This window comes from Scyliorhinus torazame, chromosome 8, assembly GCF_047496885.1.
Source record: "Scyliorhinus torazame isolate Kashiwa2021f chromosome 8, sScyTor2.1, whole genome shotgun sequence".
Taxonomy (NCBI): Eukaryota; Metazoa; Chordata; class Chondrichthyes; order Carcharhiniformes; family Scyliorhinidae; genus Scyliorhinus; species Scyliorhinus torazame.
The window spans coordinates 220,559,328-220,703,506 of record NC_092714.1 but is presented as its reverse complement, the minus strand read 5'-3'; the positions used below and the strand labels follow the sequence as shown (position 1 = coordinate 220,703,506).

General features: G+C 46.7%; 4 protein-coding genes across 9 annotated transcripts; 3 read left to right on the top strand and 1 right to left on the bottom strand.

Annotated features, from left to right (window-relative positions):
- The first annotated feature begins 10,086 nt into the window (after positions 1-10,086).
- LOC140428388 (P2Y purinoceptor 1-like) lies at positions 10,087-17,156 on the top strand. Its single transcript, XM_072514794.1, has 2 exons — positions 10,087-11,271; positions 16,751-17,156. The coding sequence occupies exon 1, from the start codon at positions 10,222-10,224 to the stop codon at positions 11,257-11,259; it is 1,038 nt and encodes a 345-aa protein (XP_072370895.1). The 5' UTR covers positions 10,087-10,221; the 3' UTR covers positions 11,260-11,271; positions 16,751-17,156.
- A 25,699-nt stretch (positions 17,157-42,855) lies between these two features.
- Positions 42,856-45,438, top strand: LOC140428386 (P2Y purinoceptor 1-like). The gene has a single exon (XM_072514787.1). It carries the CDS (start codon positions 43,345-43,347, stop codon positions 44,371-44,373), a length of 1,029 nt encoding a protein of 342 aa, XP_072370888.1. The 5' UTR covers positions 42,856-43,344; the 3' UTR covers positions 44,374-45,438.
- arfrp1 (ADP-ribosylation factor related protein 1) lies at positions 44,425-127,245 on the top strand. 6 transcript variants are annotated; one of them, XR_011948760.1, is made up of 10 exons: positions 44,425-44,563; positions 87,888-87,974; positions 96,257-96,350; positions 103,823-103,910; positions 107,468-107,550; positions 117,457-117,538; positions 118,343-118,413; positions 121,829-121,929; positions 125,275-125,417; positions 125,580-127,245. XR_011948760.1 is itself a non-coding variant. In XM_072514789.1 (9 exons), the coding sequence occupies exons 2-9, from the start codon at positions 87,955-87,957 to the stop codon at positions 125,665-125,667; spliced, it is 627 nt and encodes a 208-aa protein (XP_072370890.1). In that variant the 5' UTR covers positions 44,425-44,563; positions 87,888-87,954; the 3' UTR covers positions 125,668-127,245. The 6 variants fall into 6 exon arrangements, 5 of the variants coding, with proteins under 5 accessions (XP_072370890.1, XP_072370892.1, XP_072370891.1 ...); XM_072514789.1 differs by lacking the exon at positions 125,275-125,417; XM_072514791.1 differs by lacking the exons at positions 44,425-44,563; positions 125,275-125,417 and adding an exon at positions 45,082-45,200.
- On the bottom strand, positions 65,468-84,185 carry zgpat (zinc finger, CCCH-type with G patch domain). Its single transcript, XM_072514786.1, has 6 exons — positions 83,356-84,185; positions 74,907-75,040; positions 73,905-74,057; positions 68,368-68,496; positions 67,135-67,558; positions 65,468-65,912 (listed from the first exon to the last, which is right to left on the bottom strand). The coding sequence occupies exons 1-6, from the start codon at positions 83,931-83,933 to the stop codon at positions 65,774-65,776; spliced, it is 1,557 nt and encodes a 518-aa protein (XP_072370887.1). The 5' UTR covers positions 83,934-84,185; the 3' UTR covers positions 65,468-65,773.
- Positions 127,246-144,179: the final 16,934 nt, after the last annotated feature.

Below are 144,179 nucleotides of genomic sequence, written 5' to 3'. Positions count from 1 at the left end.
TGCTTACTACAAAATAAGCCCCCTAACATAGTCTCATTTTCCAGCACTTGGTTTGAAGCCCTGGAGATTACTGACCAAGCTGGATAGACTATTTCAGATATTCACCATTATCTTTGTGAAACAATAGCCACCTTTTCTTGTCTAAATTTGACTCCGTAGGGAGATGATAGTGATTACAATTGAAATCAAGTTACAATTTAACCATGTGTGGCACCAAGAAGCTCTAGTAAAACAGATACCAATGGGAATCAGGGTGAAAACACTGAAATGACTGGACTCATACCTAGGAAGATGGCTGTGTGGTTAACCATCTCAGCTCGAGGACATCTCGCCACGAGTTCCTCAGTGACAATTGTGTGGACCTATCTATCTTTAGCTATTCCCTAGAATTTTTAGCTGCTTCACCAATGACTCCATCTTAAGATCAACAGTGGACCGAGGCATTGCTAACTGCACAACATTAATCTCCATTCACAATTCCCCAGTAAGGTAACTCTAACCAGCTATGTAACAAGTATAATAATAATAATCTTTATTATTGTTACAAGTAGGCTTACATTAACACTGCAATGAAGTTACTGTGAAAATTCTGAGAGACTTTCTGTTGCTCTACATGTCTCCACTATGTTTGAAGCTAAAGAAATAGGTCTCCTGTCTGTGTGCAAACTGGTAATATGATATTCATCAGGTGGACAAGACATTTATGGAATGCTAAAATTGACCATTGAAGCCAACTGCACTGATTCTGAACAGGATTGGCTCCTCCATAGCTGTAGATTACTGTACATTTGAACATACCAACCATAACTCATTCAAATCCATAGCTACTAATGCCTGAAATGGTATGAATGCCCAAATTCCTCCTTCTCATCCAATCCAGATCAATAATTTAGTTACACTTTGGACAGGGGTATATCTACCAGCCCACCTTTGCATGGTTGTGCCCTTTACCTTCGTAGTGTTCTTCACTCGATGTAATTGTACCAATGTCTGACTGCACCATGTGACATGCAAGTGTTCTGTTTGACATTTTCTTTGTCAAAACTGTGCCAGATTCCCTGCATCCAGAATTCCTGTACCACATGGTAGCTCGGGGTCATCTTGTCTATAATGCAGGCCTCTTTCAGATCATCAGTGTCCCATCTTATTACATTCAAAAACCTAATATTCCATGTAACTTCCTTCTGTGGTCTGATTTGTTGGGTTGCCAGTATAAGTGCTTATCTTGCAACATGGTAAGTTGCTGTCTGCTCAGCATTTGTGATAGAGTCGTGGACTCACTACGAAACAGGAGGAGGCAATTAGTCCATCAATCCAGGTCTGTATGGAGAAATTCAGTCAGTTCCAATCACATCGGCCTATCCCCATAGCCCCGCAAGTTTATTTCTCATTCCCTTCCATTTTTATTTTTGAAGTCATTAACCATCTCTGCTTTCCTCACTCTTGTTGGCAGTGAGTTCCAGGTCATTACCACTGGCTGCATAAATACATTCTTCCGCACATTCCCCTATCTCTTGCCCAAATCCTGGGTGCCCTGGCCCTTGTAAGATCACTTAATGGGGAAAGTTTTTCTATGAAGCTCACAAAACTGCACAATGACCGTCATTCTGGTTTAGCACAGGGCTAAAGAGCTGGCTTTGAAAGCAGACCAACGCAGGCAGAACGGTTCAATTCCTGTACCAGCCTCCCCGAACAGGTGCCGGAACGTGGCGACTAGGGGCTTTTCACAGTAACTTCATTTCAAGCCTACTTGTGACAATAAGCGATTTTCATTTCATTTTTTTCATTTCATTCTCAGCCATCACACTTACAGAGTTTTACAGTTGTTATTCAGCAATCACATTCCTGCAGTAGTCTCAAACAGTTCTTTCTTTTAAGCACAATTTCCATGTGTTCTGCATTTCTGGAACTAATTCATTATTTACACATTAGACACTTCATTTACTATGTTACGTTTATGCCTATAATCTATTGGACTGTGATTATAATCGTCAAAGGTTGTATATTTCATTGCAATCTAGTTTGTACATGTTTCAGCATTCATAGGCAAGGACTGGTTTTCAGGCAGCTGGAATTTAGTCTCAAAACCATACACATGGGCAGTGCTGTCAGGCCTGTGAAATCCACTAATAATACAAAGTTCATCAGTCATGCCTCATTACAGAGTTCCAGATTCGGTCCATGAAGAGGTATATTTCATGATACACAACAGAGAATGATCTGCATTTTCATAGTAATGTGGAAAAATGACTAGCCTGGCACCATCTGTTCTGGTAAAACAAGCTATTTTTATTAGATGTTTGAGCCTTTCAGCAGATTTTGAAACTGATTTCAGAATAATGCTAGGAGTTAATTATATTGTAAGAAACCGATTGCCATGAAGTTTGCCAAACTTTCATAATTGATTGTTTCAGTTACAAACCTTTCATCGGCAACCTGAATGATTTATTTTCTGATAAGTAATTTGAGGATTTGCAGAATATAACTTTTTTTTGATTAACAGTGGTGCCTATTGATATGATTTAGTTTGTCAAAACAAATGGTATATGACATTATTAATGGGTAAATTGCCCAGCAATTTGTGACAAGGAAGAGATAACTCCTGAATTGGCATTTCACTATAAACCAACCTCTAAGTTTCATAAAGTTCATAACAGCAAACAGTGACCAATTCCTGGAAATGCGATGATTTCCTCGGATGGTGATGTCTAGCACGAGGGACATAGCTTTAAATTGAGGGGAGATAGATATAAGACAGATGTCAGAGGTAGGTTCTTTACTCAGAGAGTAGTGAGGGCGTGGAATGCCCTGCCTGCAACAGTAGTGGACTCGCCAACACTAAGGGCATTCAAATGGTCATTGGATAGACATATGGACGATAAGGGAATAGGGTAGATGGGCTTTAGAGTGGTTTCACAGGTCGACGCAACATCGAGGGCCGAAGGGCCTGTACTGCGCTGTAATGTTCTATGTTCTATGCAATATATACAATTGCAATCTCTGACAGAACCCTTCAATTGACCTCCCTCACGGTGTATTTGACCTTCGTAAGATGCAGAAACACCAGTAAGTCACCTAGCCATGCTGAAGCTCTAGATGGCGTCACCAGCAAGGTGAAGGCCAGGACATCTGCCTCCGCACCCATCTGCAGCTCCGGCAGGTCCGATACCCCAAATATAGCCACTAAAGGGCAGGACTCCAGCTCATAGGGGCTGGTTTAGCACAGGGTTAATTAGCTGGCTTTTAAAGCAGACCAAGGCAGGCCAGCAGCACGGTTCAATTCCCGTACCAGCCTCCCCGAAGTGGCGCCGTAATGTGGCGACTAGGGGCTTTTCACAGTACCTTCATTAGAAGCCTACTTGTGACAATAAGCGATTTTCATTTCATTTCATTTCAATGTCCAGAATGGCCAATATGGTGCTGAAAAAAGAGGCCCAAAAACCCATAAGCATGGGACAGGACCAGAACATGTGCGTGTGATTCACAGGCCCTCTCAAACACCACTCGTACACCTAGCCTCAAACCCTGCAAACAAATTACTCATTCTGGTTTTAATGAGGTGCACCCTAGACAGTACCTTGAGCTGGATCAGGCTTAGCCTCGCACAGGATGACATGGCATTCACCCTGCAAAGGATCTAACTCCACATCTCGTCCTCCAATTTAGACTCCAGCTCCTCCTCTCATATGACCTTCGCCCCTTCCACTGAGACCAGATCCTCCACCCATGTATGCCCGACATACTACCCTCTTCCGACCCAGCACAGGATAAAATCCTCTCCAGTAAGGTTGATGGCAGCCACACCAGGAATGACGGGAATGCCCAATAAACAAAATTTTGCACTGGGAGGTACCTAAACGCATCCAAACCAAGAGCCCGACTTTCTATTTCAACTCCTCTGGCAAACCGCCCCTCCAAGGATAAATCATTCACTCCCTCCAGCCCCCCAAATGTGCCATTCAACTTCGGCGGCTTAAACAAGTGGTTCATACAAATGGGGGGCAGCCTTGACACTGACCCCAACTTGAAATGCTGACGGAGCTGCCTCGTATTAAAACATCGAATTTGACAGCGTAGATCCTCCCAACAGTCTATCCCTTTGCAGGACCCCCCTCCGAATCCTCGGGGGGTTTCCTGCCCATATTAAACTCGATGTAAGCCACTCAATCCCCCGAAAAAATGGTTTGGGTAAAAATACCACAAGACACTGAAAGAAGAACAAGAATCTCGATAAGATATTCATCTTGATGGATTGAACCCGGCCTGCCAAGGACAATGGAAGGCTGTCCAGACTTGGGCTGACAAGTAGCAAGTTACATTTGCGCTGCATAAATGTCAGGCAATGACCAACTACTACAAGAGAGGATCTAACCACTGCCCCTTAACATTCAATGGCATTACCATCGCTGAATCCCCCACAATCAACATCCTGGGAGTTACCATTGATCAGAAACTGAACTGGACTAGCCACATTAATCCTGTGGCTACCAGGGCAGGTCAAAAGCTAGGAATCCTACGGCGAGTAACTCTACCTCCTGACCCCCCCCCCCCCCCCCCCCCCCCCAAGCCTGTCCACCATCTACAAGGCACAATTCAGGAGTGTAATGGAATACTCTCCATTTGCCTGGATGAGTGCAACTCCAACAACACTCAAGAAGCTCAACACCATCCAGGACAAAGCAGTCTGCTTGATTTCTTCCCCTCCCACAAACATTCAAACCCTCTACCACCGACGAACAATGGCAGCCGGATGTACCATCTACAAGATGCACTGCAGTAACTCACCAAGGTTCCTTGGACAACACCTTCCAAATCCACGACCATTACTATGTAGAAGGACAAGAGCAGCAGATACCTGGGAACCCCACCATCTGGAGGTTCATCTCCAAGTCACTCACTACCACCCTGACTTGCAAATATATCGCCGTTCCTTCACTGTCGCTGAGGCAACATCCTGGAACCCCTCCCTAACAGCACTGTGGCTGTACCTACACCTCAAGGACTGCAGCAGTTCAAGAAAGCAACTCACCACCATCTTCTGAATGGCAACTAGGGATGGGCAATAAATGCTGCCCTAACCAGTGAAGCCCACATCCCGTAAATGAAATTTTAAAAACTTCCAGCAACTATCACTGCAAGAAAATGTAATACCATAAACCTGCACAAACAGATCTAACCATTGAATGCACGTGTGCACGTGCAACCTGGGCCATTATTACATTTGCAAGTTTGCACTTGTGATCGTGTAAGGAAAGGATCAAAAAAGACAGGTTAGATAAGCCTAACTGAAGGCAACAAAGTAAGAAATGTGGATGTATTTGCAGAAATTCTGACCCAACGGTTCAATTTGAGTTATTTTTAAAACTATTTCATAAATTGGTTCCTTCCTTACATTTGCCGATGTTCTGAACATTTGAAAAAGGATTCCAGTACTGTATTGACCGTATTATGACAATTCAATGACTCTGTTTCCAATGCCTTCTGAGACAGAAGGCGGGATTCTCCATTTCTGTGACTACGTGCCGGCTCGAACAGAAACCGCGGGAGGTTTACGTGAAAACAATTGGCGTGAACCTTTCACCAATTCTGGTACCGGTGAGGGGCTAGCACCGGTGCCAACTGAAACTCCCACTTCCTGCACTGAAAATGTCCAGAGAATGGCCTGGTCCCTGGCCGCGCATGCACACAGCTGACGACCTGCAGCGGTCAGGGACAACATGACGCCGGCCATGCGCAGACCCAACCCGCTATCCGCGACCCCACAGCTCGACCCCTGGACAGCCCCTGGCCACCCCCATCATTCTCCCCACCCCTCGCAGAAAGCCTCCCCACTCCCGTGCCAGCAATACGCATCCCCGCTGAGTGTGGCGGCGCTGAACACTCCGGCCGCCATGCCGGGTTCACGATTTGTGTGACCACACGTGTCCCGTGCCATTGGGTACTCGGCCCATCGGGAGCGGAGTATCACGGGTGGGCCGGTCGATGAGGCACCAAAGGCATTGCGACTGCATGGGTATTACTAACTTTTGGTTGGCTCTTAAATCGCAATTTGCTCTATTTGTTTAACCTTTGCTCTAGAGTCGCCAGGTATCTTTATGATACCGCCAGGAGGTTCAAGTTCAAGTAATGATCAATAACTCAACACACCAATTAGTAAGATTCAAATCAAAGCACATTTATCATACACAGTAAATCACTACTCATGCATAAACTCTACTTTCTAGGCTATTCCCATCACTAAAAGGCCTATACTTAGCTTCAGACTGACCCACCAGGTCAGGGGAACAAATGGCCTTTCATTCAGGTCCTGTGTCTGCAGGATTCAAAAGCTGGTATGGACTGGTAGCTAGGAGCGCCTATCTCGTAGCGAGCATTGACTTGAGACTTACTTGCTTGGAGGCAGCGAGACAGGTCACTCTCACGGGTTGATTCGAGTTGCTGAGTGACCCTGCCAAAGAAGAACTATTTGAACTTGCGGGCTTTACTTTATAGTCCCCAGGGGCTTCCCGCCCTTAAGGGCGGACCCTGTACCTGGTTCCAAGTGATTGCACTACTTTCCAATCACTTGGATCGATTTCTCCAATACTGGAGTCGTTCCCTGATTGGTTGGGCGGTCCCTAAATGTCCGTTAGCCTCCCTTTGTCTTGGCTCCTGCTGGCGCCGAGGAGTATGGCTTGGCTTTATTCACCTTAATTGTTGCGATTGTGCCCTGGAATCGCTCATTACTATGCAGATGGCTGCTGTATTACTATGCAGATGGCTGCTGGTTTCAGTGCTGTCTGGTTCCTTACAGGTTTCAATACGCATGATTGCTGTATTTGCTAGTCTTGCCTGTGTTGGCTGAATTTCCCTTCAGTCTTTGCGGTTCTCCATTTTAAGTCGGGAAGTGGCCAACTCGGGTGACTACATGGGGCGCGGGTCATGATGACGCCATTTCGGAGGGGGGCGCAGAATCAAAAACTGGTGTCAAACCAGCACCAACCCCGATTCCAGCGTCGGAATCCATTCTCCACCCGATCGCCAATTACGATTTCGGCATCGGGCAATGGAGAATCCCGCCCAGAGTTCCAAAGTCGCACAGCTCTCTGACAGAAAAAGAATCTTCTCATCCCTGTCATAAAAGGGCACTGAAACCTACTTGAAGTGATTGATGTGGAATTTGAGTAGTAAGAGGAAATATTTAAGTGAGATTGTTTATTTTTGCTCCTGGATCCAGCTTCTTCCTTTCTCCTATTGAATAAATCACAAACAATATGAACACAAAGGTTTAAGCAAATGAAGAGAGTGTGTCTGAATGTTCCAATGTGGATCTGTTGAAAGAATGTAAATAAGTTGTTGAGTACCCACAAAAGTCAGATATCTTATTCTACCATCTTTTTCAGTCTCTAAAAGGAAGTTGTGGGGTTGATGAGACGGTGGTGGTGGATAAAGACAATGGCAAGGCAGCCAAACAACTGCTAAAGTACTGTGATGCCTGTTTCTGTGATGCAGAATTCTATGATTGGACTGTTATTTCAAACTATTCCTCATGACCCCTCTTGATCACACATCCTCCTCTAATGGTTCCCCATATCATCTGACTGGATAATAGTGCACTTACCTGGTTCCTTTCTTATCTATCTAATCATAGCCAGAGTATCACTTGCAAATGGCTCATCATCACCTTTGGCTTTTCCTCAAGTGTCTATCAATGGCCCTCTCCTATTTCTCATCTACAAGGTACCCCTAATCGCCATCATGCAAAAGCATGTGTTAGTTTTCACATATAAGCTGAAGGCAACCAGCTTTGCCACACCACCATTGTTCTCGACTCCTCCACTGTTGCTCAGTTATCAGGCTACTGGATGAGCAGACCTTTGCTCCAATTTAATATTGGGGAGGCAGAAGCCATTGACTTCAGTCCCTGTTTCAAATTCCATTCTCTACTGACTCCATCCCTCTCACTGGAAACTCTCAGAGACTAAATCAGACTGTTCATAACCTTGATGTATTCAACCCCAAGGTGAACTTCCAACCGTATATCCATACCATCACCTCCATAGCGTCAGTTGACTTCATCCCTGCCTCAGCTCATTTGATGCGATAATCCTTATTCATGCCTCTATTATGCTATGGACCAGGGATTAGAAAACCCAAAGTGTATCATGGAGTTCACCTGACCCACAACTTTTAATAGATTGTGGTATGGGAAGTACACGGCCAACTCGACAGATGTGGTAGAGCAGAAATGGAAAAGTATTTTTTAAAGCAAAACAACCCTCAAAGACTACAACACTAAGTAATCCTTTAAGCTTTCCTTTTAACATCCAGAAGACAGAAGAAACACCTTTCAACAGAAGCACATTAGGTTTACATTCACTACTGAGAACATTTATAATTCTGAATTCACCAAATGATCAAGAGATAGTCTTTTGATGGCAGAGAGAACAGCAGTACACCTGCTTGGTCTGGCTTCAGCTCCAACACTGAAAACGAAACTAAAACACACCCTGCAGCAAACAGCCTAAAACGGAAGTAAAAAGCTGACAGACAACCCAGCTCCACCCACATTCTGACATCACTGCAGTAATATGAGCAGCCAAACATTTCTTAAAGCGACGTTCTCATGACCATTTCTTCTAGACTTGCCTGTTCCAGCAAACTCCTTGCTTCCTCCCACATTATACCCTCCAAAACTTTGATGTCATGCAAAACATTGCTGTATTTCTCCGTACATGTGCCAAGCCACTGAGCTCATTGGCTCCAAGTCAAGCAATTCCTTGATTTTAAAATTCTAATCCTTGCTTTCAAGTCCCTGGATGGCCTCATCCCCCCCCCCCCCCCACCCCACGCCCCCACCCTATATCGCTGTCATCTCTGCCAGCCCCAGAATCCTCTAAGCTATCTGTACTCATCTAATTTATTTCCCAGCTAATACTCATTTGTATCCCTGACTCTGGAATTCCTTCCCTAAACTTTTAGCTTTCCGAACTATTTCTTTTTCCAGAACACTCCTGAAAGTCTACCTCATTGAGCAAACCTCTGTGCATCTTCCCTATATGGCATTATGTTGCTAGTGTCTAAATTATCCTTGTAATGTTCTATCATGTTAAAGCAGTGGTGGGAAATCTATAAAGATTATTATTATTATGATGATCTGGGGGCCACATGAAACCCACTTGGGTTCTGGGTGCTACCCATGAGACACTTTGTTGACAGTTGCCCATAATCAGCATAATCAAAGACCCCTCCCACACAGCTTATTCACTCTTCAAACTTCTTCCATCGAGTAGCAGATACAAAAGTCTGAGAACACGCACTTACAGTTTCAAAAACAGCTTCTTCCCCGCTGTTACCAGGCTCCTAAACCACCCTCTTATGGACTGATCTAATGTCTTCACACATCTTCTCGACTGAGTAGTACTGCACTCCTGTATGTGTCACCCGATGCCTGTGTCTATGTATTTACGAACTGTATGCAGAACAATACTTTTCACTGTACCTCGGTACACGTGACAACAAACAAATCCAATCCAATCCAATTCCACTGATTAGTGTCCATGTAGTTATGTATGTTTTTCCCACCGGTTTTACTGAAGTGATACACACATAAAGCAAGACCAAAAATATTGAATCTTAGAGCCTCAGCTTACAAAGTGTAAATATTCATTTTGTTTTACCACTTGAAGTTTATGATAATTCTATTAATAGAAGTGATCAAATATTTTCTATAACGCATTATGAAATATGCGCTGTGTATTAAGTGTATTTAATTTTATTTATGAGTCATGGTCAGTGAAGAAAACAGATTTCAATATTGTGACACACTGGGATGAACCCTCGTGCGGCTTGTTCACTAGCCGATTGCCCATCGCTGTGTTCATGGCTCCAAACAAATACAAATGTTCTTCTGCCCTTTTAAAAACGATTCACTGTTTACATGCACTGCAGCAGTTTAGAATAAGGGGCAAATTAACCTGCCATTCACAAGTTGTTGATTCTTCTGCAACAAGATTTACATTAGCTGAATGCTGTAATTGCTTAAAATCGAAGGGGTGTGGTTTTGGCAAGGAACTCCTAAACCGACCCGTCATTCTGCCTTGTGTTCCTTGACGATTGCCTAATGGATCCGAATGTTCCTGTAGTCCTGCCTTTCGGTTCACGTGACAATCACTTTCAAGCTTCCACACTGCGGGGATTTCCAGGTACAGAAGGTCAGTCAGTGCCCACCGAACAGTCAGAATGTGGGAAGTAACAACGGATTTTAAAGGGATTAACCAAACGGCAGCATGTGAAGTCAACAAGGCGTTTAAGCGTTCGTTCCTCCCGCCGGTCTACATGATTGCGTTTGTGGTGGGCTTCTGCACGAATTGCTCGGTGTTGCTCTCCCTGTGTTTGAAACGCAGGAAATGGGCCAGCTTGGACATGTTCTTCTTTAACCTGGGCTTGGCTGACCTCCTGTATGTAACCACTTTGCCCTTCCTGGTGGTGTACTACGGCAATCAGCGCCAGTGGGTTTTTGGCAAAGTGTTCTGCAGAATAACCAGGCTGGTTTTCCACCTCAATCTGTCGGGCAGCATCGGATTCCTCACTTGCATCAGCGTGCAGCGGTACCTGGGCATCGTGCACCCCATGAGGATGATGGGCAAATGGAAACGACGCCACTCGGTCCTGGTCAGTGCCCTGGTCTGGGGACTGGTTCTAACCCAAACCTCGGTGGAGTTGCGTTTCACCAAGACGAACGCCAATGCCACAACGTGCCACGACACTGCAGTGGACGAGGAATTAGAAGATTACCTGCTGTACACCCAGGTTACTTCCGTGACTGGCTTTCTAATCCCTCTCCTCGCCATTTTGACATGTTACTGTCAAATCGCTGTCGTCCTCACCAGAAATAACAACCTGGACATTACTCTGAAGGAACGATCCAGGAACCTTGCAATCGTTGTGATGGTTTTGTTTTCCGTTTGCTTTACGCCTTATCACCTTTTGCGATATCTTAACTTAAAATCGAGATATTTGCACATCTCGAAAAGGATCTGTACACGAAGTAATACCCTTTACCTGTCCTACCAGGTTTCTAGGGGGTTGGCTACTTTCAACAGCTGTATTGACCCACTTGTTTATCTTGTAGCCAGGGATAACATGATAACTAAAATTAAAGCACTCAAAGAAAAGCTCCATCGATCCGTCAGTCTGACCCAAGCCAGTCATCTTAAAATTCCTCAAAGGATTTTGATCACAGACACAATGACAAATCAGAACGAGACAACTGTGTAAAACCTCAAAAAAGTAGGTTCAGAACTGGACAATAAATTGAATTTTAAGTATGCTGTGATAATAATACAAAGTCATTTATCTTCATGTTTGGAACTAAGCAAGGGGCCAGATTTTTTATGTAGCTGTGAACATGTCCACAGGCCACTGACTTTATTTGAGATTTTGCAGTCACTTCCCAGCTCCTCGTGTAGGATTTAGGGGGTTACCCCAAAGATGCATTGTGGTGTCCCTCTGGGATGTTCCCAGGTGAGGGTTTCCCCAGCATTTGTCCAGAAGCACTAGTTACCCCTGGACAATTGTGCTGAGCTACGAACCATCAGACAAGTAGCTTTGAATCGCCAACATCGGATGGCTCTGCCAGTTTTACCCTGGCAGTTATTCTGAAAGAGTAAGAAGAGATAAAAACCACTTCTAACTTCAGCGCACATAGTTTAAATCCCCAGACCAATCCCGGACAGGAACTCTGAGCACCCCATCCCTCCCGGTTAATCACTATCAAAGCGTATTGTCCCAGACTCAACCTGACCTGACCTGACCCCACTACCCAATGGCCCAACCCATACCCTCAACCCAACCACACCTCGACCTGTCCATCCACCTCCCTGCCCACCACCACCAGTCAGATTCCATCCACTTATCTGGACACTTCCCTGGTCGCTGGCCTGTCAATTTCAACGGGCCCTATAAATTGACCTGCTTTCTGGCAACCAGTGCAGTAGAAATAGGGGCATGGCCTCACTGAGCTCGCTGGAGTTGCACTGCGCTGTGACCTGTGGGGATTCTTTTGCTGCAGGTCCCAAGCTGCTCCAGCTGGTGGAGGTTTCAATGAAGGCTTCCAGCGTAGGTCAGCATGCTTCAAACACCAGTACTTCCACTTGAATGAATAAGCTTTAACATTTACTGATGAGTTTCCAGAACATATATTGGACTGTTTATATTGAACAATGTATTTAAATGCTGAGACTCTCAGCCAGATGTTGTTACAGGACAACCTCTGGAGGAGCAGGGACCATTGGATGTAAACTGTTGAATTTCCATTAACAGCACATGTGCAGCCTCAGAAGTTGCTGTTTAATTTTCATGTTAATAACAGTTAGCGCTGTTCGGCTCACTGTTATTTCCACAGCAAACTCCATTGTCGTGTTTCTTATTTTGGCAACCGTTCTCATGTCTACATATGATAATTAGTGAAAACCAAACTCAAAGTACAGTTCAGATTATTGATTCAATGTTCAATTTGCAGTTCTTACACTTCCACAGCTATTCCCACAGGGCCTGTGAACAAGTTAAGTGCATTGGGTCTGATTGGAAGTAGATTTGTGCTATTATTTTATATTGAGGAAGGTCCAGATTGAGGTTGCTTTACTAATTGTACAGGGAAGAATGAGTCATTAGAGATAAAAAATCAATTCCATCATATTTCTGGTAACTGTTCCACTTAAAGCCTCCAACCACCATTAATCAGCCCCCACTCCACTGGGTTCCTTTGCCCGTACAAATTAATTTCAAGATCCTTTTATTTCATTCTTCCATGGACTCACACATTTGTCTTCAGCTCTGTATCCGTGCTGAAACCTGTGGCTCTTCAGGCATTGAGTATTTAGAGTATGCAGAAAAATACTTCTCACTGTACCTCGGTACACGTGACAATAAATAAATCCAAATAAATAAAATATACAGCACATGAACAAGCCATAGAGCTCAGCAAGTCCATGCCTTGTTTATGCTCAAATTGAGTCGTCCCCCCCACCACCCATCCTTTCACATAAAACCCCATCAACATATCCTTCTCCCTCATATGCTTATCTACCTTCCCCTTACTGCATCTATTTGCCTCAACCACTCCCTCGGGTAGCAACTTGCACATTCTGGCCACTCCCTGGGTGAAGAGGTTTCTTCAGATTTCCTTATCTGATTTCTTGGTGACTACCTTGGCCATAAGAGCTAACACTCTGTATTTCCTCTTTCAAAGTGTTCATAATTATAAAGCCTTCTATTAATTCACACATCAACCTTTTCTTTTCAAGAGAAAATTGAGCCACCCTGTTCATCCTTTCCTGATGAATAAGTATAACATCACATTTCTAATACCGTCCTTGTGAATTTATGTTGCACTATCTCCAGTGTTACAATCCCAGTTGATATTACAACTGAAGGAAACCCTGGCTCAAAAGGCAGTAACTTTTATTTTTTTATATAAAACATCGAGTAACAGTCACAGGACTGCCAATTTGTTTTACAAGAAAAAAAATTATTAAACATGAAAAAATTGGATTATGATATAATACACCTCTACTTCCCCTAAGTTTAGCAATCACATGCAGGTTTTAGGATTAACATGGATCACAAAGTATATCTTAAGTTATGATTAATACAAAGTCCCTTTTAAGACACAAGATGATTGTGGGCAAATACACTCTACACTCTGAACCTCAAGTGAATGTTTGTGGACGTCTCCTCAGTGTCCCCCCCAGATGATTGTCATGTGAGAGTTTTCAAACTTCACTCTCAAAAACACACTTTTTAATCTTCTCTCATAAGTATGCTTTCACTTAGCAGTTTGCATTCCGAAGTTCAGACCAGGTTTTCCAAAATACACTTATAAACAAAGCTTCCGCTCCACTTTTTACAGTGAATCCAATCCAAAACTTCACACTAACCTCTTTTGGATCTCTTTTTCTTGACTGCTGTGCAAACTGCTCACAATTGCTTTAGCTCTCGATTCTCAGCCTGTATTAAAATGTCATCAGACATACCTTTGACGGCTGCTATTCCTCTCTAAATCTGGTTTCTGAAATTATCTCTTTAACTCGGAATACTTTGTTTCCGGGCAGCACGTGGTGCAGTGGTTAGCACTGGGACTGTGCCGCTGAGGAGCCGGGTTCGAATCCCGGCCCTGGGTCACTGTCCGTGTGGATTTTGCACATTCTCCCCGTGTCTGCATGTCAACCCCACAACCCAAAGATGTGCTGGTTAGGTGGATTGGCCATGCTAAATTGCCCCTTAATTGGAAGAAAAATGATTGGGTACTCTAAATTTATTTTAAAAAAGAATACTTTGTTTACTCTTCCATGAATCCTTCTGAATCATAAATTGATCTCTGTTCACTTAATGCCAGACACTTCTTTTCATTTCTCTAGTTTTCTCAAATAGCTGGACTTTAGATTTCTTCTTCAGCCTTCTAAAACCAACTGCTTCTAGCAGAGTTGTGAAAGCTGCCTTCTCGCTCACTACTTATTTCCAACTGCAATCAAATTAGCTAAACTAAAACTTAAAAGCTCCTCTGCCTTACAAGGCCCCAGTTGCTAAACAACCAGTGCTGGTTTATTTATTCATGCCATAGGCCTTTCTAAGCCTAATAGAAACAGAGTTGGAATGTAACTAACCCCCACACACACAAATACCTTCATCCAGCATGAATCTAACTATAGGTTTTACCCTTCCAGGCATAGAAACATTAAATCAAACACACTTAAAACTTTACCTCATTTCTAATGTTCACCAATACAAACATAAATCCCTTAAAACTACCTTTGTTTTCTTTACACGTGTCTCTATCTCATGTTTCTCATACAGCAACCATAACTGCATGCACAACTTCAAGTGAGATCTAACCAAGGTTCGATACAAATTTAGCACAACTTCTCTACTTTTAAATTCTATTCCTCAAGAAATAACCCTTCGTGCTTTGATTACTATTTCATGGTTATATTAGCCTGTATCATTAAAGAATTGTGTATTTGTGCTCCCATATTGCTTTGCTGCTCTACCCCAGTTAGCTTTCTATTTTCCATGTCATATATGGTCTCCTTATTTTTCTTACCAAAATGCAATACTTCACACTTCCCCCTCACAATGTTTTGCATGCTTTCTCTTCCACTTAACATCTCCTTTATTCTCAGATCTGTAAGACAATGTGGAACTCTATGACCTTAGGACCATTATATATATGTAAGTTGTTGTGGTACAGTGGTACACCAAATTTTTACTTCTCTGTGGTACTGTACCAAGCTCTCTACTGACACACGATTGATATACATTTACACCGGGGGCGCAATGCTACATTGAAAATTCTATATTCTTGGAGCACGCGGGTCAGATAAAAGCTTTCGAATACCTCAGCGCTGTGCAGTTTATCCTCACTTACTATCTATCAGGCCTGAAGTTGAACACACAGCTCTATCCACTTTGATTAAAACTTTGAAACCAATGTTTTGATCAATGCGTGCAAAATTAGCAGCTTGCATTAATATACTGACAGATGAGAATTCCAGATCATAAGATTTGGAAGGTAAATCCACTCACGTGTTCTTTACAGGTATAGAAAAAAACAAATTCTAGGCAGGATTTCTTTGTGACAGATCTTGCTCTGCTGCCAAACATGTTAAAATTAACTATTCTCTCTGTGTTTCCTTACATCGCCCATTGTTTCTGTACCAAGTGAGCAGGCACACAACCTATTTTTCTTCCGTGGTATGATTACCAAACAGAAAATTCAGGAGAATGGCACAAGTGGAAGTGCCTGGCTGTCTTTTTGGATAGGTCAACTGAAGATACAAACTGTCATTATTTACCTCAGTATTTAAGTACTACTCTAACATGTTTCATTATGTATTTCTTCATCAATATTTCACATATTTGTAATACCACAAAACAGAATTAATACTTAACCACATGGTCATAACACGTGTGTGTATTAAGAATAAGTAATTCTAATACATGATAGGTTGCATTTAGGATACACATTTAAATGTAACCTCAGAAACTCAAAACTTATAATTATTTTTGTCACAAAATGATATACTGAGTTAAGGAAAATTTAAGGGTAATAATGATCATAATCTTATAATTATTTGATTAACCTTAAATGTTTTTTTAATGGCTGAGGTTTAATGGTGGGTAGGTTTAACAATGAGTCTATCATTGTTATTATGGAGTAAACTGGACATAAACCCCGACAAAAGTTTCATTACACCTGTATCCTGTTGAGAGATTTAACATTAAGGTACATGAAAGCATGAAGCTGGGGTATGCATCCATTGGAAATACAGTCAACATACAAAAAACATTAGGCCTTGTCCATTTAGGTGTAACTGATAATGATGTGATCATTCATAATTACCAAACTACTTCTCTGCCACTGGAAATTAACTTTTGCAAATATGGAGTCACATTCCTTTTGATTTTAATTAGTATTTGAGTTTTTAATTTTCTTTTAACTTTTTCTTTCTGCTTCTTGTATGCCCCTCTCTAACTTCCATCTATCTTTCCCGCACTTCTGCTCCCTGAGCATGATTTTACTGTAAATCAATTATTTTAACTTCCAGTTTCCAGTTTTGCCTCAACATGCCACAGTTAGGCTTCTTCAATCTGATTGGTTGAAGAGTCGCACCATTGCTTGTCCTGTATACAGAGATCTCAGATCTCTTATAGAGGGTTCTGAAGAAGTCACGTTGGACTCGAAACATTAACTCTGCTTCTCTCTCCACAGATGCTGCCAGACCTGCTGGGTTTTTCCAGCACTCTCTGATTTTATTACTCCAATGGAGGTGCTGTCCTGTCTCTAACCCCCAGAGACCCAAGAGGCCACAAAATGTTTCTGCGTGGCTGTAAGTGCTATGAACAGTGAGCCATTCTTCGCCGCTGGCTGCAAATTCAAGGTCAATTTTGCAGCAAAGACTTTTGTGTTGCTTCCCAGAATGCCCCTTAATCATGATGCATGGTTTATTTAAAGGAAACTTATTGGAAAGCTATTGTATCTTGTAAATAACTTTATCATTTTGCATGTACCCAAACAGGCGCCGGAGTGTGGCGACTAGGGATTTTTCACAGTAACTTCATTGCAGTGTTAATGTAAGCCTACTTGTGACAATAATAAAGATTATTATTATATACTTCTCAGTTTTGCCATATCCTCGTCATCATTTACTGTATACGTTCTTCAGTCTACTGCCTGACCTTTCTTTTAAATTTTTCTGTATTCATGTTATTTTTATTGTTATCCTATAAATGTTGAACCTAAGAGCAAAAAGTACAAAAATTATAAATCAATTTCTTCTCAGCCTTTTGGCTAAGGTTAGTGTGAGGTCAGGTGTAATGCCTGGATCTGGAATGTCTCTCTTGTGGGGACCATGAATTGGATTCAATTTGAATTGTGTTTTGGAGCAGGCAAAGAGCTGGATTAGGGGTTTGCCCCTGTCTACACTCTGAGCTCTGGCTTTTGTAGCCACCTAAAATGGCTGATTCCCTATTAATTTGGCCAAAACCCGATTTAAAATGGTTCACCGAAAAGGCTGATGGGAAAAGCAGCCAACAGGACACAAACGGACAGCTGCAGACAGAATAGCATATTCGGCTCTGGGGAAGTCAGCCCAGAGCGATACTCAAGACCATTAGCAGCACATCAACCCAGACATCTACAGTTTAATCGGCTGTCCCCGGGAACAATTGCGACATATTAGCAATTGAATGCCGGGCCAGACCTGTCGGCGCCTGCAGTGGCCGAAACAAAGACAGGTGAACGATCACCCCCTGATCAAGGAATCGCCCCGTTATTGGACGTATCGAACCCAGTGATTGGGAACAAGTCCAATCATTTGGGACTCAGGGTCAAGGGCCGCCCCGAGAGGCGGGAAGCCCCTGGGCCCTATAAAGTACAGGGCCAAGTTCAGGGGCGAGATTCTCCGACCCCCCACCGGGTCGGAGAATCGCCGGGGGCTGGCGTGAATCCCGCCCCCGCCGGTTGCTGAAGTCTCCACCACCGGATATTTGGCGGGGGCAGGTATCGCGCCGCGCCGGTTGGCGGGCCCCCCGCTCGATTCTCTGGCCCGGATGGGCCGAAGTCCCGCTGCTAAAATGCCTGTCCCGCCGGCGTAAATTAAACCACCTACCTTACCGGCGGGACAAGGCGGCGCAGGCAGGGTCCTGGGGGGGGCGCGGGCCAATCTGGCCCCGGGGGCTGCCCCCACGGTGGCCTGGCCCGCGATCGGGGCCCACCGATCTGCGGGCGGGCCTGTGCCGTGGGGGCACTCTCTCCCTTCCGCCTCCACCACGGTCTCCACCATGGCAGAGGCAGAAGAGACTCCCTCCACTGCGCATGCGCGGGAATGCCGTCAGCGGCCGCTGACGACGCTCCTGCGCATACGCCGCCCGGAGATGTCATTTCCGCGCCAGCTGGCGGGGCACCAAAGGCCTTTTCCGCCAGCTGGTGGGGCGGAAATTCGTCCGGCGCCGACCTAGCCCCTCAATGTTGGGGCTCGGCCCCCAAAGATGTGGAGCATTCCGCACCTTTGGGGCGGCGCGATGCCCGTCTGATTTGCGCCGTTTTGGGCGCCAGTCAGCGGACATCGCGCCGTTTCCGGAGAATTTCGCCCCAGATCTCTCTCTCATCTTCGCCTGCTCGCGACCTTCGCAAGAACATCGACCAGAAAGCGTAAGTTTGACTCCAGCGATCGCTACCCGATAGAGACTCCTAGCCATCGACCTGTATCGGCCTTTTGAATCCCGCGGGCCAGATCCGATTGGATAAGCCTTTCGTTTCCCTGACCTGGTGGGCCCTTCCTAATGTTACGTATTGGCCAATAGTGATAGGTTTCTATATAGAGAATAGCATTATTGTGTAAGCATTACTTGTTGTATATAATAAATGACCATTGATTTCAATCTTACTAAGCGGTGTGCTGACTTATTAATCATAACTCGAGCTTGAACTACGTGGCGGTATCAGAAAGATACCTGGCGACTCATGAGCAAAGGTGATGTAATTAGAACTAAATAAACTAAGGCTAATAAGAGCAACACTTTGTAACTCTGATAAAGTAATTTTTAAAACAATTATCAATTTGTGGGCAGCATGGTAGTGCAAGTGGATAGCACTGTGGCTTCACAGCACTGAGGTCCCAGGTTTGATTCCCCGCTGGGTCACTGTCTGTGCGGAGTCTGCACGTTCTCCCCATGTCTGCATGGGTTTCCTCCGGGTGCTTCAGTTTCCTCCCACATTCCAAAGACATGCATGTTAGGTGGATTGGCCATGATAAATTGCCCTTAGTGTCCAAAAAATAAGGTTAGGAGGGGTTATTGGGTTACGGGGAATAGGGTGGAAGTGAGGGCTTATGTGGATCGGTGCAGACTTGATGGGCCGAATGGCCTCCTTCAGCACTGTATGTTCTATGTTCATGTTCTATGTTCTAAATCTATCAATCCATTGGCAGGTACTATTGATGCTCGAATCTACTGTCAAACAATTTTAATCCTTAATTTCTTTGCTTTGTAGAACAGTATTAAAATGCAGCCATTAATATCTGCACAGCAGACCATTCAAAAAAGCAGGGGAATTAGTGACCTTGGCTGGCAATTTTTAACCAATGAATTGTCTGAACATTGTTAACAGACTACAGGATTAAAACACCGATCTTCGGGAGCTCATGTACAAATAAGTGGCTCTTTGAAAAGCACCATGCCACACCTGAAATAACTTGATTTTTTTCATGAGATGTCAGCGTCGCTATCTAGGTCAGCATTTGTTTCCCATCCCTTTTTTAAAAAAATTTTAAATAAATTTAGAGTATCCAATTATTTCTTTTTCCAATTAAGGGGCAATTTAGCATGGCCAATCCACCTAACCTGCACATCTTTTGGGTTGTGAGGATGAAACCCACGCAGACATGGGGAGAATGTGCAAACTCTACATGGACAGTGACCCAGGGCCGGGATTTGAACCCGGGTCCTCAGCGCCGCAGTCTCAGTGCTATCCACTGTGCCACATGCCACCCCTTGTTTCCCATCCCTGACTGCCCTTGAGAAGGTGGTGGCGAGCTGCCTCCTTGAACCGCTGCAGTCCATTTGCTAAAAGTACATCCACAGGGATTTTTTTATTTTTTAAAAAGTATTAAGGTATTGCAGAATTTTTCATAATAAAACACTAGTACAATAATAACAAAACAAACTAGAGTGAACATTAACAGTGCAAAAAGAGAATATACAATAACAATTAAATAGACATGACCCCACGCGACTCAGTCTTCCCACACCATCCCAATGAAGCACTCAACCCCCACCCCTACGGATTGCTGCTGCTGCTGACATTTTAATTTTCCCCGAGAAAGTCGACGAACGGCTGCCACCTCCGAGAGAACCCTACTGTAGACCTTCTTAAGGCAAACTTTATTTTCTCGAGGCTGAGAAACCCAGCCATGTTGTTAACCCAAGTCTCTACACTCGGGGGCTTCGAGTCCCTCCACATTAATAAAATCCGTCTCCGGGCTACTAGGGAGGCAAAGGCCAAGACGTCGGCCTCTTTCGCCCCCTGAACTCCCGGGTCTTCTGACACTCCAAAGATCGCTACCCCTGGACTCGGCACCACCAGTGTGTTAAGCACCTTGGACATTGCCCTCGCGAACCCTTGCCAGAACTCTCTAAGCTCCGGGCATGCCCAAAACATGTGGACATGGTTTGCAGGGCTGCCCTTGCACCTCATACAACTGTCTTCTACCCCAAAAAACTTGCTTATTCTCGCTGCCGCCATGTGTGCCCGGTGGACCACCTTAAATTGAATTAGACTAAGCCTGGCACATGATGAGGAGGAATTAACCCTGCCCAGGACCTCTGCCCACAGACCCACTTCCAACTTCTCACCTAGCTCCTCCTCCCACTTGCCCTTGAGCTCCTCAGCCGGGGTTTCCTCCACCTCCTGTAGTTCCTGGTAGATATCCGACACACTCCCCTCCCCCACCAAGGTGCCGGAGACCACCCTGTCCTGTATCCTCAGTGGTGGCAGTGTCGGAAAGGCCACTACCTGTTTTTTCAGGAAGGCTCGTACTTGCAGATATTTAAAGGCGTTTCCTGGCAGCTGATTGAATTTTTCCTCTAGCGCCCTCAAACTGGGAAAGCTTCTGTCTATGAACAGATCTCCCATCCTTCTGATGCCTGCTCTCTGCCAGCTGTGGAACCCACCATCCATCCTACCCGGGACAAACCTGTGGTTGTTACATATCGGGGTCCAGACCGACGCTCCCTCCACCTTTTTGTACCTCCTCCACTGTCCCCAGATCCGCAGTGTCGCCACCACCACCGGACTTGTGGAGTAACGGGTCGGCGAGAACGGCAAAGGTGCCGTTATCAAAGCTCCCACACTTGTACCTTTACATGACACCGCCTCCAGCTGCTCCCACGCCGCCACCCCCTCCCCCCCCCCCCCCCCCCCCCATCGCCCACTTCTTAATAATAGCTTTTTTGGCCGCCCAGTAGTAGTTGCGAAAGTTCGGCTGCGCCAAGCCACACCACCCCCCCGACTGCGCTCCAACAGCGATCTCCTTACTCGCGGGGTCTTATTCGCCCACACTAAGCCCGAAATGATCCTACTCACCCGCTTAAAAGATGCATTAGGGATGAAGGTGGGGAGGCACTGAAACACAGCCAAAATCTGGGGAGGACAGTCATTTTCACGGTCTGCACCCTCCCTGCCAATGACAGCGGGAGCATGTCCCACCTTTTAAAGTCCCCTTCCATTTGCTCCACCAATCGGGTCAGGTTAAGCGTGCAGGGCATCCCATTTCCTGGCCACCTGTATACCCAGGTAACAAAAACCTTTCTCTACCATCCTGAGCGGCAGCTCTTTCAGTCTCTCCACCTGTCACTTGTCCTGGATCACAAACAACTCGCTCTTTCCCATGTTCAGTTTGTACTCTGAAAAATTACCAAAATCCCTCAGGATCCACAGAACCTCCCCCATCCCCTCCACAGGTACACCCACTCCACCTGGTTAAAGGCTTTCTCTGCGTCCATCGCTGTTACCACCTCCGCCACCCCTCCCTCTGAGGGCATCATAATAATATTCAAAAGTCTCCGGACATTGGTATTGAGTTGATTAGGGAAGGATTTTAACCCTATGGCAGTCAACAAATGGTAATGTAATTCCAAGTCAGGCTTGGAGGGGAACTTGAGGGGTGTGGTGTTCCCATGGATCTGCTGCCCTGTCCTTCTCAATGGTGGAGGTTGTGGTTTGTAAAGTGTTGTCACAGGAGAGTTGCTGTGGTGCGAGTTGATGGTATGCATTCCAGCCGCTGTGCAACAGTGGTGGAGGGAGTGAATGTTTGCGTTGCCGTTTGGGGGGCCAATCATACAGGCTCCTTTGACTTGAATTGTGTCAAGCTTCTTGAGGGTTGTTGGACCTGCATTACTCCAGGAAAGTGGAGAGTTTTTCATCAAATTCCTGGCTTGTGCCTTGTGCATGGTGGACAAGATTGGAGACTGAAGAAATTGAATTATCTACCATAGGATTCCCAGCATCTGTTCTTCCCTTGTAGCCATAGTATTTACATGGTTGGTCCAATTCTGTTTCTGCTCAATAACGACACCCTGGATGTTGATGATGTGGGATTCAGTGATGGTAATGCCACCAAGCGTCAGGGCCAGGTTCTCTCTTGTTAGAGATATTCATTTACTGGCACTTGAGTAATGTGAATGTTACTTCCTGCTTATCAGTGCGAGCCTGAATATTGTTTGTGGCTTGCAACATGCAAGCATGAATGATGCACGATCAAGTGCACAAAGACGAGAGTTGAATACAACTTAGGCTTTATTACACTAAGATGTGTGGCCTCTGACAGCAGCTGGCGAAATGGCTGCTGTATGGGGAGCACACATATTTATACTCCGTCTACTGGGCGGAGCCAGCAGGCAGGGACTACCCCCATACCTGTAGTACAGGGCCTTACCACACATCTCTTAATATGTACAACAGTGGTGATTACCACATTCACCCCCTGTTAAAATTGAGTCCGGCGGGGGTGGCGGAGAACTATATACAGAACAAGTTTTAATATACAGAGGCAAAAAAATTTTGGAGTCCAGTACATGGTGTTTTAACAGTTCCGACCCAATTACAGGTTTAGCCGGTCCGGGACCTTGATCTGACGTTGGGAGCGACGCAGTGGTGGAGGCGATTCTGGTGCCGGTCTGGTCCTCGGTGACTCCGGGAGCATGCCGAAATCCTCCTCATCCTCGGGCGTGGGCAGGGGGAGGACTGATGGTCCCGGCGGAGGGGTTGCTGCTGGGTGCGCCGGGGGAGGGGAGGGTGGCACCGGGCCAGAGGGGTGTGTGTGTGGGGAACCTGCTGGTGCCAGGTCCCTGAGGGAGACAGTATCCTGGCGGCCATCGGGGTACGCTACATAGGCATAGTGCGGGTTAGCGTGGAGTAGCTGCACCCTTTCAACCAACGGGTCCACCTTGTGGAGTCGTACGTGCTTACGGAGGAGTACGGGTCCTGGAGCTGCGAGCCAAGTCGGCAGCGACACCCCGGATGTGGACTTCCTGGGGAAGACGAAGAGACGTTTGTGGGGTGTGTCGTTAGTCACAGTGCGTAGGAGCGACCGAATGGAGTGCAGTACATCGGGGAGGACCTCCTGCCAGCGGGAGGCCGGGAGATGTCTGGACCATAGGGCCAGCTGGACGGCCCTGCAGACCGTCCCATTCTCCCTCTCCACCTGCCCGTTTCCCTGGGGGTTATTGCTGGTCGTCCTGCTGGAGGCGATACCCCTGCTGAGCAGGAACTGACGCAGCTCATCACTCATGAATGAGGATCCCCTGTCGCTGTGGATATAGGCGGGGAAGCCGAACAGAGCGAAGATGGTGTTGAGGGCTTTGATGACGGTGGCAGACGTCATGTCGGGGCATGGGATGGCGAAGGGGAATCTGGAGTACTCATCGACCACACTGAGGGAATACGTGTTACGGTCGGTGGAGAGGAGGGGCCTTTGAAAACCACGCTGAGGCGTTCAAAGGGGTGGGAGGCCTTCACCAGGCACACGTGGTCTGGCTGGTAGAAATGCGGCTTGCACTCCGCACAGACCTGGCAGTCTCTGGTGATTACCCATACTTCCTCGACGGAGTAGGGCAGATTGCGGGCCTTGATGAAGTGGTACAACCGTGTGACTCCCGGGTGACAACGGTTGTCGTGCAGAGTCCGGAGACGGTCCACCTGTGCACTGGCACATGTACCTCGGGATAGGGCATCGGGGGGCTCGTAGAGCTTACCGGGGCGATACAAAATCTCGTAATTGTAGGTGAAGAGCTCGATCCTCCACCGCAAGATTTTATCGTTTTTGATCTTGCCCCGCAGTGTGTTGTTAAACATGAAGGCTACCGAACGTTGGTCAGTGAGGAGAATGAATCACCTGCCGGCCAGGTAATGCCTCCAATGCCACACAGCTTCAACGATAGCCTGGGCCTCTTTTTCGACGGAGGAGTGTCGAATTTCGGAGGCATGAAGGGTTTGTGAAAAGAATGCCATGGGCCTGCCCGCCTGGTTGAGGGTGGCGGCTAGAGCGACGTCTAAAGCGTCGCTCTCCACTTGAAAGTGTAACGTCTCGTCGACTGCGTGCATCGCGGCCTTGGCAATGTCGGCCCTAATACGGTTGAAGGCCTGTTGAGCCTCGGCCGTCGGGGGAAAAGAGTGGACTGGATGAGTAGGCGGGCTTTGTCCGCATATTTTGGGACCCACTGGGCGTAGTAAGAAAAGAACCCCAGAGGGCCTTGGGGCAGTGGGGGAGGGGGAGTTCCATGAGGGGGCGCATGCGGTCGGGGTCGGGCCCCAGAACGCCGTTCTGGACCACATAGCCGAGGATGGCTAAGCGGTTTGTGCTGAATATGCATTTCTCCTTGTTATAGGTGAGGTTTAGGAGAGTGGCAGTGTGGAGAAATTTGGCAAGGTTGGCATCATGGTCCTGCTGATCATGGCCGCAGATGGTGACATTGTCTAGGTACGGGAAAGTGGCCCGCAGCCCGTACCGGTCGACCATTTGGTCCATCTTCCTTTGGAAACCCGAGACCCCGTTGGTGACGCCGAAGGGAACCCTAAGAAAATGGTAGAGGCGGCCATCTGCCGTGAAGGCAGTATATGGGCGGTCCGCCTTACGGATGGGGAGCTGATAGTAGGCAGATTTTAGGTCTAAAGTTGAGAAGACCCGGTACTGTGCAATCCGATTGACCATATCAGATATGCGTGGGAGGGGGTACGCGTCAGGCTGCGTGACCGATTGATGGTCTAGCTGTAGTCCACGACCATTCGGTGTTTCTCCCGAGTTTTCACCACTACCACTTGGGCTCTCCAGGGGCTTTTGCTGGCCTCGATGATGCCTTCCCGAAGCAGCCGCTGGACCTTGGACTTGATGAAGGTCCTGTCCTGGGTGCTGTACCGTCTGCTCCTGCTGGCGATGGGTTTCCAATCCGGGGTTAGGTTTGTGAATAGGGAAGGTGGGTCGACCTTTAGGGTCGCGATGCCGCACACAGTAAGTAGTGGTAGGGGTCCGCCAAATGTCAATGTTAGGCTCTGGAGGTTACACGGGAAGTCCAGGCCGAGTAGCAGGGCAGCGCAGAGGTTGGGGAGGACATAGAGGCGGAAGCCACTGAATTCTACGCCCTGGATCGTGAGCGTGGCTATACAGTACCCCCGGATCGCCACGGAGTGGGACCTGGAGGCCAGGGAGTTTCTCTGATTGGCGGGGTGTACCGCGAGGGAGCAGCGCCTTACCGTATCGGGATGGATGAAGCATTTGGTGCTCCCGGAGTCCAGCAGACAGGAGATCTCGTGCCCATCAATCTTTACGCTTGTCGAGGCGGTGGCTAGATTGTGCGGGCAAGACTGGTCAATCGTGACCGAGGCGAATCGCGCGCGGCTGGTTGCCGCTGGTGTCAGACGATGGGGTGCATGGGGGGCACGGGTCCTAGTACGATGGGTGAATACTCTGATTATTAAAACAGTTCACAACATGTTTCTACAAAAAAAAACAAATGGTACAAGCACTAAACTTTGCGCTGGAGAGACCAGATACCCTCACCTCTGTACCAACAGAAGGGAAAGGAAGGGGGGTGGTGGGGAGAGAGGGGAAAGGAGAGTGGTGGGAGGGAGGGAGTGTTAGTGAAGAGGGGGTCCAATAGGGCACTGCCTAAACTATCTACGGAGGCAGAAAAATAAAAGAACCTTCGATTATGATGTGCCAGATTCCGGGAGTCAGGCACAAGTGAGCACCGCACCTCGTTACAGAGCATCTCGTGCACCCTGCGCTCCCAACACTGGGCGGCTGACAGCCTTCAGACAGTCGCCCTCCGGGCCCGAATCCTCCACCACACTGAGTGCGGCGGGCAACACGGGCCCACTAACCAACTCAGGGGCTGCCTTGATCCCGTCACCGGGATCATCGACAGGCGGGAGCTCCTCAGTGATGGAAGTGCAAACAATAAATGATTTCAAAAGGAAATTGTATAAGCACTTGAGGGAAATAAAGTTGCAGGTCTACAGGGATAGAGCAAGGGAATTGGACTGACAGGGTTACTCTACCGAGGCTATCATAGACTTGATGGGCCAAATGGCTTGCTTCTGTGCCATAATGAATGGAAATTCTGTTTTTTACTCCATGTTTGCCATCATGAATGAGGTGAGCCAGCTGGAGACTTTGATCGAGGAGGAAGTCAGTCCGCTTAGATTAGGAGTTTGCAGGACTAGCTAATAACCAGGGACAATAGCATATGGCTGCGGGTCAGGTAATGAGGTGCAAGTGCTTGATGGTATGAAATTCTTGCTTCCTATGTGGATGAGGGCAAAATCTGCAGGGTGGATGAGCGAACTGACCCTGGAACAGTGATACAGGAGCTCATTTAAGTGAGGAAGTGAAAAGGAGTAGGGTAGTGGTTGGAGACATTATTGTCTGGGGACTAAATATTGTTCTCTGCAGACAAAACCATGATTTTCAGAGAATATGGTGCCTGTCAATGCCAGGGTTAAGAACATCTCTGAATGGCTAGAGAAGAATTTGGAAATGGAGGTGGAGAATCCAGTTATCGTGGTCCACATGGGAATTAAGGAGATAAGTAGAACTAGGGATGAAGTTCTGCTGAGAGAATTTGATGAGCTACCATCAAAACTAAATGCAGAATCTCGGAGGTAATAATCTCCCCAGGCCACGTGCGAACCAACAGAGAGCTACACAGATTAGGAGGTGACAGAAGGAATGCTGTGGGACTCAGAGGTTTCACTTCATGGGGTGCTGGCACCTGTACTGGGGAAAAGCCATTCTATTGAGAAAGGCTCTACTTTAACCAGGGACTAATGTCCTGGCGAAGGGAGTAATGGGCAGAAGGTAGTGTTTTAAGCTGATGAAAGAGGGGTGGGAAAATTCAGCAAAGGGTGGGAAAATTCAGCAAAAGGTAAGTTCAGAAGCAGGAAGAGAAATATCAAAGCAACAGGAGAGTCAGAAAATGTGCAGGTTAGGTGGATTGGCCATGCTAAATTGCCCTGAGTGTCCAAAAAGGTTTGGTTGAGTTGGGTGGGGTTACTGGGTTACAGGGATGGGGTGGGGGGGTGGGCTTGGGTAGGGTGCTCTTTCCAAGGGCCGGTGCAGACTTGATGGGCCGAATAGCCTCCTTCTGAACTGTAAATTCTATGATTCTATGACAGATTTGGGTAAATATGAACAGAGTGGGAATAGTGAATATAGGCTTAGTTTATGCAAATCAAATAAAGTTGTTTTTTTGACATTTTTTATTTAAAACAAATTTGTAACATTTCCAGAGAGAAAACAGGCCCTATCCAAAGAGCCTTAACATAGTGAAAACAAACCTGTTGGACTTTAACCTGGTGTTGTAAGACTTCGTACTGTGCTCACCCCACTCCAACGCCGGCATCTCCACATCATAGTGAAAACAAACAGTGGGAAAGAATAAACATGTTAATAAAGCACTTCCCCTGTCAGCTCTGTTTGCCCTGCCCCACGTGTTCAACTAAACTAACGTGGCTCTAACCCCCCCCCCACTCCCTCGGGTGCTGCTGCTGTCGGTTTCCTGCGCTGTTCCCTGAGAGTCTGCAAGCGATCTTCTCCCCCGGGGGATTCCTAGAAACCCCCCTCTTGCCCACTTAAGTCTCCTCTGCTCTCCTTCCCGGCTGCCCCCCACCCCCCCAACCTCCCCTACCCCCCGAGGCCTGACCAGCTAGGCCAGCCCTGCGCTTGGCCCTAGCCCGCCCCTCCTCTTACTTTCCCTGGGGCCCCCTGACCTCCGCTAGCTACGCTGACCCCTGCCCTTGGCGCCCAACTGTCTCCCACCCGAGTGCTCGGGCCCTCCCCCCACACACCAAGGACCCATTAACCTGATTGTATCTTACCGTGCCCTTTCAAGTCCCTTAACCAGCCCCTAGCCCATCCCCCTCTCCGAGACCCCGATCTCCCACCAAAAGGTACCAAGCGCAGGGCCCCCTTTGCAGGGCCCCTCTCTCTACCGCCCCTCCGATGCTATCCCCCCAAAACACCCGACACAATGCATTCTCCAGCCCCCGCTCTCTGACCCGGCTGAAAACAATCTTGGATAGAACATTACAGTACAGGATAATTTAACAGACCGCCGCCACACAAAAGCTCTGGGAGCCCAGAGTCCTTTAGTTCAAGTCCAGCTTCTTCTTTTAATAAAAGTCCACACCTAGTCAGAGCAAATTAGGTTAACAGACCACCATCACTGTACATCACTGAGAAAACTAAGTGCCCGTTAGTTTAAGTCCAGCTTCTTTTCTTTAATTAAAGTCCAAACCTGTTCTGGTGTCTCAAAGTAGTAGTGGAGTCCCTCAAACGTAACCTAAAGCTTCGCAGGATACAGCATTCCAAACCTCACCTCCTTTTTGTAGAGGGCTGCCTTTACCTTGATGAATCCTGCACGCGTCTTGGCCAGCTCCGTTCCCAAGTCCTGGTAGATGCGCACCTCACAATTCTCCCATCTGCTGCTCCTCTCCACCTTGGCCCATCGCAGCACACGTTCCCTGTCAGCAAGCCGGTGAAAGTGGACCACCAAGGCTCTCGGTCGGTTGCCCATCCTGAGCTTCCTTGTGGGGGCTCTATGCGCCTCATCCAACTCCAGGGGTCGGGGGAAGGCCTCCGGCCCCACCAGCGCCTCGAGCATACCTTTCACGTATGCACCCACATCCGACCCCTCGCAGCCCTCGGGGAGGCCAACGATCCTCAAATTCTGCCTCCTGGCTCTGTTCCCCAGCTCTTCAAGCTGCTCCTGCACCCTCCAATGGCGGGCGTTCAGCTTTTCCACCTCGTGCTCCAGCTCCACCACCGTGTCCGCCTGGCTGGAGAGCTTCACCTCGACCTCCCTGAGTGCCTTCTCCTGCACCACCTGCGCCTCGACCATTCGGCCCATTACCACCCTCATCGGGTCCACGTGTCCCTCTTCAATTCGGCAAAGTAGTTCTTTTAAAACTCCATCTGCTGCTCTCTTGGCCAGTGAGCCTCCGCTCCGTGGTCCCTGCTGGCCACCATGTTTCGTCTGGCCTGGGGTTCCCGCTGCTCCCGCTTCGAGCCCTGCTGCTCCACTCGACCATTTCCGGTCCAGCTGCTCATATCCTGGGGGGGGGGGGGGGGGGGGGGGAGCCTCTTCCCTATCGTCTCCTCAACCAAACCAGGTCGCCAGGTCCCGCAAAAGTCTGTTTAAAAGGTCCGTTTGCTGATCGCGGGCGGGAGCAATTCGACCTGCGACCTACTTCCTCGAGGGCGTCACCGGAAGTCAAATCATCAAAAGTTTTTTTTTTTTTAAATAATTTTTATTAAAGGTTTTCATAAAATGTCAAGAACAAAATGAAAAAGGAACCCAACAGGGTTAAGTACAAAACACAGTCCAGAAAAACAACCCTCCATACCTCCCTCCCCCCTGTACATAAATAATAAATTAACATTAACACCCCGACTTAATACAACAAGTATATACACCCTCTCTGACCCTCGTGTAAATAACAAAAACAAAAAATAATAAAGTGACCCTCCCCCCCCCCCCCCCCCCCCCCCCCCCCCGTGTTGCTGCTGCCATTGACCAATGTCTACCGCTCTGCCAGGAAGTCTAAGAACGGTTGCCACCGCCTAAAGAACCCTTGTATCGACCCTCTCAAGGTGAGTTTCACCCTCTCCAACTTAATAAACCCCGCCATATCGTTGATACAGGATTCCACGCTTGGGGGCCTCGCATCCTTCCACTGAAGAAGAATCCTTCGCAGGGCTACCAGGGACGCAAAGGCCAGAATACCAACCTCTTTCGCCTCCTGCACTCCCGGCTCCTCTGCCACCCCAAATATTGCGAGCCCCCAGCCCGGTTTGACCCTGGATCCTACACCCTCGACACCATCCTCGCTACGCCCTTCCAAAATTCCTCCAGCGCTGGGCAAGCCCAGAACAAATGGGTGTGGTTTGCTGGGCTCCCTGAGCACCTAACACACCTCTCCTCACCCCCAAAAAACCGGCTCATCCTTGTCCCGGTCATGTGTGCCCTGTGCAGCACCTTAAACTGTATGAGGCTGAGCCTCGCACACAAAGAGGAAGAGTTCACCCTCCCCAGGGCATCTGCCCACGTCCCTTCCTCGATCTCCTCTCCCAACTCCTCCTCCCACTTACCTTTTACCTCCACCACCGAGGCCTCCTCCTCCTCCTGCATCACCTGGTAAGTTTCCAAGATCTTCCCCACTCCCACCCACCTCCCCGAGAGCATCCTGTCCTGTACTGTGTGCGGCTGTAGCCGCGGGAATTCCACCACCTGCCGTCTGGCAAACGCCCTTACCTGTAAGTACCTGAAGGTGTTCCCCGGGGGGAGCCCGTACCTCTCCTCCAGCTCACCCAGGCTCGCGAACTTCTCGTCCACAAACAGGTCCCTCAACTTTCGTATCCCTGCCCTATGCCATCCCGCAAACCCTCCACCTGTTCTTCCTGGGGCGAACCGGTGATTCCCCCATAATGGGGTCCCCGCCGAGGCCCCCACTTCCCCCCCTGTACCTACACTGCCCCCAAATTTTGAGGGCAGCCACCACCACCGGGCTCGTGGTATACCTCCTTGGAGGGAACAGCAGCGGCGCCGTTGCCAGCGCCCCCAGACTCGTATCCACACAAGACGCTGTCTCCAGCCTCTTCCATGCAGCCCCCTCCCCCTCCATCACCCACTTGCACACCATCGTCGCATTGGCGGCCCAGTAGTATCCACAGAGGTTGGGCAGCGCCAGTCCCCCCCTATCTCTACTCCGCTCCAGGAACACCCTTCTCACCCTCGAAGTCCATCGTGCCCACACAAACCCCATTATACTCCTGTTTACCCGCCTGAAAAAAGCCTTCGGGATAAACACAGGGAGGCACTGGAACAGGAACAAAAACATTGGGAGCACCGTCATTTTGATTGACTGCACCCTACCCGCCAAGGACAGCGGCAAAGCATCCCACCTCTTGAACTCCTCCTCCATTTGCTCCACCAGCCTTGTAAAATTAAGCTGATGCAGGGCCCCGCAGCTCCTGGCCACCTGGACTCCCAAATACCTGAAGCTCCTCTCCGCCTTTTTTAGTGGGAGCTCGCCAGTCCCCCTCTCCTGGTCCCCTGGATGAACTACGAACAGCTCGCTCTTCCCCATGTTGAGCTTGTACCCCGAAAAGGCCCCGAATTCCCGAAGAATCCTCATTACCTCCGGCATTCCTCCCACCGGGTCCGCCACAACAGCAGCAGGTCGTCCGCATAAAGTGACACCCTGTGCTCCTCCCCACCACGCACCAACCCCCTCCAGTTCCTCGACTCTCTCAGTGCCATAGCCAGGGGTTCAATCGCCAGTGTGAAGAGCAGGGGGGATAAGGGACACCCCTGTCTCGTCCCTCAGTGCAACCAAAAGTACTTGGACCTCCTCCTGTTGGTGGCCACACTCGCCATCGGGACCTCATACAACAGCCAACCCACCTGACAAACCCCTCCCCAAACTCTAACCTCTTCAGCACCTCCCATAGGTACCCCCACTCTACCCTATCGAAGGCTTTTTCAGCATCCATCGCCACCTCCATCTCCGCCTCCCCCTCCCTCGCCAGCATCATGATAATGTTCAAAAGCCTCCGCACATTCGCGTTCAACTGCCTCCCCTTCACAAACCCCGTCTGGTCTTTGTGGTTGATCTGCGGCACACAATCCTCAATTCTCGTGGCTAAGACCTTCGCCAGCACCCTGGCATCTACGTTTAGCAGCGCAATCGGCCTGTAAGACCCACACTACAGAGGATCCTTGTCCCGCTTCAGGATCAAGGAGATCAGTGCCCGGGACATCATCGGGGGCAAAGCCCCCCCCCCTCCCTTGCCTCATTGAAGGTCCTAACTAACAGCGGGCCCAACAGGTCCATATATTTTTTATAGAATTTGACCGGGAAACCGTCTGGCCCCGGTGCCTTCCCCGCCTGCATGCTTCCTATCCCTTTGATCAGCTCCTCCAGCCCAATCGGGGCCCCCAATCCCGCCACCAGTCCCTCTTTCACCTTTGGAAAACTCAATTGGTCCAGGAACCAGCCCAACCCTCCCTCCTCCCGTGGGGGCTCGGATCGGTATAATTCCTCGTAGAAGTCCCTGAAGACCCCATTGATTCCAGCTCCACTCCGCACCACACTCCCTCTCCTGTCCTTAACTCCCCCGATCTCCCTTGCGTCCCGCTTCCGAAGCTGATACGCCAGCATCCGGCTTGCCTTTTCCCCATACTCGTAAATCACCCCCTGGGCCTTCCTCCACTGCACCTCCGCCTTCCTGGTGGTCGCCAGGTCGAATTCGGCCTGGAGGCTGCGCCTCTTCCTCAACAATCCTTCCTCAGGCTCCTCTGCATACCTCCTGTCTACCCTCGCCATCTCCCCCACCAGCCTCTCCCTCTCCCCCCGCTCCTTGTGGACCCTTTGGAGATCAGCTCCCCCTCACCACCGCCTTCAGTGCCTCCCATACCATCCCCACTCGGACCTCCCCGTTGTCGTTGGTCTCCAGGTACCTCTCTATACTTCCTCGGACCCTCTCACTCACCTCCTCGTTCGCCAACAGCCCCACCTCCAAGCGCCACAGCGGGCGCTGGTCCCTCTCCTCCCCCATCTCCAAGTCCACCCAATGCGAGGCGTGGTCCGAAATGGCTATTGCCGAATACTCAGTATCCTCTACTCTTGCTATCAGCGCCCTACTCAGGATGAAAAAGTCAATTCGGGAATAAACCTGATGGACATGTGAAAAGAATGAAAATTCCCTAGCCCCCGGCCTTGCAAATCTCCAAGGGTCCAGCCCTCCCATCTGGTCCATAATCCCTCCCCGGGACTCTAGCCGCTGCCGGCTTCCTACCCGTCCTAGATCTGGAGCGATCCAGTGCCGGATCCAGCACCATGTTAAAGTCTCCCCCCATTATTAGGCCCCCCACTTCCAGGTCTGGGATCCGACCCAACATACTCCGCATAACACCCGCATGGTCCCAGTTCGGGGCATACACATTGACCAGTACCACCCCCTCTCCCTGCAACTTACCACTTACCATTATGTACCTGCCGCCATTATCTGCCACAATGCTCGACGCCTCAAACGACACCTTCTTTCCCACCAAGATCGCCACCCCTCGATTTTTGGCATCCAGCCCCGAGTGAAACATCTGACCTACCCACCCTTTCTTCAATCTTACCTGGTCTGCCACCTTCAGGTATGTCTCCTGAAGCAAAGCCACATCCGCCTTGAGCCCCTTCAGGTGCGCGAACACGCAGGCCCGCTTAACCGGCCCATTCAGTCCCCTTACATTCCAGGTTATCAGCCGGATCAGGGGGCTACCCGCCCCCTCTCCCGCCGACTAGCCATGACCCCTCCTCGGCCAGCCACGCGCCCGCACCCCACACCCGGCCCGTTCCCCACAGCGGCATACCCCCGTCTCACTCACTCCAGCTCCTCCTTGACCTCAGCAGCAGCAACTCCCCCTCCCCCTTCCGTTCTAAGCGCGGGAAACAACCCTCGCTTCCCCGCCCCGGCCCCGCCCCCTCCAGTCTTCATCGCGGGAAAAAGCCTGCGCTTTCCACCTACCAGGCCCCGCCACCTCTGATGCAGCTCCTTTTACAGGCCCGGACCCCTCACCCCTGGCTCGGGCCTCCCCTTCCCCCGCAGGGCCCCATCTCACCTCCAAGAGCCCCCCCGACCAACCCAACCAAAACAATGCCCAACCCGTCCCAGCCACCCTCACCAACCCAAAAGAGAAAAAACACAAAGAAAAAGAAACCCGGAGCAATACAAAGGCCCCCCCCTCGAAACAAAAATAAACATAGCATATCAACCGCAGTCCCCAATCGCCCGTCCCGACCCTCAATCTGTGTCCAACGTCTCGGCCTGAACAAAGGCCCACGCCTCCTCCGGAGACTCAAAGTAATGGTGCCGATCCTTGTAGGTAACCCAGTCACGCTGGCTGCAACATGCCAAACTTCACCCCCTTCCTGTGCAGCACCGCCTTCGCTCGATTGTACCCGGCCCTCCTCTTCGCCACCTCCACACTCCAGTCCTGATATATCCGAACCTCCGCGTTCTCCCACCTGCTGCTCCTCTCCTTCTTGGTCCAGCTGAGCACACACTCCCGATCGATGAACCAATGGAACCTCACCAGCACCACCCGCGGAGGCTCGTTAGCCTTGTGCCTCCTCGCCAACACTCTATGGGCCACTTCCAGCTCCAGGGGCCCCTGGAAGGACCCCGCTCCCATCAGCGAGTTCAACATGGTGACCACATAGGCCCCCACTTCCGGCCCCTCCAGCCCCGCCGGGAGGCCCAGAATCCGCAGATTCTTCCACCTCGATTGATTCTCCATCTCCTCGAACCGCTCCTGCCATCTCTTGTGGAGCGCCTCGTGCGCCTCCAGCTTTACCGCCAGGCCTAAGATCTCGTCCTCATTGTCAGAGATCTTTTGTCGAGCCTCGCGGATCGCCACTCCCTGGGCCGTCTGTGTCTCCAGCAGCTTATCAATAGACACCTTCATCGGCTCTAGCAGGTCCATTTTAACCTCTCTGAAGCAGCGCTGGATACCCTCCTGCTGCTCCTCCGCCCACTGCATCCACGCTGCCTGGTCTCCGCCCGCCGGCATTTTGTTCTTCCCTCTCACCTTCTTCGGGTCCACCACCACCTTTTTTGTCGCCCCGCTCCTAGTTGAAGCCATATACTGACGGGGAGCTGTTGTAGACTCCTTCCCACACCAGGAAACGTCGAAAAAGTGCCATTGGGGGCCCTGAAAAGAGCCCAAAAGTCTGCTTTTGCAGGAGCCGCCGAATGTGCGACTTAGCTCCGCATAGCCGCAACCGGAAGTCCAAATCATATAAAGTTAACATGCAAGTAGAGAAAGAAATTAGGAAAGCAAATTACATGTTAGCTTTAATTACATAGGAGCTGGAATACAAGTGTGAAGAAGTCTTGCTGCAACTCTATAGGGTTTTGGTGAGACTACAGCTGTAGTACTATGTACAGCTATGGTCTCTTTACCGAAAGAAGGTCATACTTATATTGGAGGGTTCACTTTTTTTTAAATATTTTTCGTTAAAGTTTGCATTTTTACACTGTAAACACAAAGGAAAGAAGAACCTGCTCATCCGGGTGCTTGTCAGGTGTGCTCCGTGCACCACTTTAAGCTGCATGAGGCTTATCCTTGCACAAGAGGAGGTGGAGTTGGCTCGGTTCGGTGCTTCGCGCCAGAGTCCCCACCCTGCTTCCGTCCCTAACTCTTCGTCCCATTTCTTCCTTGTTCCGTTCAGTAGGGACCGTGTCCTTTCTAAATGTCGGCCGTATATGTCCCTGCAGTTCCCCTTTTCGAGACTAAACAGGTCCAGTAATTCCCCCAACATTGTGTCTCTCGGGGTCCTAGGGTACCTCATTTTCTCCTTGTGGAGAAAGTTTTTGATTTGCAAATGTTGGGGTTCCTGTACATTTGGTAGTTCCAGTCCTTCCGTCAGCTCTTTTAAGGTCACGAGTCTATCCCCTGTGCAAAAGTCCCTAACTGTCAGTGTCCTCCCATCCTGTCTCCACCTCCTAAAGGTGGCGTCTAGCATGGTTGGTGGAAACCTGTGGTTGCCGTGGATGGGGCCATGCTGGACACCTCAGTTAAACCGAAGTGTTGTCTCATCTGGTTCCAGGTTCTTAGTGTTACTACAACCAATGGGCTGGTTGTGTGTTTTGCAGGCAGGGATGGGAGCGCTGTGGTGGTGAGGGCTCGGAGGGTTGTTCCCGTGCAGGAGGAGTCCTCCAACCTCTCCCATTCCGTGTTTGGTTCCTTCACCCATCCTTTTACTCTCTCGGCCGTGGCTGCCCAGTGGTAGTATTGCAAGTTCAGGAGGGCCAGGCCTCCCATGCTTCTTCTATTGGAGGGTTTACTGAGCTGATACCTGAGTGTAGATCCTATGAGGATTGATTGAATAGACTAGGTCCATATTTCCTCAAATTTAGAATAACGAGTGATGATTTAGCTGAAACATAAAATTCTTTAGGGATTTGACAAGATAAATGCCGGGAGATGATTTTCCTGGCAAGGGATTAGGAGGTTTATTTTTTATTTTATGGGATATGGGGTGTTGGAAGCAAAGCCAACATTTTTTGCCATCTTTAATTGCCCATGAACTGGGTGTTGCTAGGCCATTTACACTGCTGTGGGTCTGGGGTCACACGTGGACCAAACCAGGTAACGATCGCAGATTTTCTTCCCAAAAAGACTTCCTTCCCTAAAATACATTAGTGAACCAGATGGCCTTTTACAACAATCGATGATAGTTGCCATGGTCACTGTTATTCAGACTTGCTTTATATTCCAGGTTTATTAATTGAATTTAAATTCCACCAGCTGCTGTGGTGGGGTTGAAACACAGCTTGGGTCTCTGGGTTACTAGTCCAATGACATTACCCTGGCACCACCAAACCCCCTATACTGTCAGAATAAGGGGACAACCATTTAGGACTGAGATGAGCAGAAACATTTTCATTCAAAAGGTTGCAAATCTTTGGAATTGTCTTGCCCCAGAAAGCTGTGAATGCTTCCTCATTGAATATATATTGATAGCGAACAAGGCCAGAAGTGCGGGTTCAATTCTCGTACCGGCTGAGCTTATTCATGAAGGCTCCGTCATCTCAACCTTGCCCCTTGTCTGAGGGGGTGGTAACCCTAAGGGTAAATCACCAACAGTCAGCTCTCCCCCTCAAAAGGGAAAGCAACCTTTGGTCATCTGATGCTATGTCAACTTTACCTTTACTTTTTATTGATAGCAGTGATTGATAGATTTTTGTGTACTGAGGGAATCAAGAGATACAGGAATTGTGCAAGTAGGAGGGATTGAGGAAGAAGGTCAGCCATGATCTGATTGAAGATTGGAGCAGACTAGAAGGGCCAAATGACCTACTCCAGCTCCTATTTCTTATGTTCTTAAAAGGGCTGGAAGGCCAGATCGCTGTATCTCTGCTCCATTTTTTTCTTGATATAGGCATATCTAGGGGGAAAGATTAGGAAAATCTACCCTTTTTGAATAATAGGAAGATGTTTATGTTACAATCAGGCCTTTGATGTTACAATAGACAGTATGTGAGATTTGGAGAGGTGGCATGGTGGCACAGTGGTTAGCACTGCTACCTCACAGTGCTGAAGACCAGGGTTCAATCCGGCCTCGGGTCACTGTTCATGTGGTGTTTGCACATTCTCCCCGTGAGAAAAATGAAATGAAATGAAAATCGCTTATTGTCACAAGTAGGCTTCAAATGAAGTTACTGTAAAAAGCCACTAGTCGCCACATTCCGGCACCTGTTCGGGGAGGCTGGTACGAGAATTGAACCGTGCTGCTGGCCTGCCTTAGTCTGCTTTAAAAGCCAGCAATTTAGCCCTGTGCTGTCTAGCTGGATCTTACCCCCACAACCCAAAGATGTGCAGGCTAGGTGGATAGGCCATGCTAAATTGCTCCTTAATTGGAAAAAAAATGAATTGGGTAATTTAATTTTTTTTTAACTTTAAAAAGAGAATGTGAGATTTGGCAATCTTGTTTATATATTACTGTTTTCTTGACACTCTTTTACTGCTTCAGTAATCAGAAAATTCCAATCAATTTGTGCCAGTCTATCAGGCCTTGTTGATAATATTCCACATAAACTGTCCGAGCGCCCAGATAACGTGGTTTCGCACCAGCTTTAGCATTGGGAACATGTAGAATGATGAACTTTTTAAACCACAATTCAAGTGATGGAAATAACGGATTGAGTGAATCCAGTGAATTCTGTGGGTCTTTTCTTTCACTTTTGCTAATTATCTTAAACTGTTTCTCTTTAAAAACATTTTGAAACCAGGTTTTCTGGTCGGAAACTATTCAAATGATCTTCTTGTGTCAGACTAATGCAGATTAGAAATGTAGTTTAAATTATAACTGCTGTGATTAAACCTGTGAGGAAAATGTCTTCTTCCTACTTGGCCATGTAAAAACAAGTACATACCCCACTGATAGATGAAGCATTGTGTTATTTCCAGTTACAGAAAGAAGATTCCAGACATTAAGTAGACTGGAAAATATTAAGCCAACAAACCATGTGGGTTGGACTTCCTGGGCGGAATTTTCCGTTTCTGAGACTAAGTGTTGACGCTGACGCAGAATTCGTGAGCTTTCACGATAGCAAAACTGGATCCTAACCTGGATCGATTCAGAAACTGTGGAACACAATCAATTCCAATGAAAAATGGTGTGGGATTCGGCAGGTCCGTGATTGACACTTGGGAGGCTGACAAGCTGCATATACACATTACAATCCCCAGACACCCATCCCAGCCAACAAGACGGTACTGGTTGTGCTGGAGCATGCCCATACAGCTGATAGGTCAGCAGGGGCCAGAGGGCACTAGGGGCTTTGCCTGGGGGGTGGGACCTATGCGACCCATGGCCCTACGTTCACAGTGGGCTGTTAGTGGTGTAAGGTGTATGCATGGCTACCTTGCTACGGCAATGATTTTTTTTTTACATTTAGAGTGCCCAATTCATTTTTTCCAATTAAGGGGCAATTTTAGCGTGGCCAATCCACCTACACTGCACATCTTTGGGTTGTAGGGGCGAAACCCACACAAACACGGGGAGAATGTGCAAACTCCACACGGACAGTGACCCAGAATTGGGATCGAACCTGGGACCTCGGCGCCGTGAGGCAGCAGTGCTACTCACTGCGCCACCGTGCTGCCTGGCTACGGTAATGATGACATGTTCCCGTTCACACAACTCCACAACCCACCTCCTGACCACCCTGCACTACTAGCCCCAGCCCCCGCAGAAACCCCCCGGCTAGCGGCACAACTGTCAGCAAACTATGACGATGCTGGACACTTTCCGTACCTCTGTTCTCCCCTTTACAAGCCACGACGCCGGTTTCACAATTTTTAAAAGCACAAGTGAACCGCGCAATTGAGAACTTGGCCCATCAAAGGGGGAGCATCACGGAGGTCCCGGAGAATACTGGGTCAGGCCCGCTAATGATATGCAAGCAGTGTCTATTGTACATGCGTTCTGGACCGCATTGACGCTGCCATCGAGGTGATGGAGAATTGCGATTTGGTGTCAAATCGGGGCCCACCATGATTTTAGCGTTGGAACTCATTCTCCGCTCAATTGTGTTTCACGATTTCAGCGTCAGGCAATGGAGAATTCCACCCCCTCCCTTTCGTGTGTGATCAAATTGTAAACCAATGTTTATAATATGGCCTTATTTCACAACATTTCAGCCTAACTGAGATGTCCCCCATCTGTGACAACCACAAATTCCGACTGGCCATGCTCACCGCCACCTTTATAAAGTGGAGACAGGACGGGGGTGGGAGACATTAGCGGTTAGGGACCTCTACATAGTGGACAAATGCGCGACCTTAGACAACTGACAAAGGACCTGGACCTACTCATGCGACAGAAGCTCAGGATTCTCCAAATTAAACATTTTCGCCATAAGGAGACGGCAAGGTACCCAGGACCCTGAGAGACACTCTCCTCGAGGAGCTAATCAACACAGACAATAAGGAGGGGGGGAATTGTGGGAACATCTATGGACGGTCACTAGACAGAGCAAGACTACCACTGGACGAGACCAGATGGAAATGGGAGGACAAACTGGGGACAGAAGTGGGATGGGGACTCTGGAGCGAAGCACTGAGCATCCATGGACGGTCACTAGACAGAGCAAGACTACCACTGGAGGAGACCAGATGGAAATGGAAGGATAAACTGGGGACAGAGGTAGGGTGGGACTCTGGAGCGAAGCACTGAGCAAGGCCAACTCCAGCTCCTCCTGTGCAAGACGTAGCCTCATGCAGCTCTAAGTGGTGCACAGAGCACACCTGACCAGAACCCGAATGAGCAGGTTCTTCCCGGAGGTGGAGGACAAATGCGAACGGTACCAGAGGGGCCCGGCCAACCACACCCACACGGTCTGGGCTTGTCCGAAACTTGCTGGGTTCTGGACAGCCTTCTCCGGGGCAATGTCCAAGGTTGTGGGGGTGAGGGTGAAGCCATGCCCAATTGTGGCAATCTTTGGGGTATCGGAGCAGCCAGAGCTACACATGGGGAAGAGGGCCCACGCCCTAGTTTTCTATTCCCTAATCGCATGGGCTGGGGTGTGCGGGGGGGGCGGGAGGGAACCACACGCCGAGCCAAAGGACGGCAGAATGTAAATAGGGTAAATTAAGTGAAGGACAAGACCAACCTTTTTGTAAAATACAGTAAATAAACAGGGCCAACAATGTACATAACTGTTTATAAATTTTGAAAATGCCAATAAAAAGATTTAAAATAAAGGTATCGCCCTGGTCTTCTCTGTTCTGGTGGGAATGCTCACCTTCTCTTAAGTACCGACATTACAGGAGTGACTACATATCAAAAGTACTTTAATTGCTGTAAAGCATTTTGGCCCTTTGGAGATCATGAAAGGCGCTATGTAAATGCAAGCCCCTTCATTTCCTTCCCCATTTAAAAAAAAAATTTCCTCTTCTCCCAGCCTTCTAGAATATTCCCAATGGTTGTATTTGTTTCAATAATGGTGTGCCCAAGATTGCAACCTGGTTCAATCACCTTTGTCCACAAAGGTCCATAATTACCTATGTACTCTTGGATTCTAGATCCCATTTTAGAAAACTTAGTGAGTGCGAGTGAGAGCGAGTGAAAGACAGCGATGGAGAGAGTGCAAGTGAGAGAGAGCGAATGAGAGTGAGTGAGAGTGAAAGTGCGAGAGAGTGAGAGTGTGAGTAAAAGTGAGAGAATGTGAGTGAAAGTGAGAGAATGCAAATAAAAGTGAGTGAGTGTGAAAGTGAGAGAGAACCAATGAGGGAGTGTGATTGAGAGATAGTGAATGAGAGGGAGAGAGAGTGCAAGTGAAAGTAAGAGTGAGTGAGAGTGCGAGTGAAAGTGAGAGAGTGAATGACTGAGTGAGAGTGTAATTGCAGGAGAGCGAATGAGAGGGAGAGTGCAAGCGAAAGTGAGTGTGAGTAAAACTGAAAGTGAGTGACTGAGTGAGAGAGAGCAAGTGGAAGAGAATGAGAGAGTGCAAGTGAGAGGGTGAATGAGAGTGAGTGCAAGTGAAAGTGAGAGAGTGTGAGTAAAAGTGAGAGTGAGTGTGAGTGAGATTGAGTGAGTGAGAGTGTGATTGCAGGAGAGCAAATGAGAGGGAGAGCACGAGTGAAAGTGAGAGTGTGAGCAAAAGTGAGAGTGAGTGACTGAGTGAGAGAGAGCAAACGAAAGCAAATGAGATAGACTGCAAGTGAGAGGTGAATGAGTGAGCGCAAGTGAGAGGTGAATGAGTGAGTGCAAGTGAGAGGGTGAATGGGAGTGAGTACAAGTCAGAGAGTAAATGAGAGTGTGTGCAAGTGAAAGTGAGAGAGTGAGAGTGAGTAAAAGTGAATGAGTGAAAGGGAGAGTGTGTGAGTGAGAGAGCCAATGAGTGACTGTGATTGGGAGAGAGCGAATGAGAAGAGAGAATACAAGTGAAAGTAAGAATGAGTAAGAGAGTGAGTGCAAATGAAAGTGAGGGAGAGGAAATGAGTGTACGAGTGAAAGTGAGAGAGAGTGAGAGTGTGAGTGAAAGTGAGAGAGAATGACAGAGGGTGAGATTGAGAGATAGTGGGAAAGTGAGTGAGTGAAATTGAGAGTGAGTGAGAGGGTGAATGAGGGTGAGCGTGCAATGGAGAGAGTGTGAGAGTGAGTGGGTGAGAGTGCGATAGAGTAAAAGAGTGAGTGTGAAAGTGAGAGAGAGTGCAAGTGAGAACAAAGAAAGGTACAGCACAGGAACAGGCCCTTCGGACCTCCAAGCCTGTGCCGACCATGCTGCCCGTCTAAACAAAATCTTCTACACTTCCTGGGTCTGTATCCCTCTATTCCCATCCTATTCATGTATTTGTCAAGATGCCCCTTAAACGCCACTATCGTCACAGCTCCCACCACCTCCTCCGGCAACGAGTTCCAGGCACCCACTACCCTCTGTGTAAAAAACTTACCTCGCACATTTCCTCTAAACCTTGCCCCTCTCACCTTAAACATATGCCCCCTTGTAATTGACCCCTCTACCCTGGGGAAAAATCTCTGACTATCCACTCGGTCTATGCCCCACATGATTTTGCAGACCTGGAGTGGGTGAAAGTGAGAGTATGAGTGTGTGCGACTGAGTGTGAGTGAAAGTGTGTGAGAACACGATTGAGAGAGAGAGCCCCTGAGTGAGGATATATTCCAACTGGCTCCCCGGGGGCAGGTTAGACAAGCCTGCGTCTCTATCTGCTGAGGTCCTGCGAAGAAGGCTCTGTGACGTCTGCAGACAAGTATGAAGAGCTGTTGTTTCTGGAGGTATAGGGGAAGCCAGCGTCAACTTCTTGAGTGCTATCTTTAATCACGCGGGGGTGTCTTGACGGTTGCTGTCTGCAAATTAGCTCGCCCTGATATCCGCCGCAAAATCGGCACCACGTGTTGATTTTATCTCTGGACCCGAACGCTCTCTCACCTTAACGCCAAAGCAGTCTTTTTTTTTACTTTGGAGACAGGTGACCACCGTTAATAAATGCGGGGACGTGGTGTCACTTCCTCGGGGAGGCTGAACTGCTATCTGCCTGGAGTTAACACACCGTCAAATCCACTCACACCAGCAGCAAAGTGACAACGGGGCAGAGCAGCGTGGTGGTGCGGGGGTGGGGAGAGAGAAGCTGGACGGCAGCTCTCGCTGAATTCTCCTGCAGCCTGAGGTCGGCTCTGCCAAGCGACAGGTTTCCCCCGCAGCCTCTAACTTGTGAGGTGATCTGGCCATGGGGGAGAATTCTTCTGTGTCACTCACCGCCGCGCCAGCCAACTGGACTTACTGTAAAGTGAACAAGGACTTCACATCTCAGTTGCTGCCTGCCGTGTACAGCATCGTGTTCATCGTGGGCTTCCTGGGCAATTGCTGCGTTTTGGTTTCCATGTGGTTGAGCCGGAGGAAATGGAGCAGCCTGACCGTATTCCTCTTTAACCTGGGCTTGGCTGACCTCCTGTATGTAACCACTTTGCCCTTCCTGGTGGTGTACTATGTCAATCGGCGCCGGTGGGTTTTTGGCAAAGTGTTCTGCAGAATAACCAGGCTGCTTTTCCACCTCAACCTGTCGGGCAGCATCGGATTCCTCACTTGCATCAGCGTGCAGCGGTACCTGGGCATCGTGCACCCCATGAGGATGATGGGCAAATGGAAACTCCGCCACTCGGTCCTGGTCAGTGCCCTGGTCTGGGGGCTGGTTCTAACCCAAACCTCGGTGGATTTACATTTCACCAAGACGAACGCCAATGCCACAATATGCTTCGACAGTGCGATGAACGAGGAGCTGCCGGGCTACATAAACTACAACCTGGCTCTGTCTGTGACCGCTTTTGTCATCCCCTTTCTAATTATCCTGGGCTGTTACAGCCACGTTGTTTTCGTCCTCATCAGAAATCACGGCGTGGACCAAGACTTGAGGAGTCGCTGCCTCAGACTCGTGCTGATCGTCACCGTCTTGTTTTCTTTCTGTTTCACACCCTACCACTTTCTGAGGAACGCCAACTTGATCGCGAGGCATTTCCAAGTCCAGGGCCAGTGCATTCAAAGCTTCAAGGACATTTACCTGGTGTATCAGGTGTCTCGGGCGCTGGCCAGTCTGAACAGCGCCATCAATCCGCTCGTCTACCTTCTGGCCGGGGATGATGTGAAGACACGGGTAGAAAAGTTTGGGAAAAAGATGAGCCGGTCTTTGTCCTCAGTGGCTAACATCCAGGCGCAGCACTTGAGTCAAGGCCAGAAAAGGACGTTACTTTCTAGTCTATAAATGCTACACATTTCCACAATAGCACCTCTTCATTTATTGCACTGTCATTGGGAATGGTTCGGATTATTTCCCAAAGTAATTTCTTTATCTGGCTTAGCACTGCAATATTGATTTAAACAAAAAATGTTTAATAAACTAACGTCCTTTATACACATGGGTGCCTATAGTGATGGATCATCTTTGGTATTGGGTGAGTTGCTCTTTTTTCCGAGACTGTAGCCGGTGTTGTGTTCTGTAATCTGGGATAACGGGCTGCAACTCGATGCAGCTTTGTTTACTTAGTCGTTGTGTATTTACATTTACCCCTTGTGTATTTACAGTGATGCATATCACCACAGCCGGTTCTCTGTAAGAGTAAACTCATTGGTAAATAGATTGCATGGTGGACATTTCAACTTCAATTTCCTTCAAACAATGTAGAGCAAGTTTCACCATTCGAGCATCTCAATGCGCAATGTTGAACGTGTTTTACATTTGAGATCTCTCAACTAAAGACTCGGGGAAGCCTGTAGTTTATCTTGACCCCGATAACCCTCCCCGCACTCAAACAGAATTGTTTCTTTTTTAACGTGTCAGTTGACATTGTGTGGCCTGCCCGCTGCTCTTAATGCTTCCCGAACCATTCACAAATGAAGAGATAATAATCCAGCACCAGTTTGGTGCCGCCTCTTTTCAGTATATTATTTCAAAATAGGAAGTTTGTCGTCAGGTATTGTTGCTATCTGCAAAGAATGGTCATAATGCTCGGCCCTTCGGAGGATTTAAAAAAAAGTACAACGCAATATTAAAGCGCAAAAAGTTCAATCTGCGGGGCGGATGTTGTGAAGGTAAAATATTTGTATTTACTGACTGTCTTACTTACACGGTATGAAGTCTTACAACACCAGGTTAAAGTATTCCTATTACACGGTATAGTCGTGGATAAACATAGCTACTGAAGGTTTCTGTTGAGCCAGCTACATTAACGTGAATGGATTGAATCCCTTTAAAATGTTTTTTTTAGTGAATTAAGTAATTATTTTGGAAATGATTTTTGACGATGATAAAAATAAATGTTTTACATCATTGTGTTGCTTGTTTGATTATGTGAAGTTTAAGTGCGTTAAGAAGTACTGGGTGCTTTTCATTCCAAAATACCATTTTATAAGGACATCCACTTGAATTTATACAGCACCTTTAATGTAGTAAACGTTTCACACCAGCATCTTTACAGACAAGACTAGACTAGTCGACAAGACAAGACTTTACAGACAGACAGACAAGGTACGTTTGGCTTTATTGCAGAATATTTATTTCCATTTTTACAGGATGAGAGTAGCTGGTTAGTCCTGCATTTATTGTCCATTCCTAGTTGCCCTTCAGAAGATGGAGGTGAGTTGCCTTGAACTGCTGTAGTCCATGAGGTGTGCTGTTAGAGACTGAGTTCCAGGGTTTTGACCCAGCAACAGTTGAGGAACGGCGATATATTTCCAATTCAGGATGGTGAGGGGCTTGGAGAGGAACCATGTATCTGCTGCCCTTGACCTTCCTGGATGGTAGTGGCTGTGGGTTTGGAATGTGCTGCCTAAGGGTCCTTGGTTGAGTTCCTATACTGCGTAAATGGTACACACTGCTGCTACTGTGTCGGTGGTGGAGAGATTGAATGTTTGTGAAAGAGGTAGCAATCAAGGGGTTGCTTTACCCTGGATGGTGTCAGGCTTCTTGAGTGTTGTTGGAGCTGTACTCATCCAAGCAAGTGCAGTTTATTCCATCACACTCCTGATGTGTGCCTTGTAGATGCTGGACAGGCTAGAAGGGGTCAGGAGGTGAGTTACTCGCCGCAGGATTCCTAGCCTTTGGCCTTCTCTGGTAGCCACAGTATTTATATAGCTAGTCCAGCTCAGTGTTTGGTCAATGGTAACTCCCAGGATGTTGAGAGTGGGGGATTAAACAATGGTAAGGGGAAATAGTTAGATCCTCTCTTGTTGGAGATGGTCATTGCCTGGCACTTGTGTGGCGTGAATGTTACTTGCCACTTGTCAGCCTAAGCCTGGTTACTGTCTAGGTCTTGCTGTATTTGCACATGGACTGCTTCATTATCTGAAGAAATGCAAATGGTGCTGAATGTGCAATCATCTAGGCTTATGATGGAGGGAAGGTCATTGATGAAGCAGCTGAAAATAGTTGGGCCTAGGATACTTCATTGAGGAACTCCTGCAGTGATGTCCTGGAGCTGAGATGATTGACCTCCAATCACAAGATTCTTCCTTGGTGCCAGGTTTTCTCCTGATTCCCATTTACTCCAGTTTTGCTAGGGCTCCTTGATGCCATACTCGGTCAAATAATTGTAAATCAAGGTGCAGAAGTCAAGCCAGCATATAAGGAAGCCCCTTTTTGGCAGCTATGTTTTTGCATAGACTCAGTGTAAAAGTTGACCCCCCACTTCCCCCAGCTTTTCAACCACCACATGCTACACTGGTATGAGTAGTCAACTGCAGAAGTTCCTTAGGCCCAACCATCTTCAGCTCCTTCATCAATGACTTAGCCTCATCACAAGGTCAGAGGTGGGGATATTCACTGATAATTACAGTGTTCAGTACCATATACTGAAGCAATTCATGCAGCAAGATTTGGACAGCTCGCTTGGGTGGATAAGTGGCAAGTAACATTTGTGCTACACAAGAACTCAACAATGACCACTGTAGCGCACAATGACTTACGAGAGAGACGAGTAGAGATGAAGTCGATGAGGCTTTATTAAGCGAGACTTGTCCCCAGCAGTTCAGCAACAGAATGGAGCGGCGGGGAGAAGCTCGGGTTCTTATACTCCGCCTTCAGGGCGGAGCCAGGAGTCAACAGCCAACCAGGACCCAGGATCTGTCAGCCAATAGCATCACGGCTTCACAGTCCCACATGACCCCTAATACATACTACCACATTCACCCCTTGTTAAAAATGAACCCGGCGGGGTGGTGGTTCGCATGGTGGTAGGGGTTTACAAGGCTGGTCCTGGGAGGAAAATTTCGGGCATGTCATTACAGTTTTAGCCCTACACTGGGCTATGTACAAGGTTTGTGAAACTATTTACAATATTAGTAAGAGAAAAATTTTTTGTTACAGTCCAACAGCATTCTTGGTGTCACGCCGATGCCACGAGTCGAGCGGGCAGTCTGGTCTTCCTCGTCGATCGCCTCAGCCCCGGTGGTGGTGCAGGTGCTTGTTCCGGCGTTGTCGTCTCCGGGAGCCTTTCGGTGTTTGTTCCTGTTTCACTCCTGGGCGGACACGGGAGGAGGGCCGATCCTCCCGGGAAGGGGGCGGTCGCGGGGTGTGCCGGTGGCAGGGAGGGGATGATCGGTGTCGGGGGGGGGTGTGTGTTGCCAGCGGGCGCCAGGTCTCGCAGGGAGACCGTGTCCTGTCGGCCGTCGGGGTACGCCACGTAGGCGTACTGCGGGTTCACGTGGAGGAGGTGAACCCTCTCGACCAACGGGCCCGACTTGTGCACCCGCACATGTTTCCGGAGCAAGATGGGTCCGGGGGCCGCCAGCCAGGTCGGCAGCGACGTTCCGGAGGAGGACTTCCTGGGGAAGACAAGGAGGCGCTCATGAGACGTTTGGTTAGTGATGGTACACAGCAGCGACCGGATGGAGTGGAGAGCGTCCAGGAGGACCCCCTGCCACCGGGAAACTGGGAGGTCCCTGGACCGTAGGGCCAGTAGGACGGTCTTCCAGACCGTGCCGTTCTCCCTCTCTACTTGCCCGTTCCCCCGGGGGTTGTAGCTGGTCGTCCTGCTCGAGGCTATGCCCTTGCTGAGCAGGAACTGGCTTAGCTCGTCACTCATGAAGGAGGACCCCCTGTCGCTATGGATATATGCGGGGCAACCGAACAGTGTGAATATGGTGCCAAGTGCTTTAATGACTGTGGCCGCTGTCATGTCGGGGCAGGGGATGGCGAAGGGGAAACGGGAGTACTCGTCCACCATATTCAGGAAGTATGTGTTGCGGTCGGTGGAGGGGAGGGGCCCTTTGAAATCCAGACTGAGGCGTTCAAAGGGGCGGGAAGCCTTGATCAGGTGCGCTCTATCCGGCCTGAAAAAGTGCAGTTTGCACTCCGCGCAGATGTGGCAGTTCCTGGTGACTGTACGGACCTCCTCCACAGAGTAGGGGAGGTTGCGGGACTTTATAAACTGGTAGAACCGAGTGACCCCCGGGTGGCAGAGGTCCTCGTGGAGGGCTTGGAGACGGTCTATTTGTGCGTTGGCACATGTGCCGCGGGATAGGGCATCGGACGGCTCGTTCAGCTCTCCGGGACGGTACAAGATCTCGTAGTTGAAGGTGGAGAGTTCGATCCTCCACCTTAAGATCTTGTCATTTTTAATTTTGCCCCGCTGTGCATTATCGAACATGAAGGCTACCGACCGTTGGTCGGTGAGGAGAGTGAATCTCCTGCCGGCCAGGTAATGCCTCCAATGTCGCACAGCTTCCACTATGGCTTGGGCTTCCTTTTCCACTGAGGAGTGGCGGATTTCTGAGGAGTGGAGGGTTCGGGAGAAAAAGGCCACGGGTCTGCCCGCTTGGTTAAGGGTGGCCGCCAGAGCTACGTCGGAGGCGTCACTCTCGACCTGGAAGGGGAGGGACTCGTCGATGGCGCGCATCGTGGCCTTTGCGATATCCGCTTTGATGCGGCTGAAGGCCTGGCGAGCCTCTGTCGACAGGGGGAAGGTAGTAGTCTGTATTAGCGGGCGGGCCTTGTCTGCATACTGGGGGACCCACTGGGCGTAATATGAAAAGAACCCCAGGCAACGTTTCAGGGCTTTGGAGCAGTGGGGGAGGGGAAATTCCATGAGGGGGCGCATGCGTTCGGGGTCGGGGCCTATTATCCCATTGCGCACTACGTATCCCAGGATGGCCAACCGGTTTGTGCTAAAAACGCACTTTTCCTCGTTGTATGTGAGGTTCAAGGCGTTAGCGGTCTGGAGAAATTTTTGGAGGTTGGCATCGTGGTCCTGCTGATCCTGGCCGCAGATGGTTACGTTGTCGTGATACGGGAACGTGGCCTGCAACCCGTGCTGGTCAACCATTCGGTCCATCTCCCGTTGGAAGACCGAGACCCCGTTCGTGACACCAAATGGGACCCTTAGGAAGTGGTATAGACGCCCATCTGCCTCGCAGGCTGTGTACTTGCGGTCACCTGGGCGGATGGGGAGCTGGTGGTAGGCGGACTTGAGGTCGACGGTGGAGAAAACCTTATACTGGGCAATCCGATTTACCATGTCGGATATGCGGGGGAGAGGGTACGCATCTAGCTGTGTGTACCTGTTGATGGTCTGGCTATAGTCTATGACCATCCTTTGCTTTTCCCCGGTCTTTACTACCACCTGGGCTCTCCAGGGACTATTGCTGGCCTGGATTATGCCTTCCTTCAGCAACCGCTGGACTTCAGACCGAATAAATATCCGGTCCTGGGCGCTGTACCGTCTGCTCCTAGTGGCGACGGGTTTGCAATCCGGGGTGAGGTTTGCAAACAAGGACGGTGGTTCAACCTTGAGAGTTGCGAGGCCGCAGATAGCGAGTGGGGGTATTGGGCCACCGAATTGAAATGTTAGGCTCTGCAGGTTACACTGGAAATCTAATCCCAGTAATGTGGGCGCGCAGAGTTGGGGAAGGACGCAGAGCCTGTAGTTTTTATACTCCCTCCCTTGCACCGTTAGGTTCGCGATGCAGAACCCTTTGATCTCTACGGAGTGGGATCCTGCAGCTAGGGAAATCTTTTGCGTACTTGGATGGATGGTCAGAAAACAGCGTCTTACCGTGTCGGGGTGAATGAAACTTTCGGTGCTCCCGGAGTCGATCAGGCATGAAGTCTCGTGTCCGTTGATCAGCACCGTTGTTGTCGTTGTCTGGAGCGTCCGGGGCCGTGATTGATCCAGCGTCACCGAAGCCAGTCGTGGTCGTAGTGTCTCGGCGTCTTCTTCGGACCCCGTGGAGCCGTCGATGCTGAGGTCCTTTGTTGTCATCCAAGATGGCGGCGTCCATGAATCGCACGCGGCTGGGGTGGACAAAATGGCCGCCCCCATGGATCGCACGCGGTCGGGGGTGGACAAAATGGCCGCCCCCATGAATCGCACGTGGCTGGGGAGTCACAAGATGGCGGCACCCATCCTCCCCTCGTGGTGCCCGGGACCCAAAATGGCGGCACCCGCGGGTCGCACATGGGGCGTTGGGGGGGGGGGTGGGGAGCGTTTGGGATGCGCTGGGCTCGTTCTTCTCCGGGGATTGCGGCGACCGCCCGGGACCGGCACACAGCCGCGTAATGGCCCTTCTTGCCGCAGCTTTTGCAAATAGCTGCGCGGGCCGGGCAGCGCTGCCGGGGGTGTTTCGCTTGCCCGCAGAAATAGCAGCGGGCCCCCCCGGGATGATCTGGCGCTTTCACCGCGCAAGCCTGTGAGGGAGGGGGGGGGTTTGTCGCGACGGGGGTCCACGGAGCCCAAGGGGCTGCCGCGCGGTCGGGGCTGTAGGCGCAGGCGTTTTGCGAGGCCACATCTAGGGAAGCTGCAATGGCCCATGCCTCTGAGAGTCCTAGCGACTCTCTTTCTAAAAGTCTTTGGCGGATTTGGGGAGAGTTCATACCTGCCACAAACGCATCGCGAATTAGCATGTCGGTGTGTTCAATCACGTTCACCGGCGGGCAGCTGCAGCCCCGTCCCAATATTAGCAGCGCGGCGTAGAATTCCTCTAACGATTCTCCGGGACTTTGCCATCTCGTTGCGAGTTGGTAGCGTGCGTAGACCTGGTTCACGGGGCGAACGTAGATGCTCTTCAGTGCTGCGAGCGCCGTCGGGAAATCCTCTGCGTCTTCGATGAGAGGGTAAATTTCCGGGCTTACCCTCGAATGCAGGACCTGCATTTTCTGGTCTTCTGTGATCCGGCCGGGGGCCGTTCGGAGGTAGCCTTCAAAATAAGCTTGCCAGTGTTTAAAAATTGCTGCCGAGTTCGCTGCATGGGGGCTGATCCGCAGGCGTTCCGGTGCGATCGGGAGCTCCATAGTCCTTTAAGCTCGCTTAATAAATTGTAGCGCACAATGACTTACGAGAGAGACGAGTAGAGATGAAGTCGATGAGGTTTTATTAAGCGAGACTTGTCCACAGCAGTTCAGCAACAGAATGGAGCGGCGGGGAGAAGCTCGGGTTCTTATACTCCGCCTTCAGGGCGGAGCCAGGAGTCAACAGCCAACCAGGACCCGGGATCTGTCAGCCAATAGCATCACGGCTTCAGAGTCCCACATGACCCCTAATACATACTACCACAACCACATCCAATGAGAGAAAGTCTAACCATCTCCCAAAGAGGGAGTGAAGCAAAAGATCACCAGTCTGATCCCTGGGTGGCAGGATGGTCCTATGAGAGTTTGAGGCGATTGGGTCTATACTCTCTGGAATTTAGAAGGTTGGGAGGTGATCGCATTGAAGTCTACACAATTCTTACAGGGTTTGACAAGATAGATGCAGGAAGATTATTTCCCCTAGCTGGTGGTGGTTGGGGGGAGGAGCGGGGGTAGGGTCTCGATCTGGGGGACACGGTCTCAGATTAAGAGGTAGGTAATTTAGCACTGAAATGAGGAATTACTTCAGAGTGTGATAAATGTTTGCATTCTCTATCTCAGACGGTTGTGGAGGCTCAGCCATGGAGTATATTCACAACGGAGATTGAGAGATTTCCAGGTATTAATAACATCAAACAATATAGAGGGGGTGCGGTGGAAAGATGATATTGAGGTACATTAGCTGTGATCTGTTTGAATGGCGGAGCAGGTTCAAGGGGCCGAATGGCCTACTCAAGCTCCAATTTGCTCTGTTCAGATGTTCTTTTGATTCTCAAAACATTATTTTCACTTAATCATTATCAAAGCTTTGGGATTCCCAGCCAATGACATGCCCTTGTAGCTACAATATTTATATGGCTGATAATTCCAAAGCATGTCCACCCGCAAGGCACATCAGGATTGTGTTGGAATACTCTTCACTTGCTTGGATGAGTGCAGTTCCAACAACACAAGAAGCTTGACACAATCCAGGGCAATCCTAGAACGTGTAGGTATACCTACATCAGATGGATTGCAACAGTTCAGGGAGGCAACTCCACACTGTATTATGATGGCCATTAGGCAATAACTGTTGGACTTGCTAGGAACATTCAGATCCCATGATCACATTTTTAAAAAGCGTGACTCGCACAACAGGAGTTGCACAACAGTTACCGGATGGAAGGTAAATCCATTGGGGCGTCATATGTGGTTATTAAGGCAGCACGGTGGTGCAGTGAGTAGCACTGCTGCCACACGGCGCCGAAGTCCCAGGTTCGATCCCGGCTCCGGGTCACTGTCCGTGTGGAGTTTGCACATTCGTCCCGTGTTTGTGTGGGTTTCGCCCATACAACCCAAAGATGTGCAGGCTAGGTGGATTGACCATGCTAAATTGCTCCTTAATTGGAAAAAATGAATTAGGTACTCTAAATTTATATTAAAAAAAATATGTGGTTATTAAAATTCCCACAATCCCTTGTTGCAATCTCTGGATGCTTTTAAACATATTAAATTCATTCCCTGTTTGCGTCTCTTCACTGAGTTCTTGATCTCCATGGATCCTCTCCCCTCACAGGCAATGTGAAGAAAGTTCTGTCCAGCTGGAACTTTAACTGCAGCTTCCAGTCTCAGACTGATTGCTGCAATGTGACTTCGCCCTAATAATCTCAACGGAAAACTTTTTTAAAATGCTACTAGAAAGAAATCCTGGTTCAATAGAACAGCTAACTGAATTGTAAAATTGACTGCATGAGTTTACATTATGGTAGCTAATGATAAATGGGTGTAATCTTTCAAGAGGTACTGTTGTGTCTAAGGCAATGATTCTGATTATTTGTACAGTTAACTTGGAGAATACACCCACTTCAATCTACTGGCAGAGTGCACCCACTACCTTTTTGGTTACTTTGCTACGTGTATCAGGTTTGTTGCAATCAACTGGAATGGTGAGGTGCAGTCGACTTTTAGTTCAAGGGTGATATGTCAGCATGCTCTCCTGTGAAATACTAAATGTACTGTACACTGGCTGGTACCGTGTTGTGGCCTCGCCCTATATGGAGGTAACAGTGTGCAATCATCAGCTGAGAAACTCATTTAACTCATAAAATATCTGTAATGTTTTCTTTCTCTGATGTGGCTACACTACCATATTTTCTCACTGGCGAGATATGAATTTAATATTTACATGGTAGATCCAGTACTAGTGCGGTTGATTAGATAACTCAAATATATAAAATTGTGTGAATAATTCCAATATTCAGAGATCTGTTCAGCATTTAAGCATAGCATATGAATCAGTATATCATTAAACCTCACCACTAACCCACGCATTGGACAAAAGTCCCAGCTTGGGGGCATGCTCGTTCAGAGGATGGGTACAGACTCAATGGGCCAAATGGCCTCCTTCTGCACTGGATTCATAGGGATTCTATGATTCTTTCATAACTGTATGCAGATTTCCTTTGATCAGATCATAAACTCACTCCCACCGAACTGGATTACAAGGAAGAGGCTTTGGAGGATGGTATGCTGACCATGTGAACGGCTGCATAAAACTGAAGGAGGGTTAATGCACCATGATTGCTGTCAAGGGGTGTAATTTATGATTTTGATTAGAGCAATTCCAGTACTTTGTCAGGAGGAAATTGATTGGAAAGATTACTAGATATGGATTTATAAGGCAATAACACGTTGAAAGTCTCTGAAGAGATCCAGGTTGGAGCAGTAGCTTACAGAGAGGTACAAGGACGGTATGATTTTGAGATGACGAGGCAGCTGATGTCAACGCACTAGCTATGAACCACATCCAACAACAAAAAAAAAAAAAAGGTACACCATCGCAGCAATGACTCAATAGCAAAGGTCCCTGGCTTTGCCCTCCCTCGAGGATAATGGATAATACTCAACGAAATCCATAAAAGGGCATGGACTATGCAACCTGCTCCATGTGGAAGGTGAGGGATGGCCAAAAGTGTGACTGACACGGAGTCCAAGACCACAGAATGCATGCCATCAACCTGTCCACTAAAATCGGTTGTGGGACATTTCTCTACTCCGCATCCCAGGAAGCCAACAAATGGATAGTTAAACTGGAGATCCCATTATAAGCTTTTCTTCTCATATTCAAGACATAGTATTAGTACTCGATAATAGGGAACCATTTACACAGGGTATGGCGCTGTCACTGGTCAAGACCAACCTGCATTCAAAGTAAAATAAATAATGTAACATTTGGGGAAGTAGCAGAGTTTCAAACACAGGAAATGAAAAGCGTGAACCTTGCATATATTTATAATTTTATTTTTAACATTTAGAGTACCCAATTAATTTTTTCCAATTAAGGGGCAATTTGGCGTGGCCAGTCCACCTACCCCGCACATCTTTGGGTTGTGTGGGCGAAACTCACACAAACACGGGGAGAATGTGCAAACCACACGGACAGAGACCCAGGGCCGGGATTGAACCTGGAACCTTGGTGCCATGAGGCAGCAATGCTAACCACTGTGTCACCGTGCTGCACTGTATATATTTAGACTTATGAATTCATACTTCTGGTGAAGCTTTGCATGTCGATAGTGTTTATTTAGGATTTGGGCATGGTGATACAGTTGTTTCTGCTGGATTTTCTGTGAATTCAATGTGGAAATTTGTAAAAATCTGCTGTACTGAGTCTGTCCAAGCACAGACAAATCAATTTCATATCAGCTGTTTGACTTCAAAACTGTTCTAGACTCCTGGACTTTTAAAGTACATATGGTTATAGGACAGATATCATAAATATTACAAAATGTTGCAAGCACATCCTAATTTTAACAAATCAAATGTTCTGCCCGAAATAAAAAAATCTGCATCAGATGTACTCTCAGTGAATATTGCTGCGGCACATGCTGGTCTTCTTTTTGCACACAGATCAATATGACATGTCAGTTTTTTAAAAAAGTTTTTAATATATTATGATTTTACAGCACAGAAATACATTGTAAATTGGCATGTGACCATTACTGTTGTTGTCACTAATTTTAACTGTAGAGATAACATGGTTGTGTAAATGGATTAACATTTCCATCTCTGCAAATTATGTTTGAACCCAGCTTCAAATAATGCTCACAGCTTATTCTGGTGGTCACCAAATGGTTTTGAGATGAAACCAACCCAGTCCCTTACTGGAAATGAGTCAACAAAGCTGGCAGCTATTCCATACTAATTCGGTCTTGAAGCCACAAGGACCAATACTAGGAGAAAATAAAATGTTACACTAGTGCATTACGGGTGGGGTTAAAACTTATCGTTGGGTAATTGCAAAACAAAGCTCAATTTAGCCATCCTCAGAGTGTATCTGATCTCGGACTGGTTCAAATTGACAATGAGTGAATAAACTGGAAAATTGTTCTATTGCCCCACACTGCTGCCTTGAACAAAAAAAATTAATTGATGTGCTGGACTATAAAAAGGCCTGCATGCTTGTGATATCAATGGCATTGCACTCAAATTATAGCTGCCTGTTCCCAGTTGTTTGCGCATTGATCAAACCTTAACAGAAGAAAAATAATGTTTCTAACAAGTGTAATAAAAATGCAGGCACTGCTGTATTAACAGTGAAGCTATAAACTGTACACTCGTGAAGATATACATAATTATGAGGGTCAATAAAAATAACAAAAACCAGAGCATGAAATGCTGAGGGTTGAAAAGTGCTCATTGTGCCAGTCATTTTCCAGATAGAAAACACAAGAATGTCCTTATCTGCCTTATGTACTTTGCTAGAAGTATAAATATTGTGACAGGAGTCATAAAAATCCAGCCATTACTATATCATTAATGGAGATATCAGATGTAAACAATGTTAAGGGTCAATAGAACTAGCAAAGCGTGGACTTTCGGTTGCGGCGATGCACTGCTAAGCCGCACGTTTCGGCAGCTCCCGTTCTAACGGACTTTTGGGCTCTTTTTGGGAGCCCCAACGGAAATTTTTTCGGACCAAATCCAGTGTGGGATGACAAAGTAAGGAGTCCCCCCTGGTGTGTATGGAAAGGATCGGTGGTAGTGGCCAGATTGCGAAGGATCCTTTGGAGCAGCGGCAGAGAAGAGAAGGAAGAAGCAAGATGGCGACAGATGGAGCCCAGACGACATGGGGCCCGGACCAGCAGGAATTCCTTCGACGGTGTGTGGAGGAATTAAAGAGGTGCTGGCGCCGATGTTATTGGCAATCGAAGGGCTAAAAGAAACGCAGAAGGCCCAGGCGATAAGAGTTCCGTGGGGTGATGGCGAAGGCAGCTGAGAACGAGGATGAGATTCTGGGCCGAGCGGTAAAAATGGAGACGCACGAGGCGCTACATGAGAGGTGTATCGGAAAGGCTCGAAGTCCTGGAGAACAGCTCGAGGAGAAAGAACCTCCAGATTCTGGGTCTCCCCGAGGGAGTGGAGGGAGCTGACGTTGGGGCTAATGGGAGCTGAGGCCCCCTCAGGCCCCCTGGAGGTGGAAGGGGCTCACCGGGTCCTTGCGAGGAGACCAAAGGCCGGAGAACCACCAAGGGCGATAGTGGTGAGATTTCACCGCTTCACCGACAGAGAGGCTGTTTTGAGCTGGGCCAAGAAGGTACGGAGGAGCAGGTGGGAGAATGCGGTGATACGAGTGTATCAGGACTGGAGCACAGAGGTGGCGAGAAGGAGAGCGAGTTTTAATCGGGCCAAGGCGGCGCTTCACAAGAAGAAAGTAAAGTTTGGGATGCTGCAGCCGGCGCGATTGTGGGTCACGTACCAAGATAGACACTACTACTTTGAAACGTCGGACGAGGCATGGACCTTCATCCAAAGAGTAATTGGACCAGAACTGAGGGACTGATGCTGTGGGGGAGATGACGATGTTGATGTACAGAAATGTAAATTGGGGAATGGGAGGTTCACAGTATCGGGACGATAGATGGGTTTTTTTCTCTTCTTGACGTGGGGACACTGAGAAATGTGGGCGCCGGTGGAAAAAGGGACACAGGTGGGGGATAAGGAAGCTGCGCCATAGGGGGCGGGGCTGATCCAGGAAAGCGCGGGCTTTTTCCCGCGCTAGGGAGATGATGACGGGAAGATAGGCACAAGGAGGATGAGAGTTCCACACATGGGGGGGGGTCAAGGAGAGAGCGGGGGAAGCCGGGGTCAGTTGGAGTCAGCTGACTTTCGGAAGCATTATGGGGGGAGTAACCATGCTAGATGGGGATCTAGCGGGGGGGGGGGGGGGGGTCAACTGGGTTGCTGCTGCTGGGAGCGAGTGGGAGCTGGCAAGGGAAGAGGTGGTCGGGACGGGAGTGCGCCGCCTGGGGGACGGGTGGGTGCGCGGGACCTGGACATGGGACCGGCCTAGAATCGGGGTGGCTAGTCGGCAGGGGGGGGTGGGGGGGGGGGGGGGAACGACAATCCGGCTGATCACGTGGAATGTGAGAGGCCTAAATGGGCCGATTAAGAGGGCCCGAGTGTTCGCGCACTTAAAGGACTGAAGGCAGACGTGGTCATGCTTCAGGAGACACATCTGAAGGTGGTGGATCAGGTTAGGTTAAGGAAAGGATGGGTGGGACAGGTGTTCCACTCAGGGTTGGACGCAGAAAATAGAGGGGTGGCGATATTGGTGGGGAAACGGGTGTCGTTCGTGGCTAGGATTATAGTGGTGGACAACGGTGGTAGGAATTTGATGGTGAGTGGTAGATTGCAGGGAAAGGAGGTCGTGCTGGTAAATGTATATGCCCCGAACTGGGATGATGCGGGTTTATGAAGCGGATGCTGGGACGTATCCCGGACCTGGACGTAGGAAGCCTGGTAATGGCGGCGGGGGGGGAGGGGGGGGGGATTTCAATACTGTGCTGGATCCAGGACCGGAAGAAGGCCGGCAGCGGCCAAGGTGCTCAGGGGGTTTATGGAGCAAATGGGGGGAGTGGATCCGTGGAGATTTGCTAGGCTGTTGGCCAAAGAGTTCTCCTTTTTCTCCCATGTTCATAAGGTATACTCCCGGATAGATTTCTTTGTTTTGAGCAGGGCACTGATTTCGAGGGTGGCAGGAACGGAGTATTCGGCCATATCCGTTTCAGACCATGCCCCGCACTGGGTGGATCTGGAACTAGGAGAGGAGATGGAACAGCGCCCACTCTGGGCGACTGGATGTGGGACTATTGGCGGATGAGGGGGTCTGTGGAAGGGTGCGGGGATGTATTGAGAGGTACCTGGAGGCCAATGATGATGGTGAGGTCCAGGTGGGGGTAGTATGGGAAGCGCTGAAGGCAGTGGTTAGGGGAGAGTTGATCTCCATTAGGGCTTACAAGGAGAAAAAAGAGGGCAAAGAAAGGGAGAGATTAGTGGGGGAGATTTTGAGTGTGGATAAAAGATATGCGGAGGCCCCGGACGAAGGACTATATAGAGAGAGGCAAAGACTTCAGACGGAGTTTGACCTGCTGACCACAGGGAAGGCAGAGGCACAGTGGAGGAAGGCACAGGGGATGAGATACGAACATGGGGAAAAGGCGAGCCGACTGCTGGCCCACCAGCTTCGTAAGAGGATAGCGGCGAGGGAAACAGGGGGAGCTAGGGATGAAACGGGAACTACGGTGTGGAGTGCAGGGAAGGTAAATAAGGTGTTCAAGACATTTTATGAGAGGCTATATAGGTCCCAATCCCAAGAGGGAAAAGAGAAGACGCAACAGTTTTTGGATCAACTAAGGTTCCCGAAGGTGGAGGAGCAGGGGGTGGCAGGTCTGGGGGCGCCAATCGGGATGGACGAGGTGATTAAAGGGCTGGGGAACATGCAGGCAGGGAAGGCCCCGGGACCAGACGGGTTCCCGGTGGAATTTTATAGGAAATATGTGGACTTGATGGCCCCGCTGCTGGAGAGAACCTTTACCGAGGCCAGAGAAGGGGTGACTCTACCCCCGACAATGTCGGAGGCGACGATATCATTAATCCTGAAGCGAGATAAAGATCCGCTGCAATGCGGGTCATATAGGCCTATCTCGCTCCTGAATGTAGACGCCAAGTTGCTGGAAAAAGTGCTGGCGACGAGGATCGAGGATTGTGTCCCGGGGGTGGTGCATGAAGACCAGACAGGGTTTGTAAAGGGGAGACAATTGAATGTCAACATGCGACGGCTGTTGGGGGTGATAATGATGCCCCCAACTGAGGGGGAGGCAGAGAGAGTGGCAGCGATGGATGCAGAGAAGGCATTTGATAGGGTAGAGTGGGAGTATTTATGGGAGGTGTTGAGGAGGTTTGGGCTTGGGGAGGGGTTTGTCAGTTGGGTCAAACTCCTTGATGGGGCCCCAGTGGCAAGTGTAGTCACAAATCGGCAGAGATCGGAGTATTTTCGGTTACATAGGGGAACAAGTCAGGGGTGCCCCCTGTCCCCATTACTGTTCGCGCTGGCAATTGAACCACTGGCCATAGCGTTGAGAGACTCTAGGAAATGGAGGGGGGTGGTTAGAGGGGGAAGAGGAACACTGAGTGCCACTCTACGCAGATAACCTACTGCTGTATGTGGCGGATCCTGTGGAGGGGATGACAGAGGTTATGCAGATATTGAGGGAGTTTGGAGATTTTTCGGGATATAGGCTTAATATGAGGAAGAGTGAGCTTTTCGTAGTACACCCCGGGGATCAGGGAAGAGGGATAGCCGGCCTGCCTTAAGGAGAGCGGAAAGGAGCTTCCGATATTTGGGGATTCAGGTAGCCAGGAGCTGGGGAACTTTACACAAACTCAATCTGACGCGGCTGGTGGAGCAGATGGAGGAGGATTTCAAGAGGTGGGATATGCTGCCGCTCTCACTGGCGGGCAGAGTGCAGGCGGTCAAGATGATGGTCCTCCCAAGGTTTCTTTTTGTGTTTCAATGTCTCCCCATTTTGATCACCAAGGCCTTTTTTAAGAAAATAGATAGGAGTGTTAGGAGTTTTGTGTGGGCGGGGAAGACCCCGAGGGTAAGGAGGGGGTTCCTGCAGCGCAGCAGGGACAGAGGGGGACTGGCGTTGCCAAATCTGGACTATTACTACTGGGCCGCCAATGTGGCGATGGTTCGCAAGTGGATGAAGGAGGGGGAGGCGTGGAAGAGGCTGGAGATGGCGTCCTGTAAAGGAACAAGCCTAAAGGCGCTGGTGACGGCGCTGCTACCGCTCTCCCCGAAAAGGTACACTACGAACCCAGTGGTGGTGGCAACCTTAAGGATCTGGGGGCAATGGAGGCGACATAGGGGTGTGACGGGTGCCTCGGCGTGGTCCCCGATCAGGAACAATCATAGGTTTGTCCCAGGAAGGATGGACGGAGGGTTCCAGAGCTGGCATCGGGCAGGAATTAGGAGATTGAGAGACTTGTTTATTGACAGGGAGTTTGCGAGCCTGGGAGCACTGGAGGAAAAGTACGAATTGCCCCCGGGGAATATCTTTAGATACATGCAAGTGAGGGCGTTTACGAGGCAACAGGTGAGGGAATTTCCGCTGCTCCCGACACAGGGGATCCAGGATAGAGTGATTTCGGGGGTATGGGTCGGGGAGGGCAAAGTGTCCGAAATATATCAGGAGATGAGAGACGAGGGGGAGGCGCTGGTAAAGGAGCTGAAAGGAAAATGGGAAGAAGAGCTGGGGGAGGAGAGTCTGTGGGTTGATGCCCTAAGTAGGGTAAATTCCTCTTCCTCGTGCGGCTTAGCCTGATACAGTTCAAGGTTCTACACAGAGCACACATGACGGGAGCAAGGCTGAGCAGGTTCTTCGGAGTGGAGGACAGGTGCGGGAGGTGCTTGGGAAGCCTGGCGAACCACACACATATGTTTTGGTCGTGTCCGGCACTGGATGAGTACTGGAGGGGAGTGGCAAGAGTGATTTCAACGGTGGTGAAGGTCCGGGTCAAAAGCCAGGCTGGTGGTAAGCTATATTTGGGGTAGCGGAGGAGCCGGGAGTGCAGGAGGCGAAAGAGGCCGATATTCTGGCCTTTGCGTCCCTGGTAGCCCGGCGAAGGATCTTACTCATGTGGGAGGAAGCGAAACCCCCCGGCGTGGAGGCCTGGATAAACGATATGGCAGGGTTCATAAAACTGGAACGGATGAAGTTTGCGTTGAGAGGATCGGTTCAGGGGTTCTCCAGGCGGTGGCAACCGTTCCTTGACTATCTCGCAGAACGTTAAGGGAAAATAGATTGTCAGCAGCAGCCTAGAAGGGGGGGGGAGCACTATTTTTTGTTACTTTGCTAGTTCACTATTTTATTTAAATAATGTTACTTATTAGTTATTGTGTTATCTTTTATGTTGATTTGTAAGGTGGAAAAATTGTGTTTGAAAACTTTAATAAAATATATTTTAAAAAAAAGAAATAGCAAAGCGTCTGCAAGCACTTCCAAAAACATTAAGGATAAAATTGGTCGTGTTTTTCGTGGATAATGAATAGCATAGATGCAAAAATGACTGATTTCACAGGGTTAGTCCCAGAGTTTTAATGCTATATTAGTTGTGTCCAGATAGACTAAACCAGGGGGCAATGTATATTTTAGTATCCCTTTGGAAAATGCCATTAATCGTGCTTTACTCAGGTTTTCGGGGTGTGGATACAGTGAACAAGCTGCCACAGCCACCAAAAGTGCAAATTGGAACAGTTTTCAAAAAAAATTCAGATGGAGCCAGTAGCAAGAGTTGCAGCCCCATAGCATGCCTGGTAGTTAGAATTGGCCACATTGGGGCAGCACAGCGGCACAGTGGTTAGCACTGCTGTCTCACGGCACCACAATCTCAAGTTTAATCCCGGGACACCGTCCATGCAGAGTTTGCACATTCTCCCCGTGTCTGCGTGGGTCTCTCCCAGACAACCCAAAAAGTTGTGCATCCAAAAGTTGAATTGGCCATGCTAAATTGTCCCTTAATTGGAAAAAATAATTGGGTACTCTAAATTTTTTTTTTTTTTTTTTTAAAGAATCGGCCCCATCTGACATCGCCCCTCCGCATTGCAAAGTTGGGTGTGGCTTAATTGCATCCCAATTCAAGATCAATATGTGGTGGTCTGGCCAGCTCCCATGTTTCCTACATTACCGCAGTGACTACACTTCAAAAGTGCGTCATTGATTGTAAAGTGCTTTGGGGCATTATGAGGTTGTGAAATGCACTAATAAACTCACATTGTTTCTCTCTCTTCCTTTTAACAAAATTATTCACCTAGGCAATGGTTGGTAATGTAGTTGATTTATGGGCAGAGAAAGAGTGATTAGGCTCTCCGCATTTTGAAATACGGAGACGAATGCTGGTTTAATGCGCCTTTTGCAAAATTTGTCAGATGCAGCTGCCGCCCAGGCCAGTTGTGCTCAGGAAACAGAAGTGGTTCACATGCAGTTTAACCCACAACCTTCAAGAAATTGCTGGAGGCTGCCACCAAAAAGCCAAGCTTGTTAAAAAATACTTACCGGAATGTGGAGTTAATAGTAGTCCTATGGTTCCACTGCAGTACTGAAGACCTCTGGCGATTCCCATTCTGTTTCCTTTTGATCATGACAGCCCTGAGAAATCAGGTGAATTTTTACATAAATTAATAAGATAAAAGATTTTCTGCAATATTGCGTGACTGCAAATTACGGTCAGCATCTCAAGGGTCAGTGGTTAAGTAAAATTCTTTCACAGCTCAGACTATACCTATGCTTCCTCCCCAGTTCCCCATTCTTTCCTGACACAATCTCTGGCCCCCAGCTTCTCTCATCTACATAATTTGTAACAATTGCTAAAAGCGTACACCTCCAGTATTTGACTATCACTATTTTATTGCCCAGAGAAGCAAGGGTTGCAGGAAAGAGACAGATAATGCAACTCTTTCAAGGAGTTCTCTACCATTAGTGTAGTCACATATCCAGATAAATTTGGATTCTGCAGATTCTTCAAGCATGAACTGCTTAAAATCATAGAATCCCCACAGTGCAAGAGGTCTTTTGGCCCATTGAGTCTGCGCCGACCCTCTGAAAGAGCCCCACCTTATCCCCGTAACCCAACCTAACCTTTTAATAATAGTAATAATAATAATAATCTTTATTGTCACAAGTAGGCTTACATTAACGCTGCAAAAGCCCCTAGTCACCATACTCCGGCGCCTGTTTGGGTACACTGAGGGAGAATTCAAAATGTCCAAATTACCCAACAGCACGTCTTTCGGGTCTTATGGGAGGAAATCCATGCAAACACGGGGAGAACGTGCAGACTCCACACAGACAGTGAGCCAAGCCGGGAATTGAACCTGGGACTCTGGCGCTGTGAAGCAACAGTGCTAACCACTGGATACTAACGGGAAATTTAGCATGGCCAATCCACCTAACCTGCACATCTTTGGACTTTGGGAGGAAACGCACACAGAAAAGGGGAGAAAGTGCAAACTCCACTCAAGACAGTCACCCGAGGCTGAATTGAAGCCAGGTTTCTGGTGTTGTGAGGCAGCAGTGCTAACCACTGTGTTGCCATACCGTGCCGTGGCTTCTTCAGCCAAGGTAAGTAAGCATTGCAAAGCTGCCACAGTAAAGTCAGTTTGTAATAGTTTCAAAAGAGATTAGATAGGTTACGGTTTCGAATCAAACAATGGTTAACAATTCCACTTGTAGTATTCTATTAACGACAGATGCTGATAGAGTTGTGCACTTCAAGGACTTTATGCTTTTAATTAAAATTTGTAACATTTGTAATTTTTCTTTTTGTTCACTGATACTGTGCTGAACATTATAACTGCCATGTTAACAAAATGTACATAGGATTAAAGGGGCAATGGCAGCATGAATATGGGATTGGCTGGTTGAGACAGAAAGAATAGTGGAAAACAGTTGTTTGTATGTGTATATATTTAATGACTTGAACTTGGGCACAGGAGTCACGACTTTAAAGTTGAAGAGGACATAAGATTTGAAAACGCAGTAACCAATTAGAATACATGCAGATTTCAGGTGAAACAAAAAAACCTGTTTTCTCTCGTTTTTCTTCCTAAGGTGTCTTTCCTTAATTGTTTAACTGTTTATTTAATTAACAGTAGCTATTGTTGTCTAAAGGTTCGAGTTCATTCTCCACCCGTTCCTTGATGTTGGCCAAACAAAGCACAAAATCATGTTCAGCAGAAGAGAACGAAAGAGCTCATGCATCATCACCCAGTTCCATTCATACATCACACCCAGTGGCACTGAAGAATTAATTCATACCATTATTGCTCAAATTTCTCAAATGATCTCAACAATCTTCTTATAGAAACACCACTGCCCACGCATGTCCAATTACCTATCGCCCGTACTTGCCTACCTGTACCTTGTCCATCAACAAAGTCATTTTCAAAATCCTCCTTAACAAACTACTCCATGACTTTCTCTCACCTCTACTGGGGGCGGTTTAGCTCAGCTAGACAGCTGGTTCGGGAGGTCAGCAGCGCGGGTTCAATTCCCGTACCGGCTTGAGGTTATTCATGAAGGCCTGCCTTCTCAATCTCCATGAAGGCCCGCCTTCTCAACATTGCCTCTTGCTCACCTGAGATGTGGTGATCCTTAGGTTAAATCACCAGTAGTCAGCTCTCCCCTCAAAAGGGGAAAGCAGGCTATGGTCATCTGGAACTATGGCGACTTTACCTTTTACCATACCTCTACAATATCCTGCAGCTCACATTGTAATATTTTTAAACTTTAGTTCCCTTTCTACACACCAATCTGTGGATAATCCTTCCCTGCTCTCATTAAGCACTTCATCAAGCAATCTCAAGTTTAAACAAGATCGAATTTGAGAGACAAAACCACTATAGAATTCCAGAGGAATATATTCCATGCACAAGTGGGAATGAGGCAGAGTTTTGTACCTCATCTGATAGTGTTGGGTTTGAAACCCAATGCCAACTGTTATTTGATTGAGGTGATATCTGGCAGGTCAGTGCAAGCGAGTTCTCAGGCAGGTGAACATATGATGGCAGAAATGTTGCCATCGCAAAAATGTACATTTTGCAATGCAGTCTTTTATATCCTAATTGGTATCAGAACATTTCAAAGCTGGCTTAAAAGAACCACTCTGTTCAACTTAAGTACGGAACAAAAAGGCATTGGAGGAAGCAATTTTATATAGTCAACGGTACACAACTTACAACACTGACATAAACAATGCTCTCAGTTTTTAGAAAGTTACTAAAACAATTGTGATCAGATCTGCATATGGTGCATCAACCTCATCTAATAACAGAAATGATTTTCATTATTAGCTCAATGCAAAACATTCAAAAAGACATACCAAATAACACAAACTACAAGAACCATATTATGTTAACTCCACTGGATAAATCTTACAGAAAAATGCTGCACACATTGTCTTTTTAAAAAAAATATACAGAAGAAGAATGATTGATTTTAAATCAAAATTTGGTCATCTTCTTGTGTGTGTCTGCTTTCTTTTGTTCTTGCTGGGCCCCGGATTCCTGAGTCTTTAGATAGGATAACTGCTTCTTTGCATTAGATAACTTCTCTTCCAGATGGGAGGTTACTGTTTTGTCTCTGCAATAAAACAGTAAAGAAAACTGAAACATAAATTACCAAATTATGTTGTGGAGGCACGCCTATTGAAATTCCTTAATGATGTATTTGCACTGAATATTCCTTTGCTATACAAGTCCACCCAGGGACAATTTAGGTGTCAACAGTGAATAAATCAAACCTTAACACTTCATTCATCTACAGCAATCTTAAAAGGTTTTTGTGGAGACCATTTACAAATCCAAATTAAACGATTCTGCTTTTTACATGCACTGAGAAATTACCCATAAAAAAAAAGAATGCAATTTGCTTTAGTCACAAATTGGAGTTTCATTGAGGGAATCAGGAATTGTGCACCAACAAGGAGTCGGGATGGAGTGGGGAAAGTAGCAAACACAGTTCATACATGTGACTCAGTGCCAGGTAAAAGAAGCGGTTCTTGAGGAGATGTAGGAGTTTGGAAAGAGACGTGCATGTGGCAAGAGGATAGCGACTCTGCTCTCAATGGGCAAGTTGTGTGTGAGAATGGCAGGAAATCCAAATTTAGGGGAGCAGGTGCACAGACAAGAGGAGGTTGCAGAAGCAGGGTTGTGAAGGACAGAAGGATTTGAGAATCCACATACTGGGGAATGGGAAGCCTTTGTAGATAGGAATGATAGGTTGGCAGAGTGAACGGTGGAATTGGGAGGGTGTTGGCAGAGCGAACAGTGGAATTGGGAGGGTGTTAGAAAAGTGGAGCTTAGGACTCAAGTGGCTGCAGATTTCAATGGTCATCTGAGTGGGGTATAGATGGAGATAGGCAAGCAACAGGAGGTTGGAGCAGGAAGTCTCCAGCCCAATGTAGGATCTAAAATCAGCTAAGAATAAAACAGGATGCAAGGGGTAATTTTCACCTTCATCCTTTAGACACTAGTGTGTCTGTTCAATGGAAGAAAATCAGGTAGGTTCCTACAATGGGTGAACCATTCTTGCGCACCCACATCATCTCCCCTCTCCACCATCACCTCAGGTTGCACACTGAACACTGATAAAGGGATGGTGAGCACTGATAAAGGGATTGAATGCAGGCTGGAGGGGTTATAAGTGTGAACCAAACAGGATGCTTTTAATTCTTCCAAATTTGAGCTGCATTGCCATTTTCAATAGGTTTTGATAACCATCTGCTGATGTGTTAACCACAATAAAATCAGACCCACCAAACTGAATTAAGCTCCAATTGTAAACAATTCAGTAGATATGGTACCTTCCAACATTTCTTGCAAGTGCCTCCCTAATTTTTGCAATGTCCTTTTCGGTATGCTCAATCTTTTCTGTTATTTGAAAAAGTTGGATATTTAGAGCTTTCTTCAGGCTTTTGTTGCCCCTGTAACGTTCTTTGCTATTTTTTTCTCCCATGGGGAATCCTGTGTGACCTGATGAACTGCTAGTCTGTCCAGTACTTCCAAGTTTGTCATTCAAAAAGTCAAACACAGTCTGGCGAGGTTTTCTTTCTTTAACAGCACGCAAGCCTCCTTCGCCTTTCCTCTTGTGCTTCTTTTTGTGGAGATGGTTACGTTTTCCTTCCCGCTTATTTTGCAATATTTCAGCACATTGATCGAGAGATTTTCCTGGTGGCAAAACCACTGCTTGTACAGGTTCCACTCGCCCATCAGCATTTTTCCCCAAACCTAAAATGAATCAAACCACACCCTCCAAATCAGTTACAAGTCATTCTCTTTCAAATGTCACCAATTAATAAGGTAAATTTGAAACAATAACTCGGGATTTTCCTGGTGGCAAAACCATGGCTTGTATAGATTCCACCCGACCGTCAGAACTTTCCCCCAAACCCAAAATAAACCACCTCCTCCAAATCAGTTACAAGTTATGCTCTTTCAAATGTCGCCAATTAAAGGTAAATTTGAAAGAATAAATCCAAATAATATCTGCTTTAAAAAAAGCATCTTATTTATTAACTTATTGCTTGTTCTCAAGACTACACACATACGGAAAGTCCAGGATACAGAAAATAGTAAGTAGGTCAATCTGGGTGCATTCTGACAAATTGGAAATTGCTTAAGCAGTAGGCACTAAAGTTCATTTTCAATCTCAGCAGAGCATTAAACACATGGGGGGAAATTTTCCCATCTTGCCCCCGCAGGAATCGTGGCGGGTGGGATGGAAAATGTCACGGATCATTTAAAGTTCCGTTGCCCTCGGACAGGAATTTCCAAATAAATATTTTTATTCTCCTTTTTCACATTTTCATCAAATTTTACAACAGATGACCAACAATAACAAATACAATGGCAATCCTCTAGCCAACAATCCCCTTATCCCACCCACCCTCAAACAGCTCCCAACATTTTGAATACAATACACCAATGAAAAAGAATCATCAATAACTTATACATTCCAACCCCCACCCCCCTAATGTTCTCTACCATGAGCTGACATTTGGACAGTAATACAGCGAGGTTAGTTCATGCAGTCTTACCTTTTCCAAATTCGTAGCCCAGTTTAATCATTAATTTTGATCCTATTCCTCGAGTGTGAGCTTCCCAACCAGCAAAAGAACTGCAAGCTGGGGTCCAATTTGCCATTTCCACAGAATTTTCATCTAAGACTGTGAAATAAGATCAATGAAGGCAAACAGTTACAACACTGTGGAACACCATTTTGATTTTTTAATAAAATGTTGAAGACTTCAAGATGTTTGATCAAAATAGCAAATTACTCAAGGTGTTTTAACAGGAGGAAGTGTGGGTATCAAAAAGGAAGGAGTAAAATTAGGGGAAGTGAAGCAGGACCAAAGTAGTAGGTTTAGAATATGGCTGCTTTTGTAATCAATACCACCACATATGCGTTGTTCTAGTGTTTTATTTTGTTACAAGCAACAGAGTAGGCAGCGGCCAGGACCATGGATGGTGCTGCTCACGCCAACACGATTGTGTCTTAGGCGGTATTCTTTAATTCCTAATTGAAGCAGATTGGCCTGTCACTCAGAGAGGGAGTTGAGTTTTCCGGGTCATAGCCACAGCTAGAGATGGGCCTCGGAAAGAAAGTTTGATCCAAAGAGCAGGGGACTGACATAAGAAGAAGACTGGAGTTGAGCGGGATGAGGATTGGGGAAGACAGGATTGAGTTGTAGGATGTGGGGAAGGGGGAGGAGCAGAGAAAGGGGGAGGGGCTGAGGAGGAGGAGTAGAGGCTGAGGAGGAGGGGGTGGGGGGGAAGGTGCTGAGGAAGAGGGGTGGAAGGGGCTGAGGAGGAGAATGGTCTTGACAAGGTTGAATGCTTCCTCCGGTGGGTGAGTGCAGAAGTAGGGACACCATTTTAAAATTAGGGATCACCTTACGGGTCAGAGCTGAGGATAATATTTTTTTCGGAGGAATGTGTAACATTGGAGCTTCTACCTCAGAAGGCATTGGAAGCGGAATCATTAAATATTTTATGGCAGGGATTGTGATGCTGCATGCGGTCGTTTCGTAAATAAAGCCTTGTTATTTTACCATAACAATCTATTGTTGAGTCTTTACCACAGTCAAAGAAGCAGGAAAATATTGACTTCTACAGGATAGATTGCTTGCCTAACAAGGTTATTGGGGTAGATGGGTATGTGGAACTTGAAACGCAAACACATCAGCCATGATCTTATTGAATGGTGGATCAGGCTCGAGGGGCCAAATGGCCTACTTCTGTTCTTATTTCATATGTCCATTTTCAGATGTCCATTTTCAGTATGGAAAGATAATCTGCTCTGCTATATTACAACTCAAACAACAAATACAAAAGTCTACCCCAGTATCTCTTCTTAAGAACATAAGAACTATGAGCAGGAGTAGGCCATCTGGCCCCTCGAGCCTGCTCCACCATTCAATGAGATCATGGCTGATCTTTTGTGGACTCAGCTCCACTTTCCGGCCCGAACACCATAACCCTTAATCCCTTTATTCTTCAAAAAACTATCTATCTTTATCTTAAAAACATTTAATGAAGGAGCCTCTACTGCTTCACTGGGCAAGGAATTACATAGATTCACAACCCTTTGGGTGAAGAAGTTCCTCCTAAACTCAGTCCTAAATCTACTTCCCCTTATTTTGAGGCTATGCCCCCTAGTTCTGCTTTCACCCGTCAGTGGAAACAACCTGCCCGCATCTATCCTATCTATTCCCTTCATAATCTTATATGTTTCTACAAGATCCCCCCTCATCCTTCTAAATTCCAACGAGTACAGTCCCAGTCTACTCAACCTCTCCTCGTAATCCAACCCCTTCAGCTCTGGGATTAACCTAGTGAATCTCCTCTGCACACCCTCCAGTGCCAGTACGTCCTTTCTCAAGTAAGGAGACCAAAACTGAACACAATACTCCAGGTGTGGCCTCACTAACACCTTATACAATTGCAGCAGAACCTCCCTAGTCTTAAACTCCATCCCTCTAGCAATGAAGGACAAAATTCCATTTGCCTTCTTAATCGCCTGTTGCACCTGAAAACCAACTTTCTGCGACTCATGCACTAGCACACCCAGGTCTCTCTGCACAGCAGCATGTTTTAATATTTTATCATTTAAATAATAATCCCTTTTGCTGTTATTCCTACCAAAATGGATAACCTCACATTTGTCAACATTGTATTCCATCTGCCAGACCCTAGCCCATTCACGTAGCCTATCCAAATCCCTCTGCAGACTTCCAGTATCCTCTGCACTTTTTGCTTTACCACTTATCTTCGTGTTGTCTGCAAACTTGGACACATTGCCCTTGGTCCCCAACTCCAAATCATCTATGTAAATTGTGAACAGTTGTGGGCCCAACACTGATCCCTGAGGGACACCACTCGCTACTGATTGCCAACCAGAGAAACACCCATTAATCCCCACTCTTTGCTTTCTATTAATTAACCAATCCTCTATCCATGCTACTACTTTCCCCTTAATGTCATGCATCTTTATCTTATGCAACAACCTTTTGTGTGGCACCTTGTCAAAGGCTTTCTGGAAATCCAGATATACCACATCCATTAGCTCCCCGTTAATGTCCTCAAAAAATTCCACTAAATTAGTTAGGCACGACCTGCCCTTTATGAACCCATGCTGCGTCTGTCCAATGGGACAATTTCCATCCAGATGCCTCGCTATTTCTTCCTTGATGATAGATTCCAGCATCTTCCCTACTACCGAAATTAAGCTCACTGGCCTATAATTACCCGCTTTCTGCCTACCTCCTTTTTTAAACAGTGGTGTCACGTTTGCTAATTTCCAATCCGCCGGGACCACCCCACAGGCCCATCTCATTTAGAGAATACAAATTGGATTATGATCTCAGACCAGACCCCATCAGTGGCTAGGTTATTGGACAGAAACCTCACAAGACTGTGAGGAAAGGATACTTCGCTGCAGGAGTGATTACACAAAGAAATAGGAATATCCTACTCAATACAGTGAATACAAAACTCTTAACTGGCATCTTAATTTCCACTCAAATGAGGAAAAAAATCATCTCAGCTCTCAATCCACTATTAACAACCATTGGCATTCAGGAATACTTACTTTACAGAGATGTTCTTTGAGAAAGAAATATCTTTTGACACTGCTTCAAAGACAAGACCAGAATCCTGTCAGACCCATACAGAAACTCTGGCTGTATTTCTTCAGAAGATGCTTCTCAGCTTGTTCACCCTTGTTCTCAGAGAGGTCTGAACTGCTTTAAAGACTGCTAATCTCTTTTAACTGAACTGCAATGAGAGCAAACTGTTTGACTTCTGGTCACAGCTTCATTCAGCTCACAACTGAACTGTTCTGCAAAATGCCTGATGCTTTAGTTCCACGCAACAACGACATCATCTTACTAAGCTGAAATTGAATTATCTCCACAGGGAATCCCCTTAATCAAAACAACATTCCATTAGCCCAAGCTTTTTACGATGCTTTAATTGCATTCCCAGCTCCCAAATGCTTTGTTGTCTTTCAAACTAGGATTTCTTTTAAAACATGATTGCAGCAGTCACACACACAGTAACCCAGGAGTTTAACTCTTACTGCACCAAATACCTATAATACATCTGAAATTCATCACAATTAGTTTCCTAACTAATTTATTCAGAATTATTTTAGTGCAATTACAGCGAGTTGCATATCTCGCTGTATGTATACTGACATCACACACACTAGTTGGTTCCATTTTTTCAAATAAAAGTTATTTCCAGTCAACAATTTCAATCACCAACACTATCTTCGAACAATCCTGAATACAAAATGAAAATGGGCCTTGTCATTTCATCCCAATTACTGCAACAGTGGCTCTCGAGCATCCAGGCAACGTGACTTCCTGAAAGTAGGTGGCTAACATCATAACTCATTAGCAAACGTAGTTTTTTGGTAATAGATAAATATGGCTTTTGATAAATGTAGAAGGTTTGGTTTGCTCAAGAGAGGTGTTAGTTAAACTAAAACGTATTGATACAGCAGTCTGTTTACATAGTGTATTTGTCTATACAAAGCAGAGTTTATATCTCTGATAACATATTAAAACATATTTGAGTACCCAGTGGCTAACTTAAAGGAATATCATGACAAGATTTTAGGTTCCAAGACATTAGCTGCAAAAACAAATGGATATGGATAGGTTAGGCGAGTTGGCCAAAATTTGGCAGATGAAGTTTAACGTGGGTAAGTGCGAGATTATCCATTTTGGTCAGAGAAATAGGAAGGCAACTTATTATCTAAATGGAGAGAAACTTTAGAGTGCTTTCGTGAAGAGGGATCTGGGTGTCCTCGGGCATGAATCGCAAAAAATCCAGAATGCAGGTAGATACAGCAGGTAATAAGAAAGGCAAATGGAATTTTGCCATTTATGGCTAAAGGAATGGAGTGCAAACGCAGGGAAGTGTTGCTGCAACTGTACAAGGCATTGGTGAAACCGCAAATGGAGTACCCTGTACAGTTTTGGTCCCCTTATTTAAGGAGGGATGTATTTGCAATGGAGACAGTTCAGAGATTCACCAGATTGATTCCAAAGATGAGGGGTTTGTCTTATAAAAAGAGTATAGGCCTCTACTCTCTCACGTTTAGAAGAATGAGAGGAGATCTATTTGAGGCAGAAAGATGATAGAAAGTATTGACAAAGTAGACACAGACTGGATGCTTCCACTTGAGGGGCTATCTAGAATGAGAAGTCATGGTTTTAAGATAAGGGGTAGCAGATTTAAAGCAGAGATGAGGAGAAATTACTTCTTTCAAAGGGTTGTGAATCTGTGGAATTCACTTCCCTAGAGTGCAGTGGAAATAAGTAAATTTGAGGAGATTTTTAAATAGTAATGGTTGAAGGTTTGCGAAGAATGGAGAACGGGCAGGAAAATAGAGTTGCGATCAGTCATGAACGTATTCAATGACAGAGCAGGGGCGAAGGGCTGAATTGCCTAATCCTGCACCTAGTTCTTATGTTTTAAGGCGCCAGTGACTAAATACGACCATAGCAGGCACTATAGAAAAGATATTCCCAGTTTACTTTTAATACGACCGAAAACCCCATGCTGCATTTGTACTTCACAGCAGGATGCTCTGGTGCCCATCATTTGCAAAAACTATTAAGTACATCAATAAGATTACATGCTCCCTCTCCATGTACACCCAGCCAGGGGAGAGAGACAGGCAATAAGACCGAACCGTCCCCTCAATCAGCCGCTGCATTGACCTGTTGATGACCACCTTGGCCAGGTGCACCAGTTGTCCGCAAGCTGCCCACACCCCTCTGCGTCGGAATGCTAAAGATCTGGAACAGAGGACTGAAATGCAGGCAGAAATTGGGAGGTAGTTCCTTCAAAAAGTGGAAGTGGGGCTGCAACCGCTCACACTCAACATGAACTTGAAACATTTGATTCCTCTTGGCCGCAGAAATTATAAGCAGCTTGGAAGTCCGTGAATCAACTTAATAACCTGCTGCACGGACTGTCCTGTGTAATAGCCTGCATGCTAAATACCCAATGGACTATATTTTCTGAAGAAATCAACTGAAATCTACTTTATCGTGCTTACCTCTTGCATAACCAAGCTGCCCCTCATCCTCAGAGCTAGAAGATGAGGAAGACTCATCAGCCCGAGGTACTGGCATAATCCCATCTCCCTCTATTACAATTTCCTTTTGAATCAAGGAATCAAATTTTATCGTAAAATAACCATTGTCAATGTCTGAAAGGCAAAGGATTTCCACATATTAGGTTCCATAAATATAAACTTCTCTAAAAAATCAAAAATAGAGCTACTCTCTATCTGATCTTTGTGACCTTGATCAAACTCTTTTATCTCCACACTCTCGTCTCTTACCTCACCTTTGACAGGCCACATTTTAAAGATTTCCGGGACACAAAGTTGAAAATTTAATACAAAAGTAGTCAGAATAGCAATCTAAATTTTATTTTTTAACAGCTGGAAGTGTTGACACAAAGATTCAAGAGAACTAAGCTGGAAATGGAGACACTATTTCAGGTGAAGGAGCTGTGGGGTCGGAAGGGGAAGTGCGGTGGGGTAACCAGTTATTTGTTCCCCATTATGTGTGTGTGTGGTGGGGGGGGGGGGGAATAAAATTAACAAAAAGCACAGGAACGGGCCTCAAGGAAAAAAACGCAGCTACCAAGAAAAATAAAGTTCAGATGCAAGCGGAAATGGTGACTTAAATATTTGCTCATTTAAAAACGGTATTTGTGCATAAAAAGTTTAATGATGTCTATTTGTTAAAGGTAAATAATTAAAAGTTATTTTTTTTAAATAGAAGGTTTTTTTTTATACTTCACACAAAAAATTTCTAATTGCAGTCCAGGAATACTGTAACTTTCATTCTGATTTTTAATGGATGAAATGCAGTAGTTCAATTTGTCCAAAAAAACCATGGCTATTTATACATATTGAAGTTCATTTTCTCACCAAGGCTATGTACCAACACAGATATAGTGATGATTAGCACTTTTCCAGATGTTAAATTGTACAAGCTGAAATATGCTGATCAAGTCAGGAAATGTGGACGCAAGTGTACTTACTTACCTAGGATTTTAGCTGGGTACCAAATCTCATCTTCATACTTAGCCAAACAGGATGACCCCACCTCAAGTGAACTTAGGTCCAGTTCTTCAAACTCACGCAGTTCAGACACAGCCACAACCTCTCCATGTGAGTATCTAGTCAAACACAATTATTTTCAACATTGTAAACTTTCTTCTAAAATTGCATATTTCTCAAAAGTCTTTCACCATAGGTTATAGTCTAATTTTCTCTCCACCTTTTCTTATTCATGTGTACCAGGCATCGCTAGTATCTCAAATAGCTATTTTTCACATGCAATCCAAAGCAGTGAACAATCAACCATATGGGACATTAAAATCAGCATTCAAGGGGCAGCACGGTGGCGCAGTGGTTAGCATTGCTGCCTCACGGTGCCGAGGTCCCAGGTTCGTTCCCAGCTCTGGGTCAGTGTGAAGTTTGCACATTTTCTCCATGTTTGCGTGGGTTTCACCCCCACAACCCAAAAATGTGCAGGGTAGGTGGCTTGGCCATGCTAAATTGCCCCTTAATTGGAAAAAATGAATTAGGTACTCTTTTTAAAAATCAGCATTCAAATGCGCATGCACTTTTCATCGAATAGAAAAAAAGCACCGGATAATCTTGAAGTTAGCTATAGAACGTCTTACAGTTACTCACAAGCTATATGCCTAACACAGACTGGGAATCCATACAAAGATCTTCCAGGTCTACATGGTTTGGTTTAATCTACAATGCATTTTTAACCTCTTAAAGGACAGGGAGTTTCTACTGGAAGGTTAACCATACTTTAGCTCTAAAAACAAATCTTGGAAGTCAACCCTTTTCCTCAGATACTGGCAGAACAATCAGGGCTAAACATTTGCGTGTCCGGTAGTCGGAATATCCCTTATTTACACAAGTTAGAGATTCCAGTGTACATGTGAAGGAACAATGGCTTCATTTTTTAGGACTCACTTCCTCCACTGATGAGTGAGCTTACTTTGGGTATCTTGTGACTGAAAGTTGGTACTGCAACTCAGACCAGACTGAAACTGCAATGTGCCTTAGGACACAATCAAGTGCTGGCTGAATACGCACAAACGCAGGCGCACCCGCTTTCAATACCTGACAAGGGTTTCCCCTCAAAGCCTTAGCAATGAATGATTAAATATAACAAATGTCTGAAGTGAAATGTTACATACTTGAATTTGATATGCAATAACAGCCAGATTGCTATTAAATTGTGCTTGCCTTCATCGGACGGGGCATTGAGTATAACAATTGGCAAGTCATGCTGCAGCTGTATAGAAACTTAGTTAGGCGACACTTGGAATTATAGTGTTCAATTCTGGTCGCCACATTACCAGAAGAAGTTTACCAGGATGTTGCCTGGTATGAAAGCCATTAGCTATGAGGAGAGGTTGGATAAACTAGGTTTGTTCTCACTGCAACGACGGAGGTTGAGGGACGACCTGACAGAAGTCAACACAATTAAGAGTGGCATGGACAGAGTGGATAGTCAGAAGCTTTTTCCCAGGGTGGAAGAGTCAATTACTAGCGGACATTGGTTGAAGGTACGAGGGGCAAAGTTTTTTTAAAATTTTACACAGAGGGTAGTGGGTGCCTGGAACTCGCTGCCAGAGGATGTGGTGGAAGCAAGTACGAGAGTGACGTTTAAGGGGTATCTTGACAAATACATGAATAGGATGGGAATAGAGGGATATGGACCTCGGAAGTGTAAAAGGTGTTAGGTTAGATGGGCAGCACGGTCAGCGCAGGCTTGGGGGGCTGTAGGGCCTGTTTCTTTGCTGTACCTTTCTTTGTTCTAATTCAGTTTCTTAAGCCCCAAAGGAGAAATCGATGGCAAGAGGAGGGATGACCAAATATTCCCAAGTCAAGACTCTCAGAGAGCCTTTAAGGGTAAAGAAATAAGTAAAAAGGGGTGGTATTTAGGGACAGTGGAGCTGAGCTGCATTTATCTAGCATATTTAATTTAGTAAAGCATCCTAGGCTGCTTCACTGAAACATAATCAAGACTAAAATTGACACCAAGCTGAAAGAGATGATTTTAGGATAAGTGACTAAAAAAAAAAGCACAATTATAGAGTTTTGGGGCATTTTAAAGGAGAACAAATTAGATTGACAGGTTGACGGAGGGATTGGAAAGCTTAGGGCTAAAATGATTGAAAGCACTGCTACCAATGATTGGGGATTGGGGAGGGGGTGTGGAGAACGCACAAGAGGCCACAGTTGGAAGAATGCAGAATTTGTGATGAGCTGTAGAATTGGAGTAAGTTACAAAGATAGAGAGGGGCAAGTTCCTGGCAGGGACCGAGATATTTGCTGCCACTGGTGTGGAAAAGGGAGGTGGGAATAATGCACAAAAACCTGGTATTGGAGGACCAGAGTGGTGAGCAAGAGGGATTTTTAATCAAATTAAATGAAAAGTGGGAACTTGTAGTGTGCAAGTTTGCAGACTATTAATTGTGGTAGCAGCTATAGCTAAGTTAATCAAAATAAAGGAAAATTAAATTCTTGGTTTGTACCTCAAGGTGTAAAACACAAAGCAATGATATAATGCAGAAAATATAAAATAATTTAGTTAGTACACCAACTGCAGCCTATCTGCAGTTTTGGATATGCAGTTATAGGAAGTACATAAAAGCATGAGAAAAATGCAGCATTGGTTCAGCAACATGTTATCAGGGCAATCGGATTTCAATTATGAAGCGAGGTTTGAGAAGTACAGTTCCTTTCCACTGTGGTCCATATGTGACCTGACATTTCGTCAAGTTTATGAAGATTTTGTTGAAGCAAATAGGCACAAATTTATCATAAAAAGAATTAAAAGGAACTTCCAAAAGATCAGCCATGATCTCATTGAGTGGCGGAGCAGGCTCGAGGGGACATTTGGCCTATGCCTACTCCTGCTCCTAGTTCTTATGTTATTATGTGGTATTATTGATTTTAAAGCAACTGAATGTCACCAAGCACAAACATTAGAGAATGAACCAAAATAAAAACTGAAAGATGTTTCAGCGCTGAAAGGATAAGCCAATGTTAGGGATGCCCTAGCTACAGTGGGGCAAGTGGAATCATGCATGAGCAATCCAAAGGTGGAGCTCATGGAAGTAGTGGTTGGCGTTGTTGACCATACCAAATAACATGAGACAGTTAAGGGGCAAGAACACGTCAAAGTTGCAATTGGAAAGGAACAACCAGGGGAATCTCAGTACTGTGGTGGTTGGGGGGTTCTTGTTGACAGGGCTAAGAGAGAGTTGCGGACGATATGAACAAGGCAATAACATATTCAAATAACTTTGAAAATAGAGGTGAGAAGGAAGTTTTGACTGGACATTGGGATTTGTAACATACTTTGACGAAGGGGGCGATGACCACAGTTTTGAAGGCAAGGGAAATAATTCCTTGCTAAAGGAATCTTACACAAGTTAGTTAGCAAAGTTGCTGAATGGTGAAAGGACCGAGCAATCAGATACAGCAGCAATTGCGGCTAATGGCTGGGGTGACAGGGAGGAGCTACAGAGACCATAAGAAATAGGAACAGGAGTACGCCATATAGCCCTTCGAATCCGCTCTACCATTTAATAAGATCATGGCTGATCGAACACTCACTAAATCCACTTTCCTGCCTTCTCTCTCTTTAACCCTCAATTTCCTTACTGATTAAAAACCCATCGATCTCAGCCTTGAAAATATCCCGAGGACTCAGCCTCCACACCTCCCTGCGGTAAAGAATCCCAAAGATTAACCACCCTATGAGAAGAAATTCTTCCTCAAATCCATCATAAATGAGCACACCCTTATTCTGACTATGCCCTCTGGTCCTACACTCTCCCATGAGTGAAAACATCCTCCCAACATTTACCCTGTCTAAAGCCCTAAAAATCTTATGTGTCAATCATTTCACCTCTCAGGTCTTCTGAAATTCAAGTACAGACCCAACCTGTTTAATCTTTCCTTGCATGGCAGTCCCTCCATACCCAGGATCATTCTCGTAAACCTCCTCTGAACTGCCTTCAATGATAATAAATCTTTCCTTAAATAAGGGGACCAAAGCTGTACATAGTATTCTAAGTGTGGCCTCACTAGTATCATAGAGTTGCAGCAAAATCTCTTTACTTTTATACTCCAGCCCTCTTGAAATAAAAGCCAGCACTCCATTTACACTCCCCCCCCCCCCCCCCCCGCATTACCCTCTGCACCTGAATGCTAGACTTCTGGGTTTCATCAACCAGGACCCACAAGTACTTTTGTGCTAGTTTTTTGCAGTCTCTCTCCATTTAAATAATAATCTGCTTTCTTCCAAAATGAGCAATGCCATATTTTCCTACATTGACTTCCATTTGCCAATTTTCTGCTCACTCACTTAACCTGTCTGTAACTATTTATATCCTCCTTCCATCCTGCCTTCATCCTTGCACCTTTCTGTCATAAGGGAATTAGGCAAATGCGAAGCAATAACTAAGCGATGCTGAGGGCAAGATAGGAAGCATCAGCTGAGAAAGGTATGCAGGGCACATTCTCCCCCTATCTGCGTGGGTTCCACCTCCACAACGCAAAGATGTGCAGGTAAGGTGGATTAGCCACGCTAAATTGTCCCTTAATTGGAAAAATAATAATTGGATACTCTTAAGTTTATAAAATAATATATATATATATTTATTTATTTTTAAAGTAATGCTGGGAGCAGCAATCTAAGAGCTAACTCAAATGTGTTAAATATATGGATTGTTATTGTTCTGTCTTGTATCTTGAAAGGATATCTAGATAATTGTGGTATATTATTTCCTGTACCAGAAAGAAAGATCAACTGGAACACGTAATTTTCTTTGTATTAGACAGATCAATTTGATATGGATTAAATTAAGATTTTACCAATTCCCAATGATAAAATCCAGGAGTTATTTACATGTTAATTTGTTCATTTTTAAAAATCTTCTTGAATTTGGGGCAAAACACAACTTCCATTCTTTTCATACCGAAAAACAGAACGGGAGATGCACACATTTCATCCAAGATATCAGTTCAAATGTTACCTGCTGCATTAGCCATGCTGAAATGATGCATGTGCAATTTTGGACTTTATTTTCCTTCCAAAAATTAAGATTATGAGATTAGGATTATTATTATTTTTTTTAAAAAGAGGGACCTGGATGATATTTCGGTAATATGAGGATTAGATACTTCAAACTGCAACAAACGTTAATATTTCATCCTTAGCCACGTTTGGAGCAAAATGCAATTTAGGACCTACAATAATATAAAAGCAAAATTCTGCAGATGGTAGAGATCTGAAATAAAAGCAGAAAGTGCTGGAAAAACCCAGCAGGTCTGGCAGCATCTGTAGAAAAAAACCATTTTGAGTCATTATCAACGTTGTTAAGTATTCAGCAGGTTGAAGGTGCTCACAAAGTCAACAGAAACTACGAAAGCTGTTCTTATTTCTTGCTTCAGAGTGGAATGCAAACTGCAAGTGTTTTTCATGGCTTTACATTATAACATTGTCCACCAACTAGAAATGTCACCACATAAGTCCAAACCTGCTGCATATCGAGTAACACAATCACAAAATAACTTTTCAAAAATCTCAACAATTCCCCAGACAGGGGAACAGTGGTAATGTCACTGAATGAGAAATCCAGAGGCCCAGACTCTGGTAGCAAATGCTCTGGGGTCATGGGTTCAAATCTCACAGCAACTGGTGGAATTTAAATTGAATGAATAAATCTGGAACATAAAGCTTGCCTCAGAAGCCATCCATTGTTGTAAAAATCCATCTAGTTCACTAATGTCCTTTAGAGAACAAAATGTGCCATCCTTACCTGATCCGGTCTGCATGAGACACCAGACTCACTGTAATATGGCTGAATCTTAAAAGCCCTCTGAAATACCCTAGCAAGCCACCCAGTTCAAGGGCATTTAGGGATAGCCATCAAATGCCGTCCTGGTCAGTGACAACCACATCCTTAGGAATAATAATTGTTTTAAATGGCATTCTGTCTCACTCTTTATAGATGTCAGTGTGCTTGTTTATTTCCAGCATTTTTGTCTGTTATTTTTGGATTTGGTTGGATGACCAATCTTTGAAGAAATGAAATAGTTTCATCTTTAAATAAGTTTACAACTGTACACTCTTCATTTTCTTTGTGTTCATGGTTCTGTTGTTCTTACCTCCTTGCCCTGTATTACATAGAAATCACAGCTCAAAATACAGGATATTTGGCCACAATTTATGCTCCACATGAGCCTCCCTCCCATCCGTCTTCATCTCATCTTACCAACATGCTCTTCTACTCCTTCTCCATGACATAACTTCTCTAAATTCAAATAATCCATGCTCCATGTCTCAACTCCTCGTGGTAGCTAGATGCACATTGTACTAACTCTCCAGGTAAAGAAGTGGCTCCTGAATTCTCTGCTAGATTTATTAGTGCTCAGCTGTCAACTATATATAAAATGCCCTCAAGAGTTCCCAAATGGAACCTTGAGCTCACTTGATTGCTTACATGTTGTAAAGCCAAAGCCGACACAAAATGGCCAATGCAAGAATGAGCATCCATTGTGTGTTTTTACAATAACCATCTCAGCACAACTTGCTCACCAACACCTTCTCAAGGAGGGATGGACAATAAATGCCGGCTTTGCCAATAATGCTCATATCCCATGAACCAGGTTTTTTAAATGAGCTGCCGAGCAACTGTCCATTCAGTGAAAACTGAAACAGGTTAGGATGAGAGTTTGGGTTCTTCCAAGCCAGGGTCTGTGCTGCTGCATTAACTGCATAAAAATGTATTCTTTGAGGCTACAGCCGCAAAAGAAAACTATACTCGCATTCTTCCCCAAAAACATGCAAAAAATTGAGAGTCCACAATTTGCCTGCTATTTCCCAAATTCCAGAAGTTGGGGCGGCACAGCGGTTAGCGCCGCACCAGGGACCCGGGTTCAATTCCAGCCTTGGGTGACTGAGTGGAGTCTGCACTTTCTCTCTGTGGCTGCGAGGGCTACCTCTGGGTGCTTTGGGTTCCTCCCATAGTCCAAAGATGTGTAGGTTAGGTGAGGTTATGGGATTAGGGCAGGGGAGTGGGCCTGGGTAGGGTGCTCTTTCAGAGGGGTGATGCAGATTCCATGGCCTGAATGGCCATGAAAGCACTGTAGGAATTCTATGGTTCTATAGAAAGACATAAAAATGAATTTGGAATTCTCTGTGAACCTGGTTTGTTTAAACCTCAACACTCTGAGAACTACCAATAAAAACATTATTTCTAATTATAATAGAACCTTTTGTTCCAATTAGATTCATAGTATAGTGGGTTAGGAACTGGACTACGAAGAGGTCTCTGTGCGCTATTCAATTGAACACTGATGGACTGCCTGGCCCCGAGGTGACAAATCTCTGGGCAGGTGTGATTTCTGTGACCATAAAAATCCAGGCTGACACTTCAATGCAGTGCTGAGGGAGCGCTGTGGCAGGCAGTCTTTTGACTGGGAGCTGGGGAGTTATCCCTGGTGTCCTGACCAATGTCCATCCCCTAATCAACATCACGGAGACAGATTATTTGTCCATGGTGAAACAGTGGTTAGCACTGCTGCCTCAGTGTTAGGGACCCAGGTTCGATTTCAACCTTGGGTGACAGTGTGGAGTTTGTACATTCTCCCAGTGTGTGTGGATTTCCTCCAGCTGCTCCGGTTTCTTCCCACAGTCCAAAGTGTGCAGGTTTGGTGGATTGGCCACAAACTTCCCCCTTAGTGTCCAATGGTTAAGTGGGGTTACAGGAATAGGGGGGGGGGGGGGGGGGGGGAGTGTGCTGGTGCAGGCCCTATAAATCATCATTCAAAAATCAGGAGCAAAGAAAATATCAGAACCAAAGCCATAAACATGCACCAATAAATTCAAAAACAGCTTCTTCCTCGCTGTTAGCAGACTCCTAAATGACCCTCTTAGGGTCCGAACTGATCTTTCTAAGCATCTTCTCCACAGTTGTAGCACTATACTGTATACTTCACCTGCTGTCTATGTTTTTGTATTTTCATTATGCACCCTCATGTATTTATGTTATGTTCTATGTTTTCAAGTCTGGAGCGATCTGCCTGCACTGTACACAGAACAATACTTTTCACTGCACGAGACAATAAATCTAACTCTCATAGCTTTATGTTGCATAACTTTTGCTCTCCAGGACTTATTCTGTTATGTTGTTTTTATTTATTTCCGAACTTTGGGTGTCACACTCCAGCCCCCCCCCCCCCCCCCCCCCCCCCCCCCACACACACACACACAATGTTCTTAATCTTATGTCCAACTTGTGTTTCATCCCCTGTCTCCGTCTCCCAGCTTCTTGTATTTTCCATGGGATGATCCTTGACATTAAAGTAAAAAGGCATCTTGTCAGGGCTTCTCTCTCCCCCACACACACCCAGAAACATTTCCTCTCCAGGTCGCCCTGCCGGTTACCTGCAGGAATCCAGGAAGCGGCAGCTGCCACTCAGGTAGAAGGGACAGGGTTTCATTGCTCTCTGGGTCGGGTGGATCCACAGGACACGGACCCTGGGCTCGGGTGTCTGCTCGCTCTCCACCCCCACCACCATGGCGTTGTGATACTGCAGCGGGCCCCAGGCAGGGCGGTAGGGAGCGCGCACCTTGGTGCCGCCGATCTCCCCGGCTTCGGCCTCGTCCTCCTCCCCGGGCTCCCGCCGCCCTTCCTCGGCGGCCTCCCCTCCGTCGCCGCCCAGGGCGGCCTGGAAGGCGGCGTACTCGGCGTCCAGCAGCCGCCGGGCTGCGGGGCCGGCCTCGGGCCTGGGCGGCGAGTTGGAGGGGGAGGAGGCCTCCCGCTGCAGCCGCTCCAGGAGCTGGCTCTTGCGCACCGACAGCAGGCTGGACTCGGTCAGGGCGATCAGCTGCCGCAGGTCGGCCCGGAGCTGCAGCAGGTCGGCCCGGGCCTCGGCCTCAGCGCCGGCCCCCAGCGCCACCTCCACCTGCTGCAGCTGGGCCTTGTAGACCTCGATCGCCGCCTCCAGACTCGCCTCGTCCATGGCCGGCGCTCCAAGGGGCGGACTGAGAGCGGTCAGACAGCCTGGCTCGCCACCGCCATCCCTTTAACAACACCGCACTCCGGAAGGAGAAGGCAGCGAGCAGCCTGTGACCCTGCAGCAGACTGTCCCCAGGCTGGCCAGACACTGCTCCAAACCCTGCACTTCCACACAGCCGCCAATCTTATATGTGCAAAAAGTTGTGCCATAACCAATGTATCCGGGGCTAATTTTTTTATTTCACATTTCTTTCCAAACTCCCTCCACCAATGCACCTCTTTTTATCTCTGCCCAAGCCTGTGTCACAATCCCATTATCCCCCCCCCCCCCAGTTCTGTCACCCAGTCCCTTGGATGACCTTTTTGCGTTACATTAAAAGAAAATGGTTAAGAAGTCTTACAACACCAGGTTAAAGTCCAACAGGTTTATTTCGATTCACTAGCTTTCGGAGCACTGCTTCCACTTACTGTGCTCACCCCAGTCCAACGCATTTCGACATCATGGCTAAAAGAAAACGTTAAGTGCGTTTGAATTGCATCTTTCATAATCCCGGGACACCGTGAAGTTCAGTCAGCCAGCTGCCACTTTCTTTGAAATATACTTTCGAAGGCGACTGGTTTGCCATTCGAAACAAGACTCACCTGATGAAGTAGCTACACTCCGAAAGCTAGTGATTCCAAATAAATCTGTTGGACTTTAACCTGGCGTTGTAAGACTTCTTACTGTGCCCACCTCAGTCCAACGCCGGCATCTCCACATCATGGATCCCAAACAAGAATAGAGAACATTTGCAAACACTCCGCAGGTCAGCCAGCATCGACACAGAAGAGACAAGTTGACATCTTGGATGTGGACCCTTCATCAAAACTGATTCTGTTTACGTGGGACTAAATTTCATAATGCAGTTTCTTGAAATCATATAAAACATAGATGTCATATAAATGTAAGCTATGTCTTTAGTTGAGGGATAAATGTTTGGTTAGGACCAGAAGAGCTTCTATGCTCTTTAAATAATGCCATAGGTAAGTATGGCATTCTTTTTATTATTGCCAGCTTTTTCCAGAATTTTGAAACTCAATCCAAATTCCCAAATTGCCATTGTAGAATTTTATACCCAGATTTTCTGGATTGTGAGTCCAATAACATTACTGTGCTCTTGTAGTTTCTCCATAATTACTGAAAACTTGTATCAGCCAATAGGCAATACAGTGGTTCGATTCTGACCTTGGGTGACTGTGGAGTTTGCACATCCTCCGAGTGTCTGCGTGGGCTTCCTCGGGGTCCTCCAGTTTTCTCCCACAGTCCTAACATATGGAGGTTAGGTGGATTGCCTGTGCTAAATTGTCCCTTAAGTGTCCAAAAGGTTTGGTGGGATTATGAGGATAGGATGAGGGCGTGGGCCTCGGTCGGGTGCTCTTTTGGATGAATGGCCCAAATGGCCTGCATTGTAGGAATTCTATGAATAGCATTTTTTTATGACAAGATTTTAAACCATACTTGTCTCCACAGGGAGTATTAAAGATCCCTGGTCCTAGATAAAATTTAATTTTCATAGAATTTACAGTGCAGAAGGAGGCCATTCAGCCCATCGAGTCTGCACCAGCTCTTGGAAAGAGCACCCTACCCATGCCCACACCACCCTATCCCCATAACCCCACTCAACCAACACTAAGGGAAATTTAGCATGGCCAATCCACCTAACCTGCACATCTTTGGAATGTGGGAGGAAACCGGAGCACCCGGAGGAAACCCACGCACACACGGGGAGTGCGTGCAGACTCCGCACAGACAGTGACCCAACCGGGAATCGAACCTGGGACCCTGGAGCTGTGAAGCAATTGTGCTAACCACTATGCTACCGTGCTCCCCACCATATTCCCTGTTGCTCTGACAACCTGGGACACCACTAAAACTATCTGGCCATTCATTTGATGTTATAGGATCTGTGTGCAAATTGTCTCCTTTGTTTGCCTTCCAAACAACACTCCATACTTCATAAGTAAATCATTAGTTATGAAGCACTTTAGAATATTCTGAGGATATGAAAGGGTGCCTTTTAAATACAAGTTTTACTTGTATGTGTGTGAATTGTAAAGTATTTGTAAAATTCCACTTTAAAATGTGCAGAAATATTCAATAGGTTTAAATAATTTATTTTGCTTGGTTTGTTATTGCACAACACTTTAAATGTTGCTCTCATAGCAGCTAATTTCAAGTAGACAACAATTTGTGATAAAAGCTAAGAGGTCTGTAAATCAAATTTCATTAATGAAGAAACCCTGTAATTTAGTAGTTGAACTTTGGAACACATTGCCTGATAGTGTGATGGAGGCAGGGTCAATTTAGGCTTCACAGAATACAGTGAAGGAAAGGCCCTTCGAGTCTACATCGCCACATGGATCTGCCAATCCTAATCCCATTTGCCAGCACTTGGCCCATAGCCTCGAATGTTAAGATGTGCCAAGTGCTGATCCAGATACTTTTTAAAGGATGTGAGGCAACCCGCCTCTCCCACCCTCCCAGGCACTGCATTCCAGACCGTCACCACCCTCTGGGTAAAAAGGTTTTCCTCAAATCCCCCCTGAACCTCCCACCCCTCACCTTTTGACTTTTGTCCCCTGGTAATTGACCCTTCAACTAAAGGGAACAGCTGTTCCCTATCCACGCCCCTCATATTCTTGTATACCTCGGTCAGGTCGCCCCTCAGTCTTCTCTGCTCCAGCAAAAACAACCCAAGCCTATCCAAACTCACTTCATAACTTAAATGTTCCATCCCAGGCAACATCCTGGTGAAACGTTTCTGTGCCTACTCCAGTGTAATCATGTCCTTTTTATGTGGCACACAGTATTTCAGCTGTGGCCTCACCAATGTTCTATATAACTCCAACATGACTTCCTTGCTTTTGTAATCTGTGCCACAATTGATAAAGGCAAGTGTACCGTATGCCTTTTTCGCCACCCTATTTTTTGAAAAGTACATTTAAGGTACCCAATTATTTTTTTCCAATTAAGGGGCAATTTAGCGTGGCCAATCCAGCTATCCTGCAGATCTTTGGGTTGTGGGGGTGAGACCCACACAGACGCAGGAGAATGTGTAAACTCCACATTGAGTGACTCAGGGCCGGGATCGAACCTGGGTCCTCAGCGCCGTAGGCAGCAGTGCTAACTACTATGCCACCATGCTGTCGTTTTCACCTCCCTATTAACCTGCCCTCAGAGATCTATTTATAAACATGCCAACATTTCTTTGTTCCTCAGGACTTCCCAGTGTGATGCCATTCATTGAATATTTGTCAAATTGCTCCTTACAATGTGTAACACATCACTTTTCAGAATTAAATTCCATCTGCCACTTTTCTGCCCATTTTATAATAATCTTTATTATTGTCACAAGTGGGCTTACATTAACACAGCAATTAAGTTACTGTGAAAATCCCCTAGTCGCCACATCCCAGGGCCTGTTCGGGTAGAGGGAGAATTCAGAATGTCCAATTCGCCTAACAAGCATGTCTTTCAGGACTTGTGGGAGGAAACCCACAGGCACAGGGAGCACCAGCAGACTTCGCACGGAGTGACCCACAGGAATTGAACCATGGACCCTGGCGCTGTGAAGCAACAGTGCTAACCACTATGCTACCATGCCGCCCCTATATTGACCATCCCGTCTATATCTTCCTGTAACCCAAGACTCTCAGCTTCACTGTTAACCACCCGGTCTATCTTTGTGTCATCCACAAACTTACTGATCCCACCCCCCCACATAGTTATCTAAGCCATTCATATAAATGACAAGGCTTCTAAAAGAGAACGTGATCATTATCTGGAGGGAACCATTACACAGCTGCAATGAAAACCATTGAAGTTGCAATAGCTGAGATACTCCTTTCGAGAGCCAGCACAGACACGATAGGGTGAATGGCCTCCTGTGCTGTAACCATTTTATGTTTCTGATTTCAGATCACCAAAAGGGCTTTGACTGCGTGCCGCATACAAAATTGACCGATGAATAGCATTAAAACCAAAAATGCTGGAACCCCTCAGCAGGTCAGTCAGCCTCTCTGGCACAGGTTAAAGTTTAAGTCCTGTCACCTTGCACAATCTGAAAATGGCTGCCGGCTGGCTCTGCGCATGTGCATAACCTTCCCTCCCACCCAACCCGAGGTGCTCGCGCCAGTGCCTATGGATATTGTAGTTTTAATGCCCCTTCTCCTTTCACGTGGCAGCGCCGGAAACACTACAACTCCCAGGAGGCACCAGGGGTCGCTGTGCATCCGGTCCGATCAGTGGATGCTTCCGGACTAAGTGGAAGTCGGGGGGGTTGCTGCACAATTTAGAGTGCGACCACAGATCAGAGGGGTTTAAATGGATATAAAGGTGTGAAGGTAAGAAGAGCCTTTCCTGGCAGCGAAAGGGTGATTTCTTAAATCGGAAAACGTCGGAGTACAGAAGAGGCAGTGAGGGATGTTGAAAGTTTTATGGCCCATTGCTGCCATTACATCCAGAGAGGATTAATGGCAGCTTGATTATGGGTTAGGGGTTGCCTTACATTTATAAATACTAAGAATTAAACATTTATAAACTGTGCCCTATTCTTTTGCTTGAGAACTTCGATTTATGTAAAGACAGATGGTGCATTTTTTAGAACTGTGGAATGTAATTTTATGTCTCATTAGACTCTTACTGATGTCAAGATTAAATGGTGTCCTTAGCTAAAATGAGCACACAATGTGGGGAATAATTAGATCTGAGGAGTGATATTAGCTAAACAATGCACCTTAACTTGGAACATATTTGGTTCAAGGTGTGTTGAATCAGGTGTGACTACATCATGTTGCTACATTATGTCTTGAGGCAGCCTTACCTAAAAAGCAGGATGCGACAATGAAGATAATATCTGTCCTGGGGACAATGCCAATTGACTGTGACTGCACTTTAGTAGTACTTCATTAGCTGGAAAATGCTTTGAGATATCCGGTGGGCATGAAAGGTGCGACATAAATGTGTCCTTTTTTTGGTCGAGGATGCTTACACTATAGTTTAACTCCGGGCTGCAGACTTTCCCACTGTACGATCTCTTATCACCATTGCTGTTGTGACTCACATCTTAGCAGCTATGTTCCCCTTTGATTCCTGCAATTTAAATTAACTTTATTGCATTTGCCTTGGAACTTGTTTTTTTTTCCATTTTTCAAAAATGTATTTTATTACAAACATGTATCAAAACAGGGTACAACACATAAACACCCCGGGAAACATACTTCCCAGAAATCAACTATACATCTGTACAAATTCTCCCCTGCGCGATCAAGAGCTCCTCAAACATGGTCACAAACATCCCCCACCGATTCTCAAACCCTCTGCAGAGCCCCTTAACTCCTATTTTATCTTCTCCAAATGCAGGAAGTTGTACAGGTCACCCAACCAAGCCGCTACCCCCGGTAGCGATGCCGACCGCCACTCCAGTAAAATTCGCCGCAGTGCAATCAGAGAGGCAAAGGCCACGACATCGGCCTTCCTCCTCTCCATGAGCTCCGGCTTCTCTGAAACCACAGATATCGCCACCAAAGGGTCCGGGTCCACCACCTCCTCCGCTATCCTGGTTAAGACTGCGAACCTCCCGCCCAGAATCTTCCAAATTTTTCGCAACACCAAAACATGTGCACATGATTCGCTGGTCTCCGTCCACACCTCTCACACTCATCTGCTACCTCCTGGAAGAACCCACTCATTCTTGCCTGAGTCATTTGCACCCTGTGTACCACCTTAAACTGTATCAGGCTGATACTTGCACAGGAGGAGGTCTCATTTACCCTGCACAGTGCCTCACTCCATACTCCCCAATTAATTCCCAACTCCCCTTCCCATTTCTCCTTGATCCTCACCACCCGCTCACCTCCATGCCCCCCAGCCATGTGTATATATCCCAATTTTTCCCTCCCCTTCCACATCCGGAAGCAGCAGTCGCTCCAACAGAATGTATCCCAGGAACTGAGGGAACACCTTCCAGCCCTTTCATGCAAATACAGATCCTGAACTCATTCCCCCTCGGCAGCTCTACCCTCTCCCTTAGCTTCTCCAGACTGGCGAACCCTTCCTTCAAATATAGATCCCTCACCTTGGACAGTCCCACTTCCCTCCACCTCCTGCATACACTATCCATCCCCCCGGCACAAACCCATGATTCTCGCACAGCGGCGTTAACAATGACATCCCTTCCACCCTAAAATGCCTCCTTAACTGATTCCATATTTCACCGTGGACTGTACTACAGGGCTCCCTAAATACGTACGAGGAGCTATTGGCAATCCTGCCGTCAACATAGCCCTCAAACTGGACCCCTTACAAGATTCCTCCACCACCCTAACCCACTCTACACCTTCTCCTTCCCACCATCGCCGCACCTTATCTACATTCGCCATCCAATAATAATGAAGCAGGTTTGGCAATTCCAACCCCCCATGCTGCCTCTGCCTCTGTAGCAGGGTGGTCCTGACCCTAGGCACCTTCCCTGCCCTTACAAAGTCCGAAATGATCGTATCCAATTTCCAAAAAAAGGCCTTTGGTATAAAGATTGGGCAAGCCTGAAAAATAAACAAGAATATTCATTTTCACCACTTGGATTCTCCCCGCCAATGTCAACAGTGGTGATTCACACCTCTTAAAGTACTCCCTGGCTTCCTCCACCAGCTTTGTTACGTTCCACTTATGGAGCACCGTCCATTCCCTCGCTACCTGAATCCCCAAAACTAAACCTATCCCTCGCTACCGTGAATGGCAGCCCACCGTCCCAGCTCATTCACTGGAAAACCTTGCTTTTCCCTACATTCAGTTTATACCCAGAGAACCCTCCAAACCTCTCCAGCAGAACCAGAATCCTTCCCATACTCTCCAGCGGATCCGAATCTTACAGCAACGGGTCATCGGCATAGAGCGACTCACGATGCTCCCTCTGTCCCCTTATAATCCCCTGCCACTCTGCCGACCCCCTGAGAGCCATCGCCAACAGCTCTATGGCCAGCGCAAACAATAATGGCGACAGCGGACACCCCTGCCTCGCACCCCTGTGTAAGTCACAGCTCTGCAAACTCATATTATTCGTCCTCACACTCGCCTTTGGTGCCCACACAGCAACCGCACCCATGCCATAAACCCAAACCTTCCCAAAACCTTGAACAAGTACCGTCACTCCACCTGATTAAATGCCTTCTCCGCGTCCATGGACACCACCACCTCCGATACCAGAGCCCCCGACGGATTCATCACTACATTCAACAGCCGTCTTATATTACTCGTGAGCTGCCAGCCTTTCACAAAGCTTGTTTGATCTTCTGCAACCATCCCCGGGACACAATCCTCCATCCTCCCCGCCAACAACTTAGCCAATACTTTCACATCCGTGTTCAATAGTGATATGGGCCTATATGACCCACATTCCACCGGGTTCTTCCCCTTTTTCGGGATTAGCATGATTACTGTCTGTGTCATCGTCTCCGGCAGCTCCCCCTTCTCCAGCGCTTCATTAAACCCCCCCCCCCAACAGATGTGGTGCCAGGTCCGTCGCAAATTCCTTATAAAATTCCGCCGGGTACCCAACTAGCCCTGGGGCCTTCTCCAACTTCATACCCCTGATACTATCCAGTACCTTCCTCAGACCCTGGGACTCCTCCAACACCTGCCTTTTTGCTTCCTCCACCTGGGGAAATTCCAGCTTGTCCAGAAACCGCCCCATGTCCCCTTCCTCGCCCCACGGATCTGCCTTGTACAGTCCTTGGTAGTACTCGCTAAACGCCTCGTTTATCTTCCCTGGCTCCGACACCACATCTCCAGCCCCAGTCCGTACCTGCAATATTTCCCTGGACACTGCCTGCCTCCGCAGCTGGAGCGCCAGCATGCGGCTCGCCTTCTCCCCATACTCATATTGCACCCCTCTTGCCCTACGCAGTTGCCCTACTGCCCTCCCCATTGTCCACCTGTCAAACTGCTCCTGCAACTTTTTCCTCCTCGCCAGTCCATCTGTGATCGGCACTCTCAAATTCTCCATGTCCACCTCCACTATCTCGCTCAGTGGACGAGCCTTAAATAGAATAATTTCCCCCCCAGGCCACTACCGTCAGCACTTTCCAAACAATGGCGCCGACCCCTCCCCATTTTGATTCAACTCCACATACTCCTTAATCGCCACCCGCACCTTATCACAAAAACCTCCATCCGCCAGCAACCCTGAATCAAACCTTCACCTGGGCCTCTGCTCTCGTCCCGATCTAAACCGATTCTCCAGCCAGTGGGGCGCATGGTCCGAGATAACTATCCTCGCATACTCTGCCCTCTCCACCCCAACCAAAATCCCCAACTCACTACAAAGTAATCAATCCTCGAATACACCTTATAGATGTGTGAAAAGAAGGAATACTCCCTTCCCCTGGGTTCTGAAAGCACCATGGATCCACCATACCTATCCTCTCCATAACCCCCCCCCCCCCCCCCCCCCCCCAGCTCCCTCGCCATTCGTACCCTACCCATTGACGTGGGTCTCGACCTATCCACCCTTGGCTCTAGGACACAGTTAAAATCACCTCCCATGATCAACTGGTGCGTGGCTAAATCCCGGATCGCTGCCAGCAACCCCCTCATAAAACCCACATCATCCCAATTTGGGGCATACACATTTACCAACACCACCGGCTCCCCTTCCAATATCCCACTCTCCCATATCACATATCTCCCACCCGGATCCCCCACCTCCTTCGCATCCATTTCTTTTAAAATCGCCACTCCATTCGATTTTGAATCAAACCTCGAGTGAAAAACCTGCCCGACCCACCCCTTCCTTAACCTAACCTGGTCTTTCACACGGAGGTGTGTCTCCTGCAGAAAGGTCACCCCCGCTTTCAAGCTCCTGAGGTGCGCGAACACCCACAACCTTTTAACCGGCCCATTCAGTCCCCAGGCATTCCACGTTACCAGTCTTACCGGAGGCGTAAGCCTCCAATCCCCTCTACCGTGCGTCATCTTCTCCACTCTATACCTAGCCCAACCCAGATGGCCCCCTTCTCCGCCCCTGACCATGTCATCTCTCACCCCCTGCCACGTCACAACACACCCCACCCCCTCCGGCCCCCCCTCTCGGCCTTGTCCCCCACCACCTCACGTCCATTCACCAGCATCACCTGCTAGCGTGACAGCCCCTGCCCAAAGGCACCTCCCAATGACCTCCCCTTCCCCCCACTCCTCAGCTCAAGGAAGAAGGCACCGCCCTGCTGACCTTGCCCTCCCCCACTCAAACAAAGTCTGCTCCTGAATCCCTGGCCGCCTCTCCCAAAAGGAAACAAACAGATGCTAAACACAAACAGTCCCATAAAACAGGAGGGTGGGAGCATCCATCCCCACATAAACTTTTCAATCCCTACAATCCCAACAGTAAACAACAAACCCAAAAAAGAACCCTTCCAAACCGGAGGGGACGAAAAAACCCCAGTCCCTACCCCACTTCGAACATGTTCCCAACCATTACGAAGTGCCAGCACCCCGGTTCCCAAGCATTGTCCACTTGGTTCTCCCCCAGTTTATGCTCCTTAATGAAGTCTTCGGCCGCTTCTGTTCTCAAAATAATACTCCTGGCCTCTGAATGTAAGCCATAATTTTGCCGGGTAGAGCACCCCAAATCTGATCAGCTGCCGGTGCTGCACCGCCGTGGCCTTGTTGAACCCTACCCGCCGCTTCACCAACTCTGCTCCGATGTCCTGATATATTCAGATCTTGTTCCCTTTCATCGCAGGTACGTTTCGCCTTGACCCAACGCAAAATCTTCTCTTTCTCCACACATTTGTGCAGTCTCACAATCACCGCCCGTGGCGGCTCCCCAGCTCTAGGCTTCTTCTGTCTCAAGGACCTATACGCTCGGTCTACTTTAGGGGCCTTATCTAGCACCCCTTCTGCCACCAGCCCCGCCAGTGTCTCTTAGACATACCTCGTGGCACTCACACCTTCCACTCCTTCAGGCAGGTCCACTATTTGCAGGTTCTGCCTTCTTGAGGTATTCTCCTGCTCCTCCACCTTTGTCCTCAACGTTTTACACCGGTCCCACTAGGAGCCCAACCTCCGCCTCCAGAGCCACCACACGATCGCTGTGGTCCGAGATCACTCCTTCGATCTCCTGAATCTGCGACCCCTGCACCTCCAAACACTTCCCCACCCGCACATCAGGGGTACCACAGCTCCTTCGATGGTCCTCGAGCGATCCTCCCACATTTCCTTCCTCTGCTGGCTGAATTCCTCTTTAATAAAAGCCATCAACTGCTCCAGCTGGGGCTTTCCACCTTGCAGCAGCCCTTTCCCCCGTAGCCATTCTTACACTGGCTGCTACTGCACAGGTTTCCTCTAACTCTTTGGCCAGGTCTCTCACCGTCTTCTGCTGGGTTTGGTAACCAGCGGACTTACCACTCCCGGGGAAACTACTCCATCAACCTTCACCTTCACCTTTTAATCAAAATTCCACTCAGTATCTGGTAAAAAGAGCTCTTTCATATGCCTTCAAACAGGAGCTGCCTGTGTGCGACTACACCATGCCCACCATCAGATCCCCGCTGATGTGGAACTTGTGCTGAAGCAACATTTTAGTTCTCGTGACAACACCTTATCACCTAGCACATTCTAATTTGGCCTTGGAGGCCTGTTCTCATGGCTACACCGTGCTCAGTAAACAAATAACCCTTTACAATCCAATCCATTACATTCACCCAAACCTATTATTCTAATAGTGTCAGACTGATGCAGAAACTTAGAAGTTGCAGGGCAATCTAAAACCGTGTGGAGAGAAGGGAAAGGCAAAGGGAAGTGAAGTGGTGGAGCTGGATTGAGAGGTATGCGAGGAATCATCCTGATGTTAGAGGTGACACCCAAATTATTTTTCAATGTTATATATTATAATATTTTTAAATTTATACTTACAGAATGGCCATTGGTGGTCTTATTGGGAGCAGGCACTATGATCATGGCTGTAGCTAGGATCAGCTTTGAAGTGGGGTGGGGAGTGAGAAGATGATGAGCAATTGTGAACCAGGATCACACTTAACTATATAGTCATAGGAACAAATAGAGTTTTACAGCACAGAAAGGATTCAGCCCATCATGTCCATGCTGGCCAACAAGCACCTATCTATTCTAATCCCACTTTCCAGCATATCTGTAACCTTGTACACAATGGCATTTTAAGTGTCCATCTAAATACTTTTTAAATGTTGTGAAGGATCCTGCTTCTACCACCCTTTTAGGCAGTGAGTTCCAGATGCCCACCACCCTCTGGTTGAAAATGTTTTTCCTCAAATCCCCTCTAAATCTCCTGCCCTTACCTTAAAATCTATGCCCCCCCCCCCCCGGTTATTGACCTCTCTACTAAGAGGAAAAATTCCTTCCAATCTACCCTATTGGCACCCCTCATAATTTTGTATGCCTTGACCAGATCCCCCCTTGGCCTTCGCTGCTCCAAGGAAATCAACCCCAGCCTAACTAGCCTCTCTTCATGGCTGAGGAAACAGCTACTGAGAGAGGATGAAAGGCATACATTGGATGATGGTGGGGTGGAGGTGGGAGCGAGTCGGGAAGGTAATGCCCCTAGAACTAGGCCAACTAAGCCAACAAAGGGAGAGAAAAACATTTGCTGCAAGTAGTGGGCATGAATGAGTGGCTCGGGTGCCTGTAGTGGAAGACGTTTTTAAATATAGGATTGTGGGTGTAAGAATGGAACACAAAGAATATTTACACTTCTTAAACGTGGTACATTGTAAAAGAAAAACAAAATTCAGATCAGTTTTTATTTAAATTTAGAGTACCCAATTAATTTTTCCCAATTAAGGGGTAATTTAGCATGGCCGATCCACCTACCCTACACATCTTTAGGTTGTGGGGGTGAGACCCACGCAGACACGGAGAGAATGTGCAAACTCCACACAGACAGTGACCCGGAGAAAATTCAGATCAGTTGTTGGAAGCTTTCATTTAAATTGATTGGCTTGCTGAATAGGCTGTGATTCTGACCTCTGTAGTACAATACCAAATGTACAGTACTTTCCACAAACTGCACATTTAGACTTGTAGCTACAGAGTATTTGCAGCCTTGGTTGCAGCATTCCTGGATTTATTACAATTCCCTTATTCTTGTCAAAGCTATTGTGTAGTATTAGCAATACCAGCGAGCATTCATGCCACTTATAACAGCACTGCTGTCAGAGTCCAGTTTGTCTGTGAGATTGCTGTAGCACTGGGAGTATAACTTTGATGTATTTATTTGTGATGAAATATTTATAAGGCATACTTATTTTGTTTTGTAGGATGTACACACTACTGTCTGGCCTGTGGAAGTACATGTTCCAGAAGGATGAGTATTGCATTCTGATCTTGGGATTGGACAATGCAGGCAAAACTGTGAGATTATATTTGTGGCACTTGGCTTACCTTCATAATGTGATTAGTTAATATACAATAATTAGTTAATAAAAATGTCTATTTTTAAAAATTTATTTTCTTTATCTCATTCTTTCTTTCATATTGCGTACATTCATACTTTTACCCATGTATATGCTTCTGTATCCAATGCCTCCCATCATCACGCCTCTTCTGTGTCAACATCACTGCATTGCTTAAAATGGTACATTTCTGTCTGTCGTGGAATGTGGTTTTCATCCCCTTTCTTTCCTTTGATACTCCAAGAGCTGTTGCCTTATGAGTTTTGTAACATTGGCTTGCAAATGTTGGTTAAATTTTAATGAAAAAAGCTTCAAGTTGGTATATAACTGTTTGCGCCGAGCTCTTAAAATAATGTGCAAGTTGGCAGTGTAAATTGGCAGAAATCAGATGCCATCTTTGCTCCATTGTGTTTTGCTCTAAAAAATGATGTAGCATTTCAAATCAATCAATGTAAATGCAGCAGAAAGTCATGGCTTAAAATCAAAGTAGATAATTCAAATTATTAAATGGCTTTGAATTAAGAAGAGTAAACTGTACGTTGTTTAAGGATATCGAGAAAAGCTAAAGAATGATCTCCAATGTGTTCATAACAAGCAAAGTTTGGGAATTACATCATCTTTATGCTGATTTGTGTGAATCTTTACATTTGTCATATATGTAATAACAAAATTAGAACCGATTGAATAAAATATTGTCGCATGAATATTGGCTTGGATTGAGAATTGGCTAGCAGACAGGAAGGAGAGAACAGGAATAAATGGGTATTTTTCAAGTGGCAGGCAGTGACTAGTGGGGCCCTGCAGGGGTCAGTGCTTGGGGCCCCAGCTGTTCACAATATACATCAATGATTTGGATGAGGGAACTAAAAGTAATGTCTCAAAATTTGCGGTTGACATGAAACTTGGTGGGAAGGTGAAACAGAATGGCAGAGTATTATTTGAATGATGGTAGATTAGGAAATGTTGATGTGCAAAGGGACCTACTACACCAGTCACTGAAAGCAAGCATGCAGGTACAGCAAGCAGTTAGGAAGACAAATGGTATGTTGGCCTTCATTGAAAGAGGACTCGAGTGCAGGAGGAAGGATTCTTACTGCAATTGTACAGGACCCTGGTAAGGCCACACCTGGAGTACTGTGTGCAGTTTTGGTCTCCTTATCTAAGAAAGGATATAATTGCCATGGAAGGAGTGCAGCGAAGGTTCACCAGACTGATCCCGGGGGTGGCAGGATTGTCGTACAAGGACAGATTAACTTCATTGCAGTGTAAATGTGAGCCTACTTGTGACACTAATGAAAAATTGGACCTGTATACTGTGAAAAGCCCCTAGTCACCACACTCCAGCGTCTGTCAGGGAGGCCGGTACGGGAATTGAACCCGCACTGCTGGCCTTGTTCTGCGTTACCAAGCCAGCTGTTTTGCCCACTGTGCTAAACCAGCCCCCCTAGACTTTAAAAGTGTCAAGAGATATGTGCCGGAGTATGGTGTGGAGATAGAGGTTCAACCATGATCATGTTGAATGGCAGAACAGGATCAAAGGGCTGAATGGCCTTCTCCTGCTCCTATTTTCTATATTTCTGTGTAATAAAAATATTCTGTATATCACTGCTGTTGTAGAGCTGTCAAAGGCATCAACCGTACATAGAACAAAGAACAAAGAAATGTACAGCACAGGAACAGGCCCTTCGGCCCTCCAAGCCCGTGCCGACCATGCTGCCCGACTAAACTACAATCTTCTACACTTCCTGGGTCCGTATCCCTCTATTCCCATCCTATTCATGTATTTGTCAAGATGCCCCTTAAATGTCACTATCGTCCCTGCTTCCACCACCTCCTCCGGTAGCGAGTTCCAGGCACCCACTACCCTCTGTGTAAAAAAAACTTGCCTCGTACATCTACTCTAAACCTTGCCCCTCTCACCATAAACCTATGCCCCCTAGTAATTGACCCCTCTACCCTGGGAAAAAGCCTCTGACTTTCCACTCTGTCTATGCCCCTCATAATTTTGTAGACCTCTATCAGGTCGCCCCTCAACCTCCGTCGTTCTAGTGAGAACAAACCGAGTTTACTCAACCGCTCCTCATAGCTAATGCCCTCCATACCAGACAACATTCTGGTAAATCTCTTCTGCACCCTCTCTAAAGCCTCTACATCCTTCTGGTAGTGTGGCGACCAGAATTGAACACTATACTCCAAGTATGGCCTAACTAAGGTTCGATACAGCTGCAACCTGACTTGCCAATTCTTATACTCGATGCCCCGGCCAATGAAGGCAAGCATGCCGTATGCCTTCTTGACTACCTTCTCCACCCGTGTTGCCCCTTTCAGTGACCTGTGGACCTGTACACCTAGATCTCTCTGACTTTCAATACTTTTGAGGGTTCTACCATTCACTGTATATTCCCTACCTGCATTAGACCTTCCAAAATGCATTACCTCACATTTGTCCGGATTAAACTCCATCTGCCATCTCTCCGCCCAAGTCTCCAAACAATCTAAATCCTGCTGTATCCTCTGACAGTCCTCATTGCTATCCGCAATTCCACTAACCTTTGTGTCATCTGCAAACTTACTAATCAGACCAGTTACATTTTCCTCCAAATCATTTATATATACTACAAACAGCAAAGGTCCCAGCACTGATCCCTGCGGAACACCACTGGTCACAGCCCTCCAATTAGAAAAGCATCCTTCCATTGCTACTCTCTGCCTTCTATGACCTAGCCAGTTCTGTATCCACCTTGCCAGCTCACCCTTGATCCCATGAGACTTCACCTTTTGTACTAGTCTACCATGAGGGACCTTGTCAAAGGCCTTACTGAAGTCCATATAAACAACATCCACTCCCCTACCTGCATCAATCATCTTTGTGACCTCCTCGAAAACTTCTATCAAGTTAGTGAGACACGACCTCCCCTTCACAAAACCATGCTGCCTCTCACTAATACGTCCATTTGCTTCCAAATGGGAGTAGACCCTGTCTCGAAGAATTCTCTCCAGTAATTTCCCTACCACTGAAGTAAGGCTCACCGGCCTGTAGTTCCCTGGATTATCCTTGCTACCCTTCTTAAACAGAGGAACAACATTGGCTATTCTCCAGTCCTCCGGGACATCACCTGAAGAGTGAGGATCCAAATATTTCTGTCAAGGCCTCAGCAATTTCCTCTCCAGCCTCCTTCAGTATTCTGGGGTAGATCCCATCAGGCCCTGGGGACTTATCTACCTTAATATTTTTTAAGACGCCCAACACCTCGTCTTTTTGGATCTCAATGTGACCCAGGCTATCTACACACCCTTCTCCAGACTCAACATCTACCAATTCCTTCTCTTTGGTGAATACTGATGCAAAGTATTCATTTAGTACCTCGCCCATTTCCTCTGGCTCCACACATAGATTCCCTTGCCTATCCTTCAGTGGGCCAACCCTTTCCCTGGCTACCCTCTTGCTTTTTATGTACGTGTAAAAAGCCTTGGGATTTTCCTTAACCCTATTTGCCAATGACTTTCCGTGACCCCTTCTAGCCCTCCTGACTCCTTGCTTAAGTTCCTTCCTACTTTCCTTGTATTCCACACAGGCTTTGCCTGTTCTCAGCCTTTTAGCCCTGACAAATGCCTCCTTTTTCTTTTTGACGAGGCCTACAATATCTCTCGTTATCCAAGGTTCCCGAAAATTGCCGTATTTATCCTTCTTCCTCACAGGAACATGCCGGTCCTGAATTCCTTTCAACTGACACTTGAAAGCCTCCCACATGTCAGATGTTAATTTGCCCTCAAACATCCGCCCCCAATCCATGTTCTTCAGTTCTCGCCTAATATTGTTATAATTAGCCTTCCCCCAATTTAGCACATTCATCCTAGGACCACTCTTATCCTTGTCCACCAGTACTTTAAAACTTACTGAATTGTGGTCACTGTTCCCGAAATGCTCCCCTACTGAAACTTCTACCACCTGACCGGACTCATTCCCCAATACCAGGTCCAGTACTGCCCCTTCCCTAGTTGAACTGTCTACACATTGTTTTAAGAAGCCCTCCTGGATGCTCCTTACAAACTCTGCCCCGTCTAAGCCACTGGCACTAAGTGAGTCCCAGTCAATATTGGGGAAGTTGAAGTCTCCCATCACCACAACCCTGTTGTTTTTACTCTTTTCCAAAATCTGTCTACCTATCTGCTCCTCTATCTCCCGCTGGCTGTTGGGAGGCCTGTAGTAAACCCCCAACATTGTGACTGCACCCTTCTTATTCCTGATCTCTACCCATATAGCCTCACTGTCCTCTGAGGTGTCCTCCCGTAGTACAGCTGTGATATCCTCCCTAACCAGTAGTGCAACTCCGCCACCCCTTTTACATACACCTCTATCCCGCCTGAAACATCTAAATCCTGGAAGGTTTAGCTGCCAATCCTGCCCTTCCCTCAACCAGGTCTCTGTAATGTGTTGCTCTTTCTAGCTTTAGTCTATTTGCTCTGTTTCGGTCACCTTTGCTCATGAGTCGCCAGGTATCTTTATGATACCGCCACGTGGTTCAAGTTCAGGTTATGATTAATAACACAGCACACCGCTTAGTAAGGATTAAAACAACGGTCATTTATTATATACAACAAGCAATATTAATACTCTAATACTACTTTCTATATAATAAACCTATCACTAATGGCCAATACTTAACTTAGGAAGAGCCCACCAGGTCAGGGAAACTAATGGCTTGTCCAATCAAATCTGGCCCGCGGGATTCAAAAGGCTGCTACAGGTCGGTGGCTAGGTGTCTCTACCGGATAGCGATCGTTGGATTCAAACTTACGATACACGGTGGCTGGTCTTGCGAAGGTCTCGAGCAGGCGAAGATGAGAGAGAGAGAGATCTGAACTTGGACCTTTACTTTTATAGGGCCCAGGGGCTTCCCGCCTCCTGGGGCGGCCCTTGACCCTGAGTCCCAAGTGATTGGATTCTGTCCCCAGTCTCTGGGGTCGATGTGTCCAATGGTGAGGCGATTCCTCGATCGGGGGGTGGTCGAGGTCTTTGTTTCGGCCACTGCAGGCACCGACAGGTCTGGCCCGGGGATAGCCGATTTAACTGTGGATGTCTGAGTTGATTAGGTGTAAACAGTCCTGAATGAAACTGCGGATACCTGGGTTGAAGGGCTGTTGATAGCCCTGAGTATCGATCTGGGCTACGTTCCCAGAGCTGAATATGTGAACCTGTCTGCAGCTGCCTGCTTGTGTCTTCTTGACTGCTTTTCCCAGCAGTCTTTCGGGTTAGCCATTTTAAACTGGGTTTTGGCCAGATTAATCGGAACGCAGCCATTTTACATGGCTACAAATGGCAACAACATCATAGTTCCAAGTACTAATCCAAGCTCTAAGTTCATCTGCCTTACCCGTAATACATCTTGCATTAAAACATATGCACTTCAGGACACCAGACCCGCTGTGTTCAGCAACTTCTCCCTCTCTGCTCTGCCTCAGAGCCACACTGTCCCTATTCCCTAGTTCTCCCTCAATGCTCTCACCTTCTGACCTATTGCTCCCGTGCCCAACCCCCCTGCCATACTAGTTTAAACCCTCCCGTGTGACACTAGCAAACCTCGCAGCCAGGATATTTATGCCTCTCCAGTTTAGATGCAACCCGTCCTTATATAGGTCACACCTGCCCCGGAAGAGCTCCCAGTGGTCCAGATAACGGAAACCCTCCCTCCTACACCAGCTGTTTAGCCACGTGTTTAGCTGCTCTATCTTCCTATTTCTAGCCTCACTGGCACGTGGCACAGGGAATAATCCCGAGATTACAACCCTCGAGGTCCTGTCTTTTAACTTTCTGCCTTGCTCCCTGAACTCCTGCTGCAGGACCTCATGCCCCTTCCTGCCTATGTCGTTAGTACCAATATGTACAACGACCTCTGCCTGTTTGCCCTCTCCCTTCAGGATGCCCTCTACCCGTTTGGAGACATCCTGGACCCTGGCACCAGGGAGGCAACATACCATCCTGGAGTCTCTTTCACGTCCACAGAAGCGCCTATCTGTGACCCTGACTATAGAGTCCCCTATTACTATTGCTCTTCGCTTTGACCCTCCCTTCTGAACATCAGAGCCAGCCATGGTGCCACTGCTCTGGCTGCTGCTGTTTTCCCCTGATAGGCTATCCCTCCCCCCCCCGACAGTATCCAAAGGGGTATACCTGTTCGAGAGGGGGACAACCACAGGGGATTCCTGCACTGACTGCCTGCCCTTTCTGGTGGTCACCCATTTCGCTGCCTGCACCTTGGGTGTGACCACATTTATATAACTGCTATCTATGACGCTTTCCGCCACCTGCATGCTCCTAAGTGCATCCAAATGACTGCTCCAACCGAACCATGCGGTCTGTGAGGAGCTCCAGTTGGGTGCACTTTCTGCAGATGAAGCCACCCGGGACGCTGCAAGCCTCCCGGACCTGCCACATCTCACAGTCAGAGCACTGCACCCCTCTAACTGACATTGCGTCAATTAATTAGTAAATTAAAGTTAAAAGTAAAAAAAATTTTTTTACTGTCAACAATCCTAGCACTAGATTTCTACTATAAATGTGAAAACTAAATATAGTACTCTCCGATCTCTGGCTTAGATACCCCTCTAAATTCTAATTAAGTAATTATGTTTAATTAGTTACCAATGCTTAATTTTTTTAATTTAGTGTAGATTCCCAACCAGCCACTCGGGTCACAGCTTTTCTGTGATGTCACTTCAGCCCCCCCCCCCCCACCCCACACACACAATTTGAAACGGTAATAAAAGTAAAAATCACTTACTTACCTTCTGAGGGTCTCGGATATTCTCAGGTTCTCTCCCTGCTGATTAAAAGTTACAGGCCAGAAGAAAGAGAGAGAACAAAACAGTAGGGAAAAAGCACCTTCTCCCACTCTTCACCGAATTACCTCACTGCACCAAATTACCAAGTTTCAAATTCTCACTCTGTCTGTGTCTCACTCACTCAGGCTGTGTCTCCTTGACCTGCGCAATGCTTACTAAGTGTGCTTTCTGTCTCTTTTATACAGACTTTAGGATGACTCGCACTACTTAAACTTCAAAGCGAAGAATACAATGTGTACCTTTGTGCCCCTAAACAGGCCTCAGGTGACTGCCAGATAACTGCCTCTCAGCAGTTAGGGTGGGGGCAGCTTCAGCCAATCAGACACTAATCTACACTGCACTTTTAACTGAAAAACAACAGAATTAGATTTACCACTTACCTTTCCTGGTTACCTCACTGCACCAAATTACCAAGCTTCAAATTCTCACTCTGTCTGTGTCTCACTCACTCAGGCTGTGTCTCTTTGACCTGCGCAAAGCTTAGTTACAATGAAAAAAAATTTGGAAAATAACGTTTTTTGTGTTGTCTTCACGTTTATTATGATGTAGTTTTATTTTAACTCTTTGTTATTTGATTAACATGTGCAGACCTTCTTGGAGCAGACAAAAACCAAGTTTAATCGAAACTACAAAGGAATGAATTTATCAAAGATCACTACTACAGTAGGCTTAAACAGTAAGTTTGGAGGTTAATTATGTGTCTGCGTAGCCTTTTTCCAGAGAATATTTATTGTTGGCATTGTTGCATTGTGACTGTGTACTATAGCTTTACAGAATATAGTATAGAATTTTGTCTGGCTTATTTTTTCCCCCAAAGGCAAATCATGTATTGTAGGAGTGAAGCGGTAAGAATAGTTGAAGATGGTGCAATGTGTGGACATGTTCCTTCTGTCTGCAAAGGACAGGGCTCTGGGCTTCTAGCATGAATAAGTGAGCCACACTGCGTACGTGGATAGTGTCAAACAGCATGTCCCATTGGCCATTCACAACAGGCAAAGTACTGACCGTACGCAACAAGCCCATGCTTGCAAAACACAAAGCATGGTGTCCAATATTAGATGTGATTACTAGACTGGACAACACCTACTAAACATTCCTGATTGTGCTAAAAATTACACAGAAAGCCAATTGAAGGTTATTAGTTGGGCTCAGTGTGGCTCACTTGCCCATGCTAGAAGTCACATATATTCACACACATGGACTGTCCTTTGCAGACATAGGGAACATGTCTGCACCTTTTTCCAAAAAACAAAAGCTTAGGGAACAGTCATTCCCTGGTTCATTCCCCAATTGGTTCATTTGACCAATCTGAGTCGATATGTTTGGTCTAAATTTGAACAAAGCTGGGCAGTTAACTGTCCCATGCTCCATGAGAATGCCTCCACCAATCGGAGTCTACTTGCCAACCGATCAACACTCTTCTTAATAGGAATAAATTGTTGCTCCTCCATTAACTGTTGGTAATTTACATAGAAAATAGGAGTAGGAATAGGCCATTCGCTCCTTCAAGCCTGCTCCACCAATCAACATGAGCATACCCTGTGACACCTTTAGAGTCCAGAAAACTATCTATTTCCTTGTTAAATATATCTAGTGACTTGGCCTCCTCAGCCTTCTGTGGCAGAGAACTCCACAGGTGCACCACCATCTGAGAGAAGAAGCCCCTCCCCATTCCAGTTCCAAACGGTCTACCCCTTAACATGAGACCATGAACCCTTCCCCAGGCATTCGAGCCGGAGGAAACAGCACAGCTGCATTCAGTCCATCCAGCCCTGTCAGAATTTTATACATTTCAATTCGACCCCCTCTCATTCTTCTTTATTCCAGCGAATGCAGGCCCAGTCGATCAAATCGCCCCTCCTACAAGAATCCTGCCATCCCAGGAATCAGTCCGGTGAACCCCGCTGCACCCTTCCATGGCAAACACACTCTTTCCTAGACAAGGAGACCACAACTGCGAATACTACCCCAGCCGCGGTCCCACCAATGCCCTCCACAGCTGCAGGAAGACATCCTTGCTCCTGTACTTGCCCTCTTGCAATGAAGGCCAACATACCATCTGCTTTCCTAACTGCTTGCTGTATCTGCATGCTTGAAATGAAATGAAAATTGCTTATTATCACAAGTAGGCTTCAAATGAAGTTACTGTGAAAAGCCCCTAGTCACCACATTCCGGCGCCTGTTCGGGGAGGCTGGTACGGGAATTGAACCGTGCTGCTGGCCTGCCTTGGTCTGCTTTAAAAGCCAGCTCTTTAGCCCTGTGCTAAACCACCCCTAACTGCTTGTTTTCAGTGACTGGTACAAGGCGACCTAGGTGTCCTTGTACGTCAACATTTCCCAATTTGCCGCCATTTAAATAAGATTCTGCCATTCTGTTTCTCTGTCCGAAGTGGATAACTTCACATGTATCCATGTTGTACTGCATCTGCCATGTATTTACCCACTCCGTGAACTTGTAATAATCGTCTTGATCTCTTTTAACATCCTCTTCACCACTCTCATTCCTGCCATGTTTCTTGCGAGTTATCCTGGAGAGTGCAAGAGGAAATGATTGGACAGCGCATCTCTCTTTTTCAGCAATAAGGTGGAGGAGTTGCCATGGAGAATGCAGCGTGGAACATAGAACATACAGTGCAGAAGGAGGCCATTTGGCCCATCGAGTCTGCCCCGACCCACTTAAGCCCTCACTTCCACCCTATCCCCGTAACCCAATAACCCCTCCTAACCTTTTTGGTCACTAAGGGCAATTTAGCATGGCCAATCCACCTAACCTGCACATCTTTGGACTGTGGGAGGAAACCGGAGCACCCGGAGGAAACCCACGCACACACGGGGAGAATGTGCAGACTCCGCACAGACGGTGACCCAGCGGGGAATCGAACCTGGGACCCTGGAGCTGTGAAGCCACAGTGCTATCCACTTGTGCTACCATGCTGCCCAACTGCCCAGGAGACAGCTGATATCAAAACCCTTGTGCTACTGCAGGAGGGAAGGGTAGGGCTAGACCACCTAGCAAGTGATGAAATATGAGGGATGGGAAGTTTGTGGAAGGAAGTAAAAACAAAGGTTTGTAGGGTTGGAGGAGCGGAGACTTTTCCATCCTTAACCAGGACATAACCAAAGGGAATCAAACATTGAACCAGGCTTATAGACACCTCCCTCCACTCTGAGACATAATAATGAAAATAAACCATGTCCTAAAATTGAGGTAGGGAATGTATATGATTCTAGCCATAGACTATCTTCCATAATTTTGCGAACCAGGTAGAATGTTAATATATACCAATCTGACTTGCTGAAATGTAGCCTCACGCATGCAATTAAATAGAAATTCTGAGAATTGCTGGTATGTGTCTCCATTTAATATCTGAAATGTTATCAGTTATTAATGCAAAATTACTCCACTAGAGTTATAACAGGAACATGCAATAAAGCTGAAATAAAAACAGGAAAAATGCTGACAATGCTCAGCCAGTCAGACCGTATCTGCGGAGAGAAACAGAGTTAATATTTCAGGTTGTGACCTTTCACCAGAACTGGGAAAAGATAGAAAAGTTTTACGTGGATGAAATGGGGGAGGGCGGAAAACGGACAGAAAGGAAAGTCTGATTGGGTGGAAGATGGGAGACACTAAATGATAAAAGAGTTCATGGTGTAGAGCCAAAGTGAGCGGTAATGGGGCAAGCAAAGAAACAAAAGATGGGCCCAGAGGAGGTGCGAAGGGCAGAATAATGAACAGCTACTGCCCAAAAGGAAAACTGAGAAAAGCAAGGTTAAGCCTGACATGTGCAATGAAAATAAAACAAAATTATTCCATGAATAGGGAAGGTGATGGGGTAGAAAGTGAGGACAGGGGTCTCCTGCTTATTGTTCTGGGCGGGAAGGAAAGCGCTGGTAGCAGAAGTGTTGGGAATGGGTCAGACATGATCAAGGACCTATGCATATTTATGTTTCTTTTGAAGTTGGTAAGTGACCAATGAAGTCCAGAAACGGATAAAAGATGTTGTGATGTGATATTTCGGTAGTATGATGATGCCTGGTGGTTGGTAGTGTGATGATGCCTGGTGGTTGGTAATGTGTTGCCTCATTTATAAAGTGTTGTACCCCCTCCTAATAATTACTTAAGTTTGCAAGTGTGCAGTAGTCAACCACAGTGTTCAGTTTCTTTAATATTCACTGATTCATAAACAGTCGAAATTAAACAATGAAAATAAAATTTGTTCGTTTTTGAAGTTGGGACCATTGATGTTGGATCAGCACGTCTAATGTTCTGGGATCTTGGAGGACAGGAAGAACTCCAATCATTATGGGACAAGGTATTGTTGGTTAAAACTTTGTCAATCAATGTTCTGCTTGAATCAGAAAATCGATAATCTAATTAGAAAGAGGCCAGTATTCAACTACAGCATCTCAGTATGTCTTATAAGGGAAATGGAACCAATGCCGAAGGAGAGTCATATTTGACTTGAAATGTTAACTCTGTTTCTCCACAGATGCTGTCAGACCCGCTGAGGTCATTTCAAACTTGACACTGTTCTTGTCCAACACCCACATGCATACAAGTTCCAGCAGGGGTTTCTGGAATACTCAGGAACAGGAATTATATTTGAATTATTTACATTCACTAACTGGGATATCAATTATGCTGTTCTTACAGTTCCCCTCACTGAGATGTGCTAATTCAGTACTGAATGTTGTATACAGTTCAGTGTTGCACCATAGGAGGCCTTTATCCTCAAAACCATTGAGGAGCGCAGCATCTGTGAAAAACACTAGAATTGTGATTCTACCATCATATGAACATATGGGTTAGAGGTAGGAATAGGCCACTCGGCCCTTCAAGGCTGTTCCATCTATCAATAAGATCATAGCTGGTTGGCAAGGTGTGATTTTTTCATTCAAATGGGTGACTCATTTTGAAACAGTGACCAAGAGTTCTAGATTCTCCCATCAGAGGAAACATCCTCTCCAAATCCATCCTGTCAAGTCTCCTCAGGACCTTACATGTTTCAATCAAGTAACCTCTTACTCTTCTAAACTCGAGCCTAGTCTATCCAGCCTTTCTTCATAAGACAACCCACCCATTCCAGGTATTAATCAATAAACCTTCTCTGAACTGCATTTACATCTTTCCTTAAATAAGGAAACCAATAACTGTACACAGTTCGCCAGAGCACCAATCTCTGTTATAACTAAAGCATAACCTCCCGACTCTTGTATTCAATTTCCCTTGCAATAAAAGATAATGTTCTATAAGCTTTGCTGATTACTTGTTGTACCTACATACTCCTTTGCGATTCATATACGAGAACACTTAGATCCTTCTGCCTTTTAGAGCTTCTGCAATCTCTCACAGTTTATATAATATGCTTTTTTTATTTGTTGTGCCAAAATGGACAACCTCATATTGTCCTACATATTCCATTTTCCAGATCTATGCCCACTCGCCTAACCTATCTATATCCTTTTGTAGCCTCCTTATTCCCTCTTCACAACTTACTTTCCTACCTGTCTTTGTGTCATCAGCAGACTTAGCAACCATACCATTGGTCCCTTCATCCAAATCATTTATATAAATTATGAAGAGTTGAGGTCCCAGCAATGATCGCTGCGGCACATTCCTCATCACACCTTGCCAACCAGAAAATGAGCGATTTATGGCTAGGGTAGAGGTGTGGGTTTGGGGAGGGTGCAGACTCGATGGGCCGAATGGCCCCCTACACTGTACATTCTATGTCTTTGTCTCTTACCTTGTCTCTACCCTTCTATATACCACATCTTCCCACATTTGATTCCTTGCCCCCACTATTTCGTTTAAAACCTTTTCTACTTCCCGAGTTATGCGATTTGCAAGAATGTTTGTCCCAGCATGGTTCAGGAGTATACTGTCCCAAGTGGAGGTACAGCCCCCACTTACCCAGTGACCCATGAACCAGAACCTACTTCTCTCACACCTGTCTTTGAGCCATGCATTCATCTCTCTAATCTTATTTATCCTACGCCAATTTGTACATGGCTCAGGTAATGATCCAGAGATTATTAGCTTTGCGGTTCAACATTTTAATTTGGTATCGGGCTCCTCATACTGATTATGCAGAACCTCTTTCCTTGTCTTCCTTGTCCCATTGTTACTGACATGGACCATGACAACTGGATCCACCCCCCCCCTCCTCCAGCCCTGAGCTGGTGACTTGATCCTCGGCAGACAGTCATCTGAACTCTCACTCTTTGCTACAGGGAACAGTGTCAATCCTCCTCACTATACTGTCCCTTACTACCATTGCATTCCTGTTTGCTTTCCCCGCTTGAATAACATCCTGTGCCATGGCCAGCCTGCTCATCCACCTTGCAGGCCTCATTTTCATTCACACAGGTCATGAGCACCTCAGACTTTGAAACTGTCAAATAGATTTGAGGCTCCTCCACTCCTGTCCGTTTGGTCCCTTTACCTGTCTCAATCACAGTCACATCCTCCTGTCCATCACTGCTGACCAAAACAGATTATCCTATTCCAAGAGGTGTCGCCATCTCCTGGAACAACATATCCTGGTATTTCTGCTCCTGTGTTGCTCAGTGTCTGTAGTTCAGCTTCCAGCTCAGTAATCCCGACCTGGAATTCCCCCAGCTGTTTACATTTCTGCAGACATGTATGGCCTGGATCATCTTGACATCCAAAATGTCCCACATTCTACAGCTGCAACATAGCACCTGTCCTGCCATTGTTATTTAGTTAACTTAATTTAGTAACTTGCTTAATTAATTTAGAGTAGTTCTTGCGTACACCACACCTCTCCCCTCCGTGCACCGCATTCCCACAAGAACCTAATTCACGACTCACTCCGTTTCAGTCTCACTCAAATGTTGTCTGCTATCTCTTTGTGCATCCCTTACTGATAGTCAATAATGTGTCCATTTAAATAGAATCACCATTTTGAATGTTAACAGCTGCCATTTCTTTAAAATCTACTTTTTTTTAAAAAAATAAGTCAAACACTGCCACTTATTTTTAGATGGATAGAATTTTAAAAAGCCAAGTGTTATGTCCAACTTATATCAAACTTTGGTATGAACACATTTGAAGTACTATGCACAGTTCCGATCTCCATATTATAAATAGTATATAAAGGCACTGGAGAAGGTTAAAAAAAAATGTAAGAATGATATCAGAACTACGAAGATATACATATGAGAAAGATTGAGCAGGCATAGGTTCTTTACTCCAAAAAAGAAGGCTAAGGGCTGACCTGATAAGAGATCTTTAAGACAGGGTGTATTTAGATATGTTTTTACTAATAGAAATATCTAGAACTAGATACCATAGATATAAGTTAATTATTAATACAAACAGGAATTCAGGAGGAACCTTGTTATTGAAATAAAAACAAAATATTGCAGATGCTGGAGGCAAGGTGAAAGAGACAAAAGAGATCCGAAGAAGAGTCATATTGGGCTCGAAACGTTAACTCTATTTCACACTCCATGGATGCTGCCAGATGTGCTGAGATTTTCCAGCACTTTCTGTTTTTACCTCTTCACTGAGATCGGTTGGAATGTGGAACTTGAAACAACATGAAGTAGTGGAGGTAAATGCCATACATGCATTTAAAGGGGGGTTAGGCAAGCACATGAGGGAAAAAGGAAATGACGGATATGCTGGTAAGATTAGATTAGGAGGAAGTTTGTGGAGCATTGATGTTGGAACAGATCAAGTGGCCTGTAGACCTTCTGATGTAATTTACTGTAAAACGATTTGTTGTTCGACAAGACAAGGTTAGGCTTCATTGGGAACAATATGTTCATTTGTCCCTGGAAAAGCTACAAAGCATAATACTACTATTATAAAACATCCCACTCACTGTCATTAACGTCACAGGAGATCTGCTTGGCAAATGCGATTACCACAAATTGACCCATTTCAAATTGTCATCCTGAAGATTGTAGTTCTGTGTTTCAAATGTTCAAAGGCTCTGTGACCTGCTGTTGGAATCACTTTGCCCCATTTTGTTCCAAAACAGCTAAATGCATAAGGTACATTGAAAAAAGAAAAAACTTCTGCGTCAGGACTAACGCAGTCAGTTTGCAGCATAAGGGACTGCATCCAATATCCCAGCAGCAGAGTGAGAAACACTGGTCAGGGGCCTACAAAGAACAAAGAAAAATACAGCACAGGAACACTCCTTTCGGCCCTCCAAACCTGTGCCGACCATGCTGCCCGTCTAAACTAAAATCTTCTACACTTCCTGGGTCCGTATTGCTCTATTCCCATCCTATTTATGTATTTGTCAAGATGCCCCTTAAACTTCACTATTGTCCCTGCTTCCACCACCTCCTCCGGGAGCGAGTTCCAGGCACCCACTACACTCTGTGTAAAAAAACTTGCCTCTTCCATCTCCTCTAAACCTTGCCCTTCGAACCTTAAACCTATGCCCCTAGTAATTGACCCCTCTACCCTGGGAAAAAGTCTCTGACCATCCACTTTGCCTATGCCCCTCATAATTTTGTAGACCTCTATCAGGTCGCCCCTCAACCTCCGTCGTTCCAGTGAGAACAAACCGAGTTTATTCAACCGCTCCTCATAGCTAATGCTCTCCATACCAGGCAACATCCTAGTAAATCTCTTCTGCACCCTCTCTAAAGCCTCCATATCCTTCTGGTAGTGTGGCGACCAGAATTGAACACTATACTATATAAGTGTGGCCTAACTAAGGTTCTATACAGCTGCAACATGACATGCCAATTTTTATACTCAATGCCCCGACCAATGAAGGCAAGCATGCCGTATGCCTTCTTGACTACCTTCTCCACCTGTGTTGTCCCTTTCAGTGACCTGTGGACCTCTACTCCTAGATCTCCCTGACAAAAGAGGCAGCAGATCACTAATCCACCAATTAATGTCCCTTGTACAAATAATTGTTTTTAAGAAAAACTGCTTGGGAGTCAGGAGGACAAATGGTGCTCAGCAGGACACATGATGGTGATAATCAAACGCAGAAATGGCAGGCCAAAAGAAATATGAAAAGAGTGATAGTATCCAATTTACCTATGTGGCTCTGATATTAAAAATGGCTTGGTGATTATTGCACCCACTTCAAAAAAAAAATTGGTGAAATGCGCTCAAGACACCAAAGGTATTGTAGAGGTAGGTGACACAGTAAATAGAGCAATTGGAAACAGTAGGGTGCCACATAACAATCGTAGCATAGAAGAGTTAACAGAAATAAACTTGGTTGGGTTTGTATACATTTGCAGGCTTTGAACACCAGGAGTCACTGTGGTTCTACTCTCGCACAGGAAATCAATGAATGATGTATTGAGTTCAGTATTTCATGCATTTTGTTGTACCCTTTGTTGGACCCGTTAACCGGTTTAGCTCAGTTGGCTAGGCAGCTGGCTTGTGATACAGAACAAGGCAAGCAGTGCGGGTTCAATTCCCCTACCGGCTAAGGTTATTCTTGAAGGCCTGCCTTCTCAACCTTGCCCCTCGCCTGAGGTGTGGTGATCCTCATGTTAAATCACCACAAGTCAGCTCTCTCCCTCTAAAAGGGAGCCTATGGTCATTTGGGACTATGGTGACTTTACCTTTACCTGTTGGGCCCTTTCAATGTTAAAGGAATCACACAATAACACTGTATGCAATTTGACCAAAAACTAAGTTGAAATTTGAAAGAAATCCAGGCCTCCTCAAGGGAAATGGATAGAGGGAAGGAGAAAAACAGCAACGAGTAGATCCCTGACCTCTCAGCACATGTCCTTGGGAGGATGGGAGTGGGGGGAAATGTATGGTATGGAAGGTTAAGGGTGAGTCAGTGATAGTGGAGCATAGAGGAGAGAGTATTATTGGATAGTTAAAAAGGGAAGACGTGATGGTGGTGAAAGTGTGGCTGAAGGTAATGGAAAAGAGAAAATTAATGGATAGGGTACACAATGGGAGTAATGAGGTGGAAGGAAGCAGAGAGGTTGGGCAAGGGGATGAGAATGGAGCGATTGCAAATCACATTTTCACATTACCTTCAGCTTGGCCACTCACCACCTCAAATCAGAAAGGACAAAAGAAAACTGGGAAAAGAGGAGAAATAGCTATGTGAAGACAGTAGGGACATTTGACAGGCCATATTCTCAGATTTTGTGTGTGTAGTTTCATGGGAGATTGACTAAAATTTCGTACATAGAGCATGTATTGAAAATGTATTGTCCTACTGGTTCCTCTTGTAAATTGGTAAAGTGTAAGTATTTTCAGTGTTTAAAAGGGCCGCACTGATTCACAAGTGAATTTCTTTGAGATTGCAAAATAACCAGGGGATTCTTACAAATCACTCAAAATATTTGTCGGCACCATTAGCCCATGATCCTCTCAGATATTCGCGTAGTCACCAATTACGACCTCTTCAGCATTTTGATCACTGCACTGCTGGTGTAGTTGAGCTTCCAAGCCCTTAAGCTCTGAAATTTCTTCCCTAAATCTCTTTACTCCTGTGAAGCATCTTGAGTCATTTCATCTTATGTCACAATCACAGAATAATACAGTGCAGAAGAGGCCCTTCGGCCCATTGAGTCTGCACTGACGCATGAAAGACACCTGACCTGCCTACCTAATCCCATTTACCAGCACTTGGCCATAGCCTTCAATGTTATGATGTGCCAAGTGCTCATTCAGGTACTTTTTGAAGGATGTGAGGCAACCCGCCTCTTCCACCCTCCCAGACAGTGCATTCCATGCTTAAGCCAAGAGACTAACATAGAAACAAACCATTCAACTTAACAGCTCCATGATGGTCTTTATTCACCAGGTGAGCTCTTTCAACCCTACTTCATCTAACCCTGCCAGCATACCCTTCTATTCTATTCTCCCTAATGTTTATCTAACGTTCATCTAAACACACCTCTGCTAACTACTACTTGTAGCAGTGAGTTCCACATTCTCATCACTCGCTGGCTGAAGATTTTTCTGCTGAATTCCCTGTTAGATTTGTAAATGATTTTCTATGACCACTGGTTTTGGACTCTTACATGTGGAATTATCTTGTCTACTCTAATAAATCTACGTAATGTTGAAGACTTCTATCAGGTAACCCTTCAGCCTCCTAATTTCTAAAGAAAAGAGACCCAGCCTGTTCAATCTTTCCTGATGAGTATAACCACTCAGTTCCAATAATATCCATGAAAATCATTTTTTGCAATTCCTCCAGTATCCTTTTTTTAATGGAGACCAGACTCCATGTAGCAAACTGCAGGTTAAACAAGGTCCTAGCTCAAAGTTTAACATAACTTCTCTGGTTTTTGTCACGGCACAGTGGGTTAGTCCTGCTGCGTCGCGGCGCCAAGGTCCCAGGTTCGATCCCGGTTCTGGGTCACTGTCCATGTGAAGTTTGCACATTCTCCCCGTGTTTGCGTGGCTTTAGCCCCCACAACCCAAAAATGTGTAGGCTAGGTGGATTGGCCACACTAAACTGCCCCTTAATTGGAAAAAATGAATTGGGTACTCAAGTTTTTTTTTTTAAAAAAGTAACTTCTCTGGTTTTTAATTCAGTCTCTCTAGAAGTGAACCCCAGTGATTATTTTTTAATGGCCTTTTAATTTGTATCGCTACTTTTTGTGATTTGTGGAACCATATCCAATTTACTCCCATTTAGACTAATTTTTCAAAGACTATGAGACTTCCTTTTTCTCCTTGTAAGAATTGATGAGTACCTAAACCTGTTTAATGATGCTGCTCAAGGTTAACAGATTTAATCAATTAATTTATCACAATTAATATTAATAAATCTCCAAATTGCATATGCATCTTATCCATTAGTTCATGGCTTTGCCACATTATCTGGAATCAGATGGGGAGAATTTCAACCTACTCTGATGTGTCGACTGTTCCAGATCCCATTAATGAGCAAGACTTGCAAGATGGTCATGTAAACCTACATGTATTGGTTGGATTATCAAATCCTGTCCAAAGGATCTATTCTGTTCCAATCTTCCATTTGAGAAATGTGTCATCTTGGAATAAACTCAACTGCAAGATAACACATTTGTGCAGCACCCTACAAATTATCACAAGACTGTACAGAAAGCAGAAAAAAATTGAACTGCGCAAGCTGGAAAGATGGAAGAGACTTGGGTGCAGGACGGAAAGATTAATTTTAAAAGAAAAGTCTTTAAGATTTCAGAATAGTATGGGGGGAGTAGGTAAAACTGAATTAGTTTCAAAAGGCAAGGGCTGCATGGCTAAAGGAGGAGCCAGGGAGTGAAGAGAGTAGAGAACAAAGAACAAACCAGTGTCAGAGGAACAAATGAATATGGACATACGGTTGAATGATATCATTGATTTGGGGTGCACTGGAGACATTCACAAAAATGTGACGATTGCAGGTTAATTCCTACATTTGTGAGGAATTAGGAGCCTGGTACGAACAAGGATAAGGGAAGTGTAGAATTTTCCTGGGATTTGGGAAGGCAGAAGCAAGGAGTCCAGTTCGTTCACTGGATGTAACATAGGCATATCCATATTTATTGCTTATCTGTAGTTGGCCTGAGAAAGAGGTGAGGTATTCTTCAACCAACACAGTCCTTGTAGTAATGGTGGTTCTGGGATGTTGAGAAGTCAAGGCTCAAAATGATATTTTCTTTTATTTGTTCATGGGATGTGAGCGTCACTGGCCATGCCAGCATATATTGCACATCATAATTGCCCCTGGGATGGTGGTTGTGGTGAGCTGCCTTGTTAAACTGCTGCACTGCATCAGGTGTAAGTATACCCACTGTGCAGTTAGTAAGGGTGATCTATGACTGTGATCCAGTGACAGTGAAGGAACGGTGAATCTATCTACACTCGTGTATGTATAGAACAAAAAACAAAGAAAAGTACAGCACAGGAACAGGCCCTTCTGCCCTCCAAGACTGTGTCGACCATGATGCCCGTCTAAACTAAAATCTTCTACACTTCCTGGGTCCGTATCGCTCTATTCCCATCCTATTCATGTATTCGTCAAGATGCCCCTTAAATGTCACTACCGTCCCTGCTTCCACCACCTCCTCCGGCAGCGAGGTCCAGGCACCCACTACCCTCTGTGTAAAAAAAACCTGCCTCATACATCTTCTCTAAACCTTGTCCCTCGCACCTTAAACCTATGCCCCCTAGTAATTGACCCCTCTACCCTGGGAAAAAGCCTCTGACTTTCCACTCTGTCTATGCCCCTCATAATTTTGTAGACCTCTATCAGGTCGCCCCTCGACCTCCGTCGTTCCAGTGAGAACAAACCGAGTTTATTCAACCGCTCCTCATAGCTAATGCCCTCCATACCAGGCAACATCCTGGTAAATCTCTTCTGCACCCTTTCTAAAGCCTCCACATCCTTCTGGTAGTGTGGCGAACAGAATTGAGCACTATACCCCAAGTGTGGCTTCACTAAGGCTCTATACAACTGCAATGTGACTTGCCAATTCTTATACTCAATGCCCCGGCCAATGAAGGCAAGCAAGCCGTATGCCTTCTTGACTACCTTCTCCATCTGTGTTGCCCCTTTCAGTGACCTGTGGACCTGTACACCTAGATCTCTCTGACTGTCAATACTCTTGAGGGTTCTAGCATTCACTGTATATTCCCTAGATTAGACCTTCCAAAATGCATTACCTCACATTTGTCCGGATTAAACTCCATCTGCCATCTCTCCGCCCAAATCTCCAAACAATCTAAATCCTGCTGTATTCTCTGACAGTCCTCATCGCTATCCGCAATTCCACCAACCTTTGTGTCGTCTGCAAACTTTCTAATCAGACCAGTTACATTTTCCTCCAAATGATTTATATATACTACGAACAGCAAAGGTCCCAGCACTGATCACTGCGGAACACCACTAGTCACAGCCCTCCAATCAGAAAACCCTCCAATCATATAGATTGAACTGTTAGTAGTAGTGGAGAAGGTGGGAATATTAAGGAGGTAAGCAATGTGAAGGTGGAAGGAAACAATCTTAATCACCAAATAGATATGGAAAAGGGTTCTTGGCTTGGGATCAATGGTGCACATTAAATCCATGCCTCTGAACCTGAGTGGCAATTCAGGGTGGAGGTAGTCAGGAGCAAATAGAAGCCAAATTATGTCAGAACCGGCTGTCAGTTTTCTCTTGTTACAATTCAATTTAACTATACAGTTTGATCACTACTGAAAGAATCTTCTGAAATTGCTATTCCTTAACTCTACAAATCATGAACTTCTCTCCTTATCGTTTTAGTATTATGCAGAATCCCATGGTGTAATATATGTAATTGATTCAACTGACGAAGAGAGATTATCTGAATCAAAGATAGCTTTTGGTATGTATTATGCAAATACTTAACTATTGTTTTATATTCCTGTCTTGCAAGCAAGTAAAAATAAATAGTTTTAAAACCTCTTCTATATTATTTCCATTCATGTATAGTGAATATTTTTAAGGGCATTGTGCAGATCTTGAGAATTAGTATAATGTGCAGTGTTGTTCGAAAATCCCTTATTCAGGATTTTGGCTCCCATCGGTCTTGCTCTATTTGATTCTTGAGTCAGAATAGTTTTGAGTGCTGATCAAAATGAGAATGATCAGTGGTGGACTGCAAAAACTTTTTTTTCTTTTTTTTTTTAAATTGTGTGCGTCAATATCAAGCATGTGACTTAGCAGAAGCATGGACTTAATCGAAGATAATGCATTTCTTATACTCTGCCCTAACTTCAGCATCTATTTGACATGGCTTTCCTTGAAGGACTCCTAATTAACATAAATGGTGTACAGTATTGAGTCTGCGCAGAGTAGAATCTTTGCAACAGATCAAGGGAAAAGATTTTTTCATCCTGTCATGACAGGCTGAGTTCAAGCCTAGGCCTCTGAAATAATAGTTTTACATGCTAACGCCTTGTGCCACCGGGTTCACTGGAAGCTTTTAAAAAAAATGCTACGCTTGCATAGTGTCGTCTTCCTGTGAGGATTTGTTATTTGTTATTTTTATCGCTCCACTGATAATTTGAAGCACTTTGAAATGTCCTAAATACGTGCTGAGGCTTGATATAGTTATTCATTCTTTTGTAAGATACTGTCAATATGCCTGAGGTGTTTAATTACATAGTAAACCTTTATATCTCCTCAGAAAAAATGATCACTACTGAAGTACTTGAAGGGGTTCCATTGTTGGTATTGGCCAACAAACAGGACATTGAGGTATTTTTTCCCCCATTTTCGCTTATTTGATTTTCTAATGCTATGGAATTTACCTGGAACATAGAACATAATAGCGCAGTACAGGCCCTTCGGCCCTCGATGTTGCGCCGACCTGTGAAACCACTCAAGCCCATCTACATTATTCTCTTATCGTCCATATGTCTATCCAATGACCATTTGAATGCCCTTAGTGTTGGCGAGTCCACTATTGTTGCAGGCAGGGCATTCCACGCCCTTACTACTCTCTGAGTAAAGAACCTACCTCTGACATCTGTCTTATATCTATCTCCCCTCAATTTAAAACCATGTCCCCTCGTGCTAGACATCACCATCCGAGGAAAAAGGCTCTCACTGTCCACCCTATCTAATACTCTGATCATCTTGTATGCCTCAATTAAGTCACCTCCTAACCTTCTCTCTAACGAAAACAGCCTCAAGTCCCTCAGCCTTCCCTCATAAGATCTTCCCTCCATACCAGGCAACATCCTGGTAAATCTCCTCTGCACCCTTTCCAATGCTTCCACATCCTTTCTATAATGCGGCGACCAGAATTGCACGCAATGCTCCAAATGCGGCCGCACCAGAGTTTTGACCTCATGGCTCCGAAACTCAATCCCTCTACCAATAAAAGCTAACACACCGTGCGCCTTCTTAACAACCCTCTAAACCTGGGTGGCAACTTTCAGGGATCTATGTACATGGGCACCGAGATCTCTCTGCTCATCCACACTGCCAAGAATCTTACCATTAGCCCAGTACTCTGTCTTCCTGTTATTCCTTCCAAAATGAATCACCTCACACTTTTCTGCATTAAACTCCATTTGCCACCTCTCAGCCCAGCACTGCAGCTTATCTATGTCCCTCTGTAACTTGTAACATCCTTCCGCACTGTCCACAACTCCACCGACTCTGGTGTCATCTGCAAATTTACACACCCATCCTTCTATGCCCTCCTCCAGGTCATTTATAAAAATGACAAATAGCAGTGGCCCCAAAACAGATCCTTGTACTCCACTAGTAACTGGACTCCAGTCTGAACATTTCCCATGTGAGAAGGTTTGTCATAAGATAAATTAGCTGGAAACCATGACAATGCATCGCTTGGCCAAACTTTCCAGTGATGTTTGGGGAGCACAAGAACATAAATACGAACTGGAGTAGATCATATGACTCTTTGAGCCTGCTCTTCCACCTCAACTCCAGCTTCCCATATCCCTTGCTTCCAGGAGAGATCAAAATTCCTGTAAGGACATAAGCCATGGATGTAACTTCAAATGGCCACAACACGCATCATTTGAAATTGCCACACTGCATATCCCATGTCCCCTAAAGTTATAGCTAGCAAACGGGAACCAGAAATTCCATTATCCCTTTATATAAATCAAGATTCTTCATGAAAAGAAGTTCTGGGTAATTCAGCTCTCATTCTTCATTTGTTTTCCAATTTTCTTCTTGCCTCATCAAATTTTGCTGTACAGATCCAAGGGCATTGGCACACAAATTTCTCAGGAGCCATTCTTCAACTGTGAGCTTGGACAAAATGTGTCAGTCAGTAGGCTGTTCAATCATTGGGGACATCAAAACACGTTTTGTCTAATGTTTTCACATTACTGTCTAACAGAAATCATTGGCTAATTATCAGGAACACTGGCACAATCTTATTTTTCTCCTCCCTAGCCAATGGCCACCAACATTGATTGTGGCGCACCAACGTTGCCTTGGCTAAAATCAGCTAACTGATTAGACTAGAAATTAAATATTACTGGCCCTAACTAATTATTGGGAAGACTGAAGCCATTATTTACATTCCGCGTTACAAACTCCATTCCCTAGCTACAAACTCCATTCCTCTTTAAAAATTCAGAGTACCCAATTATTTTATTTTCCAATTAATGGGCAATTTAGAATGGACAATCAACCTACCATGCACCAAACTCCATTCCTGTCCCTGGCAACAGTTTGAGATGATGTCAGTCTGTTTGCATTTGACTCCGAGTTGAGCTTCCAATCTCGTATTCGTGCCATCACTAGGACCGCCCGTAATATTGCCTGACATCTCTCGTCTCAGCTCAGCTGCTTAAACTTACTCTTGCCTTCATTACCTGTTGTGGAATTGACTCTTCCAATGTACTCCTGGCTTGGTCTCCCATATTCTATTCTCCCTAAACTTGAGACCATCCAAAACCCTACTACCTGTGTCTTAACTCACGCCTGCACTCCTCCCGTTCTGGCCTTTTGTGCAACACCTCTTGTGGAATCCTGATTTTAATTGTTGATCGTACCTTCAGTTAACCCAGGCCTTAAGCTCTGAAATACCCTCCCTGGACTTCTCCACCTCATTACCTCACTTTATTCCTTTTAAGAGGCTCTTTAAAAAATTACCTTTTCCTTTGGGCATCTGACCTAATATTTCCTCACTGACGTGCTTTGTTTTATAATGTTCCTGTGAAGTATATTGAATTGTTTCATTCCGGTTGTTGTTGCAAGCTCTCTAGTATCTGTAGCTGAGTGCTACCCACAACAAAGGAGTTTTCATTCTTCACTGGAGGGGAATGTAAGTGTATTTTTCTTTATAAATTTAAAGTACCCAATTCCTTTTGTTTCCCAATTAAGGGGCAATTTAGCTTGGCCAATCCACCTACCCTGCACATCTTTGGGTAGTGAGGGTGAGACGCACGCAGACATGGGAGAATGTTCAAACTCCACATGGACAGTAACCTGAGGCCGGGATCAAATCCGTGTCCTCAGCGCTGTGAGGCAGCAGTGCTAACCACTGTGCCACCATGCCGCCTGGAATGGAAGTGTACAAGTTGACAAGCCAATAAATCCTTCTATCCTCACTGTCAGTTTGACTAAGCTGAGTAGTTTGCGAGGAATCTGGAGTCACATGTAGGCCAGACCAGGTAAGAAGTGCAGAGTGCCTTCCCTAAAGGACATCAGTGAACCAGGTGGGTTTGGACGACAACTGGTGATCGTTTTGTGGCCACCATTGCTGAGACCAGCTTTCCATTCCAGATTTATGAATTAATTGAACTTAAATTCTACTGTGGTGGGAATTGCATCCAAGTCACCAGGCCATTAGCCTGGGTCTCTGGATTATTAGTTCAGTGGCATTACCACCATATTCCACCCCGTCCCAATTTAAATAAACTTTTATAAACCCAGTCTTGCTAAAATATCAATTTTCCAAAATGAATATAAATATTCATCTTGCATACAAACATTTTCCAAATAGTATCATTTATGCATTATAAACAAACCTGTTAATTTTGTCCGTGTGTAATTGACATTGATTATGGCATAGATTTTTTTTGTGTGTGATTTGGGATGAAGATCCTCCATATTTTTCAGTTGGTGGTGCCTTGAGCTCAAATTGCCTAACGTCAATGCCTCATTCTTTTCCTGTGACTGATAGACCTGCCTTTCAGTGGGAGACATAAAGACAGCTTTTAGCGATTGCGCTTCAAAAATAGGGAAGAGGGACTGTTTGGTGCAACCATGCTCAGCACTTACTGGGTAAGTAATGATTGCCTTCATTCACAGCAGATTTCTGGTTGGATAGGTGGGTTGGGGGAGAGAGGGAGAACACATTCAATATTACTGTTATAGCCGATATATTAGTAAATCTTGTGGAAAAGGAAGGAGCAGAAACAACCTCTCACTATTGAAACATGAGGTGGTCATTTTGAGTCACTGAACAGTGCAGATGTCAGGGACACAGGTTAATGTGCCATGGTTTTGGTGATGACAACAGAGATAGGGAACCACAGACTTTTGATCTTTAATCTCGTGAAATACAGTGGAATTGATTATTGGGATTTAATTTGAGGGATGTCTGTAAAATAACCTAGTAAACAGCAGTCAACATGCATAGGAAGGGAAAGATACTGCTTAATTTCGCAAGTGGATTGTGGAATTCCAATTTCAAGCTTCCAGTTGGAAACTGGAGGTTATATGTTAATAGTTACATTGGAATTTGCTTCACTCACTCATGGGATGTGAGCTTCGTTAGCAAGGCCAGCATTATTTACCCAGCCGTCTGTGTCCTTGAGAAGATGATGGTAAGCCACCTTCTTGGACCACTGCAGATATGGGGAGAAGGAACGGACGAGTGTGTCTCAGGGTTGGATTTAGAAATTAATTTTAAATTGACATCAGTGACCTGAATTTAGAAACATTCTGTAAACGGTAGATTGACAGTGATTTCAGGAAAGTTCAAAAATGAATTGGGCTCAATTTGCTTGTACAGAGGAATTGCAAATTAAAAGTTAATGCAGGCAAACGTAAAGTACTGCAAATAGGCAACGCAAGAGCTCCATGAATGTTGTTGATTCACTGAAAGATGAAGATTAAATAGATCAAGAGATTATAGACTTATCACTAATTGGGTGGTGGTTTCTGCTTGTCACTCACAAGGTGCCTGAAATCGGTGCAGAATTTCACAGAAATTTAAACACAAATTGAGTATGCGTGATGTTCTGTGCTTGTTCTAGCATTGTTATGCTAGAAGCCTTCCCCGTCCACAAAACAGACCACACCCCCAGATTGAATTAAGAGTTTCAAGTAAATGTGCCTGCTTGCAGGCCTTCAAGGAAGCTCTTAAAATTAGGCATCTCCAAGATGCAAGGACATTAGTGGGGACCTTTTGAAAAGCTTTTAATTTACAAAGAAATTGGCTTTCTATGCCAATTTAAGAAGTAAATTGCTCTGTGCTTTTTAAGTAATTTTATTTATTTTAAATCCAATTTGAAATATACCAAGAATCTTTTTATCCACGTTTTTAAAAAAAAGAGTTATGCTCCAAAGTGGTGCCCACTTACGATGATGTATGAAAGATATCGGGTGCGTTTTAACAGGAAACGTTATAAGTGTTGTATCAAGCGTGACTTCCCGGATGCTTCCCGCCGGCGAGACCGCGGCCCGTATTTAACGCCACTTGCCGGAAGTTCTCCCCCACGAACTGCTCGGCGTAACTGGCTGTCCCGCCAGCTGTTTCGCCTGGACCATGCTCGGCAGCTCCCCGCTAACAAGCTGCTCGTAAAACGCACCCTCCGCACCAGCTTCCAGGCAGCACATGACTATGGCACTACGTAGAACTGCTCCATGCTTCAGGAGTGCTGAACTGGCCAGGCTGCTGGATGCCGTGGATGTGAGATGGGACACTCTGTTCACTGAGGGGGTCGGAGGACCAGTATCAGGGCCGTCAATGCTGCCTGGGAGGCAGTGGCAGCGGTTGTCAGTTTGGGCAGCGTAACCAGGAGGACCGCCGTCCAGTGCAGGAAGAAGACCAGCCACCTTCAGCAGGCCACATGGGTAAGTTAACACCAGCCCCCTGGCATCGGTCCCACCTACCATCCCCCTGACAAGTTGGTGGCTGCATCCATCCCCCGTCTCCCCTTCCACAACATATTACTGTGACCGTACCCCAGTTCACTCTGGCATCCACCGCACAACCCCACCATGCCTAGGAGCGCTAGGAGTGGTGCCCAAACATGCCATCTGCCATAGACTTCCCTACCCCATGCACCAGGCATGCGTCTCACACTGCTCTCTCTCTCTCTCTGTCCTTGCAGAAGTTAGCCCATAATAGCCGGTATAGGGCCCAGACAGGCGGCAGGGTTACGGACATAAGAGACCTCACCCCCTATGAGGAACAGGCCCTGGAGATCGTGGGGTTGGCCAAGGCGATAGCAGTCACTAACAGCAAGACTGGCCTATGCTGCCAGGGGTGAGGATCCACTGCTCTGTCACCCAGATGACATATCTCAAGTGACAGGGAAAAATATTCATGACAGGCAAAATGATCCTGCCCTCTCACTGACCACATGTCCGTTCTCTCGCAGGATGTTCACCTGATTGGGTAGGGCCATTCAGGATCACCTCCCTCACCACCAAGAGAAACCCTCGGAGAAGAGCTCGAAAGAGACCACGATTGAGGCATCACAGCTGTCATCCCACCCTCCACCAGTGCAGAGAGACGCACCTCGGTGGGCAATACTAGTGGACAAGCTTCTGAGGCACAATCTGGGAGCATCACACTGTCGTTGACGCAAATCAGGAGGAGGCAGGAACATCCAAGGGAGTCAGCAGTCAGAGATCTGATGGATCCCGGGACTCATCTGACTGCCAGTCAGCTGGCGAGCCCCTGGGCAAGGTTATCCCAAAGTTGATGCAGATGTTAGGACACGGCCATGAGATTCAGGAGGGGATGTCCAGCACCCCAACCAGACCTGTTTGTCCCTGGGGACCAAACCCCCTCCCACGAGCACCAGGCAGCATCCCCGAAAATGCAAAAGGCCACTTACCTTCCCCGATTTCCTCAGCAGCCATTGTGATAAGTTCCCATTTTTAAATAGGAATGCTAAACAGGGTTCACATGACCGCTCGCTGGGGAGTCAGTTAGTTCCCGGGATGCCATTAGATTGAGCTTCCACCGCATTAATGAGATGGAGATTGCCCTTCTTTGGTCTCAGTGTCTCGCTACGTCTAAGCGGGATTCAGAACCCACCAATGAGAACAGACCAGTTAGATCACAAACTGATTCGCGCTCGGTGTGGATCCTGATTTCGGCCTTTCCTGCGATTTAACTGGTGCACAGACGGCCTTTAAATCACATCCATTATGCAAATAAATTAAAATGCAAAATTGAGGGGGGCAATCAAAAATAACTCAATTTGGGGTGCAATTTGCGTACAATTACCAGTTCACCGAAAGTGGAAGCACATGGAACCAGATTCAGCCAGTGACGAGCAGCAATTAAAATGAATAGCTATTGACAAAAGTCAAAATAGTTGCACTTTTCACCCTTGTAAATGGTACAGGATGCGTTGATCCAATAAATTACTTTCAACTGAATTGCAGAACTAGAGCAAGATAACACTGGTTCACACCTGCAAAAAAACGAAACAAGATTAAGGCCGATATTAGGAAGCTGTTTTCACGGAGTGCTCAATGCATGGAACAATGTTTCGGAAACACTTCTGCCAGAAGAAAAGGTTAAAAGAGTATGTTTAAATTAACTGTTAATGTTTTAAATTTATATAATTACTATATACATGTCCATTTTTTCTTATTTTTAGATAGTTCTTGAGGTCTTATCCCCCACTTTTTTCTTTAATAGTTTACAGATTTTGTTGCATTGAAACAATTTTTTTGTCTCCCTCTAGACAAGGTGTAAATGATGGAATTGAATGGATGGTCAAATGTGTGATCAGGAACATTCACAGACCACCAAGGCAAAAGGACATCACATAAAGCATTTCCTTCAAACCTCAGACTGAGCTCTATATCCCCTGTTTTATCAGAGATACTGAATCAGAGATACAGCTGGTTCAGTGGATCCTAACCGGTTGAATGGATCTCAGACTTTCTTGGAAATATCCCAGCTGAAAATTGTCACCAGCTGTCATACCCGCTAATTGTGAAAGATTATAGTCACTGTCTCAATTGCATAAACCACTATAATGCTGCAGTAATACTTCCCACTGCATTGTTATTTCCTTCTCATTTTGTGAATGTTTTTTATTTGCTTTTTGAGTGCATATATTCTCCCCATGAATAACTTTGATGGAACAACTAATTCTTATTACAGTTTTTTTTTTAAAAGTGTTTTCCCCCATCCGTCGTCTTTTTTCTAAAAGCAAAAGAGGAAGCTTCCTGATAGCTCATTGGGATTATTTAGGGGAAAGTGCAGATCAGGAACAATGCAGGTTTGATGCTGCATTTAATCAGTCAGTTAATCATAGCTGGACAGGAGCACCACATCTGACCATAGCACCCCTGGATCAGTGAAGCAAAATTGGCCTGTATTCTGATGATATTTGGTTCCACAGAGCAATCCTTTCTTTGAAGGTGCCTGCATCGATGCAAGGTGAGGATAAGATCGGGCTTGATGTCCTCCACAAGTACCCTACCGAGACTCATTCAAAATCAGAGCCACTTAGTAAACACATTCGACACCATTCAAACAATATCGCAGTTGGTAGGGAAAAAAGATTGGAAAAAAAGGAGGATTTTTTGGGGGGGGGAATTGGTTATAGACTTAAAATTAAGTTAGACCAGTACTTGTTTTACTTAAGTTAGAATGTAAGATAATGTAATTTGTTACAATTAGCAGTGGTCTTAGATCCTATTCACTGAAATGCTTCAAACGAGAACAATGTTGGCCTGAGATATTCTAAATGATGACAAGATCTTTTTCCAGGAAATAATTTAGATTGCCTGCTGAGCAGCTGAAGGGGCAAAGTTGTCAACTGCTCCCAGATGCTGTGGGATTTCCTGTGTGTTGTAAGGCGGCAACTTAATGGTGGTGATGTGTACAATGAGAGATTGCGAAAACTGGAAATTTTACTATTCTCGGCACCACATCCCAAAAGTTTTTGACCCACTGAACCAGACAGAAGTGGCCGGTAATGCAGCGTGCACTTTTAACTGGTGTGTCTCTTTGTTTTGCTGACTTTGTAAATGATAAACCTTGGAGATTATATATATTTTACATCTGTGACTGCTCAAGTAAGTTTGGTTGCAACTGAAATGTTTGCGACAGGTTCCTGCAAAAGGCACTTTTTTCAACAAGAATTGAGGCTTAGTATCTGAACAACAGTAATTATTACTGAGGCATTTGTAAAATGTAGATTTTATTTTGCTGCGCTAGTATTCCTTCATTTTGGAAGTAATAATCCGAAAAAGGGAACTGATTTTGGCAGTCAAAACATTCTGTTTCCTTACTTCAAGTAAAAATGTATTAAAAACATCTAGGTTGAAAAAGCTGTGATTTATGATGTAATGCATTCCATTTGATATATTAAAAAATAAAAATGTTCCTTGTTGATATTTATGCATCAGTAATTTGAAAAGAGGGCTCTTTCTCTGTTGTTTTCAATATAGTGAAGCCTCCATTTTTTTTTTTGGTTATATACACACTTTATTATCTGTGCAAGTTTTGTAGAATATGTGGTTTTCTTTTACATAACCCAAAACTGAGTTTAAAAGTTTGGGCGGGATTCTCAGTTTCTGAGACTAAAAGAAGTGTTGACGCTAATGCAGAATCCATGGACTTTTATGACAGAAAAACCGGCGCCACACCTGGACCATTTCAACTACTGTTGAGGGACTAGCCCTGTGGAACACAATCGATTCCAATGAAAAACAGTGCGGGATTCGCCAGGTCCATTATCGATACTTGGGAGACTGACGAGCTGAAACCGCACATACACATTACAATCCTCACACACACTTATCCCAGCCAGAATGATGACATCGGTTGCACTGGAGCATGCCCATGCAGCTGATGGGTCGGCCGGGGCCAGAGGGCACCCACGGGGTTGCCCTGGGGGGGACACTGTACAACCCGTGGCACTAGGTTCAGAGCGGGCTATTAGTGGTGTGCTCAGCTGCATAGATGCCTTGCCGGCTGCGGCAATGGTGTTCTGTGTCTGTCCACCCCAACCCCCACGTCCCACCTTCTGGCCACCCCACACTACTCCCCCTGGCCCTGGCAGAAGCCCCCCCCCCCGGCCAGCGGCACAACTGTCAGCAAACTATGGCAATGTCGGACACCTTTCGTACCCCATCTCAAGTGAACCACGTCGTCGGGAACTTGGCCCATCAGAGGCGGAGAATCGTGGAGGCCCCAGAGAATACCGGGTCGGGCCCGCTAATAATATGCAAGTGGTGTCTATTGTATGTGCATTCCAGAACGCATTGATGTCGCTGTCGAGGTGCTGGAGCATTGCGAATTGGCGTCAAATTGGCACCTGCAGCGATTTTGACGTCAGAACCAATTCTCAGCCCAATCGCCTTTCCTGATTTTGGCGTCGGCTAACGGAGAATACCGACCTTTATCTTTTCACATTCCAGCAGGGTAAGTAATCTCAATGTCCAAAATGTGTTGGAATTTGCAATGTGTGGCTTCCGATGATAGGGATGTGCTGAGTGGACGCACGAAAGGTGGCTCTCCTGGAAACTCTAAATTAGGCATTTCAAACCCAAAATAGGCCGCTAAACCCAGGGGGAAAAAGACATCACCCTCCTCCAACACCACCACAACAAAAGAAATATGCCAAGCAACAACAACTTGAGGAGACGGCAGAGGCAGTAAAAGCGGGGGAGGAAGACTGCGGCGATGGCGAACACGTGGCGCTATGAGGTCCCTGCCACACCTGAACAGAATAAACCGCCAGAACATATTCTGGGCTACCTTCCGATGAACGAATGGAGGGAATTCCTAACGCAGAAACTCGAAGAGTTCAAGGACGGCATCAAACTTGAAATGATGGCAACGGTGAAAGTGGTGGTAGGGGAGGCGCTGGTCACCCTGCAAGCAGCGTAGGAAAAGATGGAACAGTGTCTAGAGACAAGAGAGGTGACAATCAGAGAACTGGAGGAGACCAAGACTGACCAGAGCAATCTGATTGCTTCACTGGAAACGGAAATAGCAATGGTGGGGGGCGACGCAAGGGACACTAAGGGGAAGGTCGAGGACCAATAAAATAGATCATGCCACAATAAACCTCCACATTGTGGGCCTACTGGAATGCACTGAGCAGAAACCTGACTACGTGACCCAGATGCTGGGCAAACTGGTTGGAGGGGAAAGCTTCCCCAAACTCCCAGAGGTGAACAGAGCCCACAGGTCACTCCGGCCAAAGCCCAAGGCCGGGGAGCGGCCGTGGATTATCATCACGAAACTGCACCGGTACCAAGACCAGGAAAAGATCCTGAATTGGGCAAGACGCACACTGTCCTGTAAATGAGATGGACACTCGATCCGGATATACCAGGATATTGGGGCAGACCTGACCAAGCGCCGGGCGAAGTTTAACAAAGACAAAGCGGCCCTTTATTTGAATGATGTGTGCAGTACATCACCAAGCTTTGGGTGACTTTTGAGGGCAAGGAGTATTATTTCACCGCACGTGAGGAGCAGATGAATTTCTGCACAAACATGGGCTGCGGAGGCAACAAAACTAGCAGTGAACCAGACGTTTAATCTTATCGGTCAACAACAAAAAAATGTAGAGGTCAATTGCACGGGACTGAACTGCCTCATCTTCACGTCTGACTTTGAGTCACAGAAAGGATGGGGTGAGAGCTGTAGGATGAAGGCGGGGATGATGATGAGGAGGGGGGAAGGGGCACGCCTCGGTCAGGGGGAGATATAAATCGACCCCGGGGGGGGGGGGGGCACCACATTAGTGGGTGAGCTAGCGCAAGGAGGTACGAGTGAGGGGAGGGCCGCGGCACATCTCCCAACGGTTAGAGGGTGCCTGACGACGGGGAGTGAATATAAAATACTCGCGATTTGGGGAGGGGGGTAAACAGTGGGGAAGGCTGGGGGGGGGGGAACTCTTGGGGATTAGGGGAGAGAATGGGGGGGGGCACAACACCCAGGGGCCATACTGCTCAAAAAGAGGACTATTTACCGCGGCGAGGGCGGTTATGGACCAAGGTAGAAGGTGCGTCATGGTTAGCGGTGTCCTGGAAGGGGCACCTGTGGTCCTTGTAAACGTGTACACTCAATTGGGACGATGCTGAATTCATGAAGAGAACCATGGCAGAAATCCCTGACATAGACACACTTCGACTCATTATGGGGGAGACTTTAACTGCGTACAGGACCCACAGACAGACAGATCAAACCCCAAGTCGGGGAAAAAGTCAAACATAGCGAAGGAACAGGGCATGTTCATGGAACAAAGGGGGGGCAGTGGACCCACAGAGGTTTACACACCCCGGGGAGGAGTTTTCCTTCTCCCAGGTACACAGGGTATATACTAGGATCGACTTCTTTGTAGTGGGGAAAACAGTGCCTCCAGGCATTGAAGGAGCAGACTACTCTGCAACTATAATCTTTGACCACGCTCCACACTACGTGGATGTGAGGTTGGAAAGAGCCCGGGCACAAAGCCTCCCATGGAGGCTGGACACAGCCCTCCTGGCCGATGAGGCATCCTGCGAACAGATATCACAGGCCATAAATGGGTACGTTCCCAACAACAAGAAGTGGGCGGTCTTCCCCCTCCACGTTCTGGGAGGGGCTGAAGGCGATGATAAGGGTAGAACGTGGAGGGGGGGGGGAAATTATTTTGTATAGAAGGCGTGCAAAGATAGGGAGGAGAGGGCATCTAGGCAAGAGCTGGTCGACTCCATGCTGGAGGTGGACTGGCGGTGGTACTCGGCCACGACCATAGTGCTGTTGGCGGAGAGGAAGAAGCTGTAAATGGACTTTCACCTGCTCTCCAGTGGGACTCAGCTCTGCCAGACACAGAGGACCTTCTATGAAGATGGAGCCAAGGCTACCTGCCTGTTGGCTCACCAGCTGAGAAAGCAGACATCGATGAGGGAAATAACTCCGGTCAAAGACAGAAGTGTCAGGCTAGTCACCACACTGGAAAGAGTCAACAAGACCGTTGCGACCTCCTACAGGGGGCTGTACACCTCAAGAGCCCCCTGAAGGGGACTCGGGATGAAACAGTTCAACGACAGTTTGCACATGTCAGTTGTGGGGAAAGAGAAGAGACGGGGCCTGGAAGCATCATTCGAACTGGGAGAAGTTATGGAGAGTAATAACTCCATGCAGACGGGGAAGGTGCTGGAGCCAGATGGATTCCCGCCGGACTGCTACACAAAATTTGCCCGAGCATTGGCCTTACACCTGATTTCACAGACTTGCTAGTTAGGGCACCCTGCCACTGACACTAGCACAAGCCTCAATAACGCTGATACTCAAAAAGGACAAAATCCCGCTGGAATGAGGGTCCTACAGGCCCATCTCACTGCTCAACACAGACGCAAAGATCCTGGCAAAGGCTCTGGCAAAGCGGCTGGAGAGCTGCATGCCAGAGGGAGTCATGGAATATCAGACGGGCTTTATCAAGGGTAGGCAACCAACTTTGAAGTCAGGCGTCTGTTGAATATGATAACGACCCCATCCAGGGCGAGAACACGAGCAGTGATCATCTCTTTAGACATTGAAATTGCCTTCGACAGAATCAAGTAGACATACCTCAGAGGTACTGGAAAGGTTTGGGTTTGGACCAGGAGTCAACACCTGGGTGAAATTACTGTACAACGCTCCCATGGCGAGCCTAGGGACAAATGTTTCCAGCTCTGAATACTTCCAGCTGCACAGAGGCACGAGGTAGGGATGACCGCTATCTCTACTTCTGTTTCCTAGGCAATTGAGCCACTAGCAATCGCCCTCAGAACACCGAAGAGGTGGGAAGGTATCCAAAATGGGAGAAGAGAGCATAGAGCTTCACGATACGTGAATGATCTGCTCCTTTACATCTTGAGACTTCAGGCCAGCATGGAAGGGATAATGAAACTCCTAAAGGAGTTTTGAGCCTTCTCGGGTTGCAAACTTAACCAGAGCAAAAGCGAGATGTTCTCTGTGAACCCGCAGGGGGAAGGGACAGAACTGGAGGAACTTTCATTCAAACAAGCCCAGACCAAATTCCTGGGGATCCAAATAGCCCATGACTGGACATGGGTCCACAAATGGAACCTGATGAGTCTGGTGGAGGAAGTCAAAAGGGACCTGCAGAGCTGTGGCCCACGCCCACTCTCCTGGCAGGGAGAGTGCAGACGATCACCATGAACATACTGCCCAGGTTCCTCTTCCTGTTCAGAACCTTCCCGATCTACATCCCAAGGCCTTTTGCAACACGGTGGGCAAACTAATCATGACATTTGTGGTGGGGGGGGGGCACTTCGGCCTAACCGAAATGTCCACCATGGCCCCCATCTGCAACAACCACAGGTTTACTCCTGCAATAATGAACGCCAGCTTCAAAAGGTGGAGACAGGGTCACTGACGGACATGTACATGGATGGCAGACAGGCAACCCTGGGGGAACTCACTGAGAGGTTCCAATTGCCAAAAGGAAATGAGCAAAGACACATACAGGCCATAAACTTCCTCCATAAGGAAATGATGAGGCACTCCCAGATACCAGGACATTCGTTGGTCGAAGAAATACTGGATGCAGGCGACCTAGGGAAGGGAAATTGTGGGGACCTGTACAGGTGACTGCTGGAGGAGGTACACTTCCCCTCCCTGGACGAGACCAGGGGAAAATGGGAGGAGGAACTAGACATCGAAATAGGGGGGAGGACTCTGGATTGAAGCACTGCACAGGGTGAACCCCACCTCCAGATGCGCAGGGTTGACAATCTTTTTTGAGACACTGTCCAGGGTTGTGGGAGTGAGGTTGGATCCATGCCAAAACGTGGTGGTCTTTTGGGCCTCAGACCAGCCTGAACTCTTCATGGGGAGGGGGGCCGACACCCTAGCCTTTACCTCCCTGACCACCCTGATGGAGAATCCTGCTCGACTGGCGATCAGCACCAGCTAAGGCTGCAGACTGGCTGGTCGACCTGGTGGAATTTCTCAAACCGGAGAAAATTAAATTTGCCATCCGAGGGTTGGAAGATGACTTCCACAGGATGTGGAAGTCATTCATAACTAGTCCCAAGATCTGTTCATAGACAGCAACCAGTAGAGTAAGGGGAGGGAGACACAAGCGAGTTGTGGGATAAACATAAACCGGGGACGGGGGGAGGTAGGGGGTAGACCACACAAAGAAATCGAGTGGGACAAGGGACTAAAATTGTAGTTAGACATCTGTAAATACGCGCCATGGCCAAACCGGGAACTGCAACAAAGTTGCACCATTCAAACGGGGGTCACGGCCACGGGCAGGAGGGAAAGCAATTGCACTTAGATATCTGCTGACTTCTGTCTTGTCTTGATTTCTCACTCGTTTTTGTTTCTTTTCTTTTCATCTGGTCGGCGTGGTTATGTAAAATGTAACATATAACATCTGAGTTGTGAAAACCCAATAAAAACACTTTAAAAAAATAATAATTTGCTATGTGCAGCTTTGATATTAAAATTGAAGAGAAGCAGGGCATTTTAAAGACAAACAGGAGTTGTCAGCTTTCACCACTACTCCGCACTTGATTGGCTTTTCAGATCCTAACCACTTACTGTGTGAAAGGGCTTTCCTCATGCTTCCTTGTTTTTATTTGCCATTCGCCTTAAATTGGTGTCCTGTTGTTCTCGACCCTTAGTTTTCAGTTCCTGGTATAAACTCTCCACCTTTGCCAGTAATTCCAACCTCCACACAGGTCAGATGCTTTACAACTTGTTGTCAAACCTGAGTTGAGTTTCTGCCCTTGTACCCTTTCCAGCACCTCCTCAATAGCACTCAACCAGCCCCACCTTGAACTGTAATCGTCAGCCATATCTTTATCACCTCCAGTCTCAATTATTTCAATGCTATCTTGGCCATTCACCCTTCCTACGCAGTTTGCAAACTTCAACTGTTCAAAATTTATTGCCCAATCAAATCTCCCGCCCGGTCCTATTCATCCATCGTCCATGCCCTTGCTGACATACATTGACCTACATTGATTTCTGGTCCCATAGTGCCTCAAATTTGAACTTTCTATCCCTGTGATTAAATTTCCTCATGGCCCCACCCAATCCCCCATGGACCATCCTTTTCTCTTTCTATAATCTCATCTAGCTCTACAACATCCACTCCAACACACCTCAAATTCCCCATTTCTCTGACTGACTTCTTGTGCCTCCCATTCCCTTTGACCCCCCCGCCCCCCGCCATTACCTGTTGTGCTTTCAGCTACCAAGGTTCAATGCTGTGGAATTCCCTTCCTAAGTGTCACTTCACCTCCCTTTCCTTTTTTTTTCAAAAAAGGCTCTGCTTAAGTCCGAACTATTTGTACAATGTTTTGATAATGCATCCTTTAGCTAGGTATCCATTTCTTTGACTAGGTCTCTGTGAATAACCTCTGAATTTTTTTTTACCTGAAGGGTACATTTTAAGTATTTAGCTGAGTATAATTTTTTTGTTGAAAGGGGCAGCAATATGCTGTGGTGGCCAGGCTACGCCTGTGGGCGGCGCCTCCATTATTCTGCAACTCTGCTTTCTTGGCAGCGTAATGCTCGATACTGTTGTGTCAGGTAAAATGGTGGGATGCAAATTTAGGATCCTTTTCCAGGAATTTACTCGCTTGCATCCTGCAGCAAAGGATTGGCATGAGATCTGTTGTTCTATCTCAAGTTCCAGTACAAGGTGTGTTCTTTGGAAGCTAATCATTGTCATGATATTCAAACACACACCACAACACACACACCATGATAGACAGACCAACAGACCAATTAGCACACATAACACGACAGCCAATCACAGACAAGAGCAGACACAGTATAAGACAAGATGTGGAGATGCCGGCGTTAGACTGGGGTGAGCACAGTACGAAGTCTTACAACACCAGGTTAAAGTCCAACAGGTTTGTTTCGATGTCACTAGCTTTCGGAGCGCTGCTCCTTCCTCAGGTGAATGAAGAGGTATGTATAAGACAAGAAACACGACACCTGGTGGCCAGTCCATCTGGAGACAGGACAAGGCCAGGACCTCATTAACAAGACACTCACACTGTCACCACGTGCTGAGTACCAAGACAGATGTGTAAATAACTAGTTGGAATAAAACTGCGTTGTACCAATCGCAACCGTGTTGGTTCGTCTGTACCTCAGAGCACCCAACACCACAATCATTGCCTGAACTGTGCTGATTATTTTATATCTTTTATACTTTTACAGTTCCCAGTAAATTTATTGCGTCATCAGAACTGATGATCGCAAGTTGCTTGCCAGGATCTAATTTTTCCAGGACTTCTCAGCGCCGACACAGCAGAAGCGCAGAGGCATTGATTAAGTCAGAAAACAGCCGAAGGCAGCTGGAGTGAATTCTGCCCTACTTTATCCTGCGACCCTGAGGATGATATCGACAAATGCGTCAAGTCTTTCAATAATCTGGCTACTGCCGTGGCCTTCGTAAAGTCCATAAAAGGCAATGATTTGGACTGACAGTCTGCAGCTCGTTGAAATATTTGGACTTTCCCCCTGTTATAATGCCTTTCATCTGATCGTATCTGGTCATATTTCATGTTTTTTGGCAGGTGTTGACAATCGAGGACTATATTATGTATTGTAAACCAATGCAACGCTGTGTAGTGTGCGCAACATAATTATGTGGTTGTGGTGATATGCATCACCGTATATACACGAGGGGTTAATGTAAATACACTACGACTAAGTAAACACTAGAGGGACCACCAGCGATGCCATGACATGCAGACATACAACTAATGAACTCATAGAATATTACACGACCAATGGGCAGTCAAGACACCCAGAGATGACACTACCACAAGGGGACATTACACAACCCATATATAAGGACAGGGCACACATGCTCTGTCTCTTTCCACTGGCACACTTAGAGAGTAGGACAGGGGCAGATCACAAGCATCACACCCACCACATGGCTTAGAGCAGACTGAGTTACGAGAGCGAGATTAGCAGGAGAGTCGAACTCATAGAGAACTGCTAATGGTTCAATAAATCACATTGAACTTACTTCAAAGTCTGGAGTATTTTTTGGTCAAAGCTGCATTGAGTTGCAGCCTGTGTTATCCCAGAGTACATAACACAACAGTGGTGACATCATCAGAGGCATTTGGGTGATACCCCTCCCTTCCACCTTTGAGGCAAGCTAATAACCACAAAGATAAAAGCAAATTACTGAAGATGCTGGAACCTGAAACAAAAATAAAAAATACTGGACAATCCCAGCAAGTCTGACAGCATCCATGGAGAGAGAAGGGAGCTAACATTTTGAGTCTGGATGACTCTTTATCAAAACTATCATTGATAATCTCTAAACTATGATCTCAAGACCTCTGGAATAAAGTCTGACAATCTGGGTAAGTAACCTACAATGTGGCAAACCTTTCATCCTTTGTTTCTCCTGTGAAGGAAAAGCAGAATACCTAAGATATAACAATGCTGAATGTTTCATCCTTGAGAATTTCAACGGCCTTTGTTTATGGTAGCTGTGCCACGTCTAAGTCAGCCATTGTTTTTCTTTTTATCTGTATATTTATGATAGTGATTGTTTGGTATCTTTTCTTTAATCATGATCGGGTTGAGTGGCACCATTGCCAGGAGGCGGGTGAAAGGTTTAGATCTTCATTAGTAGGCCCAAAATGTGGGAGGGACATTTAGCTCCCATTCCCTTTTTGGCTTATCTGTTTGAGGAACATGTCTCCTGATGTTAATAATGTTATGGCAGTATGATTAGCCTAACAGGTTCTCACGTATGTTGAGGAACGTCCCCTTAGAACTATTGTGGTTGACTTCCAGTTGTGGCCATGGTGTGAGTGGTCGTACATTTGGTAGCTCCCGCATGTGGCGGTCTTTTTGGACCTTTTCTCCGATTAACGGGTGGATGTTTTAGTGGAAAAAGATGCAGGAGTGGTGGAGCAAGAGTTTGTTCCACCAGTGGATGGATTCGTGGACCAGAAGTGGTTTTAAGCAAAAGGTGCTATTGGAGCGAGAGCATTTTCCTGCGACACACAGGAAGATGGCAGAGGATAAGGGACCAGCCCTACCATCTCAGAGGTCCATGGAACAGCTGGTGGACCTCTTGAACGAGAAGTTCACGCAGCAGAGGAAGGAGTATCTGGAAGACCTTCTTTAAGGTATGGATCTGTTTAAGGTAGGGATCGACCGAGTGGAGATGAGGTTGGAGTCTCAAAGCCAGGCGATCCAGAAGGTGGAGGAGACGGTGGGGGAACCTGAGGAGCAGCTTGCTTCGTTGGTGGCCTAGATGGGGGTGATGCGAGATATCCAGAAACGGCTTCAGGAGAAGGTGGAAGAAACAGAACCTGAGGATCGTGGGGTTGCCACAGAGCCTTGAGGGAGCAGACGCTGGCTCGAATGTGGCCAAGATGTTGGAGAAGTTGCTGGGAGAGAGTGTCTTCGAAAGACCCCTGGAGGTGGACCGGGCGCACAAGGCGCTGATGAGGACGCCGCAGTGCAACGAGCCGCCGAGGGTGATGGTGGTGCGGTTGCACTGGTTTCTGGACAAGGAGCAGATCCTGAGGTGGGCCCTGTAGCCGAGGCGCTGCACCTGGGAGGGCAGCGAACATCGAGTATACCAGGACCTGCATGCGGAGCTGACCAAGAGGAGAGTGGGCTTTAATTAAGTGAAGGCTGCTCTCTTTAAGAAGGGGGTGAAGTCTGGGATGCTGCACCCGACTCACTTCTGGATGGCTTACAGTGGTCGAAAATGCTATTTTGGGACGCAGGAGGAAGCCATGGAGTTTGTGAGAGATAATAGACTGGCAGGAGAAGGAGGACATTGAACTTTGGAGGAGGTGTTTTTGTTTCTCTCTCTGGGGCCATTGTCCTTTGTACTTCTGTGGGATTGGGGGGTTGTTCTTGTCTCTTTCGGTCTTTGAATGTTGATGTTGTTGTTTGGACCAGAAACGTGTTGGTGCGGGGGGAGGGTAATCAGTGGGGGGTAGGATGCTAGGCGTCATGGGTGGGGGCTGCCAAGCTAGCTGGGTTCACGGAAGTGCAGTGGTGGGTGAGCAGGTGGTTAGAGTATTGATGGGAGTTGGGATTGTTGTTTTCTGACCGGGGAGGTAGGCTGATGATGGTGGACATCCGTGGACGGGCCCGTGCTGGAGGCTGGCCCAGGAGGGGCTACGGTTGATCGGCGGGGGAAATGGGAGGTGCGGCTGGGTGTGCCCCGACCAGGCTGATCTCATGGAACGTGAGAGGGTTGACTGGGCCGGTCATGAGGTCCCGCATGTTCGAGCATTTGAGGAGTTTAAGGGCAGGTGTGGCATTTTTACAGGAAACGCACCTGAAGATCGGGGATCAGACTTGACTGTTAAAAGGGTGGGTAGGGGGAGATGGGAAGAGTGAAGGATAGAGGGGGGAACACAGTCTTCGACCCAGCGGGGGTGAACGGTGTGTTCAAGGAATTTTACAGTCGGCTGTATGAGTCAGAGCCCCCAGCTGGGGTGGAGGGGATTGGATTGGATTGGATTTGTTTATTGTCACGTGTACCGAGGTACAGTGAAAAGTATTTTTCTGCGAGCAGCTCAACAGATCATTAAATACATGAAAAGGAAATAAAAGAAAATACATAATAGGGCAACACCATATACAATGTAACTACATAAGCACTGGTATCGGATGAAGCATACAGGGTGTAGTGTTAATGAGGTTAGTCCATAAGAGGGTCATTTAGGAGTCTGGTGACAATGGGGAAGAAGCTGTTTTTGAGTCTGTTCGTGCGTGTTCTCAGACTTCTGTATCTCCTGCCCGATGGAAGAAGTTGGAAAAGTGAGTAAGCCGGGTGGGAGGGATCTTTGATTATGCTGCCCGCTTTCCCCAGGCAGCGGGAGGTGTAGATGGAGTCAATGGATGGGAGGCAGGTTCTTGTGATGGACTGGGCGGTGTTTACGACTCTCTGAAGTTTCTTGCGGTCCTGGGCCGAGAAGTTGCCATACCAGGCTGTGATGCAGCCTGATAGGATGCTTTCTATGGTGCAACTGTAAAAGTTGGTGAGGGTTAATGTGGACATGCTGAATTTCCTTAGTTTCCTAAGGAAGTATAGGCGCTGTTGTGCTTTCTTGGTGGTAGCGTCGACGTGAGAGGACCAGGACAGATTTTTGTAGATGTGCACCCCTAGGAATTTGAAACTGCTAACCATCCCCACCTCGGCCCCGTTGATCCTGACAGGGGTGTGTACAGTACTTTGCTTCCTGAAGTCAATGACCAGCTCTTTAGTTTTGCTGTCATTGAGGGAGAGATTGTTGTCGCTACACCACTCCACTAGGTTCTCTATCTCCCGCCTGTATTCTGTCTCGTCGTTATTCGAGATCTGGCCCACTTGGTCGTATCGTCAGCAAACTTGTAGATGGAATTGGAACCAAATTTTGCCAGGCAGTCGTGCGTGTACAGGGAGTAGAGTAGGGGGCTAAGTACGCAGCCTTGCGGGCCCCGGTGTTGAGGACTATTGTGGGGAGGTGTTGTTCATTCTTACTGATTGTGGTCTGTTGGTCAGAAAATCGAGGATCCAGTTGCAGAGTGGGGGGCCAAGTCCTAGGTTTTGGAGCTTTGATATGAGCTTGGCTGGGATTATGGTGTTGAAGGCGGAGCTGTAGTCAGTAAATAGGAGTCTGATGTAGGAGTCCTTGTTTTCGAGATGCTCTAGGGATGAGTGTAGGGCCAGGGAAATGGCGTCTGATGTGGACCGGTTGCAGCGGTATGCGAATTGCAGTGGGGCACTTCTTGGAGGGTTTGGTGTTTCCGAAGGTGGGGGAAGGTTGTGGAGGGGCTGGGAGCTCCGATCAGCAATGTGGAAGTAGTAGAGGGATTGGAAGCAGTCGGTACCGGACCGGATGGATACCCAGTGGAATTTTATAAGAAGTTTTCTGGGGTGCTGGGTCCGCTGCTGGTGAGAACATTTAATGGGGCTAGGGAGCAGGGTTTCCCCAACAATGTCACAGGCTTCGATTTCAATGATTCTGAAGCAGGAGAAGGACCCAGAACAATGCGGGTCCTATAGACCAATCTCCCTACTAAATGTAGACACCAAATGTAAATGTGCAGACGTGGGCAGCACGGAAGCACAAGTGGATAGCACTGTGGCTTCACAGCACCAGGGTCCCAGGTTCGATTCCCCGCTGGGTCACTGTCTGTGCGGAGTCTGCACGTTCTCCCCGTGTCTGTGTGGGTTTCCTCTGGGTGCTCCGCTTTCCTCCCACAGTCCAAAAACGTGCAGGTTGGGTGGATTGGCCATGACAAATTGCCCTTAGTGACCAAAATGTTTAGGTGGGGTTATTGGGTTACGGGGATAGGGTGGAAGTGAGGGCTTAAGTGGGTCGGTGCAGACTCGATGGACCGAATGGCCTCCTTCTGCACTGTATGCTCTATGTTCTAATTGCTGGCCAAGATTATGGCCCTCGAGGATCGAGGATTGCGTTCTGGGGGTGATAGGGGAGGACCAGACGGGATTTGTATAAGGGAGGCAGTTAACGGCCAACGTCAGAAGGCTCTTGAATGTCATCATGATGCCCTCCAAGGGGAGGGAGGTGGAGGCGGTGGTCACTCTGGACGCGGAGAAGGCCTTCGACCAGGTGGAGTGGAAGTATTTGTGGGTGGTCCTGGGGTGGTTAGGGTTTGGGCAGGACTTTGTAGACTTGGTCCGGTTGCTGTACCAGACGCCGGTGGCGAGTGTGCGGACGAACCGAGTGAGTTTGGACTATTTTAGACTGAGCCGGGGGTTGAGGCAGGGATGTCCACTGTCCCCACTCTATAGCCTTGGCTATAGAGCCACCCATTGGCGATGGCGCGGAGAACATCAAAGGACTGGAAGGGGCTAGTCCGGGGTGGCTGGGGGTGGAGCACTGGTTCTGGTTGTATGCGCACGACCTACCCCTGTATATTTCTGACCCGTTAGGGGGGAATGGAAGAAGTTGGGCGACTTGATAGAGGTTTATAAGATGATCAGGGGAATAGATAGAGTAGACAGTCAGAGACTTTTTCCCCAGGTGGAACACACCATTACAAGGGGACATAAATTTAAGGTGAAAGGTGGAAGATATAGGAGGGATATCAGAGGTAGGTTCTTTACCCAGAGAGTAGTGGGGGCATGGAATGCACTGCCTGTGGAAGTAGTTGAGTCGGAAACATTAGGGACCTTCAAGCAGCTGTTGGATAGGTACATGGATTACGGGAAAATGATATAGTGTAGATTTATTTGTTCTTAAGGGCAGCACGGTAGCATTGTGGATAGCACAATTGCTTCACAGATCCATGGTCCCAGGTTCGATTCCGGCTTGGGTCATTGTCTGTGCGGAGTCTGCACGTCCTCCCCGTGTCTGCGTGGGTTTCCTCCGGGTGCTCCGGTTTCCTCCCATAGTCCAAAGATGTGCGGGTTAGGTGAATTGGCCAATGATAAATTGCCCTTAATGTCCAAATTGCCCTTGGTGTTGGGTGGGGGTGTTGGGTTTGGGTGGGGTGCTCTTTCCGGGGGCTGGTGCAGGCTCGGGGGGCCGAATGGCCTCCTTCTGCACTGTAAATTCAATGATAATCTATGATTAATCTAGGACAAAGGTTCGGCACAACATCGTGGGCCGAAGGGCCTGTTCTGTGCTGTATTTTCTATGTTCTATGTTCTAAGTTATGCGGATTTTAGGGGAATTTGACCAGTTCTCGGGGTGTGAATTGAATATGGGTAAGAGTGAGGTTTTTGTGATCCAGGCAAGGGGGAAGGAGAGGAGGCTGGGGGAGCTGCCGTTTAAAATGATGGGAGGGAGTTTTCGATACTTGGGAATTCAGATAGCACGGGGATGGGAGCAGCTACATAAATTAAATCTGGCCCGGTTAGTTGAGGAAATGAAGGGGGACTTTCGGAGGTGGGACATGTTCCCGTTGCTACTGGCGGAGAGCGTACTGACCGTAAAGATGACGGTTCTTCCGAGATTTTTGTTTGTCTTCCAGTCTCTCCCTATTTTTATTCCAAAGGCCTTTTTAAGCGGGTTAATGGGTTTGCTTGGGCGGGTAAAACCCAGTGAGTAAGGAAAGTGCTGCTGGAGCGGAGCTGAGGGGGGGAGGATTGACCCTGCCGAACTTTAGGAATTACTACTGGGCGGCAAATATAACCATGATCAGGAAGTGGGTAGTGGGGGAGGGGTCGGTGTGGGAGCGGGTGGAGGCGGCACAAGCGTAGGGGCACGGGTAATGGCACCTCTGCGGTTCTCGCCAGCTCGGTACTCTACAAGTCCGGTGGTGGTGGCGGCTCCGAGAGTTTGGGGACAGTGGCAGAAGCATATGGGAGTAGAGGGAGCGTTCCAATTTGTGGCAATCACCGATTTGTCCCGGCGAGGTTGGATGGGGGGTTTTGAGGTGGCAAAGAGCAGGGATTGAGAGGCTGGGGGATCTGTTTATCAATGGGAGCTTTCCTTGTTTGGAGGATTTGGGGGAGAAGTTTGACTTGCCGGGTGGGAATGGGTTTCGCTAACTGCAGATGAAAGACTTTGTATGAAAGCAGGTTTCGCCCTTTCCGCTTCTACCGCCACAGGGGATGAAGGATAGGGTGATTTCAAATACGCGGGTGGGGGAGGGGAAGGTCTCGGAAATTTGTAAAGAGCTCATGGAGTGGAAGGGATTCCAGGTAGGGGAGGTAAAGCGCAAGTGGGAAGATGAGCTGGGAAAGGAGCTCGACGCACGTCTGTGGGAGGATGTTCTGAGTAGAGTCAACACATCCTCATCATATGCCAGGCTCAGCCTGATTCAATTCAAGGTGGTTCATCGGGCACACATGACAGTGGCCCGGATGAGCAAGTTTGTTAGGGTGGAGACTGATTTGTTATGTTGTAGGTGTAACATAAGCGGCTTCCTTGTGGTGCATTTGACAAAGGAAGGTTCAGACGTGGAGATAACTTCAACACGTTTATTAAACTATTTACACTTCTATTACTCGGGTTCGACACGACTGCTAATCCTACTATAGCCACCCAGACTGACTAACCAGCTGCTGCAATCCACGTGGTGGGTCTAATATTGAATCAACCCTGTGTCTGTACTCACTGACTGTCTCCACTGGAAAGAGGCAGATCATGTGTGTGGTGTCCTTTATATATGGGTCGGTGTAATGCCCCCCTGTGGTCATGTCACCTCCTTGTGTATCGTGAATGTCCATTGGTCGTCTCCTATCTAACTGATCTATTGGCTGAGTGTGTGTGTGTGATGTTTATGGTGCTCCCTCTAGTGTCTAGTTAGCCTACATGCATTTACATTGATGTACATCACCACAGAGACAAGTTTGTGAGGTGTGCAGGAGGGCCCGCAAATTATGTCCTCATATTTTGGGCATGTCCGAAGCTCGTGGGATTCTGGCAGGGATTTGCCGATGTCATATCCACGGTGCTAAAAATGAGGGTGGCGCCGAGTCCAGAGGTGGCAATCTTTGAAGTGTCGGAAGACCCAGGAGTCCAGGGGGCGAGTGAGGCTGACATTTTGGGGCTGGATTAGAAATCGAGGTGGTCTTGATAAATAAACGGGTAGCTTTTGAAGTGCCGAGCATAGTGGTGGACTCCGGTGGGGAGGTTTGTTATGGTGAGTGGCATATTAGAGGGATTGCCGGTGGTGTTGGTGAACGTTTATGCCCGAACTGGGCCGAATTAGAGTTTCTAAGGTTGGGTGCTGGGGAAGATCCCGGACCTGAACTCGCACCGGCTGATAATGGAAGGCGATTTTAACACTGTTCTGGAGCCGAAGTTGTTTGGTTGAGTCCGAGGTTGGGGAGAGTATCAGCAGTAGCGAGGGAACTGAGGGAGTTTATGGAACTCATGAGGGTGGGGGGAGGGGGGACCCATGGAGGTTTGGGGGGCTGAGGGCAAAGGAATTTTTGTTTCTCTCCCATGTACATAAGGTGTACTCCCGAATCGACTGTTTTGTGTTGGACAGGGCTTTGTTGGCCGGGATGGCCGGTTCGAAGTGTAGCCATCTCAGATGGCCACCTGCAAAGGACCATGGGAATTATGGCCAACCCAGGACTCAGACAGACTCAGAGCTTGTGTGTGTATTTGCAACCCAGATAGCTAGACGCGATCGAAACCCCCGCTCGTTTGCATTCTAATGGCCATTTCCCCAGAAAAAAGAAGTGTGCTCAGGTAACCAATACAGATACAGATACAGACTAAGCGGCACCACTCCCTTTATTCAGGGAGCCCGAACAGCCAAGGTCAATGACCGCTAAAGACACGCCCAGCCATCAAGGCACCCACCCCTTTATTGGCCAAAATCGAAGGCAGTGATCGAAGCCTGTCGATTATTGGGTCCAAGTTAAGGACCGCCCCAAAGAGCGTGA

What these genes read in the sequence shown, in the direction of transcription:
- LOC140428388 (XM_072514794.1), top strand. Translation starts at nt 10,222, where the DNA reads ATGTGGGAAGTAACAACGGATTTTAAAGGGATTAACCAAACGGCAGCA.
- LOC140428386 (XM_072514787.1), top strand. Translation starts at nt 43,345, where the DNA reads ATGGGGGAGAATTCTTCTGTGTCACTCACCGCCGCGCCAGCCAACTGG.
- zgpat (XM_072514786.1), bottom strand. Translation starts at nt 83,933, where the DNA reads ATGGACGAGGCGAGTCTGGAGGCGGCGATCGAGGTCTACAAGGCCCAG. An exon ending in GTACCCAGCTAAAATCCTAG is followed by an intron (nt 74,058 to 74,906) that starts GTAAGTAAGTAC and finishes TTTGCCTTTCAG; the next exon opens with ACATTGACAATGGTTATTTT. An exon ending in CTTGCAAGAAATGTTGGAAG is followed by an intron (nt 65,913 to 67,134) that starts GTACCATATCTA and finishes GTTTTATTGCAG; the next exon opens with AGACAAAACAGTAACCTCCC.
- arfrp1 (XM_072514789.1), top strand. Translation starts at nt 87,955, where the DNA reads ATGCTGGAACCCCTCAGCAG. An exon ending in TGGACAATGCAGGCAAAACT is followed by an intron (nt 96,351 to 103,822) that starts GTGAGATTATAT and finishes TAACATGTGCAG; the next exon opens with ACCTTCTTGGAGCAGACAAA. An exon ending in CCATGCTCAGCACTTACTGG is followed by an intron (nt 121,930 to 125,579) that starts GTAAGTAATGAT and finishes GTCTCCCTCTAG; the next exon opens with ACAAGGTGTAAATGATGGAA.